The sequence below is a fragment of the Vanessa tameamea genome, chromosome 22, assembly GCF_037043105.1.
Source record: "Vanessa tameamea isolate UH-Manoa-2023 chromosome 22, ilVanTame1 primary haplotype, whole genome shotgun sequence".
NCBI lineage: Eukaryota > Metazoa > Arthropoda > Insecta > Lepidoptera > Nymphalidae > Vanessa > Vanessa tameamea.
In genome coordinates, this window is record NC_087330.1 from 3,399,101 (window position 1) to 3,543,279 (window position 144,179).

Consider the following 144,179-nt stretch of genomic DNA (forward strand, 5'->3'; position numbering starts at 1 on the left):
AAAAATAATCAAAAAGGTTATCATGTTACTCTTTCATTGAAATATAATGTTTTTTAAGACATTTTCTGCCTCGCACAACCACTCTGTGGAACCAGCTTTCGCCGACGGTTTTTCCGAACCGATACGACTTGGGAACCTTCAAGAAAAGAGCGTACTCTTTCCTGAAAGGCCGGCAACGCACCTGCAAGCCCCCTGGTGTTGCAGATGTCCATGGGCGGTGGTAGTCACTTTCCATCAGGTGAGCCTCCTGCTCGTTTGCCACCTATACTATAAAAAAAAAAAAAATGTTATCAATTCAATTGAATTAATAATTATAATCTTTATAAATATAGAGTAAAAGGTAGTTTAAACGTGTTATGTAGGTACCAAACTAACAGTTACTCTACCGACAGCCGTATATTGTATTTCTGTATCCCCGCTTAACAGGTACGTAGAACTTAGATCCCTTAGCTTGCAAGTTACAATGCGTTGACGTTGTAAGTAATGCCTTCCTATATAAATTCCGTAAATAAGTTTTTTGTCCTGGAATTCATGTTGTTTTTTTTTATTTGGAATGTGTTTCGATATCGACAAATATATGACAAGAGGGGCGTGGTGGGACACGCGGTTGGAACGAAGTTGCTTTTGTTATATATTATGTGTTAAATAACATAAACAAATAAATAAATTAACCATGTTTGACAAGAAATAAAATTGTTTTTAAAATCTCATGAGAATTCATCATCATCCTCCTGCCCTTATACCCATTTTATTTGCGGTCGGCGCAGAATGTCTTCCTCTTCCATACTTGTCTGTCTGACGTCATCTCCAAAGTAACATTCTTTCCAGCCATATCATCTTTCAAACAATGCATCCATCGTGTCTTTGATCGTCCCCTTCCTCTATATCCATCCACGTCCGTGCTCAAGACCTTCCTCACAACATAGTTCTCATTCCTCCGCATAACATGCCCATACCATAATAACATACCCGCAGCATGATATTAAATATTAAAATCCCATGAGAATTAAATATAAATATTTTTGCCAGAGAAAAAGAGGAATACAGGTAAAGATCGGCTTTGGGGAGGGAGGGTGGTCCGTAACGATTTTTGCTCATGTGAAGACTTCTGTCAGTTCACTCTACTGTAAGCCATGAAAAATAATGCGTGCATGTTTTTCCTTAATGCATGGAAAAATCATTGATCGTGATGCCATTCTGTGTTTGCTCGGGAAGGTTAATGGCTCAAAAAATACAATAATTTTTCCTTATATGTTGGTCCTTTTTATAACCGTGCGCAACCGGGCGGGGTAGCTAGTTCCAGATATTTTGAAATAATTTGAGATAAAAGCTTCACTTTGTGGCCTCGTACGAGCCAATCTGAATAAGTACTACCCACTCATCAGGCAAAAGGCACATAACATCCTAGCTTGTGGTGCCCACTTACCATCAGGTCGCCTATTTGCCAGTCCGCCTACCTATTTAATAAAAAACAAAAGAACCAAACTTTTATATGACTACAAAAGCAGGTACACATATCGAACAGAAAAGATTTTTCTATAGTCTAAAATGGCTTTCAAAGTTGCGTTTTAAATTTAAAATTAAAACATTCATGCCTATAGAAAAGCGGAATTGAACGTTCATAATATAGAATTGTATAGGAAGCTGTCGAGCTGCCAGCGTTTCCGATGCCCGCTTCATGAAACATGGTCAAATAGACATCATCGTTGTATTTTTATCAACGTTATTGGAAAACGAATGTTCCACTCGATCAAAGACAATTCTGATATAAAATGTACGATTTTAAAAATATAGGTGTTTTTTAAAATTAGTTTTTAAGAGCGTTGTTAGTTTGGGAATTAGGAAATTGAGTTTTTTTTTTGTTTTATAATCTGTATTTATGCTTCACAATAAAAACAAAAAAATTGTGATTATGATTTCGCAGACGACTATTCATTTTTGTGCTAGTAAAGAAAAGTACCAGCCATCGAATTAAAAAGAAAAAGAGTTTCAGTTAGGAAAAGATAAATGCATTTAATTGCCATAAAATATCAGAACTAAAAACAAATTGTCCGTGTAATGTTACCCTTTTAAAAACAAGTGAAACACAGTGACGTAGTAGGCGACCTTGTTAATATTTCCCTTGCGGCGCACCGCAGAACCTTTGTTGCTTTTACAAGAAAATACATTTTCATCAGAAAAATACGAAAAAAACAATATTGACTAAGCTCTCCTACCGTTAGATTTGAAATGTGTTTGTATTGTTTTTCAAATGTGGCCACTGCCATTAACTTTGATGTATTTAATTTAATTTTGATAAGAATTTTTGACATTAGATATATATTTTTTAATACATTTTTGTTGTTGTAGGAAAAAAAATTACAGCCTCCTTGTAATATAATGAAACGTAATATTATTTTGTGTCTTATTTGTTCTTAGAAAAATTGACCTAGAGAACATCTTGAGCTTTCATTAAACTTGTATAGTTTCATTTTATTTTATTAAATGTAATTAATTCAATTCAATTGCATTTCATTGCTTACTTGCCACTACACAAATGTCATAAAAATTATAAATTTAAATTTTGATTGCAATTTAATGAAAAGATATTTAAAAATCCAATTTCGATTTAAAGTTTCGAAACGATAAATCACAGACAATATGACTTTTATTTTCTAAATGCACTCACGCCAAAGGAATACGCGACAATGTCCAGGGCCGTTACCTGGAGTAGTGGTACGGGGCGGCATACGCGCCCAGACCGTCGGACGTGATGGGCGTGCCGCGAGTTAGCAGCACCGCGCCAGCCGAGCTCGAGCTCGGGCGAGCGAGGCGACCCCACCTGTTGATCGTCGACGACTCGAGAGAAACGCGCGCGAGCGGAGGTTAGTGCCCTTTTTAAGTTCGATGTTTGAAATTAATATCTTTTTCGATAACTTGTCTTGCTAAATTTATAACTGGATTTAGAATTTTAATAAAATTGTCCGATTAAATTTAAAACTACAGTCAATATTCTTGTAACATCAATCACGATTCCAAACTCTCAGTTTCGCCACTAAAACTACCATCCTAACCATATTTTGAATTGGTCGTTAATGCAATAATTAAATTTAAAGCTGCCACCAAATTCCTTTGCCAATTTGCAAAATTGTTTATCATCCGCTGCGCTAAAGCACTCGATGGGATGTAATTAATTCGGCTCGTGTGAGGGTTTCCAATATTCAAGTGTTTATAATAATTACGGCAGCAGTATTGCGTTACGAAATGTGTTTTATATTATAATTAGGTTTTGTTTTTAAGAGCTATTCTTCGTGAATAGGGAAAAGTGTGTAATAAAATTTTTCATTGCGATTCTTTATTCGCTTAAATGGGCTACTTTTACGGAATTCAAAATATAAGTAAATTTTTACTTTTTGAAATATCAAAGTGAACTTAACTTCATCATTAGGAAAAATTAAAGACGTATTTAATGTCACAACAAGTATTATAAGCGGCCATTTTAAACGAATCTAAATATTTATTGTTAGAGATCGTACTATCACGAATGTGTGTAAACTTGTTAAGTGTAAACTCAAATTGTTAGGTGTAAGCTTCAAATTGAGTTTTAATATATGACCTAACCTACATTTGGATAAAAGCTTGTAAATGTGATTCAATTGTCTCCATTAACTTACAACTATTAAAAATAAATTTTACTATTTAACTTATTTTGTGCATGGTCATAGAATTTTTATGCTTTCTTCTATCAAATTACATCAAAATTTGTTTAATAGTGGTGAAGCGAAAAACAGTTTATTTCAATAATATTATTGTGTCATAATAAAAATAAGCTACAGGATGATTTTATAATTAAGGACGGTATCATGCAAAATGGATTCATTTGTCATAAATCGTATTTACTTATTGCCTTTATTCTGAAAAATATGAGAGCTTCCAAGGAACTTTTCATCAAATCTACGACATTTTTAAAAACTCCAATTTTATAAAATGTAAGTCGTTGTGGCTAGATCCTTTTTGCATCACAATGTCTTTGAAGTTAATATTTGCTTTTATTTATAAAACTTGGACTCTCGATCCGATTGTAGAATATTGAAAACGAACTTTACTCTTACTGGGTTTTCTCTAGGTATCGTTCTAATAAAATAATTATTGCAATCAAAATCGCATATCATAACTTAACTATAACTTAAATATACGTCACGTCGAGCCCAGTTATGTCGTACGTCGTGAAAAGCCTATTCTTACAGAATACCTTTCAGTGTTCGATTGCCTTGTAATCTACAAAAATTGGTAAACGTATTACTTATTAACAGGAATTACTTATCCTTACTTCTTTTTGTACTTTGAATAATATATTTCTTAATAAAATACAATATTTATTGTATTTGAACGACGCATTTATGTATTTAACTAGAAATTTTCTTTTCTTGCTGAAAATATAGACATAGTTTATTTTTTTAATTAAAATTTCACTTTATAAATAAAATATTTTTAAGTTTACAGTGCAATTAAAAGGTAAAGCAAATTAAAAATAAACAATAATATAGAAACTTTTCATCGGTTGCAAGGTATTATTAATTTATTGGATATAACTCTATTTAGGTTATATAGAGTGTTTAGATTCAAATTATGATCAATCACCATAAAAAAACTTTAAAAATAAAAGTGATGCATGGTCTAAGTATTCCATACATGAACAATGATCTTCTAATGGGATCTCTTCGAGGTTTTCTTTTTTCACAAGTTTGGTTAACTCTGCGCAGAGGGGATTAAAATATCAATATTTTTAATGGAATAACTTTGAGATCGAGGGAACCAATCGTCCATGGTAATTTGAATTTTTAACTTTGCCGATTCATATATTCAAATCATTCGTTAAAAAACGTTAATAAATAAGGCATATTATTCAACACAAGTTTATATAGATAAACAAAAAGCGTGGCTCTGTTACTTGTAGACTTTCTAACTAACATAATGTATTTAAAATGTTTGAAAAGAGTAACCACTGACTTTCTTGCCGGTTCTTTTCGGTAGAATCTACATTTCGAATCGGTAGCTTTACTTTTAATATAGTTCTGTAAAGTAACGATTCGATGTTGAAAATGTTCTCGGAGAATATTATTGTGGATTCAGCCTAATAATAAATAAACTAATAATTCCAGAAAGATCTAAATACGAATTTTAATAAAAGAATTTAGTACTTATACGCATGTAATATGTAGTACTGTATCACAGTCTCTACGACGTTTGAAGTGCAATATTCAGATATCAAACGAAAAGTTGCGTTTATATGAAACTAGCAAAGCCTGTGACAAACCACTTGTATGAAATTGATCCCGTGATACACTTTGAAGTGAAATGCAATAAGTTAAACATCAAAGTCGAATTTATGTGACGTTTCTTTTGAAACGTTTCTGATGTCAAAAGTTATCTGGTGTTACGTGTAATTAGTTTTATTGCCTGTGAGTTCTTTTGTTTACCGAAATAAATTATAGTTTCGTCCTGATCGATGTCATCAACGACGGCGATTCTCAGGGGACATATAGTGCACAAGTGATCGATATGGGATTCGAACCCAGTACTTTGGGAATTGTGGCTATATAATATTATATACCAAGCCACTAGACCAACGACTTATCATGACTATATGTGGACCCAGAACCACGCCTGACCCGAGTTTTTTTTTTGTTGTTCACATATTCTTGGATTTACGAGTCGTTAAGGAGTTTTCGATTATCCCGGAAAGCCCGATATTTCCAGGTATAATAGTATTTTATATGCTGACTTGGCAGAGAGTGTTATTCGGCTATTTGGAAAAAATAATTTATTTTCCGGATTAAAAAGTATTTGTACATGGAAAATGGTTAAAAAAAAAAAATATATCCCGCTGAGTTTCTTTCGCCGGTTCTTCTCAGGTCCGAGGTGCTAAATTCCGAACCGGTGGTAGATTTTTGACAATCAATAAGCAAGTGTAAACACTTCTATATTGAATAAAGATTTTTGACTTTGAATATAAATCCAGGATAATCCATGACTTATAGAATATAGTTCTACTATATTATACATACATGAATTTAGATGGCGCAATACTTTAAGTGGATCTTAAGCGAAGGTCGCGGGTTCAAATACAATATTTGTGTTTATAATTCATCTGGTGTTTTGTGAACAAGGAATAAAAGAAACTAATACTTCTTGGCAACGTGCTTGCTTAGATTTAAACTCGCTTTTCGGTACAGACCTAAGTGTGTAGCCACTAGTCCATATAAATGCTCGGCTCTGTATATAAAGTAAGCAGTTTGCAAGTGTCCCACTGCTGGGCAAAGGCACATTGTACATAGTAAAGATGTAAGTTTCCTCATTTATTAAAGGAAAAAGTATTTTCCATTACCACTGAGTAAGAGTCGAATTAAACGCATGCAGATTCTAAATTGCTTGTGTGGGTTTGAACGCGCAATCTTCGTTAAAGAATCACTCGTAACTACTGGTTTTCTGAGCTACATAAATTGAATATTAATGCATGTATAAGGATTACTTCGCGTTGGAATTAATCATAGTAATATATGTACGATAGATTTAAGTACCATTGGTTAAACAATTAAAGCGATGGTTGGAATGAAACGGATCCTTTGAATAAATTACATTAATATTTGTTTGTCAATATGTATATATTGCGTCGAAATTTCGTGAAGTAATTTGTAAAATATAAACAGAATTGTATCAAAACACACACATTCCATTAAGCTTACAAAAGCAATTTCGATGTGAATATTCTAGTCGATTTTAAATTGAACACTTGTTTATGTAATATCTGTAGTGGCCGCTAGTACATATAGAAATAGGTTCCTTTTTTTTTAAACTGATATTATGTTACTTGTATTTGAAATTTTGTTATGGATTTTGGTTTATATCGAAAAACGCTGTCGATTTTATTAGTTTATTCGTCGGCAGTCGATCGCTCTGCGACTGAGCTACGAGTATATGCCTAAGCGATTAAGCGCGGTGAAAATCAGACGTAACCTTCTAAGGAGAGTCCGGTAATGGGTCATTTAAACGTATTCATCTTTACGTTACTTTAGTTTTACCTTTGTGTATTACACAAGTTAATTTTCAATTCTTCAGGAAGTCAACATGATATACAATGTTGTGTACATTTTTGTTACCAACTTAAGACACATACATAAACTTTTTGTATTGAACATAAACAAAAACAATTATTTTTTCTTCATGTTGGGGCAAATCTTTAGTGATACAGTTCTGAAAATATATCGTTTGGTATTTCAGGTTGTTATATGTTACATAAAAATGTCGGAAAATTAATTAGCAGCCATGTAATTTGGTGGGCCTGGGATGATTTTCACTTCCACCGCTTGTGATTCAGACTGCTATATAAGGACAAACACGATGTCAGACATACTCCCTGAACCCGATTGGATTTGCCACTGGAACAAATTGTTATGTTGATCTTCTACTAACAAACAAAAGCCAAAAGATTGATTTTATTATACCTAATCAAAAAAAAAAAAAACGAACTTCCATAAATAACTTCTATAAATTTTACAAAAGCGCTTTGTCTGTAACTCATTAACATAAGCATGAAACCGGTTTTCATATTTGTTACATTAAGAGTGACGATTTTGCGGTTCCTTAGGAGATGAATTTTAAAAAATACTCTCTTGATGCTCATTTACGTTCCATAAGGAATTCCTGTGTGAATTCCGTTGGGACCACCAGTTAAGACCGTGTGTTGTATATGACCGAGTCATTTAAAAATTTTATATTGTAGATAATGTACGCACTTCGAAATAGAGCAGCGTAAGTCGCTCATCCACGTTGTATAATGAACAAAGAGAGTTTTTAATTATAAAGTTATTTGTAACGATTAAAACTGAGATTACATTGAAAAGGTAGATAGAGTGTGCGCAACATTATAGTGAAGCAATGATAGCGAATACAAATTCCCGGTTTTTTTTTTTTTTTTATGTCATAGGTGGCAAACGAGCAGGAGGCTCACCTGATGGAAAGTGACTACCACCGCCCATGGACATCTGCAACACCGGGGGGCTTGCAGGTGCGTTGCCGGCCTTTCAGGAAAGAGTACGCTCTTTTCTTGAAGGTTCCCAAGTCGTATCGGTTCGGAAAAACCGCCGGCGAAAGCTGATTCCACAGAGTGGTTGTGCGAGGCAGAAAATGTCTTAAAAATCGCGCTGTTGTGGATTTCGATAATTGATAACATGATCATGAATAAAAATTAACAGTTAAAGAGTACTTTTGATATATCCTGTGTATTCATTACATATGCGTTTTCTCATATTATGTTAATAAATGAGTTGTTATATATAGCAAATAATTATAAAACAAAATATTCTTAATTCGAAAGAAAGGTGAATATTATTCACGGCGGGATGTCGAGACAAGGTTGAGGTATGAAAAAAGACGGCCATTTTGATCCGCAAGGTCGCAGTCTTGTCAACAATGTAATATAACATCTAATTGATATAAAAACATTTCTTTTGTTTATCTCAATTTTCATAATAATAAACGTTAGTAAAAATGAACAATCATATTGATATTCATACAGAAAATCATTTACAAATAAGTTTTTAATGGTAGGTATTGTGTATTTTGTAATTATTCTATGCACGACTTTTCAATGCTTAAATTATATGAGAACATTATTAATTTCCAAGGTTTTATATAACATAACATTAACGGAGTGCCTCCTGTCCCTTTGAAGGTTAGGAGCTTATTCCATCACACTGTTCCAATGCGGGTTGGTGGAATACATATGTGGCAGAATTTCGTTGAAATTAGTCACATGCAGGTTTCCTTACGATGTTTACCTTCACCGCCAAGATGAATTGTAAACACAAAATAAGCACATGAAAATTCAGTGGTGCTTGCCTGGGTTTGAACCCGTAATGATCGGTTTAGATGCACGCGTTCTAACCACTGGGCCATCTCGGCTCTGTATGATATGACTTATTGTTATGTTTACGTGGTGGTAGAGCTGTGTAGCCAATCTTGGAAAGTACCTACCTATTTAGTATTATTGCGTTCCAGCTTGAACAGATAGTGAGTTAGCGTAATTATAGACAAGGCTTGGTGTCACATCGTCGATGTAAGGAATGTTTAATATTTCTTAAAGCCCCATTTTTTATATTGTAATAGGTTGGCGGACGGGCAAATTGACCACCTGACGGTCAGTGGTCACCGCCACCCATAGACATCGACGTTGTAAGAAATAATAACAATTCCTTACATTAAACCAATGCGCCACTAACCTTGAGAGCTAAGATGTTATGTCCCTTCTGCCTGTAGTTACACTGGCTCACTCACCCTCACAAACCGGAATACAACAATACTAAGTATTGCTGTTTGGCGGTAGAATATCTGATGAGTGGGTGGTACCTATCCAGACGGGCTTGTACAAAGCCTTGCCACCAAGTAAATTGTTGGTGGACACATTGTCTATGGCCTGTGGATAACATTCACCATCCAGTGGTGAATAAGTATATGCCTACCTTTTTTAAAAAGAAACAGCACGAATGTAATCTATTGTATTTTCATGTAGTAAAGATAAGGGGAGAGCCAGATTTGTTCAACCCAACTCACAATCCGTGAAACCGTGATTCATCCATAGAAAGATTTCTGTATTTAATTTGTTTATCTAACATACCTTGGTTTCGGAATATTAAAACAAGGTAACTTAAACCAGTACAATTTTACAAAATAATCTCATTTCTTTTTTGCGTTTTGAGGTCGGTCGAAATTAGATTATAATGGCTCGACTATTTGATTTTTTCCCTAACTAGGGACATGATTCGTCGAGCGACTAACTGAGTTATAAATATATATAAAATTAAAAACAGTATTTTCATTATATGAGCAATTTAAAACAACCGACGCTCGTTTTGAATATATATTTTACCGATTAGAACACACTAGAAATACTTTAAATTATATATTTAATATATAAAAATCAAGTAATAATAATTCCAATCTTATCTCGTGTTTTGAATGAAGTTATGAACCATTACCAATTAATATAAAACCTATCAAGTAGTCAACGTCTTCTGCATGCAGAAGTAAAACTTTTAAAAATTATATTTTAGCCCCGGAGATTTATTCTGAAAGAACAAACTCGAAGTTCACCGGAGAATAACTCTTGAAATGTCTGTATATGATATGAATGATATCATTTAAAGATTACACAAATAAAAAAACCGGCCAAGTGCGAGTTTTTAGTATTTGATGTTATGGCGTCAAAGGAAATACATCGTCTGTAAAAATTTAAAGTGTCAAGGTCGATGAGATACTGCCTGGTGACAGACGTCAAGACGTCAGACAGTCTTAGCAATCGTCCGGTTTTACCCTTTGGGTACGGAACCCTACAAAGAACGATTGTAAGTCGGTTTTCAACATTACACGGGTGAGATACGAAGCGAGTTATTACAGAATAGTACAACTGTTATTGAAATTGTTTGATTTGAAACTAATATTTAAAGAGAAATTATCTTCTAAAATGTTATATACATAAATAAAATTATAAATAATAATTTTATAACATACATTGAACATTAGCAGCCTGTAAATTTCCTACTGCTGGGCTAAGGCCTCCTCTCCCTTTGAGGAGAAGGTTTTTGGAGCACATTCCACCACGCTGCTCCAATGCGGGTTGGTGGAATACACATGTGGCAGAATTTCGTTGAAATTAGACACATGCAGGTTTCCTCACGACGTTTTCCTTCACCGCCGAGCACGAGATGAATTCTAAACACAAATTAAGCACATGAAAATTCAGTGGTGCTTGCCTGGGTTTGAACCCGAAATCATCGGTAAAGATGCACGCTTTCTAACCACTGGGCCATCTCGGCTCTTACTTATTACATATATTTTAGTTTAAATCTCTTTGAATATGAATAATTCATTAAAAACATTTTAGACTATCAACGAGACGAATTAATTACGACATACTTACCTACAATACTCCCGTAATTGTCAATTTTATACGTCAGTAACGGTAAGCCCTGTCTGAGTAAGTTAATTCTTTTGGGATTCACATCATTTCGTGTATATTTATTTATATGAGTTTGTGTGGATGTGTGATTCTTTTTGTATTAATTTTTGAATAAATTTTCACATTTTATTTAGAACACATTGTTATATAATAATAATAACAAATATATTTACGTAACAAATACTTAATTAAAAAATGTGCTTACATTAGTTACCAGACGCGTTTTTGGGGCTTGTCGTCAGGTGATGGGCATATATAAGTAGCTTATGTCCATGGGGTTCAAGCTTGCTTCATACAACAAAAATATCCAATTTGGTTCAGTGGTTTGGCAGTGAAAGAGTAACAGACAGACAGTTTCTTTTGCATTTATAATATTAGTATAGATAAAATAAATATAAACGAAGACAAAACATTACCAATTGGTTTAATCACCAACTAACTTCTGCTAATGCTATTGAATACTGGTCCAGCTGAAACCTTGCAGCCTTGATTTATAATTTTAAAATCTAGGCTGCTAGTGATCTGCTTAGAATTTTGTTGGAGCTGGCCCGCGCGCAAGGATGCTCACCTCTTTCAGTTTATTGCGAACAACACTCAATAGTCGCTACAGTAACCATTCCTGAGGCGCTTCGTAAGCCAGGCAGCCGCATCAGTAACCTAAACGCGTTATTAAACATAAAAATACAGTTCCCGACTAAAACAGAGAGTATGTATTGAATTTATGTATATTAAAGATACTTAATGAGGTAGAAAATCGACAATTCAATAAACGTGGCAGTTCGGGACGGCCGGCATATGTTAAATGTCAAAATGTATGGCTATTTATACTATAAAAAATTGATGATAGAAAACAATACCAATGAATAAAATACATTAAAAGAATTTGTTTGCAATCGTGATATGCCACATAGATGTACCATTCAGCTTCTAAGTTGGGTTCCATAACCATACTGATTTTCAACGTTTTTTGCTTGCGAAAAGATGTCGTTTTGTAAGATAATTTCATGTAAAATAATAGTGATGACTTACGGCTCTGAAACGTGGTCCTTCACAATATGCCTCATAAGAAGGCTTAAGGTCACCCAAAGGGCAATGGAGAGGGCTTTGCTCGGAGTTTCTCTGCGAGATCTAAGGTCTCCGACATAGCCCGAAGAATTGCCACACTTAAGTGGCAGTGGGCGGGTCACATTGCCACACCGAGTCACATTGCCGACGTGTTCTCGAGTGGTGACCATAGACCGGAAGACTCAGCGTGGGTAGGTTCGGCTGAGAGAGAGAGAAAATATTAATAATGATCACAAAACGATTACATACTTATGAATAAGGTAAAAAGTAAGATGCTGTTGATGCCCTACTATTTGATAAAAGCCTATTCTCTTCTGCTAAAGGAACTTCTTCCACCACACAGCTCCAATTCGGGTTGGTGGATTATTGTTTACAATATATACATATATATTATGTATTCAATAGTGTGTACACAAAAGTGAATAAAGAACTTCGAAATGGAAGCGTATAAGTTCAACGTCTATCCTTATGTATACAATTTAAAATACTAAGTGTGCTCCCGAGTGAGCAAAGTTTTCAAAATTTAGTTAGAAAAGTTTCAGCTGCACTGGACGTTAGTCTAGAACATGACAGAGCAAGAAAATTATGCTTTTACCGTGGAATAGTTTGTATTAATTAATTTTGTTCAAACAGAAAAAAACAAACACTCAGACACGTTCACAAAAAGACAGCGAGTTTTACTTGGTAGAGCTTTGTACAAATACTTCTGGATAGGTACCACCTACCCATCACAGATTCTATCCAAGCAGTAATCCTTAGTATTGTTCTGTTTCGGTTTGGGTGAATGAGCCAGTGTGAGTACAGTCATGATGGACTCAAGATCCTCGTTTCTAAGGTTGGTGGCGTATCGGTGATGTAAATTAAAGTTAAATTTTTTTAGACTAATGACCATCAGTTGGTATTTTTTTTTTTTTTACTTTATTAGGGAAACAAACAGTACAAGTCATTCTTAAAGCTAAATCATAAAAATTAGCACATATACCAGTAAAGTTTCCACTTATAACTAAAAACATAATAAGAGCAGAACAAAATTAATTATAATGTCTAATATAATAATAATAAGAAAAAACAAACCTATGAAAAAAGGGCAAATTTGAAAAAAAAAACAAATAAAAGATCTAGACTTTATGGTTCTAGCACAAATTCCTTGAAGTTAGCAACTGATTCTGTAAATATATCAATACTGGAAAATTTATTTATAGGTTATAATATTTTATTTATCATTAAATAGTCTAATAATAATAATAATCGACTATTATAATTTTCTGTCTCCGCACACGTTCTTTTACTCTTCTGTCACCTTAAATGTCGTTCAATAAAGTATAAATAAATAATAATTACAGAGTTGATAGATCTCGCGTATTTTAACCCTAGAATGCGGGATCAAGCTCGATCAATCCACTTGGTCATCATTAATTTATACAGTCTTGAATTAATGTATTTGTCTTGTTAATAATTCTCGTGCAAAGGAAAGAGTCAATCTGCCAAATGTCTATTCACCTATCCACAGTTGTACCATTTACAAACTGGTTACTTACATTGCTTCTTTAAAGTACACAGACTGACAAATTATAGTAATTATTAACGATTCATATTATACATAATATATAATACGATAGCACATATCCGTCGGATATAGACTTCCTGAATTGATGTCCTTCACACGGAATCGTATTTTATTTTATAGTCTCGGATCCAACGTTGGATGCGTCTAGTTTTTCATTCATTGGATTTAAATTGATTTGACGTTGAGGTAATTGAAGTGGAATTGTTTTTGCGTGCTGCTGAAGTGATATATTGGATTTGTAGTGAGTCAGTAGGTGAGCGTTCATATTTTATCAGTATTGATTTTTAAATCTAGTTTTCATGTAGTTTTATTTAAGCAATTTTTTTTTTCGTTATGGGATAAATTGATTATTAAAAATATTTGAATAATATCCGTTAAATGTCACTTATTGTTCTTTTTTAAATTTCAAATATATTTTGGGTTATCTTATATATTAATAGCGTGAGCCGATTTTTGTCCCATTTATTATGGGACGATAACTGCACGTAGAAGATCGGTTATGGTCTCATTTTGAAGAGCTTCAGCCGTAGATGTGCAGAAAATTAAAGAGGATTCTTGATTACAATTTACTAAATTGTTACCATTTAACAAATAGTTTTAGAGAGCGGAAAATTACTGGCCGTGTAGAGAGCGGCGCTATGGCTGCATATAAAAAAAAAACAAATGTAAAAACTGCGAACTGACGTCGGTAGTTTGCAATGAAATTAAATCAAAACAAAACCTGTCATAGGTTTCGAAATTCCTAAAAATCTGTTAAATAAATGCGAAGTTTTATATTATAATCATAATTAAATTCTCGAGGATAAGTATAGACGCAAGAGACATAACCTCTTATTCCCAAGGTTGTCGGCCCTTTGATGATAGTAATGATGATATGGGCAGTGATGATCACCTGGATCAGGTGACCCAGTTGCTATTAAAAATAATATATAAGTATATATTCAATGAAATTATTTCGAAGAATTTCATTATTTTAGTTTAAATAACAATTATTGATTTTACTTAATAATGTAAGAGAAATCCCCCCTTTACTTTGCGTCAAATATTTCAGAATATAATATTATTAATTATTTAAATAGCGTTGTACAGTTTTTAATTATAAATTTATATGAACAATTTGAATTTCATTTAACATACTCGATATCTTAAAGGAATATGTTAGAAGATATAGATGAATATACCCCTTGAGGGTTACTCGTAAAAATCTATAAACCATCGTGTCAACGAGCTGTCCACATCCTCTCGTGTGGTTCAGAGTCCGGTTTAAGGACGTGTTTACATTAATCGGTATAAAATATTCAGTCACCCATAAAAATATATTATTTGCACTAAATGTGCCCGTTTTTTAAAAGATATGATTTAACTTGGTGGTAGATAGGTACTTCTGGGTAGGTACCACCCACTCATCAGATATTGTGTTGTTCCGGTTTGAAGGGTGAGAGATCCAGTGTAACTACAGGCACAAGGAATATGATATCTTCATTCCCAAGGTTGGTGGCGCACTGGCAATGTATGGAATGGTCGAAACTTCCAACAGCGCCATTGTGGTGACCAATTACCATCATGTGGACCAATTGCCGGTCCACCTACCTACGTAAACAAAAATAGTAACTTATTCTTTGTTGTTTCACATTAGTTCACGACAATATTATGATAATATATTAATATCATGGTTCATGTATTATCTAAGTAAATTATTATTAATTTTATGACCCTGTATAAGAGAAAATTAATAATCATTGATATCCTAAATGACAATATGAAAGATTTTTTGATGTCGATATTAAAATACGTCGAATTCTTAGAATACATTAAGAAAAATAGAAGTTGAAAAATTTGCTAGAAGACACCAATGGCTGTAGAGACATAAAATCCCTCCAAGGTTATAGCAGTATAATATATATATATATGGCAGTCTGCTTACTTACCTATAACGCTGTATATAGTAAACATCATATACATATATTTAACTATAAAAATTACTCTTAGGTATTCATGGATTTTAAAAGACGACTTCGTAATAATCATTTTAAACGAATTAATATTTTAATTTAAAAACGTGTCTATATATCGGATTAATTTTAAAATAACAAAATATTCTCTTTCTAAGACGATGTTTGTTTATTTTAATATAAAGTGGCTTTACTTAGAACCGGATAAGTCGTGAGCAACGTCTAACATAAAAAAACATAATTTTGATATTTGATATTCTAAGACAGCGTAGGCGTGTCTGGTGTAGGGGCTGCCCTGCCTTCAATTCTACGTTTACAATTTTCTTACTACGCTAAATTATCTTGTTAAACGCATTTATTTACTTTTAGTAAGTACATTTGAGGAGAAGGTATGGAACATATTCCACCACGCTGCTCCAATGCGGGTTGGTGGAATACACATGTGGCAGAATTTCGTTGAAATTAGACACATGTAGGTTTCCTCACGATGTTTTCCTTCACCGCCGAGCACGAGATGAATTATAAACAAATTAAGCACATGTAAATTCAGTGGTGCCTGCCTGGGTTTGAACCCGAAATCATCGGTTAAGATGCACGCGTTCTAACCACTGGGCCATCTCGGCTCTTGTATTCAGTAAGTACTATATTTGTTTATTTTTGCCGGTGGCTGATACACTGTTACAGTGTATTCAAATCCTGGGTAAATGATAAATATTGAGTGATATACTTTTAATTTGACGACCACGGTGGTCGAGTAGTGTGTACACCGGTTTTCATGGGTACGCTACTCCGAGGTCCCGGGTTCGATTCCCGGCCGAGTCGATGTAGAAAAAGTTCATTAGTTTTCTATGTTGTCTTGGGTCTGGGTGTTTATGGTACCGTCATTGTTTCTGATTTTCCATAACACAAGTGCTTTAGCTACTTACATCGGGATCAGAGTAATGTATGTGATGTTGTCGAATATTTATATTTATATGAAAAAAAAACTATCTCATTTGTAGTTTACACGTGTATATTTTAAACAAAGACACCTATAAAAGTGGAAAACTAAATTTAAAAAACATGCAAGGGTAAAAAAAACAAGGTGTACTTTATCTGTAAAATATAGTAAAACTCTTTTATTTACTTTGTGACTATTATTAATTAAAGTACAGAATTATTACTTTAATTAGTCTAAATTTTTTAGATATTCATTAGGGGGTATCCCTACCGAATATATACTTTGTGCATCGGGTTCACAGCCCTGTGCAAGAACCAACCACTCATTACGTAGCCTAGTCAACAACAAGGTATTACAATACAAGGGCCAATTAAATATTTTAGTTCTTAAGGTGGGTGATGATTTAGACATATTTTTTGTTGAATAGGGCCCTTGCTAGTCTAGCTACATTAAATTAAAAAAAAAACTAAGACTCAATTTCCAAAACCTACATAAACATGATATGCAACATATTTAATCATAGCTATATTTTTTGTCGTCATTGTTCTCAATTGTCTCAATAGCTTGGTACGCGCCTCTAAGACATATTTCGATTCGTCAGTAGTCGTTTTGAAGTTCGTTTTTGTTACCGTTCTTACATCATCGACTCATCAGGAAGCTGGATTCCGGAGGCCTAGTTTTGTTCAATGGATATTATATCTTTGGACCATAGTGCTTTGAAATGGGTCCCATTATTTTGGGATAGACACAGTTTTTATATAACCATGCAAGAAAAAAAAGTTGTCATTTGTTTATGGCCAGACTGACGCAAAACTTTAGAAACTGATTGACTGTGATTGATTACTTGACAACTACGAGGTTATTAAGGCGCCAAAGAATATAGTCTTAGGACAGTTGCGAGTTAAGATGGGATGAGCCGTATTTTGACTATAAACTTTATATAAAATCATTAAATAGATACAAAACACTTCTAATTTTCTTTACTACATTTAAAGATCCGTCAAATATTTTATATTTTATCATAACTGTACTTGTTTTTAATAAATAACAGGTAAAACAGGATGAGTCGGGCCTTTGTCTATATCCGGAATGCCAGTAATTAAAAAAGTAGGCTTTGTTTAAGCGTAAATTAAGTCTTATATTTTTTTGTTTGGTTTATATTAATTAATAAAAATAAAAACATTTCCATTTCCTAAAATTCTCGTTTGAATTTCGAAATTTATTGAAATTCTGCATCAAATATAGTTAAGTATTTTTAAGTAAACCGACTATTGAGACGTGTATTCCTTCGTACATTATTAGTATACAAAAACAACGAAATAAAAATACAATTACAGTTCTTATTAAAATAAATATTTTCATTTGTATTTTTTATTATTATAAGCTACAAGGATCAGACAGACGGGCGTAGGCGTGGCTGGTGTAAGGGAATTCCCGCTACTGTTTCTAGTATTATATTTATTTACTTCTCTCCTAAACAAGTCGATACGTCTCAAGTATAATTTAAAAAGCAAAAAATCACCCAATTGTTGAACTAATAACGTTTTTGAGTGATTTGAACCTTGAAGTTTAATTTGTTTTGATAATGGAACGTATTCCTTTTGAAGTTGACTAATTAGGAAATATGGAATGATTTGTTTTTCTATAATCATTACTCAAATTTTTAATATGATTACGATTGGTACAGAACAGTAATTGCGATGTTATCAGCAAATTAACCATTATAAAATGTCAAGTATTGTACTAAACAAGTTTATAATCGCGGCTTCGTTGTTGATATTTATCTTTGAGAAGGTTTTTTAGCATTTTCATAAGCATTGTATGTAAAGGACCATTTTATATTATTTCTCAAGAATCAAAAGGTCATATGTATTATAATATTATTATATATTGGATCATGAAAAGTATTCTCCATTATTCGTAGACATTGGCGCTTTAAGAAATATTAACTATTTGTTACATCGACTTGGGAACTAAGATGTTATTTCTCTTGTGCCTGTAGTATTTTTAATAAGTAATATTCAAATTACCGGCTAAAGAGTATATAAGATATTAACCTGGCCGATAGAGAATATAAAATATTTCTTATAAAGTCCCATATCTAATCTTACCCGGTATAATTGTTTGTGCGCGATTTTATATAATATTCGCGAAGATTATATTATATTATACACAAATTTTAATAATTCTTTTACTAGCAAATACAAAATCAAATTATATTATATCAATTTTGATTTATAAATTTTACCGGATTATACTAAATATAAAGCTACTAAATCGACTATCGATTCGAAATGTCGATTTTCCGAGAAGAACCGATTTTGATTTTATGCCAAACGCTTACAGAAAAAGCAAACTTTTCATTTTCCTACTTACCTTTTTGTACTACACAGCGTCGTCTGGTGTAGAGTTCGCAGATCGATTCCCGCTCGGAATGAGTATTAGTATTGATCATGCATTGTCTCGGTCTCGGAGCTGTCCTTGTCGTCGTCCCCTTCGTATTAAAATGCCCTCAATTTAAACAACGTCGTTGGTCGAGTTGCTTCTACGCCTATAGACAAGGTAGGAGGTTCGAATAGTAATGATGGCAGTTATAGAATTTTTTCACAAAAGTGATTTTTTTCAGTGGCCGAAATTCGGTTCAGAAGCAGAAGGTTCTTTACGTGATTTCCAAGGCATGAATGTGTAATATTATCTGAGTCCTGATAGACAAATACAATTAATCTACAAACATATCTAGACCAATGACAATTATCATTTATGAAACTTGTAATTTTTAAGAAAAATGTCATTAAAATAGAATTAGCTATCTCAGACAGATATATATATATATATATATATATATATATATATATATATATATATATATCAAAACCAAATCAAAATTTTTGTACACCAATAAACACATACTTTAGTCACGTTCAAGAAAGATGTACAAGAGGCAATCTTAATATACATTATATACATACGTACGTAGTAACTTGTCTGACGATTTGTGTTGGTATTTTTCAGAAATAACTCAGAGCAACTCCTGCGAACAATATTCTCAATCGCAGGATCGCGACAAATTGCGCATCTATTCATGTGTCTACAAAAAAATAGATAGATTGATTTATCAATTAAAACATTGAACCTTATTGTATACGTAGGTAAAATAAAAAATAAAAAATGTATTATTATTTTTAAACTGTTGCTATGAGGGATCCGTTCTAGGTATTATGAAACAAATTACTTTTGAAATGACTGATTCCTTTTAACGGATTATACCGAAAGTTTTCTTTTGAAGTTAATCCTTAACTAATCTTGCTTTTTCTCGGATAAAGGATGAATGTATCTTTTATTATATGATCTTAACAAAAGATATACAAATGAAGAATATTCTTAATTTTATGATGAATTATGTATTTTTGTAAACGGTCATGAAGGTTTTAATATATAATTGGGATTTGTAGTTTTAAATTTATTCCTTAATGTTATTTTTAAATAAAAACATATTAAGAAGATAAAATATTATCAATTAAACACAATATAAATATATATTTATTACTTTACTACATAATATTATAGATCGACGTCTCCATGCCCGTCTGTCTGTTGATAAAATCAAACAAACTGAAAAGATTTTTCATACGTTTTTCACCAATGGACGGAGAGATTCACGAGTAAGGTTTGAGTGTAAAATTAATTAGTGTTTATGTAAATTGGAGTAAAGTGTAAATCAATGGAGAGATTTGTATTACAATATAAACGTGTTATATAGAACCGTATTCACCCCATGCAAAACCGGGGCCGGTAGCTAGTTCTTTACACAAATCATTGGGAACTTTAGAGGATTAAGCATACTAGAATTAGCAATCAAAGTGAAAGCGATGAAGCGTTTATTGACTTAAAACATAAGTCGAAGAGAAATGATCTTTAAGGCAACGCCTACGATTATACGATGTCTTTTTGTATTTATCTTGCTTAGTGACACAGGTGTACCGAACCTTTATAAAATGTATTCTGTCTGGGTTGCCTTGGTAACACTTTAATTATAGACAGTCTGGTCTACTAGTAGACTCTGTCTGGTCCTAATTGACATGTAATTCTTATCATTATGAAATTAATGCTTTTAAAATCTATACATATAATAAAATTGGAGTGTCTGTTAACTGTTTGTTATATTAAAATAACCGCTTTTTACTAAATGCATGTAATATACATGCATTTCGTAAGTACACGATACATAAAGCAAAATATTTTTTTTTTCTACTTTTGTCTGTCTATCTGGCTGACTGTTTGTTCTGGCTAATCTCTAGAAAGACTGGACCGATTTTGATGGGACTTTCATAGCTGATATAATATTTTTTGTTTAATTCAAACGTGCACGAAGTCGTAGGCACGGTTAGTGTCTTAATATTTTTAATAGAAAAGAAATACTAATTACTAAGTCCGACTTTGTACGGAATAAAGGGGGTTCTACATTTCATATGACCGGTTACAATATTCTAGAAACGATTAGTTTTCCTTATGAATAATTAAATTGCCTACGAGGCGTAATTCATAACCTATCAATGCCTTGATATTTTAGGATAAGAAAGCGAATAAAGAATTGTAGGGTAAATGTATGATTACTAGTATTAAAATAAAATATTTATGAACGAATCTTATACGTAACGTAAACCTATACGTATAGTCACAAATAAAGTTCAGTTCCAGCATCCAGCATTATACTTCTACTTGATAAGTTTTAACTGTAGTTCCATTGATTTAACTATTATTTAGTTAAATAGCGCTAAGAAAAAATGAGAATACTTTGAAAATAAATCATAGCATCATATCGAATTTGTAATATATCGAAATTTAACTATCTAATTTAACGAATATAGTGATAACTTATTTTCGAAACGTAAGAACAAGAAATAAAAAGTACCTTATACAAAACAATACAGAAATGTTATTAAAAATTAAAAAAGCTGAAATAATTAGTCTTCAAACATTTCGTTTACGTAGAAACATCAAAGCATCTCTGGAATCAATATAAGGGCAAGCCTCCTTTATTGTTCCCGATGTAGAATGTTCTGGAAGCGGTACAAGGTCGCGCTGCGCGGGATCCGATGCGACCGCCAGGTCAAGATCACGCGATGACGTACGTGTTGATCGCATGCGTACTGAACACGAGTTGAATGGATTTCATGAACGAATCGCAGTCAAGTTATACTGAATGAAATTATATGTATCTTTGATAAAATATAGTTGTGGTGGTTCTGTTGTGTTCCGGTTTGAAGGGTGAGTGAGCCAGTGTTACCATAGGCATAAGGGATATAACATCTTGGTTCCAAAGGTTGGTGGCGCATTGGCGATGAAAGGAATCCTTAATATATGTCACAGCGCCACTGCCAATGGGCGATGGTAACCACTTTACGTCAGGCGGCCTATTTGCCGGTCCGTCTACCTACTACATACTAGAAAACTGAGTATAATAGCTTATAGGTATTAGACTAGTTGTTAGTATTAGGTATTATACTAGATGCACTAATGTGGTTGATTTAAATTTATCATAATTGTCCTATAGAGCTGAGATAGCCCAGTGGGAGCCGAGATGGCCCAGTGGTTAGAACGCGTGCATCTTAAGCGATGATAGCGGGTCAAACCCAGGAAAGCATCACTGAGTTTTCATGTGCTTAATTTGTGTTTATAATTCATCTCGTGCTCGGCGATGAAGGAAAACATCGTGAGGAAACCTGCATGTGTATCTGCCACATGTGTATCCACCAACCCGCATTGGAGCAGCGTGGTGGAATATGCTCCAAACCTTCTCCTCAAAGGGAGTGGAGGCCTTAGCCCAGCAGTGGGAAATTTACAGGCTGTTAATGTAATGTTATATCTTATAAATTTCGTTTGAAATTCGAAAACAAAATGTTCGAATAAAACGAACTTTTCTGATCTGAATAATTTGAACATGCTGTTACAAGAATTTAAATTACATAATGCTTAATATAATTAAATTATAATGTAACAGCCTGTACCCGAGCTCTATCGGTATCTATTTATCTGTATTATATTTTAATGATAAAGCCTTCAATAAAGAGTTTCTTTTTTTGTTATTCTATTTGAACGTTTTGTTTTCTGAAATTACCCAATTCTTGTAATTTATAGGCTCTTTAAGGTAAAATTGCTACGAGCATATTTATTTATAAGTACGTTAGAAATAATTTAATATCCTCAAATAATCTCTTCAATTGTTTGAATACAGGGCATATATATCTATAGCTCGTAAATGTATCTAAAGTAACCGGTCATCATCATCAGTTATATAAGTTATCTGTATTAAACATTAGGTTTTCCTGAACTCGTTTCGCTCGCGTTTTAGGGTTTGTCAGGTATCATTCACAACAATATTTTATTTTGATGTATAAGCTATACTATTGTAAAGTTTCATTAAAATTCTATACATACTATACATAAAAAAATTCGCCTTTATAATATTAGTAAGGATACATATTAAACATGCCTTACAACGCGATACGCCAACAACCTTGGGAGATGTTATGTCCTTTGCGCCTGTAGTTAAACAAACTCACTGTCCTTTAACCCGGAGCGCAATTAAATACTACTGTTTGTAGGTATGATATGTAATGAGATCTACCCAGATAGGCTAGCACAAAGACATACCAATAATTTAGCCACTTATACAAGACATTCAATTAAGTTTAAAATATTTAATAATTTTGAACAAAAATGATGAATATTTTAAATCTTATTTTATTAACAATGATTAATTTATTGGAGTGAATACAGTTCTTTTTCAATCTGCGAAGTGGATCTTCAAATAATCTTAAAAAGCATATTTATCATGACGTCAATAGGGCTAATAAAGGCGGCTATATTGGCGTTTTTATACAATTTAATTAAATTCTTAAAGGAGAACAGACAAGACACGCGGGAATATTCTAGTGCACAAATTGTATGCAACAAGTGCACTCATTGTCTGATGGAATAAAAAATCCGTGCGTTACGGGATTCCTACTATAAAGAGGTACTCATAACGATAACAACTATGTATATTTATTATGTGATAGATGAATGCCTTATAATTAAAACAAAATATTAAGAATTCATGAGATAGGTAAATGGATACCGCCATAGACAATAGTGCCGTAAGAAATATTAACCATTGGCTAAACTAAGACATGTCCCCTATGCCTGTAATTACACTGTCTCAATCATCCTTCAAACCGAAACACAGCAATATTGAGTATTGCTATCAGGTGGTGGAATATCTGATGAGTGGGTGGTATCTACCCAGACATGTTTGTACAAAACTCTACCACCAAGAAGACATTTAATCAATAAATCCGATTACGTATTAATATAATAATTTTCGATAATGATGCTGGGATTTAAGTTCGGGTTCTAACGCAATGCTAAAAACAATAATTTTGGTTCCTATCTCAGTCCGTTTTACAATGATTAATGGCTAGTTTTAAAAGAGTCAACTATGCGTTTATTGCCATTTCTTCTCGCTGAATAATAAGAAGAAGCTGCTTTCTGAAATGGTGAAGAATCCTTTATTGTAAAATTTACTTCAATAATACACTTTTGATTTGATTTGAAACGTATAGGCCATAGGGTTTAAGCGATAATTCACCCGTGACATTTATGTAGTTACCGTTTATTTAACTTCACTATTTATCTGGGATATTAAAATCAAATAAAATACATATAAACAAACCTATGGATTATCTAATGATTTATGAGTTCTTTCATTTGATTGTAGTAAAAAAATTTGTTTGCATTTGCTGAGGTAATTTCAAATACATTCTTTTGTTTTAATTTTATTGGTGATTTTAGAGAGTAATTATTACAATATTGCTTTTCGGGTATAACTAATCAAAACTGTCTATGCTGTTTTTTTATAATAATTACTAATGACGTGGTGGTATCTGGTTATGGATTCGATATCGTTCAATGGTTACGACAAGTTTATTTTAACTGATAATTGCGGGTTCAAATACTGCTTAATTTATCTTTATGATTACGAAGAAACCATCTTCAAATCGGTCTAAGAGTTTTTAATATCAGAGCCGAGGTCACGAGTGATTGGGGACAATTCTACCATCAGATATTCATATAAATTTATTATATTGGTTATTCATAATTCTATACCGAACCAACTATATCATATATAACGTAGAGACTTATTTTTAATATAGTTAATAAACGTGCTGTAATATCGAATTAGGACAACCATGTCCTGTAATGATATGTATACAGTTTTGTATTATAAATAAAAATTCCATATAAAAATAAAACTCAGCTTAATCACAACTGAGGGTCAATTCTACTTATTTATTTATTTCAAAGGTTATTTGTTTCCTTTTAGAATACGTTTAAACATAAAATACACTTTATTCAAGTAGTCTCGTATTACCAATTTCGAACCAATGTTTTACAAGGTTAATTTTAATATTAATTTTCACAAGGTTACGCACCGTTTTAGAGTCTACCGAGAACAACCGACAGTAAACTCAGTTAAAGGCGAAATATTTATACGTTTTGAAGGAAAACCAGACTAATATACTCAGTAGTTACTAGTTTTCAATAGAAAAAAAGGTGCATGTCATAATGGTTACCTGATTATGCTTAAGGTATTTATGTATGTTAATGTTCGATAAAAGTGCTGTATACTTAAGTTATTAATTATATATTGACTTATTAACAAGAAACAAACGAACACAAACACAGGAAAAACACACACACACAGACACAGGAATTTGAATTCGCTTTCGTTTTTGCATTCCCTTTTGTTGCTTCACTATTATGTTCCGTGCGCTCCGTTTGCCTTTTATTTTATAATTTAAGCCGATCAGAATCAACGCTCGTCCTTGGACTAAAAATATTGTAATTAGTATAGTACAAAGAATCATAATAAAAAAAAAAGAAGAAATCGTTTCGTGTTGAAATTCACTTGACATTCCGTCCGGAAATAAAAATTCCATTCGCTGTAATGTAAAATGTATTTACATCGAAATACTCTTAATAATTACGATGTAACAATAAATAAATCGGTAGGTTTAATTATGTTGAAAAAGAAATTATTTTAACGCAGTGATTAATAAAGGTGACCTTGATAGTGGTCGGTGAATTGGAACTGAGAATTGTGGTTACAAATGAAACTTTACTTATTTGCTGGTGGGGCTTTGTAAAAGCCCGCCTTAAAATCCATCGTTAAGATATCATACCGCGAAAGAAAAATACTTGTTGTTGCGTTCCGGTTTCAAGGCTGAGTGAGCCAATGTATCTACAGGCATAAGGGCCATAACATTTTATTTCCAACGTTGGCGGCGCAATGATGATTCCAACCACTTATCATCATCGGCCCAATAGCCTGTCCGCTTCCTAGGAATATTATAAATAAAACCCTGAAAAAACATTGCGAAAAGTTAAAACTAATCCCAGCATACCTACGGTGTGTCAATTTTCTCTCACAATAAATAGTTTCTTATATATTTTAATATAATATAATTAACCTAAATAAAAATCACTAGGAAGATAAAATTAATCTGAACTCCTCTATTATAATAAATGTCGGAATTTGATACTAGTCTGTTCGATAACCAATTAAATGTTTACGGCCATTTTTAATAAGAATGGAATTATTTCGAGTAACCTCTTGTTTTTTTTTATATTATTGAATACATATATATTTTTTAATGTAAAACATAATCGAATAATATTCGCCAAATGGACAACCGTTGTGCTGTATAATACTAGTTGACTTCCAAGCAGGATATATAACATACATACGTACATATATAATTGTATTTAACTAAAATGACTTTTTATTTTTGTGAAATATTGAAAAAGCGTAACTAATGTTTCTACTTCTCGGTAGAATCTACATTCCGCACCGGTGGTAGCTTCACTTAATATAGTTTGTTAAATGAAGATTCAAAAGTGCTCGTAAAAGCCTACTCGAATAAAGTATATTTTGATTTTGTGAAGAAGTAACAGTCTGTTAATAAAAGGTTTATCACTAAGTGACACTTTTATCAAGTATAAATTACTTTTCATACTTCAGTCCCTTTTCCATTATTGAAAAAAAAGTGCGCGTATTTATGTACGCGAAAAACAAGTTCTACTACTTCAGTGTGATTAATATATTTTTTTTATCTATAATAATGAATTACAGTAAAATAATAATTATCTAGGTACTCATTAATATAAAAATTATAATTTAATTACTATTGTGTAATTATTAATTTTAACGTAATGTATTCTTATATAGCCGCTACTAAACACTCATTCGTAATTTAAATTTGTAATAAAATAAACATGTTAAATAAGATTCGGCGTGAAGTTTACCTATTTTGAGAGACTGACACTTAATCTTCATTATTTAATTTCATGTCAGCCTGCGCGCGCATCATTAAATTTCACTCTCATTATTTTTTCATAACGCCAAAAGAAGTATAACTTTAAAAAGAGCTAACGATTTCTCATTATATAAAACGAAAAAACTTTTGTATCCAAAATCTTCGACGCGGCTATCAAGAAGATATTAATCTTAAATTCGACGCACCGATTCGAATTGTTGTATTGTAATATTCAACGGATATTTCTTTGCTGTTAACAATGACAATTGCTATACATTCAACTCAGGCTATAAAATTTTCTGAAAAAAATCAGACTTTCTTCATTTAACAATAGAATGTCGTAGGCTGGATATAAGCATTGAAAAGATCCTTTGAGCTTCAATTTACTTTTATATTATTTCATTCAATTTTGTATATAACTAGTTATACCCGGCTTCGCACGGTTACAATAAGTATCAACATAAAACGTTTAATTTGAATAAAATCATATACAAAGAATGATTAATAATTTTACTTAGTGGTAGAGCTTTATGCTAGCTCGTTTGGGTAGGTACCACCCAATCATCAGATATTCAACCGCCAAACAGCAATATTTAGTATTGTTGTGTTCCGGTTTGAACGTTGAGTCAGCCAGTGTAACTGCAGGCACAATGGACATAACGTCTTAGCTCCCATTAAAGCGTAAATATATTTATATATGATGCAAAATCGAGTGGTTCGAACAACCTACCCGCATTGGAGTAGCGTGTTGGAATAGGTCATAGTCCAGCAGTGACACATTTACAGGGGGTATTTACTAAACTGAGTTGCACGGGAATGTGATGTTAGGTCCAATTCCAATAATCTAATTGTGAGATGAATATCCGGTTAATTTATCCGCACATAGAAGGTTTAAAACGGAAGTATTATCATGTGTATTGCTAGTTACACTATGTGTGCTTGTAATGTGTATTATGTACGCCTATCTTTTTTACAGAAACTGAGCGTAAAAATGTGTCTTAAATTACAATTTATGTCAAATATTTCTTCCGTGACATTTTGCGCAATTAAAATCGTAATGCCTTCTTTATGTAAATTCAGCATTTATAGGACTATAATTTTCTTTCCAAAGCATTTTAATGACTAAGATATCATAGAGGAAACTTTCCCTCTCACTCGCTCTCTGCCAAAAATTTAATTTAGCCGTTTTTATCTTTGGTTAGTGTTTTTTGGAAATATTTAATGATCTTATCTTAGTAGACAGTCAGAATTAGTTATGGAATTTTCGAATATTTAGTATTTTAATGTTTCATTAGACGTTTACCGTTTCACCGTATCGTATTCAGGAGTCGTCAAATTATATTAATATTTGATTAATTGACAAGCGCCGTGATTATAATAAACCTTAGTTCGCTGTATCCACTCTCTCAGAGGATAAATTCCTGACACGGTACGATCGAATCGACGATAAAATTATTAACATCGTTCATTTGTTCTACTAACGAGAACTATCGTTAAAGGCGATACAACGTCAATTTATAATACTTATTTAGCTTTTAAGAAAAAACTACATTTCTTAATCCATTTGCTCTGTTTCAAGGTCATGTCTGGTATTTAATTTGTAATATATCTGAACAGCTGATAGAAGTCAAGATGCATTCTCTAAGTGGCTGGACTTTAATGTAATTATCGTCTGTCCTTATTTTAATCTAGCGAATTGTTCTAACTTGTTCTTGACTGTTTTGCACAGGTAGCAATAGACATACCAGTATATGGAGACGCGGAGTTTTATTCGGACCAAGAACCATTTATTGTTTTCATATAACTTTGGCCATTTAACCTTTATCTGCCCCTGGGGTCTTTTTTGTTCAAAGTAATAAAATAATTACGGGTCACTTTAAGGTTATTACGGAAGACCTTCAAAGTCGCGGTTTATTTCGATTTATAATAATTACCGATCAATATATTACGGTGTTAGAAATACTTATTTATGTAGTTACATTAATGTAACTGCACAACAATTATATGAATATCATTGTTGTATATTTAAAAAATACATATTTTGTTATTATTTTAATATTGTTGTTATCATTTACTTATTAATATTCTAAATGCTTAAAAAAATGTTTCAACTTCAATAAATTCTTAATAATTTCTATATACTTTTGCTTCTATCAAATTAAAGGCTTAAGTTGTCGTCAAAAGCCTTTGCATATTGAATAGGTGAAGCAACACTTCACTTCATACTAGCTTATAAGTATGAAGTACTTTAATCTCGGAGATGGCTGTGTTAAATATACTTGCACGAATTAATTCGGTCGATATTTAGTTGCGATGTACTGCTAACCTACGTCTTAGACTTGCATCGTCACAGAAATACAAGCTTATTGATATTCAATCAGAGACTGAACCGTGAATTTCATGATATAACTTTTCCATTTTATTTTATCAGATCCCGCGTAATGGTTAGAGATCTCCCCGTGTCATTGATATCCGATTTATTCGCACGATGTCTTTCGCCGCTTCATTACTGATGCAAACGGTCACGTGAAACGCTTCTCCGGCGTCCGTGTTTCGATCAATAAGCCCCGGGCATCCTTAGAGCAAAAAAATAGGCATCTTTTAGATAAGCACCTTTTATCTTAGATTCTATCAACGCATCAGGTGGGATCGTGATCAGCCGTATACTTTGATCATAGTTTATTATAAAATATACTAAAAATTAAAAATTAAGGTTTTTATGTCCAGATGTTTTTTTTAGAGAATAATTTACAGTGACGATATAAAATATGATATTTCGAATTCACTTTCATTCATTAATTTCACTAAACATAAAAACACTATAATTACGTGTCCACTTGTACACATTGACAATATTAACAAATTGATTTTTCATGACGTTTTTCATGGGTACGCCACTCCGAGGTCTCGAGTTCGATTCCCGGCCTAGTCGATGTAGTAAAAGTTCATTAGTTTTGTATGTTTTCTTGGGTCTGGGTGTTTGTGGTACCGTCGTTACTTCTGATTTTCCATAACACAAGTGATTTAGCTACTTACATTGGTATCAGAGTAATGTATGTGATGTTGTCCAATATTTATTTATTTACAATATAATAATACATTTTTACAATGTAAATATTACAAATTTTAAAGTTAACAGTTTCTTTGTTACATAATTAAAAATTAACTGTAATACAATTTACTTACATCAAGTTAATCAGTAAAGCTAAAATCCTTTTGATATCCTTAACTCAACGCCGATATATCTCTCGAGACTGCCCTCCTTCGTTTCATCTCAGCTGTGAAACTAAATATCCTCGTAATATTTATAAAATATTTAAATTAAATCTTCACCTCCTTTTCCTTAATATCTTAGCGCTTTTGAGCAACCTATTCCAATCTTATATTATCATATATTATATATATGACGAACTCCGTGGTCGAGTAGTGTATACACCGGTTTTCATGGGTACGCCACTCCAAGGTCCCGGGTTCGATTCCCGGCCGAGTCGATGTAGAAAAAGTTCATTAGTTTTCTATGTTTCCATAACACAAGTGCTTTAGCTACTTACATTGGGATCAGAGTAATGTATGTAATATGTTGTCCAATATTTATTTATATATTATTGTGATATACTAACAGTTCTTGATTCTTGATTAATGTAACTATATTAATAACACAACACTGTTCCACTTAAATACTTATATACAATTTAATTATACTTCCAAAGTTCCAACAACACCATCGAAATTAAAAAACTTTTTTTTCCGTAGTGCCATAATTAATATCATAGATTATTAATTAAAGTCAATTCAATGTCAAATGTTGTTTATCTGGCTTTTATCCTCATTTGCAAGGAATAGTCTATAGATAGTACCTATAGGTAGAACTCATTAACCATTCTATTGCGAAATAGTGAAACTGTAGGTACTCCTGCTGTGTTTCGGTTAGGAGGGTGTGTGAATCAACGTAATTACGCATTAGCGCATCGAACTGAACTCCAATGTCAAAGTCTATGATCGTATTTAACAAATAAGGATGTGCTGTCATTAAATGTTTGTTCTTCACTAGCAGTCTTCTATACAAAACGTTCTATACGACATTGCCCGTCACAGTTGCTCGGGCTTATTTATTGACGCGACTTTTTAACAAAGGCTGTTGCACTTCTAGTATGTATGGATATTATTATTACATTATAATACATTAGCAGCCTGTAAATTTCCCACTGCTGGGCTAAGGCCTCCTCTCCCTTTGAGGAGAAGGTATGGAGCATATTCCACCACGCTGCTCCAATGCGGGTTGGTGGAATACACAAGTGGCAGAATTTCGTTGAAATTAGACATATGCAGGTTTCACCGCCGAGCACGAGATGAATTTTAAACACAAAGTAAGCACATGAAAATTCAGTGGTGCTTGCCTGGGTTTGAATCCGAAATCATCGGTTAAGATGTACGCGTTCTAACCACTGGGCCATCTCGGCTCCTCATATTATTTGTTCGATATATTATTTCTTAATATTATATATCAATGTTTGTTCCTAGTTTATTTTGCCCCGTCATGGCAACAAATTATAGGTTCAAGCAGTACTTGACGCGCTACTACTTTATGTATGTGTTCGTGAAAATGATTTTGTTGCTGAAATTGCTGTAATTCATTTTAAAATCATGTTTTAATGTTCGAATAAAGTTGGTGTGACGTCATCGTACGTCATCGTAGGTATAAAAGAAGACGAACATGCGGTATCTAGCCTATTGTAATCAAGGCAATTTCAGGCCATCGAAAAATAGTGCTAAAAATATCTGTGTAAATAAATTATTAATAATGAACTGTGCCATTTTATTATTTTTGTTTCTTTAAATAATATTGTTTAGTTGTAATATTTAGTTATAATTTAGTTTCCGCACTACCTTGACTTGGATAAATTTATTCTTATTATAAAAGTTAATCAGCGAATTATATATGTAAGCAAATATACAAAACTTTTCTACGTTATATTAGAATTATTAAAATATATAATTGAATGCTTTATTCCCGATAAAATTTTTCAAATATATTATAAACAAGTTCTCTTGTTTTAGGGCTTAGTCGTCAGGCATGTCCTTCCTTGAAGTTCAAGCATGCTTATGCTGGTTTGGTCGTGAAAGAGTCCAAAAAGAGAGACAGAGTCACTATTAATATAGATAAAATTACTGCAATGTTCGTTATAATCTCAGGAACTATTGTGCAATATTAATTATGTTTTCACTAATATACAGACCGTCACAGCAATGATTACGTGTATGATGAATGTATGAAATACCTACATGAATATTTTGTGCAAATTAGTCATCAATAAATGGTGTATTACACGAAATATTTTTTTGTTACTCTTTTAATTATATCGACATTAATGTTGGGATTAAAATATAATCAAATTTGATAAAAATCTTCCATTTGCCTTAAATCGGTGACAGCCATTTTGTTTCTGATTTTACGCGCAAAAATCATGTATGAATTCCGAGTAATACGAATACGGTTGTGAAATTGATTACACTTATTTTTATTGAATATGATGTTATATTGTTCTGCTCATTCGCTCGGTCGCCGACATTCCGTTTATTACGCGTACTTTGGAATGCTTCGAGAAATTTGTAGCGCTTTCTGGGAATTTTATTTCAATTGAAAAGCATACGCAATTAATTTCATCGCATACTTTAATCTGCAATAAATGTAGTTTCTATTATTAATAATACTTTTATTACGTCATCATTTTAATTATTCGCAACGTCGTCACCTCTGAGAAAATCTGGAAACAGATCGAAGATAGCGATTTCGCATAAGATATATTTAGTTTTCATTTGTGTAATAAGCTCTGAGTTTTTTCTTATCAGCAGTTGAGGTGTTTGCGATCATTCTGACATTAATCGATTTTCACTTTCTAATACGTAGACATTTATATTGGAAAAGAAAATTTCATTTTGTTTCGTAAATCGAATAAGTAATTAATTTAAGTAATTACTCGAGATTTTACAATTATATGTTACATTGACGTAACGAAATTAATTAAATTTAAAATGAATATTGTAGTTGACAAGGATTTGATCAAGTCTGATAGCTCTAGAGATTTAAAACGTGTATCAGTGTCGGCGATCAGCCACCTCATCTCATCTATCCCTTGAGAGTTTAACGTTACATTAATGAAATTCATTATTTATACACAAACCTTTATATTTATATGTTATTATATTTATGCGAGAGTGAAATAAATACATATAACTTTGGAACGAAGTTCTGAACTTAGAACGAAGCCGCATAAAAGTTTATAGCAGAGTGATCTGGTTTTTTTATTATTTTTTCTTGTTTATTTAAATCATAGGGATTTTTTTAATAAAAATATTGTTATTGTAATTATATTATTGTCAAATTTTGTTAATTTATTACGAATCTCTCGTTTTTATTATTATAAAAAAGAGATATGAGACGAGACACTCAAGGGTTCGACTAGTACAGAGTTGCAAAGGGGGCATGACGTCATAAGAGAGCGCCAGGCCGTATGCCGTTACGGTATACGAGTTGGTTCAGCCGCCTGGGCGCGTGAGATTTTTTATATAAAAAACTGATTCAATTTTCATAGGTTTGAACCTCCGACCAAATATCTGTAGTCTAACAAACTAGCCACTAGAACAGCAAGGATATTCAACGTAATGTTTGCATACCAAACAGCTGTCCAGTAACATGCTATTATTACTAGTCTTGTTATGTTATCTTAAAATTACGGATGCTGGTATAGTTCAAATTAATTCACAGAACTCAATTTGAATGTTACAATTTTGGTTACAACGAAACTTCAAGTATATATGTATATACTTCGAGTTACTACGGTCTTTGTATATGTTCTTGTATTATAAAATGTTGAAGATTAGGTGCAAATTGTGTTATGTGATAATAAAAGAGAACACATTTGTTTTTCATGATTGTATTTAAAGCTAAAAATAAATTTGTAAAAGTACTCAAAAAAATATAAAAATAGATTTCAGTTTTTTTCCGAAAAGCATACGTTCATTGCATTTCGAAAAAAAAAATTACACAGAATCTAACGTCAATAAGTATTGTGATCGTTTAGTAACGAAAAGTTTTGCATCTTTGCAAAAAAAAAAATATTTTTACACAAACTAATCATAAACGTCCTCTTTTTTAAGGTCGGTAGGAAAAAGAAATTAATTTTAATTAATATTTAAAACAGCTGTACGTAACTTCCTAAATTACTTAGAATCTCAACAGATTAAGCTAAAGAAATGAATTAAGCAATGACCTTAATTTTCTCCAGGAAAACAAAATTAACTTACGTGGTTAATGTAGACGCCTTATCCTTTGTCATTTTACAAGGTTACAATAATTAACTTTGACCGGATAAAAGCGACTCCATCTGCGCGCGCATTGCCCCAGACCCGGTTGTCAGGTTGACCATGACATGAAACTAGGTCAGGATGTGATCAGCTGCTGGTTCCTTTTCCAACGTACAATCATTTTGATATGAAAGAGCGAGAAAGATAATCAAAATTTATTTATTTTGAAGACAGATCGCGGACAAAAGATCATATGTTATGTATCCTGCTTGTATGTCTTAATACATTTAAAAATATATAGTATCCAAAGAGTTTCAGAATACAAATTATATCACCAATTGTAAGATTCATTGGCCATTTGTCTCAATTTTAGTTGCGGTAATTTCAGGATGAATCCCCATTTATATATTTTTTAAACTATTAATATAGATTTAAACAATAATTATTGAAACAAGCCTTATCTATTCTCTGCCCTGTTCATAAGTATCGTTGAGAGACGGAAGCGTTACTGTGCGCTACAGGTATTTTATTGTGCGCGTTTGTTTTCTCAAAGTATTTGTGAAATTATTGTTCCGAATAGCAAAATGTAATATTTTGTTTTTTACTAATACAAAAAGATGATTTATATTGGATTACTTATTTGGAGCATTATCATTGTTGAGAATCGAGTGTAATTCTACTATTAATATTATTAAATTTCTATCCATTATTTTCAGTAATTTTATATCCCTATTGCTAATGGCTATGATACTCAGTGTTGTTTAATTATAATCAATAAAAAAACCAATAGACTTGTATTGGACATCTATATATTTTTTCTTTTAACTTTGTGACTTGACAGTATTTTTTTTTTCGATTTATCTAACGTTATGAGTCGTACAATGTTGGATTTTCCAAAATTTTCTTATATTTACGTATTACGGTATGCTACCAATAATATTCCAACAGACTACATTGATGTATTCAAATGTTGGAAACGAGTAACTCCTGATTCTCTTGCCGGTTCTTTCGGCAGAATCTACATTCCGAACCGGTGGTATATTTATTTTTAATATAGTTCTGTAAAATGACGACTCAAGTGGTTGTAAAAGTCAAGTAGACTAGAGTTTATTTTGATTTTGACATAATAGGTAAAAAAAAATTCAATATATAAACATGCTGTATAGTATTATGAAATATATTGTATCAATCGAATCAGTTTATTGCAAACCAGAAAAATAAATCTTTATAATTTGCCATGTAAATAAAGGTATTTAAACACTTATTATTTTATAACAAATATATCGACGTAACTCTGCTATAAGGTTTCTTTAATAAAGCATGTTCTATTTTTCAAATGATACAGTCTAACTGTTCAAATTATACAGTCCACATTGTACCTCGGCCTTGAATACTTTGTATTGCTGTGGAAATTGGTAAAGCTAGTGAGCCAGTGTAATTGACTCGACGTTGGTGACACACAATTGCTCACTGCATCTCAATTTCATCGACAGAGAAAACTATATGTTATTTAGCGATTATATTATATCACATTTTAAGAACTTATAAAAAAATCACGACGAGCCGTAAATACACGAACTCCTTTAATGTATATCACTCATCTTACTAGGTAATGTTCTATGTGTTAGGCTATAATCAATCCTAGATATGAATTTATGCGAGATGACTCAGTTCAGGATTCATCTATGCCATGAATGAGCTTTCTTGTAGCGAAACATCATTTCTCATCCATCGAAAGAGTAATCATAATATGTGGGATGAAAATATGCCACGTATACATATATCCACCTACCCGTTTTGAAGTAGTATAGTGTTAGCCCAGCTGTGGGAAATAAGGCATGGTGTTATGTTGAAATGAAATAAAACATAAATGATTATAATTTTCAAGGGTTCTACATTGAAAACTATTTTGAATGCGTACTAGGTAGCTATAATTAACTCGTTTGATTAAACCTCTAAAAGCTAACGGTTTATCGAGCTGACCGTGACCCTAAACTGGGTCAAAATAAACGGGTCAGGCTTAGATCTGATGACTGACATTCGTTAAGGCTGTCGCAATGGAATTTCATAGTACTAACAATGATTATTATAGTCATAATATATGTGATTACTAATTGTAATGAATGTGTTCTCAGCAATTTTGAATCGCGAAGAGCTGACAAGAAACCCAGTCACTTTTTCGCGACAATCAAATCTCAGATGTAGTTAAATACAATTGAAATATAATTTACACTGTATGGTAATCAATACGAGTGAACATTGTCGTATATCTATCACTTATAACCGGACTGCTGTGTTAGTTTAAACGAAAGTCGAACCGATACAACAGTTATTGGGTTCTTTATCGAAACATTCTCAGTAACTGCTCGGAGTCTGGAAGTTAGAGTTTGTACCGCCGTGCCTCGGAAAGCACGTAAAACCTTTGGTCCTGGAACGCATTCCGGTCGTGTCCAATTTGCCCTCCTATCTGGTAGTGAGAGTGATAAAACAAAGAGTGAACCTTAGTTTGCACACACACACACACACATTCCCTATAATATATCCAGCGTAGTTAGTCTCTCTTGAGATTGGCTGGCGTGGCTGAAATCGATCAGAACAACATAATCATGACTCAGCCCGGTTACAAAAATAAAACTAACAGTAATAATTAACGAATTGTTGTTGATCTACGAGCCGTTAAAGTCGGTCCTATATTACTTCTTCTATATTAACGTCTCGAAAAGCTTATGAAACGTTTTTTGGGAGGCTTTTGGGACCTCGAATCGTTTCTTGAATATAATTAACGAGCTTTAGACAACAGACAGCTTAAGTCGCCATGTTGCTTTTTGAGTCCTGAAAATTCCAGAATTTATTTCGAAATATAATTATTTTGTTGAGGATATTCTGTTCGCGTAACCTGGATTTTACACTGGGAAAGGTCCAATGACCTTGACACAATTTAATCTTGTATTATTTTACAATTAGCATTTATTTGCGCTTTGCATTATAGCATAATTTAACACACTGCATATCCGCGTAAAGTAATTTTTTATTACTAATTTATATCATTAAGTATATTTGTAGCTGATTTGACAAAATATGGAGTACACTAATATGGTTGACTTTTTTGTGTCTTGTTTTGAGGAGCCCCACATAAGTAGCGCATTTAAAAAGGCTTAACAACATTTGTGTTTATAATTCATCTCGTGCTCAGCGGTGAAGGAAAACATCGTTAAGAAACCTGCATGTGTCTAATTTCAACGAAATTCTGCTACATGTGTATTTCACCAAGACGCATTGGAGCAGCGTGGTGGAATATGCTCCAAAAATTCTCCTCTGAGGGAGAGGAGGCCTTAGCCCAGCAGTGGGAAAAAACATAAGCAGTTTACAGGCTGCTTATGTTATGTTATGGAGTTAAAGCACATTCGTTCCAACCGGGTGTCCCAAGACTCATTTCAGTCGATGTTTTGTTCATTTTGGAAAAATATTTTTATTCGACCACATTTACTTAGAAGATAGATTAATATTTGATGAGTGAGTAATTTTGATTTATAACGTTCGGTCCTTTTCGGGTTAGGGCATCGAATTTTTCAGGACACCGAAATATTTACAATTATTTATTAAAAGACCTTGCAAAATAGATTCTAATATATTTGCCATTAACATTTTTCTTTTATTAATTCATTATTATGTTCCACCATGGTTCCAAGAACATACTCATACATATTACATAGTTATATAACATATACACGTGTTAATAACATTATCGATAACTGGTTTCAATTAATTTGCATCATATACTCAAACAATTACGTCTGTGTAAACGTCGGCTACGTACAACACGCACATGAAGCCTGAAGAAATACTCTGTAGCATAAAGATTATGATATATTTTTAAGTATACAATATATTTGATTAGTTCGTTATAATTTAAAAAGTGTTTTTTGCTTCTTTTTTATAATATAACCTTGATGTTTAAGATGTTATATTCCTTGTGCCTGTAGTTACACTGGCTCACTCAACCATCAAACTGGAACACGACAATACTAAGTATTGCTGCTTCGCGGTTGAATATATGACGGGGGGGGGGTGTTATCTATTCAGACGGGCTTGCACAAAGCCCTACCACCTCTCAGAACTCAAGCTACAAGCTCTCAGAACTCATGACTAATGTAATACATAATTTACATTTTTATATATAAAAAAAGTAGAAGTCTGTAACTATTACTCTACTAGGCAAAGATCTCCTTTATCTTGTATAAGATTACACATTTTATTCCACAAAGGGTTGCTAGATATATATGTGACTGAATTTCGGTGAATGCATATGCAGGTTTCCTCACGAACTTTGTTAAAAATGTTTGTAAGAGTGCGAGTAAGTTCATCCAAATTAATAAATTTTATACTATCTTTGGTTTAATCAGCATTAACAAATATTCCTGAGAACACACTGTCTTACTAAACATTCAAATAGAGACACTACTGTTTGTTTATAGAATAACTGATGTGTAGGTTCACAGACGAGAGAGTATGTTTGACAAACGCATATGTGTAATGCTTTTCTTATTAATATGTCTTAAAGCAATATATATGACATCAAAAATATAGCAGGAACAAACTGGCTTCTCAGTAGAGACAAATGGAAAGCCTTGGAGGAGACCTTAACCTGAGATAAAATTCCAAGAAACCTTTTACCTATGAAATCAAAATTAATTCTATTTATGTAATCATTTCAAATTTTATATTTAAAATTCAACAAATTATTTTTATATAACTTGTAAAAAACAAAACAAAAAAATTATAACTGTTGATTTATGTATGGAATAAAAAGACTTTAATTAATTAAGTTATTAATGCATTATATGTAAAACATTAGTATCCACACTCGTCCGTTTGCTTAATTTAAATGCGAATGCAACTCTTGTCCGCTCCCTCAAGCCGCCTCTCTTTAAACCGCCGAACCTATTTAGATGAAAATTGGTATGGAGGTCATTTGAATCCCGGGGATATGGGCTCCTATTTAAATTCACCCTTCGAGGGTGTACATTGAAGGTGATGGTTTGTATGATAAATCAAACATGTCAAAAAAAGGATTCTGACAAATCTAACAGTAATTTTTGTAAATAATTGTTAACAGCCTATAAGTCACACACAGTTAATTTTGTGGCCTGGTGATATAAGGAGCAATATCAATTGCCTAGTCTTAGTAATAAGAATAGCAATAATGAACAGATGGTTGGTTATTTTATATAACATATATATACTTTGTTATATAAATAATGTAGTAATTAAACTTGTACATTTTTACCACGTATCTTATTACATTTGGCAAAATGTGGTTTATATTTTACTCAAAAATATGAGATGAATCCTTTTATTAAAATGCTCTCATTATTAGTTTTAAATTGAACTTGGAAATACAAACAATTGATAATAATGAAAACTTTCTTGTTGCTTATTTATGGTTCAGCACGCTCGAATTTTTATAAAAAGTTTTTATATACATGAATACATAATTTAAAGTATAGTAGCAATGTGCCAAATTAATTAAGGAATTACTAATATTCTTATTTACTACTAATTTTAAGCTTATCACTTGTGTTAGGAGTGGGGACGACCATAGCTCAATGGGTCAGGATCGATCTTGCGACTTTTTACATCGCTAGGCGGCCCGTAAACCATTGTGCTATTGACGCTTAAATAAATAAATTTTCGCTTATTATTAAAACAATAAATTTTCTTAACATCCGATATTTCAGAGGATTTGGCTTTGCGACTAGTTTCAAGTTTTAATAAAGGTTTCTGACAGGTACTAACTTACTTACCTAGTATTCTATTGTTGAACAATAGTAATAATTCACGTTACAGTGTAATTACGAATATTGTTGCGAACTGTAATGTCGAATAGCTAGACAAAGGCCTCGTCTCCTGATACGGGGAATGTTTTGGAGATTATTCCGTCATACCGTTTCAGTGTGGATATACATAAATGGAGGTTTTCTCGCGAGGATTTTCTTAAGTTATTGTAAATATTGATTGCCTTGTTGGTCTAGTGGCTAGATATAGCTGCAGACCTCGAGGTTATAGGTTCAAAATCCAGGTCAGGCCGATGGAAAGTTATGGGGTTTTGTCTGTCTAGTGCCTAAAAAAATCAGTGGCATTCCGGAGTTTAGAAGTTGAAAGTGCGGACACACCCATGTCTCGGGTAGCACGTAAAGCCGCCTGCGCCTGAACTCTTTCCAATTGTATTGGAGTTGCCGTTCTGTCGAATTATGATAATGACGGAATAGATAGTGCACCTGTGTTTGTTCACACACTTGTGCACTAACACAGGTGTGTATGGTCTTCCTTGGGATTAGCTGTCGGGGCTGAAATCGTTCAGAATCAAAAGTGAATAAATAAAAAAAAATCTATGTGCTCTCCCTATTCTGGTTAAATCAATATTTTATATAAAAATCTCGCTTTTCCTTTAGTAACCCACTCTCATCATTCTCCTGCCCTTATCCCAATTTTACTTGGGGTCGGCGCAGCATGTCTTCTTCTTCCATACTTCTCTGTCGGAGTCATATCACAACTAACATTCTTTCTAACCATATCGACTTTCACACAATCCATCCATCGTTTCTTGGGTCGTCCCCTACCTCTATATCCATCCACATCCATTCTCAAAACCTGTCTCACAACATGGTCCTCATTCCTCCGCATAGCATGCCCATACCATGACAGCCGGCTTCCACATAGCTTCTCGGTTACCGGTGCCACTTTCAAACTTCCTCTTATGTACTCATTCCTTACTCTATCCATTCGCGTAACACCACACATTCCTCTCAGCATTCTCATCTCCGCCACATGCAATTGTCTTTCAGTCATCCCTTTTATAGCCCAACCCACTCTATAACATCTTAATAATAATTGGAGTCTATATAGAGAGTGCAATTTGTAATACAAATAACCAGTTATTATCAGCTCGAAGAGGCGTGTCTGCCCAGAAGTAGAACGTTCATTGATTACTTTATACAAAGCCAATAGATGTTTGTTATACATCCGAGAACAGAAATTAGTCCAGACGGTCATCTAAGGTATAAACTATTATAAGTCTTAATACTTCCAGTAGTATTCAAAAGTGTGTTCATATCCTTAACATAATAGCAGAATGATTATTATTCGGTTTTTAATTGAATTTTTATTTTGTTTTGTCATTTTAATGATTTTAATTGTGAGTCAGAACACATCTGAATTAATCTTTACAAAATTATTCAGAGATAGAAGAATAAGTACGTTCATCAGTTGAAGTGGTACGTTGATTGTTTTTAAAATATATTTTATATCCAGACTCTGCTTTTGTTATTACCAGTGGGTCTCTCGCGAAATTTCGCGTTTAATCAAAAGGTTTTTTAGGAATTTCAAAACTTATGACAGCTCTGTTTTGATTTAATTTCATTGTAAATGAAATTTTTAATGTCAAATAGTACCTATATATAGTTCTTTTTTAAATATTATATATATTCAATAACTTTAGTACTGTAAGAACAAAAGCGAAACTCACCGCAGACATGATCGTTAAATGTCAGAATGTGATATGCGACATTAATTATAATTATTATAATGTTGAAATAATATACGCATTAATATCGCGTAGTGTAAGTCAGATTCGACAATTTCACGAGTGATACGGAGTGAGTTCTTCCTTGGTTTTATTTGAAAACCCGATGTATTTTTATTTCATAGCTATGGTAAAGAAATAAATAAAAGAATGGTTCTTTATTCAAATTCATTAAGACTATATTATTCGATTTCAATCAATTTAAATAAAAAATATAATTTGAAAATAGAATGCGTTCCATTTATATTTCCAATAAAATCTTAACTCATATATTTTATTACGTTCAATTTAATTTTTATAATTATGTAAAAAACATTTATTTTTTTAAAACATATTTTTTAAGTTGTTGTTACATAATTTAAAATAAATAATATTTGGCTATTTTATATATCATTGCAAACTTACTTCGATATTAACAGCATTAAGTAGATGTTCATAGGCGGTGGTGATCACTTACTATCATTGTAAATTTTATATATTCATAATTATTTTAAATACATAAAAACATACATTTAATTCATTGAATCACAATTTTTTTTTTATTTTAGAGGTGGCAAACGAGCAGTAGGCTCACCTGATGGAAAGTGACTACTACCGCCCATGGACATCTGCAACACCGGGGGGCTTGCAGGTGCGTTGCCGGCCTTTCAGGAAGGAGTACGCTCTTTTATTGAAGGTTCCCAAGTCGTATCGATTTGGAAAAACCGCCGGCGAAAGCTGGTCCCAAAGAGTGGTTGTGCGAGGCTGAAAATGTCTTAAAAATCGCGCTGTTGTGGATTTTCGGACATTCGGTGCGGGTGATATTTGGAATTTTGACCAGATGTCCGAAGGTGAAATTCAGCAGCCGGGATTAATCCAAACAATTCCTCGGAACATTCCCCGTGAAAAATTCTGTAGAAGATGCAGAGCGATTCAACATCTCTACGCAAAGCCAAAGGATCAAGCAGATCGGAAAGGGCTTGATCGTCGATTATTCGAGCCGCTCTACGTTGGATACGGTCAAATGGAAGGAGCTGGTACTGGGCAGCACCCGCCCAGAGGTGAGAGCAGTATTCCATGTGAGGCCGAATTTGTGCCTTGTATAGTCTTAGACTATGGGCCGACGTGAAATACTGTCTTGCCTTGCTGAGCATACCGAGGTTTTTTGAGGCCAATTTGGCTTTGCCTTCCAATTGACCGCGGAACTGAACGAGGCTCGAAATATCGACGCCTAGTATTCCGATACTAGCTGTGGCGGCTACCGGAATGTTCTTGAATCGTGGAGATACGACAAATGGTATTTTTTTAGCAGTTAATGCGTAAACTTGCGTCTTTTTGGGGTTAAAATGGACTAGGTTTAGCCGACCCCAGTTCGAGACTTTGTTTAACGAAGACTTGATTTCAGACACAAGTTTGTTCCGGTTTTCTTCGACGTTTTCCCGAGAAATATTAGCACGGCCGGTATATGAGGTATCTACGGTGTTGTCGTCTGCATAGCAGTGAATGTTACTGATTTGCAATAAGTCATTACCATAAATACCAGAAATTTGACAAGCTCTTACAAACAAATTTATTTTTGTAACAATTTGAATCAGAAAAATATAAAAAAGAATTTATTGACACACATTGAATTACCACAACAATAAAATCGTCCACTTTGTAGTAGAATATCGAATAATTTATCATGAAATTCGAAAGATTTCTCATATTGACATTGATGAATGTCAAAACGATGTTTCTACTCACTGGGCCGACGGTTTTTTTTATAGAGTAGGTAAGCTGACGGGCAAATGTGTCACCTAGTGGTACTTACCACTAGGTCACCACTGCCGTTGGTGATGGTAATGTATGAATTATTAAACATTCTTTTACATTGCCAATACTCCACCAACCTTCGGAACTAAGATGTTATATACCTCGTAACTGTGCTCGTATACCTGTGCTCGTATCGCGTACACTGCGTACATTTTAAAACTGAACATAACTGTACTGAGTGCTGCTGTTGTGCGTTAGATTATCTGATTTGAATATGGGTGGTACATACCCAGACGAGCTTGCACCAAGCCCTACCACCAAATAGGGCAAATCGAGTGTCGCACAGCGGTCTGAAATATAAACATCTATTTCTAATTAGATAAATCTTTTATTTTTTTCTAAACCAAAGATGTCACTTACTGTATAAACGTGGAAATAGTTTAATTAAACCATTTTTTTTTATCATTCATTCATCCTATGAAGATCAATTTTGTTTCTTTTTGGTTAAAATTGTTTTATAATTGATCATCTAAAAATCCATTCCATGTAAAGTCATAGTACATTGATTGTTTAAATTTAGCGTGAAAGTTATGTATGCGACAAAATAAAATACACGAAGTTTATAAATAACGCGTCTTACGTAATTTATGTGCTTCGGTCAGATAATTAAACAACCTTACGAATATTAAGCAAACTTACCTAGAGATCAAAATTCCCACACTTGAATCACAATTGCTAATCGCTAAATAAATACGCGTAATACATCATTAAGGAGAATTATATTATGCTTTCGCAATTCCAAGATACCACGAATAACAGCCTGTGGAGTATAATATTATAATGATTACGACTTATTGAGTAACGAGATTAGAGAAATTTGTCTAGTTAATACATTGTTATTGTAAAGAGTTCCATTTGATACGTACACAGAAGTCGGTTCTACAAATTAGGATGTGATTATTTTAAGAAACTGTTACCTTTTTACTGTGGGTATAGATTTGAAGAAAACAGTTTTGTTATATAACTATTTAATTGTAGAAACCTAAATTTATAAATCTTACAATAAGTTTAGTTACTTAATTTAGTTACGGCTTTTTTACTATAGATAATTTAAAAAAAATGTGCCAGCTAGACTCAGCGTGGGTCACTTGGGATCTGCGGCGACACTTCTCGCGGGCGATCCGCCCTGGGAGCTCCAGGCGGAGGTGCTCGCGGAAGTGTACCGGTTCCGGGTCGAGGCGAGGAACCGCGGCGACCGTCCAGGGTCGGCGGAGGTCGGGCGGATCAGGGCTCTAGCCCAGCGAGCCCTGATCGCCCGATGGCAGGAGGACCTGGGGTCACCCACGGCGGGCCTGGCGACAGTGGAGGCGATCCGCCCCCACTTGAGTCGCTGGGTCGAGAGGAAGAAGGGCACACTCACCTTCAGGATGACGCAGGTACTTACCGGGCACGGATGCTTCGGTAAGTACCTGCACGGGATAGCGCGGCGGGAGGTGTCACCCTCCTGCCACGAGCGTGGTGCGCCAGTCGACACGGCGCTCCACACCCTGAGTGAGTGTGCTGCGTGGGGGCCCCAGAGGCACACCCTTGCGGCGACTATGGGCGGAGACCTCTCGCTGCCGAGCATCGTCAACGAAATGCTCGGTAGCGAGGCGTGCTGGTCGGAGATGCGCTCCTTCTGCGAAAACGTGATGTCGCAGAAGGAAGCCGCGGAGCGGGAGCGGGAAGAGGATGCCGCTGCAGACCCGCTCCGCCGAAGACGACCGGGGAGGAGGAAAAAGCGCTACGCGCACCTTCTCCCCCCGCCTCAATAGGCGTCGCAGGGACTAGGGGGGTCTCAGTACCCCGAGAACCCCCTCTAGGTGTTGGAGGACCGCATAGGCGGGCCGACCGTCAGGGCGTCACGGTAGCATGCGCAAGCGATCCCGTGGCGCCCACCGAAAGACGGAGAGGGTACCGCTGGTGTTTTAATGGGTAAACCCGGCGTACCTGGGCGAACTCGGCGTCCAGGGCTCCGGGGAGTCCCACACACCCCCCCACCTTCCATCACGTGGGGGAAGCGCGTAACGCGTTTTTCCAGCGAGAAAAAAAAAAAAAAAAAAATGGTCACTTGGGATAAAAGGAATGTTTGAAAATTCAATGCATTATAATTTATCTTATTAAATATTAAAATTTAGGCGCCACTGACGATTCAAAGGTTGTATATTTAATTATTTAGTACACCGTTCGCCAGGCCAGTGTATAAGTTTGTATAAAAAATGGGTACATCACCAAATTTCCAGCTATACGTGGATATTGTTTATATCTAAGGGAACAGGCATCCCATCCTTGGAGTTGCACCAGCAGCTATTTGGACACACTCAACCAGGAAACTGCAGCCGTCCACACGTAGTATTTCAAATCCATGTGGTGGGTAAAAAAAAACCTGCATTACTAAATATACAGGTTCAATAATCAAGTAAATAACCAAGAGATAAATACCTTTAACGAGGGATGTAAGCAGTAATTTACCTTCTGGAGGTTTAAAGTCCTGCTTACTTTAAATGACGATTTCAACTCCGGAAAATCGTTCCAATGGGTCAAAAATCACTATAAATCACAAATTTAACATGACTACGACTTTCTGAATTGCAAACCAACGCATTTAAGGAAAAACAAGAATTAAAGACTTACAGTTTTTTAAGGTCGGTAGAAATATGTTGTATAAAGGTTTTGTCAAACTTCAAAACTCCATTATAAATATATTCTGAAAAGATATACTGTTAAAGCACTGAAGTAATAATCAATCACAAATTAAGAAACTCAACTATTAAGGTAACTCACCGATACATTCAGTATATCGAATTTGAAGTTTGAATTCGGTGTTAAACCGAAGATATAAAAATGCAAAAAGAACGAAATCGAAAGTTCTTGAAACTTTGAAAGGTTGCCAGTATCACCACCAAAATGAAATAGGAATTTTATCCATATTTAAATCAAAGAAATAATTATGGAATAATTATTTTATTTAATAAAAGGCAAAATAAATCTGTCATAATAATTTTCCGACATTTACAAACAAATACTAACCCTTTATTGGATGACAGCTAATAAACTAATCTGAAACGATGCGAAATGACTTCCAACAAATACAACAAACGAATTAGATAATAAAATATATTTTTAATAACTATTTCACTGCACTAAATTACATTTATTTTATTATTTAAATTCACAGAAAATGCCAAAAAGATGTATTGAGCTAGCAATACCGATATACGGGAAGTGGGAAATGGGTTAACGGCGCGGATTTTAGCGAATTGACACTTTTGTGACGTTTTATATAATTGAAAAAAAAATAAAATTATAAAAATAAATTTTAACTTAACAAAACATCAATTCTATCTAATATTATATAAATACAAAAGTAACTCTGTCCGTCTCTCTTAAACGTCTGTCTGTCACTATAAAAGGCAGAACGTCACGAAGCTGCGGCTGATAATTAGTGTAAGAACAAAGACCGTAAAAAAATACATTAGGTTAAATATATTCGTGTATGACGTTCGGCTTTATTTACCAAGCGATGTCTAACGGGTTGATTTAGTTAACCAATTATTCCTCTCTTTTTATCATTATTGATTCGACATTAGAAAGAAAAAGACAGCATTACTTAACTAACCATCCTCTAAACAATACTTATAAGATCGTATGACTTTTTAAGAGGCATCTCCTAGCTAGTGATGTTTTTGTATTACGAGCTATACTAACTTTAGTTTTAAAGTAAATTCTAAAAAAAAAACAAACATTTAGAGGTTGGTCTGGCAAACGGGACCGTATAACAACATTCCAGCGTAACGAGATCAGTATTCCAGGAAATAAAACTCTAAGAGAGATTTTTAGTTTCAACGATTTTTCTCTAAAGACGTATCGATACACTGAACGTCATAATTCTCAAGATTTCTATAACTGTGATCGTATATATTTTTTAAACTTGACCAACTATTGAACACTAAATATTTTTTTGTGGCCATCACGGTTCTTAAAGCTGGTAAGAGCTGTGATGGCCCAGTGGTTAAAACGCATCTTAAACGATGATTAATTCATGTGCTTAATTTGTGTTTATAATTCATCTCGTGTTCGGCGGTGAAGGAAAACATCGCGAGGAAACCTGCATGTGTCTAATTTCAACGAAATTCAGCCACATGTGTATCCACCAACCCGCATTGGAATAGCGTGGTGGAATATGTTCCAAACCTCCCCACAATTACACGAACGAAAAAGTACTAGCGCGACAAGTACTTCGGGTACTTGGTCGGTCGGCTTGTGGAATCTAGCCTATTCTAAATCTGTGCATAAATAAATGTTTGCCCCGTATATTGTCCTTTACCCGTCATCCGATTGAGTTAATAATTTGCACAATCATTGCGGACACTTGTTTGAAGTTCAACTAGACTAGTATCAACTTACAAGCGAGCAGCATGGCAACGTCCAGACAATGGCTAGTCATAAATAAGCATGTGTAATTGAAGCCAAAAGCCACTACGTATTAAAGTTAAAAATAAGTAAATAAAGAGTACATATTTTTTTGCAAAAATATTATCATAATCAGAATAAATTGAGGTCGTTGAGCCTTGGAGATAAAACTAAAAAGTCCTATTATCAGATATTTATTACTCTATATTGCCTTATAAGATAGGTATGAGGTAGGATTTTCATAAATTTATATTTAATGTATAAAAAAGTTTTCTAACAGATAAAGAAAATATCCTCTACAGGGTTACACCAGGTTTTGGTCAATTGTTAATCCCTGGAAATATGTATGTATAAACTTGCAAAATCTTTCTGTTATTTAAATTTTATTAGCAATAAGCATGTTTGTTTGTTTTAAGATATGATTAAATTAATTAGACATTTAATAAGTTGACGAATAAATAAATCTCTGTAGCTCTCGCTGTTTATAATATTAGATTGTTGACTGTTGTTAATAACGTTCACTCGCTGTATAACCGCTTTATTATACGCATCAGTTGTAAAAAAGTATTAAATATAAGTCAATAGAAGATTTAATATAAAATTAATGCTTATAACAAGTGATAGAATTGACGACCTCCGTGGTCGAGTGGTATGTACACCGGTTCTCATGGGTACGCCACTCCGAGGTCCCGGGTTCGATTCCCGGCCGAGTCGATGTAGAAAAAGTTCATTAGTTTTCTATGTTGTCTCGGGTCTGGGTGTTTGTGGTACCGTCGTTACTTCTGATTTTCCATAACACAAGTGCTTTAGCTACTTACATTGGGATCAGAGTAATGTATGTGATGTTGTTCAATATTTATTATTTATTTAGAAAATGCTCATTAAACGAAAATAGACTTGAAGAAATAGTGCGAGTAGAGTGCTGTAATGAGTTCCATAGTCTCACTGTTAACAGTAAAGAAGCAACGTTATAGAAGTTTGACCTTGAAATGATAAGAATAATAAAACGGATGGAAGAAAATTAAACGCGCCTCAAATTAATTCAGAGACAAAGGACTGAACATAATGTGGAGAAGTGAGAAGAAAAAGATTACAAGTATCACACAAGATTTGTAACCTGAACTTTTGTTGTACAGAAGAACTCCAAAATAATAACTCAAGTCTATTATTTTGGAGTTCTTCTGTAGCATCAGGATAACAGGAATCAACATCCAGAAGTTAAAATATTTCGATTGACAAGAAAAATTTTACTATCAAAAAGAAGAAACATCGAAGAACTATTGATACGTGTATCTATATAACTATTCATACGTGTCACGGATGTAGAAACCAATTAGAGTGTAATTATGTTCAGGCAAGTAGGCTGTTTGTAAACGATATGTTCATTGTGTTTATTTTAAGAAAAAATGGAGCTTAAAAATAAGACTGTAGTAAAATCGAAAAGTATGGTTAGGTATTTAGGATACAGGAAACCGAAGTTTCCTTTATCACATAAATACGAAAAAGACGAATAGATGAAAGGTTAAATAAGTATGTTATGATAAAAAGGATTTCAGGTTGGATCAGAAGAATATTGTAGAATAGCAGCAGATTTTATAAAATCTTCTATTACTAGTGTAACTCGACGGTAGTACATATTTCCCTTTGAAAAATAATTATTTCAAGCATTGAGATCTACTGGATCAGTGACGTTGCCGACGTTAAAAGATTTCAGCAAATGTCAGATCATCACGTGAATCTATAAATTGCAAGAAATTACGATTTCTTTAGAATTGAATTATTATCAGTGGTTACTAATTTACGTTAAATCGACTTTGTATGCGTAGTATAGTTGGTTAGATGAATTTAATTATTTAAGGCATGAAAATTATTGATATGGAATACTATTTGTCATTGCTGACGTTTGAGGTGCTTTAACTGTCATATGTTAGGCATAAAATATTGGAGTTCAAGTTTACTCCATAACAAATTTAATCAGATTCAGTTCAGTGGTTTGATCGTTAAAGAGCAACAGACAGACAAACAGAATTACTTTCGCATTTATAATATTAATTTTGATATTGTACGTTAAACTATAATCACTAAAAACTGTCAACTTACTTGAACGTCGATAACACAGTTTTTATTTTAAATATTGCCAAAATTTTCGACGGATGTGAAATAAATCGCGGGCTGTATTCGCGAATGTAAAAAAAAAAATCCTTTGTTCCCTTTATCGCAGTTTTAGGACGACACATTTTTTTTACCCGTTTCCGAGTTAGATGGCGATGTTCAACCGTTTTCACAAATTAAACCAGTTCAAACCGGTCCATATTTTTATTTTTACGGTGTAGTAAATTTTTTAGAAAAAAAAAAATGTTTATTGTTCCGTGAATGTTAAGCGTTTTAAGGTTAATCAACATTTATTGGTGCCGTTAAACGATTTTGTTTCCGTTTTTAAATATTTTCTGTTATATCAACAACAGTTTGTTTATTTATTGCCATTTCAACGATGTTCTCTTGCATTTTTTTAACGTATCCAATAGTTTTTTATTTATTACAATTTCACCGATATTGATTTCCAAAGATTCAATGTTGATTTCAGCAATTATTTCCTGTCATTAATTATTTAAAAAGAGTTATTAAATAGCGACATGTATTGAATAAATCGTGTTAAGAATTTTGCTTTTTTAAACGTGTTTTAACTATTTAATGCTTGAAACTTATTATAAATTATTGTGTGCGGCTAATATGAATACTCGTCGTAAAGTGATTCAGGTGCAAAAGTAAAAAGCTTTATAAATATTACCCGTTTTATTTAAAATAGAAGTCGTTTATCATGTACGTATAATATATATATGAATCAAATAGAATTTTGATCTACGCTACAACGATGTCATGTCGTCAATTGTCTTGTTTTGTCGAGTGTTAGTACATATCATTGTCTGTCTCTGTTTATACATAACTAGTGTCGTTTTAGGGGTTTGGTTAGGTTAATACTGTGTATTAGGCAGAAAAGTAGGCTATGTCCTTCCTGGAGTTCAAGTTTGCTTCATATTAAATTTCTTCAAATTCGATTCAGCGGTTTGGTAGTGACAGAGCGACTGGCAGACAGACAGAGTTACTTTCACGTTTATTATTAGTATAGATTTTCTTGCTCCTGTAATATTCATCGGCTAAATTTGTGTATATGTGTATAAATGTAATATGTTTTAAATTTATTGAATGGTTTTTTTGTTTTACTTTAAATTATCCAATACGAACCTTGTTCTATTAAATATTCATGCTATGCAAAATATTTTCACTCAAGTGTCTGCAATAACATTTAAAAGGAATCATAAATATAAACATTTGATCTAACATTACAATAAGGTTGAGGTAACCTTAAAATAAGGTTACCTAAATGTTTTCATAAGCTATTAAAGTATACATTTTAAACTAAACTTAAAAAGTTTAGTTTAAATATTATGGTATTTAATATCTGAATTATACATGGAGTGCTAAAATCGTAATCCTTCGTAATTTGCTTCAACGTCGTCAAAAAAATAAAACATCGTCAATGCAATTTTCATAAAAAGTAGTTTAAAAAATGTTACAACAATATTTCGTGTAAAAACTCTGGCAACAATGGCTTCTATCATAATTTTCAATTATTTACTTACATAGCATAAAGTGATACATCGCTGGCACGTGTAGCAACGATGTTCTTTATTTTCCACTTACTCTATTTATCTCCGTCATCATGCACTTGGTCTATCTAGAATTTATGCAGCAGTAATTTGTCAACTATTGTATTTCATGCTTAAGAGAGTGGCAAGAAAAGGGGGAGATGTTTTATATCTTGGAAAATGTTGTTAAGTTATCTACATATAACATCGAAGAAAATTGGTTTAATATTTTGTATTTATTTAGAATAGCCTTATTTAACAGCCTTATAGACTTCTAAAATACTGATTTAAAAGTTTATTGTCAGATTTCCCCCCCCTCCCCCCTCCTACCTCTCGTTGTATCGGTCTGTTTTCGCATCAGATTATAAGAATGAATAGAGAGTGACCTGTGCGTGCATACAAGGTTCAATATATCAAAATAACGCCCTGCATTGAAACTGTTATCGAAGTTTAAGCTGCTTCCGTACCTCGGGAACAGCTGTCTTAACTATGAGTGCAGCACATTGTTTTAAACTTGGGAAATAAGCATATAAACGACCAATTCCGTTGAAAGATACCTTATTTTCTCAATAATCATTACATTGTCCACTACAACAGAAACTTGCCTAACTAAGTATTAATTTTAATGCTTTCAAGGCGTTCGAACTACTTATTTATTAATACGTTACATTTTTACCGTAATTACGTAACTTTAGTACAGAATAAAAAACATATCCATAGGTATTGCTAGTTATTAAGTATAATGTCTCTTACTCCAGGCTGGTTCAAATAATTAAAATATAATAAAATATTATTGTAAAATATTATTGTACTGTTAAATACTATTGTACATGTAACATGAAAAAAAAAATATCCCGCTGAGTTTCTTTCGCCGGTTCTTCTCAGGTCCGAGGTGTTAAATTCCGAACCGGTGGTAGATTTTTGACTATCAATAACCAAGTGTAAACACTTCTATATTGAATAAAGATTTTTGACTTTGACTTTGACTTAATCTTTGTTTGGAAAATGGCATACTTGAATCATCGTTAACATTGCGGTAACGTATGTTAATAACTTAAAATAAATCTCGTCTCCAATATAGAGATATTGTTTTAGTGACGATCGATTTCAATTATTGTATTTCTACGCGTGACACACATTTTAATGAATTGAACAACAGAATAAAAATAGCATCAAAGCGAAACAAATCGATATAACCAGTGCTATGACTCATGCTTTTATTGCGCGGTCACCGAAAGGCGACCAGCGACAAATATAAATAATACGAAACTGAACAATACGCTTCGAATAAAGTTAAACTATTGTACCGACTGAAGAAGAAAAAGTTGAAACGTCAAAAGAGTGCCTAAAATATTTTATCTGTCAATAAATGCTTGTCCTGAATGAAGAATATTAGCTGCATCGTAAAGGGACCCTAGGTCGAATTAATCACTCAAAATACTTGCGTTAATAGAAATATTAACTTATAACTACTTACTATTTGAGTTGTATCGTTATGAGTATTGTCGTTAAACACTCACTATGACAAAGTAGTCGCTGTGATTGCCAACGCCTCTGATTGGTTATCGCAGATTTAGTCAAATCAACATCCATAATCAAAACATTAATTGATCGGGTTAATATTAACCTATGTTATTAATACATTTTTTTAATAAAATGATGATTAATGACATAAATAATTTGTAACTTTTTACATATGAACATAATAATATTAACAAACACATCTGTCAAAACCTTACAATTGACAGCAGTTTCGAATAGAACTGGTCATTTAATAAGGCAGCGGCATACCTTGCCTAGAATTCACTTAATAAAAATACCATTATTGTCGAAGTTTATTAAAAAATTGTTTGTGCATACCGAAATAAAGTTAATAGCATTACATTATGTTAATAAGAACCTCCTTACCATTATACGGATAAGCACTGAAAATGCAGTCATAATGGTCGTATTATCATAATTCGTGTTTATGGCTCGTATGTGTGTATCTCATCGGTGCTTCGAGATTTTAGCAAAATTTTTATTCAAAATATGAAAACAAAAGTAACATTTGCGTATTTCGCATATATTTGTGTCTGTGGCTAAAATTCCCTTAGGTAATGCATTTTTAATTACCTGCCAGTCTTTATCTCTTACTGTCATCTGTAATTTGACGTTAGAAAGGAAAATACACTGATGTGTAGTACTTCGTACATGATACAATGATTTGTATCAACTGTACGAGAGCTATACAATGTTTATAGAAAGGCAACACTTTCATAAAATATAATTATATCAATATAACACTGAGAGTTAGGGTTTATGATTTTGGAGGACTTGCCATTTTTACTCTATTTTCCATTTTTTTATCAGGATCGAAAAATTACGTGTGATCTGTAAAACACGAAATTCTTTACATGCCTCAATATATTAAACAATGTATTGAATCAGCCTGGAAATGACCTGACGATAATTACCCCGTTGGACATACAACTGGTAGAATATCCTGTGATATTTATAAATGCAGGTTTACTTATAAAATTTTCTTTCACAAATTTTCTTCGTGTATCCGTTTACTGTGATATATTATATAAAGAAATATATCTTTTCTAAGGATCTGTCTCTTCTAACAACTGTGCTTACTCAGCTCATACTAAAACTAATTATTATTTATAAATATAAAGTGTTCAGTTTTCTAAGCCCGCGATCATTCCACTTGAATTAACTAAGTCGGTAATTCATTAAGCATTTACCTTTATCTTAAAATAAATCTTTATAAATCTGGCACTTTTTGTTAATAAAGTTTATTTACGTGCCCAAAGCCAGCACAATTTCACATTTCATCCGCCCGCCCCCTACACGCCCAGTGCTCGTTGTGTATATTTCTATATTTTTTCTATCAACAACCAGCCACATTATATTTAAATTATTTGTCGAGATGCCCATTTATTTCAATTTATTAATATGACATAGTTCTTTATGATATGATAATTCATACAAAACGCTCTTTTTTCTGTAGACTGTCATTCCCGGAAAGAGAATATTGTAAGCGCCAAAAGCTTTTCACCGTTATAAAAATAGAAACTGAAAGGGTTATAAAATCTATTAAGCTAGCCCCTAATTATTTGTAAATATAATTAAGTATCCAATTATTTTCTTAATTAGCTATAGCATTATGAGGATTACTTTAAAAAAAATTATATCGAGAAAAACTTCTTTATTATTTGATCAAACCGAACCCTTGAAAATATAATGTAGTTAAACAATCTTTATTATATTTTTAACATTTAACTGGATTTACAATTACAAAATCAAATAAAAGATTAGTAATGTGGCTTTAAAATTCCTCTTAATGCATTTCGTGATGGCCCAGTTATTGGAACAACCATATATGTTGCACGTGTATTCCTCAACATGTGTAGCTTGGTGGAATAACATTTATACAGGAGAGTAAACCTTAGCCCACCTGCGGGATACTTATTAATTGTTACTTTACTTTTTACCCGTCTTAATAGATGCTGTTTTGACTTCAACAATAGTTTAGTTAGAGTATGAGAATGCAAATCAAAACATAAACATTTATAAAAAAAATGCATTGTAAAGTCCAAAGTACTCGTCTCGTAACACTAATTGAAGCGAAAAAAATAAATACAAATCACTTATAATAAAGCGATAATGCGCAGGCGCCTCAAGTGTGGTAAATGTACATAACATATATTGATATAAAAAAGATCTTCAATAGTAATTTATTAAAAAATAACTCAATTAGGTTCTACAATTTATATAAGGGAAAAGCTTTTAAATTGTTTTGGTGTTTCTTTACGTTTCTATATCTGCCAATGAATATTTGGACCCCAATAATTTATCTTTACAACGGTATGCATACATCTTGATTCTTGATTGATGGCAACTAATATGTTATGCATGGCCCTTGTGCCTGTCGTTGCACTGGCTCCCTTTATACCGGAACTCAACAATATTGTTGTTTGGCAGCAGAATATACGATGAGTCGGTGAATCTACCTAGACGGGCTTCCACAAAGCCTTACCACCAAGAAGAGAATTATATCAATTGTTAATTCATTTGAAATAAAAATATATTTAATTCTATTTCAAAGTATTTTTTGTTACATTTTGAACATGTAAACAACACAGAGATTAAAAAATCAATCAATTGATTTAATTTAATTAAATCCTTAAATGTCGTAGACGAAACATCTAAGGCTGTGTCCACATTTGATATTTTTGACGCATCGTTTTTTGTGAGGATCTCCGTTTATCATGACCACATATTTGGTTAGTAGTATTTATTATTGACGCTAACTTAGCGGGTAGTGTGAATGATTTGTAATACGACACGTGATACCTCGTCGTGAAATCATTTTTGACTTATTACGATGTATTTGGAATGGAGACGTTCTTGACAAATGACATTTTTCTGCTTATAATACAAATATAAGATAACAATACAGTATATAAGGATGCATTAAAAGATTAAATGTGAACTGAGCCTAAAAACACATAGTTGTTTACGTTCGTTTTCGGGTAGGAACCGAACTAATTACGTCGTTGTGTCTCTTTACTTAATTCTAAAGCAAATAGTCGTAAAAGTTCGCCTAAATAAGAAAACCTATCTGTTGCTACGAGAGCAACAACTTTTAATTACGACTGAAATTTTACGAACATTTCTTTTTTTTATTTCAAATAATTGGGTAAACAGGCAAATTTTTCACTTAACCCCAACCACATAGGTTATACATATATATACTTTTATAGTGTAAGAAATTTTAAACATCCTTTAAATCCACGCACGGTAACGCACCTGAAAGCCCCTCGTTGTACATGTTCATGAGGGGTGGTAGTCGCATTCAACCAGGTGAGCCACTTATAAGTAAGCCACATTCCATTAAAAAAAATCGTCAAGGCGCCACTAACCTTGGGAGCTAACATATTATGTCTCTTGCTCCTGTAGTTACATTGCTGCACCTACCGTTTAAGCTGGAACCAACAAGCCTTTACCCTCTTCCAATCGAAAAAGGAATAAAGATAAACAAACCTTATTCCATGGGATTCATTAATAGCTATGTTGTGTATTTTTTAATTAATATATCGTATATATTCCATCTACACTTTTGACGACCTCCGTGGTCGAGTAGTGTGTACACCGGTTTTCATGGGTACGCCACTCCGAGGCCCCGGGTTCGATTCCCGGCCGAGTCGATGTAGAAAAATTTCATTAGTTTTCTATGTTGTCTTGGGTCTGGGTGTTTGTGGTACCGTCATTACTTCTGATTTTCCATAACACAAGTGCTTTAGCTACTTACATTGGGATCAGAGTAATGTATGTGATGTTGTCCAATGTTTATATTTATATTTATACAACATTATTCCGCTTTGTTATCTATATCCACAATAACGTCGACACTCAAAACAACATTTTCTCGCAAGTACACCATGAATATCATAGATTATTCAAATTGTCGACCACCGATATCGCGTCAATTCGTTGCCAAATGACGTTTATTTATCTATTGGGGTTTGTAGGCTATAGGTAGAGATTTATAAATTTCGCCATGTAAAGCCCCGGGTTTAAGTATAAATATAAAAAGATAATTTATTAACTCTGTTTCTGAACTAGCCTTACAGCAGTCGCATGTGGATTGTAACATCAGACATCTCTTTATCTCTAGGAAAACGTTAAACGGGTCGGTACCTTCGAATGGCCAAAGCTAGCACCGCGTGCGCTCAATAGTCGAATCAAATAGCGCGTTTCCGGCTTCCTCTTACACACTTCCGTCCCTTTTTAGATTATAGGGAAGAGATAGGAAGTATGTTACAAATATAAGAATATTATTATGTAATTATAATATATAAAACCCAATCACTACCACGAGGAAAGTTGCATAATAACTAATACAGTATATAATGAGACCACTAAATCAGTCAAAATTTAATAGTAATAATATTTCTTGTTTAACAAAAAGATATTAATTTCCAATATAAGTATTTAAGATGCACGATGAGATGATTTTATCGCCAAGTAGCCAGAGAATCTTATTGACATGAAACTAGGTCAATATAAATTAAAAGTGGCGCGTAATGTAATGAATATCCATACTCACATGATGAATCAAGACGAATATCCCAGCGGTTAGAACAATCGTAAACTATAATTTTCAAAATCACGCCAGTCAGTAACCACTGAATTAATTGCTTCATTTGTGTTCATAATTCATGTTATGTCATAAAAATTGCCCCAAATAAATAATATTTTGGGTCCAAGCGTGGGACATTTACTGGCGTTATTTATTTATATAAAGAATCTCTGACGACAAGAAGGACTTTTTTACGAAATCTGGTATATTATATTGTACTATCATTTCAGACTATTTCTTAATAAATACTCATCGTCGTTAATAAAGTTTGAAACACTGATGCCAAAGTAAAATGACTGGGTATGAGATAGTTCTCTTTATGCTAAACACGAGAGCTTGTATCATGACTATAGTGCATTTTAATAAACACATTTAATTCTTCAAGGAAGACTACTGACAAACATTATATAAATTTTTTATACTTCATTGTTGTCAATACAAAAAAAGTCAAGATAAAATTTATGGAATTCTCAGTAGTGCTAAAATTTTGATTATGATGCGAACTAAAAAATATACAACCACAGATAATAAAAATAACGTTAAACAAAGCACTATATATGCAACTATACCAAATGCAGGCACAACACATCTGTCTAGATTCAGTTGACTGATGAAAAAAACCATCCGTTAACATGGAAAATTAATTATTTTTATCGCATATTAAATTCAATCGAACGCGTAAAATAAATTTATCAATTTAAATATGTATTATATAGAATATATAATTAAAAGCGACTCTGTCAAAATTCTTTTTTACTCGTATGAATTCCTTTGATCTCGGTTTTTATATGTATAAACATATAGTTTTTGTCACAAAATACCAGGCAGTGATAGATGATCTCATTTGCTAAAAATCCTGAAATCCTTCCCTGGCGTCAGCTTTGATATATCGCGTAATATATTATTTGTTTTGTGCCGTCGTTTTATTGTGATACCAGTGACATTGCGTTTATCCAGTGGAAATTTTTATGTTAACGTGAACACGTAAGCGTTTTAGTTTTTTCATTTTTCAAAGGGTAGTATTGGATAACACACCTGAATGTCCATACATAAAAAATAAGTGGATTTCAGCGTACCAATCCGAACAATACTTTACCATAGTCATTTTTTCCAATTTAAATAACAAATTAAAGAACTATCAAAATATTTATGTTAGAATACTATCAACTCAAAGCTCTCGTCTTTGCTCGGATCAGAAAGGCTACGGATTATATTAGGCTAGAAGCCTTATATCTCTTCGTATACTTGGAGATCTGCTCAGAGGACGAATGTGATTTCCACTTTGCACTCCTCGCTATTATGTATGTCAGCGCGAAGCCATTGAGGCTGTTATCAATCGTAGGGTTACTCGAAATAAGACACGCGACGTCAATGCCCTAGGGTCACGTTCTATCTATATTTACGGCCTTTAATTGGGCCCTTTGTCGTTCCTGCTTTCTTCTTCTTGTAGACCATGACGGTCTTACGGAAATATACTACGCCTTTCCATAGCGATTTCTTGACAAGAATGCTCGTCGTCCCATTTTGTTCCATTTGAAGATCACGCGGAGCAAACCTCCAGAGTATGCAAGTTTATGAGTTGAACCAAGCGTAATTGGTTGATGTTTGCGTAAGATGATAGATCTCGGCGGTTTCATCTTATTCAGGCTTTGATTATTGGGAAGACAACTTCAACAGCGCACGCGTTAAGATCCTTTGTTAATCCTATCCTTAACAAAATCCAACACAGTCTTCTGGAAATTGTAGAAAAAATACTTTATTGTTTTTTATGTTTTAAATATATATTTTTACATATCAGTACAGTAGTAGAAATAATTAGTAAGATACTATAAATCTATCAATTTAAAATTAAAATAAATTTGATAGGTATAAATGCAAATAATGAATTATTATCAACATCATAATTATCATATTCGAAACTAGTCTTGTGTTATGTTAATGATAAAATTTGCTAGACGAATTAATTTCACAAATTCATAACGCACATTTCGGTTGATTTATAACGAATGTCAAACCAAATTATCTCTCAACACGCCCCAAAGCTTTTAAATTCAACAAATTGCCTGTCATGTGGGCACAAGATTTTTAAGTTATAATACCAAGTATGTATATAAGGAAAGAGATACCTTTAATGTTCACTGATTCGACGGCGATAGACGATAATGGTGGTACCCTAATTGGCATATTTGTAAATTGCCAATTATTTTACTCGTTAATTTCGTAAAGCCATTTTGGTATTGCTAACCAATACACAGGATTAGTAACTGCTTTGTAAACGCTTTTATTATAAACACAAATATAATCAATAAGATAATTTGAAAAAAACTTGTGTTCTGTGTTGTGGGATATTGCAAAACTAGTACTACTGGTTTTAGTTACTTTTAGTTACGTGGTGGTACTTCTTTATGAAAGGCCGTCTGGGTAGGTACCGCTCACTCATCACATAAGTAGCAATACTTAGCATTGTTGTCTTTCGGTTTGAAGGTTGAGTGACCCAATGTAACTATAGGCACCAGGGACCATACCATCATAGTTCCCAAGGTATACAAGGGTTTGGGCAAAATTTCTTTCAGTGTTTTTTTTGCAAGTTTGCTTTAAATCAATATATAAAATTACTACAGTAACTCTTAGCGGTCGAATGGTCCATAATCACAAATTTTACATACATCGAAAACTCATATTATAATTATTGCCTTATTAATATGTCACAGTTTATAATAAAGTTACACACTACTACACCTACAATGTTTTCTCATTAAAACGTCATGTGAAAAGTGCTTTAATCCCGCCATAATTATAAAATTAATTCCTTTTAACGGGTTTTCGTTTACGGAACTTAATATTTGTCTCAGTAATGAGCTTTTTATTTATTTATTTTAAAGAGAAACAGAGTACTGATAAAATTTTAATGGAATTTTACAGAAATAAACAGTAAGTTTATAGGATTTTTATTAACTGGGTGACGTATTTCGTTGTTTTTCATGAAGTGTTTAGTGACGGAATCGTATTACAGTGAGAACATTTTTTTTTCTTTTTAACGCTCTGTGACATTGAGACAATCTTGGGAACTTGGATGTTATATCCCTTGTGTCTAGTTGCCCTAACTCACTTGCCCTTCAAAACAAAACACAGTAATACTAAGTATTATTGTTTGGCGGGAGAATATGTTATGTTAAGTGTGCGATAAATAATAATTAAGTCTTAATGTGATGAATTTTAAAACCGTCCCAAAATTTTGATTTAAATAGAAATTATCAGTTTTGGTGTTCGTTGATGACTGTTATCAATAAAAACAGTTTTTGAAATTAGAATAGAAACAAAATTATTTATTGATATATAATATATGTATTCTTTATTTATATTTATTCATTTGTTTTAGTTATAGATTCATGTTATTTTATTTATTATTACAGCATCACCCATCTCATATTCTATGAGCTAACCTAACCTACTCCGTTTATTGCCTGGAAGAGAACGCTATATAATAAAGACCTTAGACCTTACATCGCATAAGGTCGCTAAAATTGAACGCCTCTTTTATTTAAACTGTACCCATGTGATATTTATTTATTTTCTCTTTGTGGTGTATAATAAATTATAAAGTAAAGTAAATTTGAAACGAGGAAACTCATGTTTTCCTCAAATTTTCAACAATGGTTATGACCTGACCAGACTGATTTAAATAATCTCGTTAATTATAACCGATTTTTAAATTATAATTAGTGTAATATATTAATTATTTAATTCATTTTTGTTATATAAATTCAAACATCCCTAATAAATAAAAGTATTAGTCTCCCTTTTTATAAAATACTCAAGGATAAGTTATAGTTTTTACTTTTTTACTCGGTTTGTTCATATATCTGTTTGTTCATATATTTGTTTGTTCATATATTTGTTTGTTCATATATTTGTATATGAATGTGTTGTTATTATCATAGCTACTACCTATTAATCATATAATTTACTTTTTGCTAAGAGAGCCTAAGGTTTTCTTGTTCAATATTATTTTATAAACTATAGAATTATTACTATAAACTACAGAACCACTTTAATTTTGAATTAACCATATCAAAATAACAGTAAGTGATTTTAGCAACGCATGTTTGATACTCCTTAAATTGTGCTAACGACTAGCTATCCAATCAACAGATAAACATTGTCTTTCAACGTTAATTAACTAAAGGTTTTCGTTTGACCGTGATCCTTGTTTATTCGAGTAGTTGCATTGTTGGTTTTGTTCGTTTAGATTCATTGTGATCACTGGTTACCCGTTTCATAATTGAATTATTTAGAATAGTCAATATGGATCATGTTTCCCTTTGTCTAGCTCATTGATCCTCTTGTTCTTGTTTATTTTTATTTTTTTATGAATTCAGTAATGGTATTCCTTTCCATTCATTTATCAGTCACTTAACCGCTAATGGACTCTACTCTCTATACCATATCAGGAGATGATGTTGCTAGGAATGTGTCAGACAAAGAAATATTCTGCGAAGTACGAGTCTATGCCCTCAATAGTTCCGTCACCAACCAACAGCGTCGCGTGGTATGTACGGAGTGACAACAATTGTCGGAATATTTTGTCAGTGTCGATACGATCCGTGCCTGGCATATACTATGCTTCCATAGAAAAATGTCTTTACAATTGAGAGGATGGGAAGCGGGAATCATACTGATATGACACGTGCATGATACGCGCATACTACTGTTACTAAAACCGTTATGTACGGGTGTGATACATTAATTAAACGTTCTAGTGAGCACAGTATTCCATGTCATGCGTGTTTCCATACTTGATATGTTCATAGCACGATCATGGTATGAGACGGTATAGGGAATTTATAGTGTTTACCAGTTAGTTAGCTTATTGCTGGCTGAAAATTTGGCTTAAACATTTTTCACCATTTATATATTATGTTACTAGTTATTAACCACGGCTTCGCTTGTGTTTGTTGTCAGGTGCTAGGAATAAAAAAGTAGCTTATGTTCTTTCTTGGAGTTCAAGTTTGACAACTCGATTCAGTAATTTATATATAAAAAATATATATACATTTTCGTGTGCCAGTAAAAATACTATAGCACCCGTAAGATATAAATCGTTACGTTTAAAGGAAATTAATTATGCTCGTAAAGGAATTCTACTACCTGTTATTTAAGTGTACGCAGTATTGAATTCAATTTAATCTTGTAAAACCTAAAGATTACTTTATACAAGAATTTATTTGTAGAGTATGATTAATTTTAGAAGGAAAGTAGATAGATGTGTATGATACATCAAATATAACATACCTAAAGCGCTATGACGATGAATGATAGCTTTATCCCAGATGTGTTAATACCTAAAATTATGCTCAGAAGATTATTGTGAAATCTAGCAAGGGAACATCAACCTTAACACCATCGCAGAAAGCATAAATTTATGGTTGAAATGAATTTTTTAATATGTGACGTGTTGGAAACCAATTTTATAAACCTTACGGGGAAAAGGCTATTACGATGCTTTCCCTATAAATGTATCATTTTGTTTTTACTTATTGCCGATTTTATTAAATATTGTTTAGGGATGTTTAGGGGAAGATCTATAAGACCACGGTCAGACACTCTGATCCATATAGAACAGCAGTTCTATATGGATCAGAGTGTTGGGCTACAAAAGGGATGACTGAAAGACAATTGCATATGGCGGCGATGAGAATGCTGAGAGGAATGTGTGGTTTTACGCGAATGGACAGAGTAAGCTATGTGGAAACCGGCTGTCATGGTATGGGCATGTTAAGCGGAGGAATGAGGACCATGTTGTAAAGAAGGTCTTGAGCATGGATTTGGATGGATATAGGCAGGGGACGACCAAAGAAACGATGGTTCGATTGTGTGAAAGACGATATGGTTAGAAAGAATGTTACTTGTGAGATGACGTCCGACAGAGAAGTATGGAAGAAGAAGATATGCCGCACCGACCCCAAGTAAAATTGGGATAAGGGCAGGAGGATGATGATGATGTTTTCCTCGTTTAGTTAGTTAATCAGAAGTTAAACTTAGGTCACCAGTAGATAATCACCTAAAAATCAACAAACTGCATAAAAATATGAGTTTAATCGCTCGAGGAAACAGATTTCATTTGTACAAATTGTCTCACAACAAACGGGTATTATTGGGATACCAGGCAACAGAACGATTTCTCCCTAAAACAGTCCGTTCAAGTGTTTGCTTCGATAATAATTCCTGAGAGCCGTCAGTCCAAACGTGTACCGATGCATAATCTTGGTTGGTTTAAATTACGAAGCATAATTATCGGCGAACCAATATTCAATTAAAGATCTTGTCATATTCCTGGAAAATTTAGTGAATTTTGATTATTTATTATACAGTCAATTTAACCTGAATTAAATAAAATAATGTAAATGGGTTACTTGAGACGTCAAGAAAAGTCTAACGACATTTTGAATTATATAAGAATTTTACCCTTTAAAACTCTTGTTAACATTTTATTAGGGTTCCGTACCCGAGGGTAAAACTGGACCCTCCAGACGTCCGTCTGTCTGTCCGCCTGACACCAGGCTGTATCTCATGAACTGTTAGATTGTTGAAACTTTCACAGATGATGTATTTCAGTTTTCACAGTTTTCAACAAAACAGAATAAAATAAATATTTAAGGGGGCCCCCATACAACAGACAAGATATTTTTGCTGTTTTTATAGATAATGGTACGGAACCCTTTGTGCGCGAGTCCTACTCGAACTTGGCCATTTTTTTTTTTTCGCTGAAATAACGCTTTACGCGTTTCCCTCACGTGGAAGTGGGGGTTATGTGGGACTCGCCGGTGCTCAAGATGTTGGCGGCACACCGGAATACCCACTAAAAAACCAGCGGTACCCTCTCCGTCTCATCGGTGAGCGCCACGGGATCGCTTTCGGACTTCGTTCGTTCTTAAGGACGGGAGCTCTCAAGAGCCAATCGAAACCAACGTTCCACAGGATTGGGCCGAGAACCGACCCCTGTGGAATGCCGCAGCCTACCCGATGCCGGACTAGCTTACTCGAACTTGGCCTGTTTTATATTATTTAAAACGCTTATTAACACGGTAGACCTGTACATGCCTTCACCTGTACAAAATCTTTTAACGAGAAATTCACCATCTTCAAGATATCTGATGGCCATGAAAATTGACCCATGTACTAATGACCAATGATAATACAATTAATTAATATTTTTATTTTAGTATCCTAGTTAAGACCGCCAGGATAACGAAACAAAAATAGAAAAGACTGGTACTAAACCTAACGTCTTACTAATTATTTTGCTTCTTTAAAATATTCTATATTCAATTAGGCTTTTACAAGGTCTTTTGAATCGTCATTTTAGAAAACTATATTAAGCGGAGCAACCATCAGTTCGGTAGATTTTACCGAGAGGAACCTCTCAGAAGGAATGTCATATACAACTACAGTAATAATTAATTAAAATATAAGGTTAGTAATTAGATATGTATTGAATGTTTCTGTATCGTTGCCCACTTGTCCAGTGACAAAGCAGTTGCGGTTATTAGAAAGAAAGAAAGAAAGAAAGAAGAAAGAAAAAACATTTATTGACATACATACATATAAAGAAAAAAAAAATATACAAAAATGGATATAAAAACAACATAATAATAAAGAAAAAATAATTAAATATAATGAATATGTCACTTGTGTGCAGTCAAAAGGAGACAGCTCAGGCTATGAGGGATTTTTATCCCTCTGCTGATTTTCAGCTGTCTCCCTTGTAGTTACGCAATGGCAGTATCAACTAAAAAATAAACATTTGAGGGGCACGGGACGCAAGGCGCCGGTTGCGACCGTTCACACCACCGCTAGTCTCGGGAGTGTTTATGAAAAAAAAAAAAAAAAACCAGTTTTTGCGCGGGGCGGGGGGTGCGCGGCTTACTATCGCCCTCACCACGTCACAGTACACCTGGTTAAGAAATTAAGCATTTAGCTTTCTATCGTTTTGTTCTTGTCCTTTACACCAGCTGCTCTAATTTCGAGACAAATATTAGTTTAGTCAAAGTATCAAAACTAACTGTACCTCGTGTTGTCTGAACTATACAAGTTTTAGTTCAATGTTCTATAAGCGACAACGTAAGGTTATATACACCTGTGCGTTTATAATGACGATTATTTTAAAATAGTTGAAATGTGTAACTGGTATCAATTACATTATCTATGTATTTGTAAATATTATTAATAAATAACTATTTTAGTTTTTTTTTTAACAAAAATATTAATATTATTATTATTATAGAAACATTTATTTTTATCTATATTTCAAAAGATAATTAAGCGTTGGACTGATATTGTTCAAGGTAATCCTTAATGAGTTTGATCTAATTGATTTGCCAAATTAGTTTAGCTTGACTACAACTAGCTTAGCTCGAGGTGACTGATCTTTGAGAATTTAGTATAGAGAACTCGAAGCGATGTCTTCCAGCATACCACAGAAATGAAAATTAAATTACGAAAATCAGAGTATACGTACGATAAGACGTAAGACGAATTACTACTTACATTATATAATATATATATTATATTGATTTATTAAATAACAAAAACTATACATAATAAATGTATTATAATATTTCATTATATAAATTAGGATAACATAACATCTTTCAACCTTTGCTTGAAAATTATAATTGACTCGTTAGTCTAAAAGGACACAACGAAAAAAATATCGAAAATACTAATATTATATACTTTTATATTAAACATGAAAATGATTTGCAAACTAACGGCTATACACAAAATAATATGACAAGATTATCAAATTAAACACAAGGGAATTGATTGGTGCTTACCTATGTTTGAGATCACAAGCATCGGATAAGGTTCGCGTGTTCTAACCGCAAAGCCTCGGGTATATATCGCTATATTATAATATCGTGTTTAATAAACCGATTTTCATACTTTAATTTACAATCGCAGCGGTTAATGACACAGTGTGCAATCAGCTTTATAATTGGTTAAGTTTTAGTAATTCAAGTATTTCACAGGGACTTGTTATTAACGATTACATTTATAAGTCCCGCCGTTTTAGTTGTAAATGTGTATAATTTTCAAAGGATAATGTTAATTTAACGCTTCTTTTCCTTGCCCTGATTTATGATGCGGTCGGGTTTGAATAAAACATCTGTGTAAGGAAGCGATTTACCGAAAGTTATTTTTATAAGGATGTATTTTTATAGGCAATTTTCAAAGAACCGCTTATGTATGGGCAATTGCCTTGGCTACAAAAAAAGCGTGCAAACACACGTGCTATATTCTATTATATATCTTATGTATTATTAATATGCTTAAATTATGTTTGACTGGAATATATTCATATTTTTTGATTAAATGGATATAGCCCAAAAATCTCATATGTTTAGTTTGTTAAACGCCTATCAGTTCTACTGTTTGCATAAACATATTGTGTTTGTTGTGTTGTTTTTTCTTCTACCACACACATGAAGAAGAAGGAATAATTATATGGTTAATCATAAAAGTTGATCAAACGAGTTCCATGTGATTTTTATCTGAGCAAGAAGTATGCATATAATACGAGTGAGTATCCATATAAAATACTTACATTTTACTGAATTTTTCTTTTGCGCATCGCATGCCAAAATATACAGATATCATATATAGAATAAAAAAGCGTATATAGCCTGACATAGTTCAAAATAAATATTGAAGATTTTCGATTTTACTTTATATTTTATATAGATTTACGAAAATATAATAAATATAATTCGAAATTCAAAATGAATTTGCGTAAAGGATAGAAAATGACAGAAAAAGCAATAACAAATAAATACAATAAATATTTTCAATGCGATATCAATTCCGAGGTTCTGATTAGACAAGCTATATCATTAGTTCAATTCGTTAAAATTTTCATAATAATCTCATTTTCTTGCACATTTATTATTACTGTTAGAAAAGAAATTAAAATTATCTATGGTGTTTGTTGTTATGTGAATTTAATGAATATTGTATGGAGCAAGCTTAAACCCAAAGGATATAGGCATACTTTTTATACCTAATACCGGACCACCCATAAAACGCGAGGGAAGCTGCCAGCGACATCTAGCTCTATGTACAAAGTGAATATTCTATCTTTGAATAAAACAATATTTTTACATGACCATTCTCGTCTATCTGTTTGTTCTTTTGATACTGGTTAACTGTCCGATTTTAATCTAGGTTTAACCTTTATTATATATATTTGCAGTATACCTTTATAAACATAAGAATTAATAACATTAAGTGCTTAAATATATACAAATATGAATTAAAAATAGTTACTGTATAAATCTTGACCGCGTGGAATGGTGGCAGGAATGCCAGCAGCATTTCCCCGTTGAATCGCAATTCCGATCCTCTGGGCTAAAAACGAACCAGCCCTCCTGTCACCAGTGGAGGCAATAAGGCGAGGTCTTTAGATGATTATGATCAAAATTTACCAGAACACACAGCCTATTTTAATACTATAAGATGTGTTGTAAAACATAAACATTATAAAAAAAAACGAGATTTCGATGTTTTTAATTAAATCGTTAAAGGTGCTTTTAAGATATTAAAATTGTTTACGCAGACTTAGTCATAAAAATTAAAGTACTAGTCGACTGTAAGTTCTTCAGAAGGCCTTCAGAGAAAACGGCGTCGATAAATTGTTGCCAGCTGTTAAAACACAAACTACCAAGGATTTATGTAGAAACAAGCCATACGCAAATAACGTGCATAGCTTAGTTATTGGAAAAAATTATATTGTTCAATTTATAAAAATATACTTTTAAATAGAAATTTTCCTTATAAATATCTGATAGAATATTTATTTACTATATAGAGCGTAGTCTCTTATGCAAGTCCATCTAAATAGGTAGCATTTACTTCGCAATAAGTTTTATTGTCTCGGAATGTAAAAACTAAGATTTTTTCAATGAAATATAATGGTACTTTTGCGTGCAGAACAGCTACGTTTAAGAATAAAAATAACTCACTTTGAATATTTAAAATAATGCAATATTATAAATAGGTCTTATAAAAAACGTTCTTCATTTTTTTTTATAACTTTGTTAAATAGACTGAAAAATTTGCCACTTGATCTTACCATTCCTTTTAAACTAATTTTGTTAAACATTCCAAAGATCTCATATATAATAGGTAATATATTTTAATTTTTTGTTAAATTTTCTTTTAAATTTCTTTATTACGTTATTAAAATTTGATTTTGTGTTTCATATTAATTAGTTTGGTTTATATATTTAGAAGGTCAATTTTGTTTACACCTTTAAAGACGTATCACTTTAAATAGTTCCAACATCAGTTGTAAATTTTAATTGCTTAGTGATACGTTGATGGTGTAACTTTTTCAATAAATAAATACCTTACATCGATAATGCGTCACCGACAATGGGAGTTAAGATTTAATATCCCTAGTGCCTGTTGTACTGGTTCACTCACCGTTAAAACTGGGAACGCAACTAGTACTAAGTATCACAGCTTGGCGGTTGACTATAGGAGTAGCTGGTACCGACGGATACAGATGAGTTGCACAAAACAATATAAAGCATCAAGTATTTAAGATTAATTTCATGTCCGTGAAATTCATGATTCTTGCCCGGGTTCTTTTTCGGCAAGCTTAAGTTAAATATGATTCCATGTCTTTTAATATATGAGATTAAAAATTTAGATTAAAATACCAATTTTAACGAAATTTATGTATTCACATTTCCACGCCTGTGAGTATTTCTGTATTTCCAGTTTTAGTTGAAATGTCTGTCTCCAGTGGACGTATTCTATAAGTTACGTCATGTCCAACTGTCTACCCGTCTGTTTACTCTAATTCCCGCACTATTGGGATTTCGTACAATTTTCCTGCTTCTGATAGAAGCTTCAATAACAATATATGTTAAACTGTAAATTATTTTATTCTTTGCGCCACTTATAGTGTCAAACTTAAATGCTTACACATACTCCTCTGGCCGAAGGTTGTCAGGGAGAGATTGCTGGTTCGCGATAAAACTTAACTTCGAGTTTTATATTTAAATTTGACCTCTAAAAGTTAATTAAACGTAATTCTAACGCTCAGACATTAATATTTTCGTATTTTTATAGAGTATTAAATGTGAACAGTGGTGGTAGGGCTTTGTATATGTTAGGCGCTGCATAATAACCTCCTTAAATATGTTTCTCCTTTGTGCCTAATGTTCTCTTTATAATAAAATAAATCTCGGCTCGTTTTGGGTAATTATTATTCATCTAATGTTCAAAAATGAATATTATGCTATAATCTGACGCAGCCCTGGGACTAGTTTCGGAATTCCGAACCTTTTTAGAGATAATTAATAATTTATAAGGCTTTATAACATATGTCTATTTCTTCTGAAACTGTAAGGCTTTGTACGCTACTAATATAATCTTATATTTTTTTTTATGTGTTACATATTTATCGCTCGCTTTCATTTGATTTATGGGAGTTATTTCGTAAAAAGGGACGGAAGTTTGTAACAAAAAGCTAGGGAAGCGCGCGCTATTTGATTTGACCAATGAGCGCGCTCGGTGTTAGAGCCGTCAATGGTATAAACCCATTTTTCGAAATTATCACTACAGGTACAAGGGAGATAACATATTAAATTCTAAGATTGGGGGTGCATTGGTGACATTAGGAGTGATTAATATTGTACAACGATGGCGACCACTTACCATCCGGTGGCTTATTTGCCAGTCCGTCTACCTACCTGTATATACATATGCAAGTGGATATAAAAGTGACTTTGTCGATATTTGAAGCGTATTTTTATTATCTTTGTTTGTACTCCACAGTGTATTGAGCTGCTTTTAAGTACTTATGACTTTTATTTGTGGCGAAGAAAAATATTGTAGGAAAGATGCATTTTGCGGAAAGAATACTAAGACATGTTTATCCTCTATTCGAAGTAAGGAGAGTGTTGGATTAAAGTCGGCTTCCCTCAACAACAGAAAAGGGCTTTGTAAACACAATCATTTATCAACCGTGACTTAGTTCAGTAGTGTCCAAAATTGTGGAACTTGATAATTTTTATGGACATTGGAAATAAACTATAGAGTAATATTATGTAATTAATTTGTGTTTACAATAAAATTAATCTCATGTTCGGCTCTGAAGAAAACCTGCATATGTCGGTATCTAACACATATTTTTTTTTTATTTCGTCGGAAGAACGCTCTTATTCGTTGTGCACGCTGGTGCCTAATACGCCTGGTTCATCCTACCACACCATTTTCGGGGGGAGCACGGACTAGACTAGAGGGGTTTCTATAGAATCACCATAATCTTACAGCAGGCAGATAATATGTATATGGTGGTGTGAGTCAGCGGAGGCACTCTCCCGCTTCGTGACTTTCTTGTGCGAAATTACATAAATATATACGAGTATAACGCGATACACTCGTGGCAGGAGGGCGACAACTCCCACCTCACTAACCGGAGTAACCATGACCGGAAAGCACCTGGGTAAGCATTAATGTCTGTGTGTTATAACTCCGTATTAACCAGCGACTAGAATGGAAGTGGTTCGCCTCTACTTGCACCAGGCCTGCTCATAGACCCCAGGTCCTCCTCCCATCTAAGAATCAAACTGCTGTTTCATTTATTCATGTGTCGTTGAAACGCACATGCTATATATCAATACAGACGCTTCGTGTTATAAATAACCAACAAACAGAAGCTCGTGCGTGCTTTTAAACAAGCCGCTGTATCCCATTTCGAGCACGTTTCAAACAATATGAACGAAAACAATATTTGAATTTTTTATATTTTACTAGCCATGGTCCCTATGCCCCTATATATCGGAAACAATGAAGCAATTTGAAATGAGCGGTTTTTAAAGAAAAACATAATTTTAATAATATCGACTGACTCATATAAAAGGTGCCATTATTTTTGCGAAGATTTTATTCACTATTTCACCCACTCGGTGGTGATTTTTCTGCCTTTAACTCATTCACTTAAACCTAAATAGCGATTTCCATATTTCTAATATCAGACATGATAATTTACCAAACAAACTTTCACCCCCCTAATTTAACTCACAAGGTGAATTACAAAAAATGTTTTCTTAGAGCTCATCTGACTTGACCATGGAATTCCTTTGCATTCATATTTATTAAGTACATAAAAAAAATACGTGTGGTGCGATGGTCTCCTTACCTATTGTAAATAAAAAACGAAATTATGTGACGTAAATTAAAATATGTTATATAGATATAATGATTATACGGTCATTGTTGAAAGACCCTTTTAAGGAATAAGTCGTTAAAAGTTTTACGAAATGGTGATTGGTAGATATGGCTGTAATGGATAATTTAAGTGAAGTCGATAATTAGTTACTGTTTAATAATAACTTCACTGCGAAGCGCAGCGACTTATCAAATACTAAATATTGTATACCCAAAACTTATACTAAACTCGCTGCTTTATATGGTATAAGTTATGTATATTAGATATTTTTAGGATTTTCATATCTTGACCTTCATATCAATGAAATAGACCCGACTTTTGAATGTTTAAATTTCGTCAAAACTCTCAAGAGTTCAGCTTTCATATTTCAATTATATCAAGAAAGTAACTTTTTCAAGAAGAAAAGGGTTCATTTTACTTATAGTAAGTCGTTACAGATAGGACGACCAAACTAAATCAGTTAAAGATATAAATGTATATACTTTTTATATGACATGAACACACCTACAGTTCTTTTTGTTTTCTTCTTAAGGTGGCGTATATGAGATCGCTGTCTTAGACGAGGCCGTTTCTCGCAACTTCCTTGTCAATATTGGCTGAAGTTACATTCGTGCAATAAAGAGTTCTTGTATTGTATTGTATGTTTGAAAAGGTTGCCTTTGTCTAACATTTCTTAAGAAATTCTTTGGTTTAATCGATTTCGCTTTTTCTAGATTCAACAGTTTTTTTAAATAAACTGACTGGGCTTCTAATTTAATAAACTGTATCGACACTTTCAGTCTCTTGTTTAATATTAAAGTAATTATCCTCGCCTAGCGACAGCGAATGATTAACGATTGCGAACTCAAAGATAATTAAAGCGAGGTACACATTGACGTAAATGGACATATTTCATTGAAAGTAATGACGTGTATTCTCGTTATATTTTATTCTTATTTGTTCGTGTGCACGTTGCTTAAAAAAGTGATTTTCAACATATTTTTTTACATTCGAATTATTATTAATAAAACATTAATTATACATAAATAAAAAATTAAAAATATTTATCGAATGCTAGCAGAGATTCTCCGTTGAGCTGCAATTCTGATTTTCTGGGCAAAAAATTAACCAGCTGTTGTTGTTGTTGTCCTGTCACCAGTGGAGGTGAGTTATTATACTTATAGTATAATAATTATGTAAATATAATAATTATTAATATATAGTCGTAAAGGGACATTTAAGACATACATATGTATATTGATGTTTACAAAAATTACATATACTTTATAACGAACACTGATAAAAATACCAATAAAAAATACACCTGAAACTCATACATGTAACTCATAAATGTACTTATAGTTTTACTATCATTGAAGTGAAATTAATTATAATATGAAATTTATGAGATTAAATAATTACCGTTCTTAATATATGTATAAACAGTTCAAATTTGATGAAACGGAAGAAATTTAATTAAGCAAGAATTGTATGGTATTTTGTTAATATTTGTTTCGGTATTAAAAAGTCCCCAGAAGTAGAATTCCAAAGGGACCTAGTTTTCACGAAATATTACATGCTCAAAATTAAGACTCATTTAATAAAAAAAAAATTAAAATCTAATTATACTTTATTAAACGAAATTTTACTTGTTGGTAGGGCGTTGTGCAAGCCTATCTGGGTACCACCAATAGTAGTAGTTTTCTTATATTGGTTTTACGGTGAGTGAGCCATTGTAACTAAAACCACAAGAGCCATTATATATTGGTTCCCAAGGTTGGTGGCGCATTGGCGATGCAAGAAATGGTTAAAATTTTCAGTCTACCTACGTTACAAAAAGTATGTAAACATAATATATTTTAATGAAGTTCAAGGCTTTTACAAGCACTTTGGATTCTTTATTTTCTAGAATTATATTAAAGTTACTAACCATTCAAATGTAGATTCTACCGAGAGGAACTGGTAAAGAACTTAATCGGTAATTACTCTTTTCCAACATTTCGTATATAAAATTATGACAGTTAAATATGTACAATTAATTTTTTATAATGTCAACAAGAAATAACTCTACGCTTTGTTTTCATATATAAATTTGTGCCGAGTAATATGCTTTAATCATCAAAGTTATTTAACAAACGATTTAAATACTTCAAAAGCAAAGTAAAAAAATATTTTCTGTAGTAAGATAATCAGATTTGTTGAGACTGTTGACATAATTAACTAATTACTCAGTTAAGTTAATTATGTCTACGAAAAACTATAGTAAGGTCAGTTTCAATAAACACTGGGAACATTCGTAAAATAATATTAAATTAATAAATGAGGGCACGTTATATTTGTATTGTGTAACTAAAAAAATGTCCAGAGTATTTCGTAAAAGGTTTAAGTAAATATGTACAATATATCGGCCAAGTATATCGTCTGCTGAAGGTTTATCTTGTATATCATATAAGCAATATATATCTTAATAGTTGTCATCCGCGACTAAACTCGCGTTTAAGCGGTTAGTTGTCAGGTGTCTTGTATGAAAAAGTATCACAAGTCCTTGCTTGGAGTTCAAGCTTGCTTCATATCAAATTTCGTCAAAATTCGGCGACAAAGCCAAAGTCAAAAATCTTTATTCAATGTAGAAGTGTTACACTTGCTTATTGATAGTCAAAAATCTACCATACATACAGAATTACAGAGTTAATTTCGCATTTATAATATTAGTATAGACTAGTTGTCGTCCGCGGCATTACTAGCGTTTTAGGTGTTATTCGGCCGGCTTAGTCGTGACAAATAGCCTATCCTTCCTAGGAGTTTTGCAGGTTTTGATGTGAACAGCAACAGACGACCAGAGTTAATGTAGTTTTTATAATATTAAAATATATGATCAGCTTGAAATTACTTTAGTGCATAAATTACGAAAAGAAACAAAGTTATCTACTCCCTTTTTTGATAAACGTTGTAGGAAGTAGGGAGGTCGATTGGGATCCGAATTGTTTCCATTGATTATATTAAGCTCCTTCCATTTGACCATATCCAACGTAGAGCGGCTCGAATTATCGACGATCAAGCCCTCTCCGATCTGCTTGATCCTTTGGCTTTGCGTAGAGATGTTGGATCGCTCTGCATCTTCTACAGAATTTATCACGGGGAATGTTCCGAGGAATTGTTCGGATTAATCCCGGCTGCTGAATTTCACCTTCGGACATCTCGTCAAAATTCCAAATATCACCCGCACCACCTAGATGTCCGAAAATCCACAACAGCGCGATTTTTAAGACACTTTCTGCCTCGCACAACCACTCTGTAGAACCAGCTTTCGCCGGCGGTTTTTCCGAACCGATACGACTTAGGAACCTTCAAGAAAAGAGCGTACTCTTTACTGAAAGGCCGGCAACGCACCTGCAAGCCCCCCGGTGTTGCAGATGTCCATGGGCGGTGGTAGTCACTTTCCATCAGGTGAGCCTCCTGCTCGTTTGCCACCTATAACATAAAAAAAAAAAGTAATTTTTAATAGATTGCACGATTAATGCCACATGATAGTGAGAAATGGATAGGTATTTACTACATACATACGTCTAGCACAACAATACTTTTATACTAGGCTTTAGTACTTTCGAGTATTGGAGTGTCGTCTAGACTACACTTGTCTACACATATGCTTAGGGTTGAGCGAGTTCAAAAGCGCTTTATTTGGAGTCTTACACAATCTTTAACAATCGACAAGTCGTAACCAAATTAGATCTGATACTTTTATTTGAAAATTTTCAATAGAAAAATTTATTGTGCCTTTCTAGTTCATAGTTTTAGACTAAGGGTTCCAGCAAGATATCCAAGAAAGCCATTTCTATTATATATATATATATTATTTTCTAAGGCGGTCAACAGTTATGGGTGCTAACTTGCCAATCCCAAGAATAAGTCAACTATATAATAAGCTCTATGTACGAGTAGCTGATTTGAATAAGCTATCTTGCTGAATTTTGGAAATCAGTCCTTTTAGCTTTAAGTAAAATTTTAGTTTAAAAAAAGTTTAAGTGTAAATTTCTATATATTTGATTTCCTTTTTATTTTGTTTTTTTTTTTAATTATTAATTTTTTGTACTTTTATTATAATTAAGTTTAACGTAGGTATAGTTTTTGTTTTTACTTAATTTTTACTATTCTTGTATCTATTTTTTTATTTTAATTAAATCTTTATTAGACATGTTTAACTTTCATTAATAAATACATCATTTAGTTTCAGTGGTTTATAAGTTTGAAACTGTCACAGAGGTATATGCAAATGTTATAAGTAACCTGGGAACCAAATAAAAAAAATACGTGTGTGTCTCGGGACGCTCGACAGAAGTGATAACTTAAACTAATCTAACTTGAACTATTTAACGTTGAAATTGTTTAACATGAGAAGAGTTTGGCTTATTACTTAAATGTTATGTATATTAATATGATAATGTAAGAAAAGGTTATTTCTTAACAAAATATTTTATTGATTATAAAATATATTTTTTTATTAGTTACAATTCTTGAATATGTATGTACATACACAAAATTCTAATGTACATATTCAAGAATTGTAACTGATAATGTATCTGAGAAACAGAATCCAGACAGACTAGCGCCGTAACGCGTTACGTAACGAAGCGGTTTACCCTCTCATAAGAAGTTATCGCTTAAAAAATGTTGGTATTCTTTTGATAGTAGTTTCTATTCTCAAGGGATACAAACAGAAGTAAAATTGAATAAGCAAAAACAGGTAGGCTCATTATTTATAAATCTTATAATTCGTTCGAACGGCAAATCCTACAAGGAAAATAGTTACGCTTGGCTTTACGTATTTTACGAGGCACTGTAATTCAAAACATGCGAGCTGAGGTAAAGTGATGATAGTGGGCTCAAATCTACTAAATACGGGCACAAGGGACATAATATATTAGTACCGAAGGTTGGCGGCGCGTTGGTTATGTAGAAAAGGTTAAATTTTCATACGGTATCGATGTCTTTGGGTAGCGGTGACCACTTACCTTTTTTTTTTCTTGGATTTGTCATTTAGCCATAAGAATTTAGTCTGTTTTTTTATCAGTAAAGTTTATTTTATTTAGCTCTCATTAATTTTTCGCAGAAGTGTGGCCTCCAGAAGGCTTAGAAGCGCATTCGAGTGTTCGCGGTAGTTCAGTTGATTACGCAGCAGCGTTGATGCTAGCAGCGATGGCGGCTGTGTTGCTGGCTGCTGTCGGCTACCAGTGCGCTGCAACCTGGCGATGGATTATGGGCAGGTAAACATCATTTTTATATTCACATATTACTACATAGTTAGCAGATTATTTTAGAAACTATTGGATTAAGATTAACATTTTTACTATAATCGCAAAGACTAACAATTATAGTTAACATGCATTGTCTGTAGTTTGGGTTTAATGTTTTTGAAATTCCTGTATTCTATCCCAATTGGAGGAGGAATGACGATAAGCAAACCTTAGATTGACGATCTTACTATTTGCTCTGTTATATTATGCACAACAAAAAGATCTTGATGAATATATTTACTTAAAATATAATACTATTCCACTAAACTACTTATATCCACTTTGATTTTTCTTCCAAATTTCTGATAAAAGCGCCGTCGACTTACAGAACACCATTTTTTCCCAAATTCACAATTAATATTATAGGATTTTGTCCCCTTGTGGTTGGAATAGACTATACACGACAATATCCTAACATAACCATTTAATTGTTTATATTATTAGTATTGTAAAGCTGGATTATTTGTATCTATGAACGCTCTAATCTCACGAATTACTTGTTCGATTTGACAAATTATATTTGTGTTAGATCCTGCTTGAATGACTTAGACGTTTAGTTACATAGTCCTATGTAACTTCGCAAATCTACGGAGTTAAGCGACAAGTGAAAAAGGCTGGTGGTAGTGGGGTTACAAATGGGAATACAATTTTTGTTAAAGGTTAACAACGTATTCATTTGTTACGGGACAAATTATTACGATTATTGTGTAAGTCACAGAAGGCAGGTGATCGTCACTTGTTCTTATGTTGTATGAGATTTAAGAAATCTCGACATTTCCAAAATGCCGAAACACGAGACGTCCTTCCGTCGAAGTCCCGGTACTTCGAGGCTTCTCCAAGAAACCCGAATGAAGTTAAATTTTGTCCAGACCAATCAACAAAATTAACATTTCATTAATAATCAACATTTGTTTTTAAATATCAAATTCCAACATTTTAAATAGTCATTGAGTTTAATCAATTCGCAATTTGAATTATGAAAACGTAAGAAGGTATATAAAAATGTTTATTAAAAAAATATTCTTCGTCAAGTAATTAGTGATAATAAAAAGCTGAGAAATATCATCATGAGTTTTTTTTTTTATTACACGGTACATATACCAAAATAACATTTTTTACAATTTTTGTCTGTCTGTCTGTTTGTTTCGGATAATTTTTGGAACGGCTGGACCGATTTCGACGGGACTTTCACTGGCAAATAGCGGATGTAATAAGGAGTAAATTAGGCTACTTTTATTTTAGAATTATATATAGAATAAAAATAAAATCACGCTACAATATCCAAATAACTTAAATTCAAACAACGCGCACGAAGTCGCGGGCACAGCTAGTCGTAAATATTATCACATCATTCGCTCTCGCAGGATTACTCATATTCTCCATCTACTTTACTCAAAACTTTTTCAATTTCGCTCTATTTAAAGGAGCGTTTAAAATTTTTAAGTTCTATTCATAATCGAACTTAGTTCTGAAGATACTTACTACTAAGATACTTTTAGTATTTTTTTCATTCGATTCCATATTATACAAATTTCTTCACAGTTCAAGCTGTTTTTCTGTGGAACTGTTTTCCTGTTGAAGCAAGAAGTGCACAATCACTTGTTTCATTTAAAACCATCTTAAAACAATACTATCTTGCACTTTAATGCAGTATGTTTCGTTAGAATTTAATTTAATATATATTTTTTTATATATAAATTATATCTAATTATATATATATACCTATGTATATGTATATATGTGTATCTATATATTAATTAATGTAAATTAATTTATTTTATAGATATTATCATTTCATTGTAATGTGTTTATATATTATTTTTAGCTCTGTTTCTTTCCTTCACCTTAAGGCATAAGGCTTGTTCATATTTTTCGAATGTGACTCATGTATGCATTTATTGGTGTACAATAAAGACTATTTTGATTTGATTTAATTTGATCATTATGTAAGTAAATGAGAAGTACTAAAACCTATTGAACAAACAAGGGCAATATTTATATAACAAAATCAATAATTTTGATATTATACTGGCTATTTAAGCAAATGACCTTGAATAAGCTTAGAGACGGCGTACCGATAGGCTCTATAACCGTGAGAACAATAGTTAAATATTTTGTTCAGACAGCTATTACGTGGTTGTATCGAATTAGTATTAATTGACTTTGATTTGAAACACGAGAAAGGAGGTAGTCCGATATGGACACTTCTAATGCCGTCAACATCTACCCGCAAACGTCAGTCTCGTGAACAAGACATTCGTAGATAATGTCGAAATATCGAGCTCCACCAAATAAAAATAAAAAACATGGTAAATATCCCGTTTTAAATACTGTTAGTTAATTTAACTAATTTGAGTAGTGGCAGGGCTTTGTGCTAGGTAGTAGATATTCTACCGTCAAACCATTTATTTATGATATTTATTTTATCATAGCTAATTTAAAGACGTATTTATGTCAAAACAAATAAAAGCTTACATCTTTGCTTCATGCGTTCTAAGTTTAAAAAATATATATATTGTCATAAAATTTGAATTTCTACAATTTCCCCTAAAGTTGGATGTGCTCGATAAACCGTTTCCCGGCTTTCGTGAGCTAAGCCGAAGTGAATACTTTTTCGAGGAAAATATTTGATTTATGAGAACGTCGTTAAATAATTCCAATATTTATGGAACGTATATGTACATCCACTTAAACCAAGCAAGAAAAAATTATCTCTAACGCTTTTGTATTAAAAATTATTAAAGCTTGTTTAAGATTTATGTAGTCTGATAAAATATTACTTAAATCGTTTTTAAAGACTACCTAACATTAATTTGCGATAAGCGAAATAATTTCAGTTTTTATTGTATGTAAAAATGTTAGGGTATTATTTAATTAATTTAATTAAAAAAAAAAGGTTTCATAGGCCACAGAAATATAACTATCCAAGAAAAGAAAAAGACAACTCATAATAACTAATTAGTCATTATTTTTAAAACCTCTCTCACCTGGTTCGAATTTAGATTATATATTAAGGCTGTTCGATACAATTTGTTGTATTAAGGTAAAGCTTAAAGCAAAGCTGAATAGTCATTATCTTATATCAATATCCGACTGTCCAACGCATACACATAGTTATTCAAACCGGATTGATAGTTTCTAAAATTAGTGTATTCAACCGTAAAGTCTCTATAGATTTCTGGTATAATATTAATTACATTTGATTTAAGTTCGTTTCTTGCCGGTTCTTCTCGGTAGAATCTACATTCCGAACCGGTGGTAAATTTACTTAATATAGTTTGTTAAATGACGATTCAAAAGTGCTTGTAAAAATCTACTTGAATAAAGTATATTTTGATTTTGATTTTTGTTTTCGAATGTCTTGATGCTTAAGAAACAAGATTTTTCATAGTATTATAATATTAATTTCACACTAAAACTTTATTCCTATCTCCACATCAACAAGTTTCAATAAAATAAGTATTCATTTATAATATTTAACAAATATTTTTAATAAACATAATTACTTTTCATGATACAATTTGTATCATTATAATTTCAACAATCGATGTACGAAGTTCACTGCGAGTATATCAGCAGTCCATGAGAAATCACAGAATGGTCTTTAGGTATTTTCGGTAACTTACCCAAAGCTCTTAATTGCGTACTATGAAACCCCTCAGGAGGACAAAGTACGCTCGACCTTTTTTTTGTTATTAAGTCAATCTGGTTTCTCTGATAATAAGGGCATTTCACAAGGTTATCTTCTTTGTCCTTTTTTCTTCCTCATTTACAAAAATGACCTACCTCATTGCTTGCTCACTGAAAATATAACATAAACTTTTAAAATAATAAAAAAACTGCTATTTGATAAACAAAAAGTACATAATACTTATTATATATTATATAAAGATTTCTACTTTAACTTTTGATAAATGAATAATTTGCATTATTCAGGGCACGTCGAGAATCAGAAGATAGTAACTGCGATTCTCTGTCTCGCCAGGCAGCCATTCGTATCAGTCACTCGTTACCTGATCTGCAGACCGAACCCTTGAAGCAAGAATACGTCCAAGAGCACAAAGATGCCGGCAAGAAGGTAAGAATTTTGGTAAGAATTCATTCTTCCCTACTCTTTTTACTTTAAGAAAAGTAAACTTGAGGAACATTAATTCGTACAAAGTAAATTATAAAATACTTACAATTAAATTTAAATTGCGTTTGTGTAAATTTTTTTTTTTAAATACTAGTTACCACTTCGGCTTTGTTTGCGTTTGAGAAACTATTAGGTAATCTTTGTCCTTTTGAGTGCCTGACAATCTTGTGAAATTTAGTTAAAAGATTACGTTGTAAATAAATAACCAAATTCACTTCGCATATATAATATTAGTTAGGATTTTGTCTCTAGTCTTTATATATTTCATCAATCGATACATTAGTTTCTAGATGAAATAATTAAAATTATATATAAATGATAAAATATTCAAAATTAAATATTCTAATCAGTTCCAGCAATGAAAGCGGTTGAAGCGGTTTAAACTCCCAAATACGGTGCCTGCTGTCTCGTATACAAGCATAATGTTACCAGTTTGGGAATTCATTTATTTTTGCTTAAGTAATTAACTTATCATATTACTGCTACACTTAGAACATACCATATTTACAACATAATTTTTAGAGTTGATCTAAAATTCTGGTAATTGTTTATTTTTTACGAATTACCGTGTTTTCCTTTACCGTCGAGCACAGGATGAATTATAGCCGCGCTAGAGTTGGCTGTCAAATCGTACCAACTATTTTCTGATTGGATATAATGTTAATGTTGCTTATTAAAACGTTATACATATCATATGCGATGTCACCGCCTAACTGTGACATCGATGCCATCGCGCACGAAGAAATTGGCAACTCTTTTCTTTGTCGCACCGCCAAAAAATGGAACTCTACCAGCACACGTGGGCTTATAACCTGGGTGCCTTTAAATGAGGCGCGAAGAGACATCTTGCGGGCCGGCATGCCGAGGTCGACTAGTGCAGTTCATTCTCGTTGACCGTACTGGCGGTCTTCGCGTTTGGAATCCACTATCACTTACCATCAGATGGAGTGGAGTCTATGCCTACCCGGATTGTATATAAAAAACTGTAAGGCCCGTTTTTAGGGTTCCGTATTCAAAGGGTAGCCGGGACCCTATTACTACGTACTACCGAAAGTCCATGTAACAAATCTATCTATCGCATTGTTGCTGACAAAAAGTTATTTCGTTCATCGGTTAATTTATTGTATATATTATATAGTATATTCTTATTTAATATTTTGTTTCATGATTTAGATATAGATTAATTTAAGTTTGAATATAATTTACTTCTTCTTACACAAGTAGTGTATCCACCAAGCCGACCGAGCATCATGGTGGATTTCGGTCTAATTTTTCTCCATAATCTCGAATCCTATTTTTACGCGAACAAACTCGATCATATAGCTTATAAAGTTGCTATTAAATATTGCTATTTTTGGATATTTATAATTTTGTTCATAATACAAACTTGCCTCCCTTACAAAGCTACCTAAAGGTGATTTGCAAACTTGCGTCCATTAAGCCTTTATTATTAAATTCATAACAGGAAGTAAATCCATTGTAAGTCTTAATGAAAACTAATGAGGGTCTAGTTTAGTTCTAATTTAACTAAAATCGTTTGATACAAATTCGCAAATTGCATTTTAGTTACGGAATAAGATTCAGTTTTGATTCTCTAAAATGTTGATTGTAAGTCTTTGTGCCTTATTGGGTAGGCACCATAAGTTCATTCAAATCAAATCAAAATATACTTTATTCAAGTGGGCTTTTACAAGCAATTTTGAATCGTCATTTTAACAAACTATTTAAAGTAAAGCTACCACCGTTTCGGAATGTAGATTCTACCGAGAAGAACCGGCAAGAAACTCAGTAGTTACTCTTTTTCAACATCTAAAAATACAGTCATGTTAGTTAAATACAATTATATATGTATGTTATGTCTCTTGATTACATATTTTACCACCAAAAGCACTAGTTAGTATTGTTTAAAGGGCGAGTGAGCTAGAGTTTACTCTAGTCAGGGGACGAATCTCAGCCCTGCTCTTCTCGCTAGTAAGATGTAACCTAACCGAATAAGTTTAATCGTCGAAATTTTATAGGTTTTATTGTAAGTTAAATCACCGTTCACAGTTTTCGTCTAATAATTTTTACAATTTTACATTGACATATATATTGAAATCGATATAATAGCCAAGTATTATAAAGTTGCATTAACTGAGTTTCCAGAGAATTGTAGTCCGCTCTAAACTATATGTAGTAGGCGTAGAAACTAAGTGTATACAAGGAAAATATTACACCACTTAGTGGCAAACGATTGTGACGACAACAAAAAGCTTTTATGGCGGGTATACATTTAGCATATAATTTATCGTGGTTTTTACTGTAGCTGGTATAAAGCATTAGGTTAAGTACATATGTTATTTATGTAAAAAAAAATAATAGAAAAACAATATATATTTGGTAATGTAATTTTGTCACTAAAACAATCTTTGGAATATATGATAGTTTATTTTATCTCACTAATATATATAAATGTATATTATTATATAGGTTTATATATGTATGTAAAATATGAAATACTAATGTATTCGGTTTGATTCAAATTGAGGGAACAGAGTTCACCTATGTTAGCGGACGTGCTTGGCTTTGTTGATTGGTCTCTCTTGAGAAAAGACGTCGCGTCGGAAATCTGGTCGCAGGACATTACAGTGTCGTTATAAAGAACTTGCATTAAATTAAAAAGTCAGAAATATCGATTTTATTTTAAAGAACTAGCAAGGAATTCGATTGTTACTCTATAAATGTAATTAAAAAGTAAATGATGTTTAAATAATATTATGTTCTGAATTTTTTACGAGATCAACGTATACAAATTACAGTTACATCCTAATCTAGTACTGCTCTCTAGCTTTATGAGAAATCGCTTGTATTATAATACAAGGATATATCCTTAAAAGTCTTACTTTTCATCCTTAGCTATCTACACATGTGCTCTAAGGTTGTAGTGACACATCCACCTTATAAATAAACAAAAGATGGATTGTGCGGAGCACGATAGTGAAGCCATAAAAGCGAATATTTAATCAAAAGTGAATACAGATCCCCGATGGTGCGAAACGACGCGTCTTTTGATAATACGTCTATAAATAATAATTAAAATTAAAGTGACAGTACTAAAAAGAGAGTGATAATTTTCTTAAAATTAAAGTAATTAATTTAATTTTGATTGACTATATTGATGTACGCTTATAGCAGACACAATGTCTTAGTTCGTAAGATTTGGCGTAATGTCGACGAAAGTAACGGTGAATATTTTCTAACGCCTTTATAACTATGGGCAGTGGTGACCATTTACCACCAGCTGGCTAATTTTTCTATCCGCCTAACTATTACTTAAATAAAAACCACTTAAAATTATTATATCTCGATCACTTTTTGATATTTTTAAACAAAGGGAAAACTCTATTTACCTTCAATCTACAAAAGGCTTAAGTATCTTACCGTTAATTTATCTTGATAGCTTAGTCTAAATGTAGTACAGTCAATTAATTGAATTAATTTTATTATCCTTAAGCCCGTAATGAACAATTTGTTTTTAATTACTATATATTTTTAATTATCAACTTTTTTCATCCCCATACATCCTCTAAATTAAATTTCCAAGGCTTCCAAGTTGTATAATGCCTCGATATTGATAAATAATTCTAATATCTTTATTTATTCACTTAGGAATAATCTTCAATTAAAATATCTAATTAATGCGATAAGAGGCAAATACATGTACATTTTGTGGCACAAAAATGGGTTTAGATTCCTAACATTAGACGTTATTATGTAGCCGTAGCCGATTATCAAGTCGTTATATTTAGATGTAAAGATATCTCATGTTGATATGATTATAAATGTTGGTAACTAGGAAACAATTTATGATAACTAATTTTTGTCTCGACCAAGGCGGTCTGCCTTATTCATTACCTGTTTGAAAAAAATTGATCTTATTAAAAAATCGTTTTAGCTTGGAAGAGCTTTAGTGTAAAAAAATGTATGTGAGAGAACTGAAGGCAAAATAAATATTAAAACCAATTTATAAGTAAACGAAGTATATTTAATATAATGCAGGTATTATACTTATTTCTAAACACTGATTACAATGGATTCCATATAAAATAATTAAGTTAAATTACATTATTACAGAATAAATACAACAATACGCTCACCTGGGTTATTACCAAATAAACAGTTTAGAGCACTGATAGTGCCGTGTTCAACACTGAACCATTTCTGATCTGTTGACATCTGTCGAGCTTCTTATAAAGATTTGTCATTTGAGTCAAAAACACAACTGTGTTATAAGACCGGAAAAGAGGACATTCTCGTTAGTCGTACTATTTTTTTCGTGTATTTTCAGCGGTAATCCGCGATAATGGGAAGACCTCAGGGGTGGTCGGACTTTAATATGGTAGAGATATTAACATATACATTTTAAAATAATATGCAATATGTCGGCGAACAGTCCTTTATGAACCGATTTTGACAGTTATTTTTGCGGCGGTTGCTCATGGTTCAAAACTCGGAATATTAATTAGGAAATCAAACTATAATAGTAATTCAGAACTTACCGTAACCTCGTAACTGGACTAGTGATGGTTACAACGGTATGCCAAGAAGATAAATGGCAATTTTTTCTGTAATACCGTCATGCCACCTCTCCGCGGCCGCTCTCTACTACATTTTGTATGTGTGGCGTATACTGTATACTTCGTTTCTATATATTTTTACAATAAGGAAAAAAATGTATATTAATTCATAAGAGACATATATTTTATTGACTAAACTACGTTTCTATTTATAATATAAACGTTATTTATATACATTGAACGACGACCTGGTGAAGGTTGCGGGAAGCCGCTGGTTGCGGGCCGCACAAGACAGGTCGTTGTGGCGATCTTTGGGAGAGGCCTATGTCCAGCAGTGGACGTCCAACGGCTGAGATGATGATGATGATTATAATATATATGTTTCCTTCTATTTTTTTTTTTTTTTAATAAACATCAGTGTATTTCCACGTGGAGCACTTAACCTCGGGCACCTCGTGATAGCTTCTTAATTTTTAATATAAGATATAATTATATTAATAGTTAATGTTACATTATAATTTTTACAATGACTTTCGATTTAACTTAATTATTAATTTAAAACTATTTTTTCTTAGGTCCTTCGACAAACAACGTTGCCAATTGTACCAGATCGACATCAAACGTTCCAACGCCAGCTGTCCCATCGTCTGGACCTACCTTCTATTCAGTTCAGCATCTGTAGTCTGGAACGGGCTGACTCATCTATTGGACTCATTAAAGTAAGTCATGACTTGGTTATTTTAATAGCTTAATTTTGTTTATACACTAGAAGATTCTCAATTCGTTTGTATGTATTTTTTTCCTATTTTTTTTTGTCCATGGACCGATTTATATGATTTTATTTTCGAGTTGGGTTCCGTAGTTTCGGTTATGACCACCACAGGTTTTCCTAGTTTTAGTGGATAGGAATTATATATAATCCGGCTTAGAGGTCCGGCTTCTTTACTGAAGACTCTTTAAAAAATGTTCAATTTGTTGGAATATTCCAAGATCAAGATCCCATATTAGATTATTTTTATTTTTTTTATGATCTAGGTTGGCGGATGGGCGAATAGGCCACCTGATGCTAAGTGGTTACCGCCGCCGGCAGGCATTATCGCTGTTCCTTACATCTACAAATTAAACATTCCTTACATCGCCAATGCGACACTTGGGAACAAAAGATTTTACGAGTATATGGAGAAGAATATCTGATAAGTGGGCTGAACCTACCTAGATGGGTTTGCCCAAAGTCCTAACATCAAATTAATAGTTATGGGACATAATTAAGATTTTATTCCTTCGTGTATTTAAAATAGTTTCTGATTTACGACGATTATCAGGCAGACAAGGACTTCAAAATTATAAGAGTTTTGACCTTGAGGGGTAAATAAGAAATCCATTGAATAGATTAAAGGCGTACATTAGCAAACACGTGCGTCCTAAAATACAATGTTGACATTAGTGTAATTCATCTCAGGAACATTCGTAAGATCTGGATGTGACGCGTCACGTGTTTATTATAATAGAAAGGTAACGATCAACTGCAAATATAGACACAAGATATACACGGTGAAATATTTTTGGTCAATACTTATGTAACGTAAGTCCTAAACATATAATGCTGTCGAAATTGTCCCTCAGGGCAGATAAAAATGACCGCTAAAATTCTTAAAATCTTTTTAATCTCTGTAATCTTTGATGTTATTTCGGATATTCCTACAGGTACCTTAGTGGCGTGTATGCTGAAAAAAACAATCGAAAATAAATATCTCAATGTACAAGCGCTTAACTGCAAAACAGCTCCGAGCAATAAATCTAGTACAAAAGACGCTTCAGATAATCCAAGTCGTTCCTTAGCCTGTGAATATTCTACACAGTTTATTCTAACCCAGATAGTCTGATTACTAACGACAGTTTTTGCTACCATCTGCGACTGAATAGAAACCTGCGATCATTATAGTAGAATATTTCCTTTAGATTTACAACGAACAATGTAACAAACATTTTATATATTTCTCTCTTGACTCTAAGATCAATGGTTCTTATGAGGTTATTATGTTCTTTAGATCCTCGTTGACCATTGTTTAGCTATATCCAGGAGATGAAAAAGCAGGATCAGGAAAGGTTTGATTCTGTTCCGCGAAGATGATTGAGACGTCACCTAATTCCTTCCGAAGCCTAGACGCCGTGTCTTAAAATATATGCATTTGTATGTTGCAACTGATACACAAATAAATAATAAATAAATATTGGACAACATCACATACATTTCTCTTATCCCAATGTAAGTAGCTAAAGCACTTGTGTTATGGAAATCAGAAGTAACGACGGTACCACAAACATCCAGACCCAAGACAACATAGAAAACTAATGAACTTTTTCTACATCAACTCGGCCGGGAATCGAACCCGGGACCTCGGAATGGCGTACCCATGAAAACCGGTGTACACACTGCTCGACCACGGAGGTCGTCATTGAGTCGGAGGTCATCATTGAGTCGGAGGTCAATGACGACCTCCGTGGTCGAGTGTGAAAATTAATTCTCTATTCGATCGAAGATGGCCATTGCATGAGGTTAATTTGTTAAGAAAATCACTTAACTAATCTCTCGTCCTGGGCGGAAGACTATTTAGACGTTTTCATGTGTGTATGAAAGGTACCTAGCATGTTTGACTGTAGATAGTAACAGCATGTAAATTTCCCACTGCGGAGCTACGGCCTCTTCTCCCTTTTTGAGGAGAAGGTTAGGAACATATTCCACCACGCTGCTCCAGTGGGTTGGTAGATTCTCATATGACAGAATTTCGTTGAAATTAGACACATGTAAGTTTCCTCACGATGTATTCCTTTACCGCACGAGATGAATTATAAACACAAATCAAGCACATGAATATTCAGTGGTGCTTGTCTGGGCTTGAACCTGCAATCATCGGTTAAGATTTACGCGTTCTAACCACTGGGCCATGTCGGCTCTTGACTGTAGACTATAGGCTAATATAAGTTAGTTGTTATTAAGATTTCCCGGCTGTTCTCACTATCCGTGCGAATTTGACTAGATATAATAGAAGAGAAAAAAAATAAAACAATTATTGTTAATAATTTAAAAAATATTTAGTTACTCTCGAACAGACGTATCTATTAAATAATATTTTTGAGTCGAGTTCCATTATCTTTAGGTTTAAAAATATGTTATGTACGTACAACGTTTCTTATTTACTGATCTTGTACGGAATGAATAACAGTCTTACTCAGTTGTAAGTTCTATTTACGTTTAACCCTCAGAGAGTATCTTATGGAATAAAGTAGTATTAAACTTTTTGTTTAATCTTTACTTTACTATGATAATCTTACTGTCTATTAAATCGGTTTAGTTTTGCTTTATTTAAAAATACTTTTATTCCCTGGAAATATAGTTGTATTTATATATGTATCAAACAGAGTTGGCTCAGTGGATAGTACGAATGTTAACCAAAGATGATTAGTTTTACATCGGATGTTCACAAAATTTTCATGTGCTTAATATGTGTGATTGTAATTCATCTCGTGGTTGGCGGTGAAGGAAGGAACTTGATCCTGTCGGATACAATTTGTGACACATGAGGAGGCAGGAAAGGTGGTTTTTTCCGGTTCCTACCAGGTTAAGACTATATATGGCAAAAACTTTTGCCGTCTTATTAAAATCGAATGAATCTTCTACGGCATCATCATCATCCTCCTGCCCTTATCTCAATTTTACTTGGGGTCAGCGCAGCATGTCTTTTTCTTCCATACTTCTCTGTCGGATGTCATCTCACAAGTAACATTCTTTCTAACCATATCGTCTTTCACACAATCCATCCATCGTTTCTTTGGTCGTCCCCTACCTCTATATATAATAATAATCTTATATAATTTTTATATAGGAAAGCAAGAATATGTAGAAAAGACTATGAATTGTAACTTGTTGACATTATAAAGATTTAGATCTCATTTTCCATTGAAGAAGCAAGCTTTTTACTTCAAGACTTTTCCCGTCATCCGTTTCCTAATTACGATTCAGCGAATCCGGTCTCGGTAGTCGAACACGAATGAAGCGCAATGGACATCAATTGTCGATATTGCTTTGTAAAAAAATAAACTGATTTCGATTTCGATAACACTATATTTTTTATAATGGCTGACTTGTTATCTTGTCTCACATAAAAGACAATGGTTCAAACCCCAGGTCGGGCTGTTTTTTTTTTTCTTTTACGACTGTTAGAATTTCATTGGTTACCTGCAATTTCTTTGCGACGTTTTGACGTTTTTAGAGTCAATGACCAAATCGCGATCTCTTTTTATAATGTATGGGTAGGTGGACGGATACACGGGCATCCTGATGGTAAATGGTCACCGACGCCAATAGACACTTAAAGTAAAAAATCTACTCAGTAAAAATTAAAGAAAAAATTCTATCGCAAATGCTCCACCAACCTTGTGAGCTAATATGTTGTGTCTCTTGTACCTGTAGATACACTGGCTCACTCACACTTCAAACCGGAACACAACAATATTAAGTATTTCTGTTTGAAGGTAGAATATCTGACGAGCTGTCTCACTTAGCCTTCAAATCGAAATACAACATTTATAAGAATTGCTGTTTTGTGGTTCAATATCTGATGAATGGGTGGTACTTACGCAGATCGGCTTGCAAAAAATCCTACCACCAAGTAAAACTATATAAAGTTAAAAAAAACATTTATTTTGAAAGAAATTTATAATTATTCTATTTTTAAGCGAATCGCCTCGAGTCTCGTAAAAAATATTGCCAGAGGTAATTAAACAATTTTTCCACTTTATATAACTCAATTTTAAACCCGGAAATAATAAAAAGCGTGGGGTTAGTACTCGTTAACTTTCAGACAAGATATTTAATTGTATTTGATTGATATAAATTGGTAGAAAGATTATCGAGTTTCTTACCGGTTTTTTTCGGTAGAAACCGCATTCCGAGCCTTTGGTATGTTTACATTTAATATAACAAAAATCAAAATCAAAATATACTTCGTTTAATTAGACTTTTACGAGCAATTTTTATAATCATTTTACAAAATTATATTAAATGAAGCTACCACTGGTTCGGAATGTAGATTCTACCGAGAATAACCGGCAAGAAACTCAGTGGTTACTCTATTCCAACATTTAAAATACAAAGTTATGTTAGTTAAATACAATTATAAATGTATATAATATATCCTGCCTGAAAGACTTATTTAATCATATATTGAATAATATGCTATTTTATTAATGTATTTTTTACAAATTTTTTGAATTTATAAATCTGCAAAGTTAAAAATATCCGCGGAATTTTATTATAGCAGGATAGCTTGCAGCTACAACAAGAGTAAATAATATTTAGATTTTAACTAATTGAATATTCCGTAATGCTTACAATATAACATTTATTTTAACTTTAAAGAGTATTTTAATTTACAACTTTCTTATATATATCGGAAGAAACATCACGACTGTAATTATCTTTCGTATCAAACATGGTAATATTATCCACTAATGAGGGTAGGTAGTAACACAAACACAATAATCGTCTATAATTTAATTTGGTTCACAATTAGCACAACAATAAATCATAATAATATTCAGAATAATTTAATCACGAGTCTTTAACCAGATAATATGTGTTTAGAGTTACCGAGGCAACGCTTGTCGACCGAGAACTCTCTCTACCGACTCTGCGCTGGCCTCGACGTTCCGTTAGTGCGAACTGCCACGCCATCTGCCGGCCAACTACGCACTTTGCCTCTAAAAAAAGTCAAATCAGCGTCTTTTTATTATTTGCGCCGACATATTTATAATTTTTTTTTTGTTTACCAATCATAACATTCTTTAACGAGTAGAATAAAGTAATCTTATCTCAACTGTAAGTATTGTAGTATTGTGAGTATTTCACAGAGAGATAATCTATCAATCAAGTACGTAAGCGCTTCAACCACTTGTAAGACTGTAATAACATATGAATGTTCCACTGCTGGGTTAAGATATTCATGATCATTAATCATTGGGTTATAAAAGTGAATGAATAGTGTGCTAGCGAAAATAATCGTGCACTAAAATATCTCCTGATTTACTGGCTAGGTTCATTTCAAATGGAAGGGACCGGTCAACTTTTTTTACACAATTTCAATAGGTTAGGCGGACGGACAAATGGATCACCTGTTGGTAAGTGGTCACCACCCGGAGTCATTGCCAATTTAAGAAATATTCACCGTTCCTTACATCAATAACGCGCCTCCGATCCACTAGCTCACTCACCCTTCAAACCCGAACACATTAATACTAAGTTTTGCTATTTGGCGTTAGAATGTACGATGCGGGGACGGTACCTACCCAGACAAGCTTGCACACCCCACCACTACTTAAAGTATACATAAATAAATAAATATATATATCTAACGATATTGCAAAGATATCACAAGTAGGCTTATTTACGAATTTAATGAAAGGTTATACAGGCTGATATATTACAACGTACGAATCGAATCGCAGATTATTCTCTTCAATCCTCTACGCTTAAGCTGTAATCTCTGTGTAACAATTACTAACTCGGCCAGGTATGACCCTGTAAGCCGTTTGAACAATGTACTTACAATACAAGTGTACGACAAAAGAATAAATAGAGGACTTGTTAAGATTTAATTTATATTTAGCATTGTATTTTCGTAGTCATTATTTATTCTCACACTAAAATGTAGTATTACTGTAGTGTAATACTAAATTTTAGGGAATTAAGATCTTAAATCATTACTTGGTTTTGTGCAAGCCAGAAACATTTTATTTGAAGATGACCGCTTCTGACCGCAGTCTGCCTTCCTAAACAAGATAAGAAAAACATTACGCTTGAGTTCCTATTAATTTTTAAAACATTAGTTCTCCATATTTAATAGTTTGGTGAAGTCATACACACTGATAATACGATATGTTTTGAACACTGTTCTCGAACTTCCAGATAACTTTGGAATGTAAGTGGTCATCACCGCCCATAGACAATTTCGCTGTATGAAATAATAACCATTTCTAACATCACACCAATCCGCCAACCAACCTTGGGAGATACGATGTTATGTCCCTTATGCCTGTAGGTACGCTGGCTCACTCACCCTTCAAGCCGGAACACAACAACAACACTTATTGGTGTTTAGCGGTAGAGATTTATCATGAACTATATTTTAAGTAATGTTTCTCTCAAAAAGTCAAATATCAAAGATAAAAATACATTTAAAATCTGTGCCCTGTCGGTACTTATAAATAAAAATCATTGTATTGCATTACATTGTAATGTTGTTCGTAATGGACAAATCTATTTACAAAATAAAAATAACCTAGATGGAATGGATAAATCGATTTAATCAATTTTGAATTAATAAATATTCAAATGAAACACGTTTACTCTTAAGCTCAATCGTATTCCATCTCCGCGTCCGACGTTCCGGTCTTGACTTTTATTTCATGCTCGTAAAATGAATCTTCAATATTCTAAATTCATCCGATATTCTACCGCCAAACAGCAGTACTCAGTATTGTGGTGTTCCGGTTTGAAAGGTGAGTGAGCCAGTGTAACTAAGGCACAAGGTTGGTGGCGCATTGGCGATGAAAGGAATGGTTAATATTTCTTATAGCGCCATTGTATATGGGCGATGGTGACTATTTACCCATGGTGGCCCATTTGTTCGTCCGCCAACATATATAATAAAAAAAAAACGTTTTTCACCATACTGATGTCATTGTTATTCACCATGCACTCTTTCGTACAACTATCAGGAATCATTCCACATTCATCGTTAAATGATGCTTGAATGTAACTTTCTTTTGCAGCCTGAGTTGTACAAGAATGAGCTGGTACGTCAATCTTCGACAGACAGCGGGGAGTTGGAATTTTGCGGAAAATTACACTTCGCTCTGAGATACGATCAGGAAGTAGAGGCTCTTGTTGTAAAGGTATGTGTTTAAAACATAACTTACGTATACTTATAAAATATAATGATAGGTACATATATATATGATGGATAAGATTTATTATATTAACTTTATTTAAAGGTTTCAAGTATTCAATCATTTTATACTCCTCTGAATATTTATAAAACAAGGGACTCTTAATGCTCCACTCCGCTCTATGCCTGGCCATCTCTTAAGGAGAAGGTGTCGAGTTTATTTCAATAAACTGAATTACTTAATACCTATGGAATTCTTTTCTGGGGTAACGTAGCCGACATACGATTTTTGTTTTGAAGAAGAGGGTTCATCGTGTAAACTGGACCCTAAATATAAGTAAGCTGAAAGAAATTAGTGTTGTAATTAACGTAAAATTAATTAAAAATAATGACTGTCGCTTTTTAAAATTTTCCCAGATGTTGTGACTTAGATACTGATACCACTAGAAACAGGCATAGATTTGTATTTTCAATCACTCGTTACTTTCATCACGGTCACTAACTCTTTTGTGGAACAATTTTTATGTTTTTACATCAGCTTCCCAGAAAACGTTCAAATGTTTTCAATTACAAATTTAAAGGAATCGCTGCTTTGTATTTCTGTAATATATGATATTGGGAATGAAACGATGTCCTCCAGACTATTTTAAATAAAAAATATAATTTTATTATAGCTATAATTCTAACTGATTATATAAAAAACCCGCTGAATTAAATTCTCAGGTCCAATGTGTTTATTTCCGAACAGGTTGTAAATTGTCATTGACATTTGACAATAAACATATGCAACGCTTCTACATTCAATTTGTTTTTCTTTTGAATTTGAAGTCAATATTATCTGATTTTACCAAGTCAATGATTATAGTGATGAAGATTATGATAATGCCCTTATGACAGATTAAAGTCACAGCGGTCAATTAGCAATTGAGATTAGCAATTGAATATATAAGAGACTATTTATTATGACAAAAACAAATGAAAGTTTACTTCGACGAAGTCGATGTTTGGGAAGCGCTTTACCCAACTTCTAAACTCGCTGCTCGATAGCAATTTGTTTTTGATAGAAAAAAATTTCATGGAACTGACTCGGGATTAGTTCCCGGGAAGCTATGTAGATTTCAATAATCGGATTACTACGGATAACTTCCTGTTTGGATGGTTATACAATAAGTCATACTATAAAGGTATACATTAATTAAAGCAAATAAAATATACAGTGAATACGTAACCAATATTGTCCAATGGAAAGAACACGTGGCTCTTAAGCGAGGTTTGCGAATTCGTATTAAAAATAACAATGAATTGAACTGTTTAATTTGTGTGAACTATTCATCTCGTACTCGTTGATAAAGGATAACAAGTCGCATGAAACTCTGCCACATTTATATCAAACTGGAACACTGGAGTAGATTGATGGAATAGGTTCCATATGAACGCCAAAATAAGTGACCTTTATTCAACTGTGGGTTATTCACGGGCTGTTACCTTATAACCTTCTCATACAAGTGCCTGGCAAAAATGAGCATAACATATATTTACAAGTCGTTTACCAAAGTAATTTAAATAACGCCTGCTTCACATTACCAAGGGAAGCCATGTAGAAAACTTTATCAAGAACTACACATATAAGACATCTGAATACAATCTTAATTACACTTTGCACTTGTTTAAGACCCACGCAAAAATTTTAATGGGTTTTTTGATCCTAACTAATATTATTATTGCGAAAATGTTTATTTTTATTTGTTCGTTTGATGTTCTTACAAGTCTTGCAATCATGTTGCCAAGGGAACAGAAAAGCTAACTTAACCACCTAATATCTAACGTTTGCTTGAACCGTTACTATTTATATACTTTTGTTCTCTGCTTAAAAAAAAATATCAAAATATCAAACAAAATTGAATTATATCTATAATAATAATAATTATTATATCTATAATAAACTACTATAATAAATGCGAAAGTAACTCTGTCTGTTACCTGTTCACGCTTCAATCGCTGAACTGATTTAGATGAAATTTGGTATTGAGATAATTTGATTTCCAGGAAAGGACCTAGGCTACTTCTTTTAATTCATCCCTCGAGTGGTTAAAATGAGGGTGACGGTTTGTGTGATTTAGGTAAAGAGCCGAGATAGCCCAGGGGTTAGAACGCGTTCATCTTAACCGATGATTGCGGGTTCAAACCAGGCAAGCACCACTGAATTTTTATGTGCTTAATTTTTATTTATAATTCATCTCGTGCTCGGCGGTGAAGGAAATATCTTGAGGAAACCTGCATGTGTCCAATTTCAACGAAATTGTAACACATGTGTATCCACCAACCCGCATTGGAGCAGCGTGGTGGAATAAGCTCCAAACCTCCTCAAAGGTAGAGGAGGCCTTAGCCTAGCAGTGGGAAATTTACAGGCTGTTAATGTTAGGTAAAGTTTTATAAATTAATCACAGGAAAAACCGCAGGTTCAGCTCGTATTACATACAAAACGTTTTTCTTATAACCAAAGTAATCATGTAATCAGTGGAATTTTAAATTAAATATATCGATAAATTCGGTATCGTACATTCGCCTAAATATTTAATTAATTAGCAACAGGAAATAATTAATTATTGATTGTTCGTTGTTTAAAACTATTTAAAATATACTTGTATGAAATTCAAAATCCTTTAAATAAGTTAATAATAACAAACCTGGGCATAACCCAATACTTGCTATTTAGCAATACATAGTATTATGGTGTGCCAGTTTGATTCACTCTCCCTGGTGAGGCAGTGTACCTACAGGGGGTGTGCTTGTGCTTGTAATAAACAATTAAATTTTAAAAAAATATTAGTTTTCTACGTATGGAATGGTTAATAATCTTACAGTAACTATGTCTATAGTCGGTGGTCATCACATACCATCAGGTGACGTAAAGTATACATATTATTCGATACAAGATTATATAGATGATAAAAAAGCGTGGAGTTAATGCTTGTTGACTTCCAGGCAGGAGACATAACATACATATATAATTGTATTTAACTAACATGACTGTATTTTTAGATGTTGAAAAAGAGTAACTACCGGTTCTTCTCGGTAAAACCTACATTCCGAACCGGTGGTAGCTTTACTTTAAATAGTTTGTTAAATGACAATTCAAAAATGCTTGTAAAAGCCTACCTGAATAAAGTATATTTTGATTTTGATTTGTCCGTCTGCCTACCTTTGTTATGGCAAAGAAAATAATTAATTTAATAAAATCTCATTCGATATCACAAAACGTCAACGCAACTGAGCGTGTAATTAATAAAATAATTGCCAGACTGATATAATATACACGATATAAGGCGGTCTATTATTACCTTAGTATTCGAGAACAATACATGCCTTTTAAAATGATAAAGGTATTGTATTTCATTTTAATTTATTTCTCAATGGCCTGTAATTAGCAGCTGGACTGAGAACTCAAAATATCCTCTCGAGGAAAAGGTTTGGAACGTATTTTATCACGCTGCATCAACGTGGATTGAATCTCATATTATGGCACGATTTTAGCCGAAACCAACTGACAATTAAGATGCTTACGCACCTTTGAGCATGAGATTGTACTATAGGTGCAAATTAAGGACACGTAAAATCAATTGTATTGTATTGTACTACGAGGCTATTAGGATGCTTGCAATCTTCGGTCATAATTCAAGCAACATAACAACAGAGCCATTTCGGGCTTTCAACGAACGCAATAAGCTTGCACATTCATTTGTCTGCAAAAATGGAGCGTCGTAAATTCACTACATTCTTGTTTATACGTTTGAGATATCCTCAATATGGCTCTAAAATTGAACCGAATGAAAAATGTTGAGAACAATTTTTAGCAATGTAACGGTCGCTCGAACTATGTTTTTGAATTTGTGTAAGTGTTTTATCATCTGCTTTGTATGCAGCGCTTAACTGACGTAACTAAATTGTACGACAAAGTTGGTACTGCTTTTAAAAATCATTAAATCTAGCAAACTACTTTTTATGTCAGTCTGATTGCTTAAAAATATACGATAAATAAATACTAGTGGGTCACCCGCGAAACTTCGCGTTTATTCAAAAGATTTTTTAGGAATTTCGAAAGCTATGACTATGTATTTTTTACATATATATAATATTTGTTGCTATTTCCTAAAAGGTTTAATAAAAAACACCATTTTATCAATTTTTTTTATGAAAAAACTTTATGAGTCATAAACATGCGTACTTCGCGTAGACTTTTATTGTCCTTAACCTATGGGTATTGCGAATTAATAAATCTTATAATTATGAGATATTGTATCTAAGATATATATTTATATATGTATCTAAATATTTGTTATATATGTTCCTTCAAAAATTCAAAATTTCAAATGATCTCTATGTATTTTCCGTTACTTTAAAACTCTAATTAAAGTTACTTATTTTAAAATTGTATTAAAACTAAGTAAAACATTTATTTATGTATTTAGAATATAAACAATTTTTTAAAGATTATATTATTAAAATCTGGAAATCTATTACATGAAGTTTTTGTGCATCTAATTATATATATGTATATGTATATATACCTTATGACACAGCTTGTATATAATATTTTATTTTAAGTTTTAAGTTAACTTCTAACAGTTTTGTTTTTGCTTTAAATAAAATAAACAAGCAGACAAGCAAACGAACAAACTCACCTCTTTATAATATTAGTATTAAAAGTCAAATATTAAGAATGTCCTCTGTTTTCAATGTTTAATGAATCAGTTAAGTTAAGTTAAGTTAAGTTCAATATGACGTCACGTTTATACGTTACACAATAAATTATTGTAACGCAATATTAAAAACAATTCTCGGAATCGACATCAAACAATTGAAACAAAAGGTATATGATTGTTTTTGTCGTTTTATGTATCATAAATTCTCCATTCATAAAATTTCATAGTAAAAATTGAACGTACACAAAAGAGTTCACAGAGTAATGTTTGCTTTTCCCGTATTTTGTTAATTTAACTGTTTTTGTTAATAAATATATTTAAAAGAAACATTTTTTATAGCTTAACTTGGAGGTAACGGAATCTTTAAAGCTCCAGACGACTCTCGGACGCTTAATTATTAATCACTCTTAATCAAAATACAGCTATACAAAGTATATACGAATATAATAGAATTATTGACAAGATTGTATCATATTTACATAGACAAATCTATTTATGCCTATAACTACTAAAAGTAAATTTTTTACCACGGCGGACGAACTCAAGGAAGGTATAGAACATATTTTAGTGCAATGTGTACGCAATCACAAGTGCACTGTATTCCCTCAGCCTCATAATCTGATGGGACGGCAAATCCGATAAAAGGGGAAAGAGTTCAGGAGTATCAACGGGCTTACGTATTATCCGGGGTGCAGTGCAAACCGGACAACACACCGGAGAAATGTCCAGTAGATACTGGAAATTTCTCGCTTTCTTCACAACTTATCCTTATAAGCTTGAGACTAAAGATGCAGACTCACTATGAAATAATTATTGTAGGCGTAGAAGCAAAATAATAAAAAAAAAGTTTGTTTACTTACGTAAAATAATATCGATAATACGGGTACAATATTTCGGGATAGTTTATTGAGGTATTGAGATGACCTTGTCTGCTTCTATTGGTTACGCCTATAATTTATCTTTCTTTTGACAGATATTCGAGGCGCGCGACTTACCCATCAAGGACGTACTAGGCAGTAGCGACCCCTATATCAAGGTGTTTCTATTACCAGACCGCAAGAAGAAGTTTCAAACTAAGGTCCATCGCAAGAATCTAAATCCAGTCTTCAATGAAACATTTCTCTTCAGGTGAGAAAATATAACTTAAAAACAAATTAGAGAAGTATGTTCAGTTGACGTAACAAAAGAGAATCATTATTGCATCAGTTTCAGTTCAGTATTTCAGTTTGACCTTGAAATATTCTCATCACACTAAAAACAGATTTCATTATTTCTAATAATGCACACAACTTAAAACAATTATTGACTTTATTTCATTCGTTTCGAGAATTATTCTTTAATGTAAAATCCGAGAAAAATGTACATTGTAACAATATTAAACGTTTTTGTTGATTTTACGTTGAAATTATCCAGTCTTATACGGTTTTTATTACGAGCACAAACTAAGTTATTTCAGCAAATATTAATATGTTTTTGTTTTATGTTATTGTGTTTTTCCATCTGTTCTTTCATATTTATTATTAGGATTTTGTAATTTTGGGAATTCCCCTGATAAATTTAGATATATTACGTCAACGAGTTAATTAACAATAATTGCTTTAATAAAAAAAATATAAGTCATGATTATGATGAAAAAATCCTCCTAAAATATATCGTCAGATTTTTGGCCAACACGAATGGTACAGCTGAACCGTCTGTATAAAAATCTGACGTGCTCGAGTATTTTAATATGGCATTTTTTTTGGTATTTTCAAAATTTCGCTTCGAGCTTGAGTCACTTCCGAATCCGTCAGTCTTTTGAATGGTTGTATTTTTAGAGTTGACTCAACAACTCTACTCAACTCAACTCTATCGGTCGTCGCATCTGTTTTTTTTTGTCCATTTTCTGTATACTTCATACCTTTGTTATTAGAGATTCGTTGGAGCAATTAAACTATCAATATCTGACACCTACTTTTATTACTAGTTATTTGCTTTTTTACATTTTTGAAAAGCTTTAGGTGCATCTCCCACTGCTGAAAGGGAAAACTTTATATACTATCTATTTAATATCTTATTAGCGTTCATAAAATAAAAAATAATAAGATCCTTTCGACGCTTAAGTAAATTCAGAATCACGGGCTCCCCATGGTACCTACTATTATCAAAATCACAATTATTAGAAATTTAACGATTTAAGTGTATTAACATAGGACGTACATATCTCTTTAATTATTTTCTAGAACAATCGAGAAAGTTAGAGCGTAATCTACAATTAAAATCTTAAGGACTGTTGGAGTTTAACAATCAACTTTTGCAAGAAATGCACTAAGTAACGGAGCAGAAAAAGGAATGCGATTCTACACTTTTTGATGATTACGATAAGGGCGAATCTTCAAAAAAAATTATGCAATTATTGCTATCAATATGCATGTATTTTAATTATCAACTTTTTATTCAAAATTGAAACATCTAGTAGCCAGCACTAGAATACAAATAGAAGTAAAGTATAATAAATAATCCATTGCTGGGCAAGGACCTCCCCTTTTGAGAGAGTTTGGAATTTAATCTACTAACATAGATACATATGATTTTTAGCACCGAGCACTGGATGACAAACACAAATTAGAATAATGAAAATTCAGTACTTTCCTGGCTGTGAACTCCCAATCATTTGTTGAGGTTCCGTGTTCTTAGGACTCTAAGGTGCTATCTCGGTTCCAGAATACAGATGAACTTATAAACTTGAACAGATTAATGTAAATATAGTTTTGTGTTTTTTTTTTATATTTAAAAATTTAGTTATATTAAGATTGGTAAATATTTTACGACATATTTTCTTAAAATTACAGACATCTATCTCGTCTGATCTTATTCATGAGATTCAGATTCAGCTTGTCAATAGTGGAATATGACAGCTGAGCAAAAATTTCAACTGTGTTAACGTGAAAGATTCCATACCTTTTGATTTGCCCAAATCAATCGTATGCCCATTTCGAACTTGATTGATTTGTTGAACTGATCATCAAGAAAATTGGTATACACGTAGTCAGAGGTACAGAAAAGTATATGTATACGAAGGGTACTTTCCCCTCAGGCGAAGAAGTGGGAAACTAATTAGAAACCGGTTTTGTCCAACCTTTAATTGTAGGTGTGCAAAAAAAGTATTTACCCGAAAAATAATTTATTCATATACCTAATAATATGCAAACATACAACCGATGTTTACATTATTATAGTTTTAATTTCTTCTTTTAATTTCACATTAGTCGTCGCAAGACCTTCTTACTCCTGATAATGTTAAAAATCACATTGGTGCAATAAAATGCTACTGGATGCCGGACTTAATCGTAAAATGACCATGTTGCTTCTGGATGCTCTGGTTCCTATTATTTTTTCTCCTATTTTTGCTTGCTGTCATCAGTTCTCTAGTACTTGTTAAAAAGCAAACGTTTTCTCCCCTTATATAATCTTTAAACCCCTACATAATTTGGTCACTAGCGTTACCATCTTGATTCTTGCGTTTGTTTCTAGAATCTTGTATCCACATTACCTCTATGTTTTTACACTTTTTCTTATTTATATTTACAAGGACATCTGATTATATTATGTTATATATGACAAGTGAATATAACAATACCGGAAAAGCAAATACTAGTTATAACTAATTAATAATTATTTTTGTTTTCACCAGTGTCCCTTATGAAGAACTTCGTCAGCGTTATCTTCAGTTCTCTGTCTACGACTTCGATCGCTTCAGTCGTCACGATCTTATCGGGCACGTCGTGCTTAAGGGTCTTCTCGAATCAGCTGATCTGCATCAAGAGATAGAATATACGATGAATATTCTTGCTCCACCCCAGGTTAGTATTACTTAATTGATTATTTGTAACAATAATAGTTTACCATCTTAGTATTTTTCATCTTAGTTTGTAACATCTGTGAATTTGAATGTTTTTAAAATTCACCTCGAGCTTCCGGCGAAAAAAACATCCTGTGGAAAATTGCACAGATTGGAAAGTCTGCCACATGTATACCAACCATCAATGGAGAAGCGTGGTGCAATAAACTTCAGCCCTTCTCCTCAAAATGGGAGCAGGCTTTAACTAAGCAATGGAGCATGTACATACAAACTGTTACTAAAAATATATTTATTAAGGTTCTGCTAATGTCTTTACTGTAAATCCACATTTAGCAAAATCATCCTAAAGAACAAAGGAATTACACCAAAGTCTTAAAACTTCAATGTGAAACAGTTTAATGAACTTTTTTCTCTTTTATTTTCTGATGTTATTGGTTATTGTGTGCCAACAATAGTAGAAATTCATCATATTAAAGTTTAGCGATATTTTGATAGTATTCTTTAAAAGTAATTATTTCTTTTAAACAAATCAACCAATGATTGAATATAGTCTAGACTGCAAGTAATCAAACTTGCTTTATATAAAAAAATGTAAATAATATTTACCTTATCTTCATTTATTTGGGAGTAGTCAGTAACTATGATTTATGAAAAACTTTCCAGATCAAAACCATTCATGTGTTGACAAATAAATTAATATTTTACCAAATTGAAAACAGACTAGACTATCTCCTCAATTTGTCTATATATACATATATATTATTACGATTTCTTTTGCTTGGATCGATAATGTATTTTATAGTTATATTGCGTTAGGTTTAGTATAGAGCCAAGGTATCATATTATTAAGTACGGGTATTGGACATTGTTTAATTTTTGACGTGATATATCTATTGGCTCGCCTCGAAGAGCAACTCGTACACAACTCAATACAGCAAATATGCTGCCACGGCATACGATTTACTCTTTGTTTTGTCATGTGCGTGTTGCGTATATTATTTAGTGTAGACGTCGTTGGTATATATTTATTTTTGTGAATGAATGTTTTTTACTCCGTATTTATTTATTTGCATTTCTTTATTTAAGGATTATGTGGATAATCAGATTTTTTTTAAATCAACCGTTTTTTGAAGTCGGTTTAGTTTAAACGAAGTTAAGAATTGTGCTACTGAAGTAGTGTTTCTACATAATGCATTTTGGCACTGAACTAGTTTTAGTTGGTTTGTTCCTACATTTAGCAGATACACTACTTTTAACATATACCTACTCCGTGTCTGTCTGTCACAACAAGTCTGAATAAACGGACCAGCCATCTGGATGGGCTTTGAAAATATTTCATTTAAATGATTATAGTTTTTTTTTTTCTATACCTAAGGAGGTAGTAAGCAACATATATTTATAATATGGTCATGTGGAAGATATTATTATAAATAAATAAATTTTGGACAACATCACATACATTACTCTGATCCCAATGTAAGTAACTAAATCACTTGTGTTACTTACATTGGGATCAGAATTTAAATGCCTTTTAGTTATATAAGCTTGTTATATGAGACACTCATTTTAATCACTTTTTAAATTATCATTTTCAAATATAACCATATATTGAATTTTAAGGTAATTTTAATAGCTCTTTTCACGCCTAACACATATAATATATGTCCAATTTTAGCTTGCACAATATTAAACTTAGATTGACAAGTATATTTAAGACCGGTGGGAATAAATAAATATCTCGTTTTAATACTTTCACTCGTTTTAAAAGTGACAACGAAATTACGAACAAGTTCTATTATAAGTATCAAACTTTGGATCACTTTTTCTCTGCCAATTTCCACCGAGATTTTCTTTGAGAAAGGATAAAACAAAAAGAATTGAAGTACCTTTATTCGTCGAAACTTCGGAACTAACTTGTATAACATATTTTTTTTTTTGTAAACTTTCTTGTCATTAAAGATTTAATTAAGAGTCAGGGGAACATGTTTAGCACAAACCGAAAACATATAAAAACTTTATCGAATCCTTAATTAATAGTATTTATAGGAGACAATCATCACATACTCTACCGCCAAATTGTTAAGTCCAAACTTCTTAGTTCCCAAAGTACATTGACGATATAAATTATTGTTAATATTTCTAACAGCGTAAATATTTATGTGTAGCCATTTACCATCTAGGCCTATTTTCCAATCCACTGCATTTTTTTTTAGCATTAGCTGCCTGTAAATTTCCTAAAGGCCTCCCACTCCCTTTGAGAAGAAGGTTTGGAGCATATTCTACCACGCTGCTCCAATGCGGGTTGGTGGAATACACATGTGGCAGAATTTCGTTGAAATTAGACACATGCAGGTTTCCTCACGATGTTTTCCTTCACCGCCGAGCACGAGATGAATTATAAACACAAATTAAGCACATAAAAAATCAGTGACGCCTGTGCCTGCCTGGGTTTGAAGCCGAAATCATCGGTTAAGATGCACGCGTTCTAATCACTTGGCCATCTCGGCAATCCATTGACGTATTATAAAAAGAAATGTTATTTAAACTTATTTTTAATATATCATAAATTATATCAATTAATTCTACTATTCTGTAATTTATAATAAGTAGTCTAGTGTGGGCAGTATCCTGAATACACATGTTTAGTGTTTTAGTATGAAACTAGAGTGAGCAACCATGACGAAAGATTAGAATTCTCATAGCTTTGGTCGAAAACTCAAAAATATTGATGACAGTCTTTGTCAGGAAACACTTAAAGATTATAATATTTCTAACATCTAAATGAACTTTGGCAAATATGACTATTATTTCAAACTTCGTACCGATGTCAATTGACATCCCATATTTATGTTTTCCCATATATACATATGGAATTAATACTTTGTATTTAATTCGAGTTTCACAATCCATTATTCTGTAATAGTTTAAGAATGTTAAATCTAAATTATATCTAATTATATATATATATATATATTTATAAAAAAAAGAAATAACACTCACTGATTAATCACAAAATCTCAGAAACTATAATACCTACTAACTTGAAGTTTGGCTGGTAAGTTCCTAACATCAGACATCCCCTAAGATTAAGCGGGGTAGGAAGTTTGTGTTTTATAAATTTCACGCGGGTAAAGCCGCAGGTTGAACTTCTATAAAATATAATATTGCATATCTATAAATTGAATACAAATATATTTTCGTATCGATATTGAATACAAAATTATAATCATAAATGCATCCAGAGACGGTTATATCCTGGTTCATCGCACACATATTACACGTTCCTTTAAACATTATCATAATATGTATTCAAATATTCATCCATACGTAGCAACCGCTGATATCAAGCGAAATAGTATCGAATGGTTTTACCTTAAATTTTGCTTGTGTGGGAAAATTTTTATTTTTTTAACATTCCAATGTTTTTTAAATCCCTTATCTGGTCTGTTCATGTACTTGAATATGAGGTCCTGAAGTCTGAGGATATTTCATCGTCATTCGACGATACTTCAAAATCAAAAATCAAAATATTCTTTATTCAACTAGACGTGTTGAATTTAGTGTAAAGCTATCAAAGTAGATTCTACCGAGAAGATCCGGCAAGAAATTCAATAGTTACTCATTTCCAGAGCCGAGATGGCCCAGTGGTTAGAACGCGTGCATCTTAACCGATGATTTCGGGTTCAAACCCAGGCAGGCACCACTGAGTTTTCATGTGCTTAATTTGTGTTTATAATTCATCTCGTGCTCGGCGGTGAAGGAAAACATCGTGAGGAAACCTGCGTGTGTCTAATTTCAACGAAATTCTGCCACATGTGTATCCCACCAACCCGCATTGGAGCAGCGTGGTGGAATATGCTCCATACCTTCTCCTCAACGGGAGAGGAGGCCTTAGCCCAGCAGTGGGAAATTTACAGGCTGATTATACTCATTTCCACCATTTTAATGACATAGTATGTCAGTAAATTACAATTTAATATTCATATATCCTGCCTAGAAATAAATAAATACAATCATGCTTTTTTATCTTTAATATAATCTTAAATTTTAAAATTAATCTTAGCTTTAAATTTTTAATAGACCAAGTTAAAATTAACTATGTAATCTTATTATACAAACCGGATTAGTATCGTAACCATAGAAACTTCTCATATTCAATCCAAATTGCACAGTTTGGAACAGAGACGTATTCCACAGTTTGGAACAGAAACGTATTTCACAGCTTGGAACATAGACGTAAAATAGTATGAATATATACGCTACCGGTTATTTTGTTGGGAAGTGTGTACAAAACAGAATTTCAGAAATTCAGAGACAGAGCCGAGTATCTTTAAAGCAAGAGTTCGCGTTTCATCTAAAACTACATCAGTACTTACTATAAGATCTGGTTAAGTGAAGTCCAAATAACAAAAATTCGTTCGGATTCCATATTTTTTTTTTGTAGATAAACATCTAAATACGTTATACTTATATACTAATAAAAAAATTCACTGTCTCTAAGCGAATCAAAAATTGAGAAATATAAAAGCAGTTTAAAAAAATAGGTACCTAATAGAATCCATTTAATTAAATATACGGTAAAGCTAAAAAACGGCTTAAATATATACAGACTTTACTCGACAAAAAAAAAAAAAGAGTTTCGTGACGGATTGCAATTCTATGTCAAAGGACCGTCTCGTGTATTTTTTTTCGTAAAAAAGTTTATAAAGATAAAATGAGATATAATAATTATGTATACTCAAAATTATTTCCGTATTTTGATGTATTCAACTATTTTATTATTAATTTGTTCCAACTAAAGTCACTAATATTACTGACTACCATTGTGTTTATCTAAGAGGTATTTATCTGACCACACTAATGTCTAGCTTCAGGATACTACAACAATACCATTGTGAACTCATATTATTAAATAAATAAATCATTCTAAAGTTTTTCGTTCATTTGGCTCAGGAAAGAAATCATATAAGCAAATATTTACGATCATAATTTTATTTCGCTCGTCAGATGTTATGAAAAAAGGTACCCGATGTCCTCCCTGGGAGTTCAAGTTTGCTTCATAACAAACTAGGTTTCCCCGTAAAAAAGCAAAAGACAGACAAGCAGTTTCGCATTAATGATATTAGTATAGTCTTTTAGTAATATTCATTCAGGGAATATGTTTATAAACTTATGTCCAACGAGATATTATTCTCTAAATCAAGTCTACATTTGTAGCATCTTACTTTGTACATACAAGTATTGCATTACATTAAACATATTACAAATCCATGCACGGTAGTGCGACGCCCAAGTTGTGAATTTCAATATCGTCCTGCTAAAAATAAATGTCATATTTTAATAACTTTAATAACTGTCATTATTAAAACTGTTTATACTAAGGGTAAAATGGAGCTTTATTTCGACCCAAATTGTCATTTAATGTTGGGATGGAATTTTCGACTTATTTATAAAAGCACTTTATTATTCTTGTTAGATGATGAATACTAGATGAAAACCCGGCTTCGCTCGGGTGAATTAAATAAAACTAAACAAATACGGTTTATCATTTATTAATAATTTATTGTGGAAAAGTTTCCATTGACTTTATATTGTTTACTTACTGAACGCACCCGTAAACGTCAAACATGACAGTTTCTTCAGACTTCATGTCATTCAATTTTATGGATTGAATACTGAAATATATGGATTATACGAATTTTGCGGATATATGTTGTCGACGATCTATAATTGTGGGCAGGTTTCGATCGGGTACCAGGCGAGTTTATTTAAAGTTTACATTTGTTTACTACAGCGTAAAGCCTACAATTTAAATAAATCATTAAAACCGAACTGAAATAAAAAGTTATTTATATGAATAGACTTGAATCAAATATTTTTAAATTGTTTTACATTATTACCTAAATCCCCTAATAATAATATTATAACCTTATATACTGTACCATCCGGTTTAATATTCATACGATATTCCGAGGGCTCTTGTGCCGAAAGTAGCCTGTGAGGGTCGCTGTTTGCAAGGTTAGAGATATTGAGCAGTGATTAATGGCTGTGAGGATTCCGAAATTTCACTAAAGTGTTCACGACAGTTATATAATAATAACCATTATTCTGAATGATTAAGCATCATATTTTCTCTCGGTTCAGGATTCAAGATTTCAATCTAAGTGTAAAAAGTAATAAAAAACAACGGCCGTTTTTTAGGTATTTTAGTGAAATTATTGGTTTTGTTTGGTTTGTTTTTACTTCAAAAGGCCTTCAGCTCTTACTTAGTAGAATAAATATATAAGAGTTCGTTGGTAGTTAATTTAGTCTAGTTTTGCTGGTTCTCTGCGTGGTAATATAATATAAGAACATTGAAATATTTCTTAAATTTTATATTCCATTTTTACTGTAAGTCAATATCATTTAAAATGGCATTAGTCAAAAATAAAAACTTAGTTAAGTAGTTAATTATTTATATTGCTTAACACAATTTGACGTAAGAGTATTTTACTAAGAGTAGAAAGTTGCGTAACCTGTATAAAGCATGTAACTTATCTTCACGGACGAATACCTAGTATTCTCTAGAATTTCAAACATAAATTGGAAAAGCAAGTGGCGCTTGAGTGGTTTTAGAACTATTACTTTCGAGATAAGTATTACTTATTGTAAAATCAAAATTATTTATGCTCTGTTCAAGTAGGTCATCTAATGTAAGATTCATATTAAATGTAAAGCTACCATCGATTTTAAATATAGATGCTAATGAAAAAATAATAGTTACTCTCTCCACTAATGTGCCATTTAAGAATATAACCATTGAAATCTTTCATGTGCACGTATATTAAAGTTATTCAGACAACTGTGAAATTAATAAATTGACCAAAAATATTTTAGTTTTGTTATAATGGTAATGAATTCTTCTTTTGTTCTTAGGAGAAGAAGGACCTTGGTGAATTGATGCTGTCGCTCTGCTATCTGCCCACTGCTGGACGACTGACGGTTACGGTGATCAAGGGCAGGAACCTCAAAGCAATGGATATTAACGGGTCATCAGGTATATTTAAAATATATTCAAATTGGAAAACGCTTCCATGTTTAAATATTCAGCGGATTTTTCGTTTTTTAATTTAGACACTATCAAATGTGTACTGTACAAAAGTAAAAATTAGTGGTCCTATAACTTTTAACGTTTAAAAACATGTACAATTTATCATAGACCATTCTACCAATTTTATCATAGTATATTTTGATCAGCAAACACGTTTCTACATAATTTGGTTTAAACTTTGGGAACATTTCAGGGATGTGAGATTAAAAACTATTGCCATTTGGCTTACGGAAAAATACGAAAAGCGGACAACTAGTAGGGAAAATGTTTAGTTCAGTCCTAATAGTTTAAGTAGCGAACGTTGTTTAAATTTCTGTTTTTGTGAAAGTATATATCGGTTAATGGGATAATGATTTTTTATATATTTTTTGTGTCCATCCACTTTACCAGCTTATATTTTTAAAACCTTATTATTAAAATCTTACTGCGTTTGTCTATTTGTCTGATTGCTGAAAAACTACGAAACGGATTTTCATACGGTTTTTACCAAAGGACAGAGTGACTTATGAGGCAAAATAAGGTAAACTAACTGAAATATGACTATAATTAACGAAAATGTCGGATAAAACCATGATGACCAGGAGTTTAACAGGTGAGCGCCGTAAATCTTATTTATCTTATTCCATGATAAAACTGGAGTCATTTCGATAAAGGATTCTTTCCAACTCTCAATTTGTGTACTCCTGACCCATTTAAAGAGCAAATTGTTAGAGAAAACAAAGCAGAGATACTGCACCGAGAACTTGATTATGTTCGATGTTTTCTTTGAAAATAAAGGGTGTACTTTGGAAATGAAATTCCATTTCAGAGAATCATGCATTTAGTGGCAATGTCTGGTATAATGAATATCTCGAGGATGAAACATTACTTTGATTAATTGAGTTAGGTATTAAAAAGGTTCCATTTCTGAATACAATAAGGATTTATTTTTATTGTTAGGGAAGTTCATTAATCTGGAATTATAGTCTAAGATTTTGAGCTTTCGCCTGCAGTTGAGTCCTTTGTGGATAAGCTGTCGATTCTGCTCTTTATGAAGTAAATTATAAAATTGTGTCATTACAGGTTGCACTGCAACATAATGCTCAGCTCTTTTCACTTTCTTATATAATGTTCGAATCTGAACTGTTACAATACACCTCCGTGGTCGAGTAGTGTGTACACCGGTTTTCATGGGTACGCTACTCCGAGGTCCCGGGTTCGATTCAAGGTCGAGTCGATGTAGAAAAAGTTCATTAGTTTTCTATGTTGTCTTGGGTCTGGGTGTTTGTGGTACCGTCGTTACTTCTGATTTTCCATAACACAATTGCTTTAGCTACTTACATTGGGTTCAGAGTAATGTATGTGATGTTGTCGAATATTTATATTTATTTATTATTATTAATACAGGCGAATGTGCCTGATGAGGGATCGTGCTTTATATTTCGTGCTTTATAGTCGTTGTGACTAATAATTATTTATATACGACGATTTATTTTATTTCAACTATTTTTTTATTGTCGATTTTGATGCCCCAAACCATAATTATTAACATTAACCCTTATTCAACTTAAATATACTTACATATACAAATATTAACATTTCAAAGGACTTAAATAAATAATATACGGACTAAAATTAAAAATACCTAATATATTATAACCGTGTGATATGTTGGCAAGAATGCTAGCAGCGGTTTCGCGTTAAATCGCAATTCCGATTTCAGCCGAATGGGCCACTGGACATACACCAGTTGAGGCAATATTGGTATTGTATTGTGTGTTATAAATTTTTGAATTTACACTTTATGATAATAATAGTTGGTCTTTATTAAATCCAAGATCCAAGTGTTTCATCTTCAAACGTCAGAATTATGTTATTTGGAAGTAGAGACGAACCTTTTTGTTGCTAGCGCGCTTCAGCTAGCCGACATGTTTAGAACGCGTGCATCTTAACCGATGATTGCGATTTCAAACCCAGGAAAGCATCGATGAATTTTCATGTGCTAAATTTATGTTTCTAATTCATCTCGTGCTCGTTGGTGAAGGAAAACAGCGAGGAAACCTCCATGTCTCATTCCAATGCAATTCTGTCACATGTGTCTCCAACAAACCGAAACCGCATTGGAACAGTGTGGTGAAGTAGCCTTACTTCCCCTCAAAAGGGGCATGAGACCTTAGCCCAACATTGAGATATTTGGCTGTTAGTTTCGCTTCAGCTCATTCTGCCGCCACTTCCATTTTGTACATAATATTTACAAACCTTCCGTATATCGCTCTTTCTATTGGTAAAAACCCTATCAAAACCTGTTGAGGAACTAAGAAGAAAAAAGCGGAGATAAACTGAAATAGAAAGGAAATTTGTTTTATAATAATCAGCCTGTAAATTTCCCACTGCTGGGCTAAGGCCTCCTCTCCCGTTGAGGAGAAGGTATGGAGCATATTCCACCACGCTGCTCCAATGCGGGTTGGTGGAATACACATGTGGCAGAATTTCGTTGAAATTAGACACATGCAGGTTTCCTCACGATGTTTTCCTTCACCGCCGAGCACGAGATGAATTATAAACACAAATTAAGCAAATGAAAATTCAGTGGTGCCTGCCTGGGTTTGAACCCGAAATCATCGGTTAAGATGCACGCGTTCTAACCACTGGGCCATCTCGGCTCTTTTATACTATTTATATATTATATAAAACGTTTTACATAATAAATGAACATAAAAATCAATGTAGTTTGCCTTTACAATTTTGCAGTCATTTATATACAATACTTTCACTAAATTAAAAGTGCTGGTCCTGTTGCACTTTCGTCTCTTCAAAGGCATTTTAATAAAATAAATAATTGTTTCAGATCCATACGTGAAAATCTGTCTCATCTGCCAAGGCAAGAGGATAAAGAAGAAGAAAACAACAGTTAAGAAGAACACGCTAAGTCCAGTATATAACGAGGCTCTGGTCTTTGATCTGCCAGCTGAGAACGTATATGACGTCACACTACTCGTGAAAGTCATCGATTATGATCTGTAAGTGAAGGCAATCAAATCCAAGCGTTTTTATTTATATAGGAAGTTCTAATTGCTTTTTGCGTGTTGTCCTTGAACATGAAGTTATATTTTTAATTTTATTTTTTTATCTTATTATATACTAGCTGTTACCCGCGGCTTTACTCGCGTAGAATATGAATATATTTACGAAAATGAACTTAAAACATTACGTTAATGTACTCTAATAAAGAATTAAAGACCTCTTTGTATACCACATGTGTGTGTGTGTATTTCAGCTCTTAGGGTAGAATATCCAGTAACGCTTAAATGCTAATCAACTTATTTTTAATCGGTAGCCCAAAAATACAATTTCGAGCTTCTAACTTCAAAATGACGGACTTCCAGACTAACCTGTATACGAAATGTCAACACCTATTTTCCCCTTTAGGCATAAGATATCAAGAAACGCTTAAATGCGTCTCTACTCATTTTTAATCAGTGGGACAAAAACAAAATTTCATGCTTCTAACTTCAAAAATGACGGACTTCCAGACTATCCCGTATATGAAATGTCTGCCCAATTTCTCTCCTTAGGCGTAAAATATCCAAAAATGCTTAAATACGTATCAACTCATTTTTAATCAGTGGTACAAAAATAAAATTTCATGCTTCTAACTTCAAAAATGACGGACTTTCAGACTAACCGTAATAAAAAAATGTCAACCCTTATTAAACCCCTTATAGGTAGAATTTGCAAAACGCTCAAACATGTATCTACACATTTTAATCAGTAACACAAAAATAAAATTTCATGATTCTAACTTAAAAAATGACGGACTTCCAGACTAACCTATAAAAGAAATGTCAACCCCTATTGATCCCCTTAGAGGTAGAATATCTAGAAACACTTAAATACGTATTTAATTATTTTTAATCAGTATCCCAAAAAAAAGTTTCATATTTTTAGCTAAAAAAATGACGACTTCCATAAAAACTTTCAACCCTTCTTTCACCCCCGTAGGGGTAGAATATCAAAAAACAGTTAAATACGTATTTACTAATTTTTAATCAGTATCCCAAAATTAAAACTTCATGTTTTTAACTTATAAATGACTGACACCCATAAAAATTTTCAACCCTTATTTCACCCCTGTAGGGGTAAAATATGCAAAAACGCTTCAATAAGTATCTAATCCTTTTATCAGTATACCAAAAATAAAGTTTCATGTTTTGAACTTAAAAAATACTAGGTAATAAATTCCATACAAACGTTTAATTTCCAAAATTCCAAAATTCGCTCCTTAGTGGGTGGCATGATATGTTAGTTTATAAGTGTACAGCCTAAAGTATAAGTTTTATGCTTCTAGTTCTAAAAATGATACTTTCAACAACTTACAACCTTTCATCCCCCTTTTCAACCATTTTGCAGCACTTTTTCCAAATAAAAAGTAGCCTATGTCCTTTCCTCTCCTCTCCTTTCTCAGGCTCTAGACTATTTGTGTACCAAATTTCATTTAAATCGGTCCAGTAGTTTTGGCGTGAAAACGAGACAGACAGACAGACAGAGTTACTTTCGCATTTATAATATTAGTATGGATTATTTTATGTTTTAGGTATAAACCTTATAATTATAGCGTTAATAGCAGACTTATACATATAACTTGGTGGTTTTGTGGAAGCCTGTCTGGGTGGGTAACACTCATCAGATTTTCTACCGCATAACAGCAATGCTTAGTATTTTTTGTTCCGGTTTAAACAGTGAGTTACACAAGGGACAATATCTAAGTAGCTAAAGTTGGCGGCGCAATGGTTATGTAAAAATGGATAATATTTCCTACAGCACCGATCTATATGATCGGATAACGGAGCCTTAAAAAATATATCCGTATTTAATTAAGACAAGACACATTAAAGGGCACGTACTCAATCTTCTGTGAAGTAAGAAATTATAGTAATAAAAAAAGTCTTATGTTTATTCGTAAAATAGTTACAAATTGACTTTAATGCTTGAAGATTACAGCTGTCTATTGAACAATGTAATCTGAGGGATAAGCCTTAAATTGCAGATGCTACATTTATCCTGAAACTGAGTCGTTAGGTTTATTGTTACTCGACCCAGATCCAGGAAAGCAATCAATATTTCTTCAACAGATTAAACGATCTATGCTTTATAAAACCGATTTTGCTCCATATATATGTCGAAGCATCAAAAAGTTTAATTAGGATTTATTAATTTTTATCATGAATGCTGGCAACGTCAGTATGACGTAGAGAAAACGTAACAGCCGAGGTGTCATAGGTGATGAAATATTTTATTTTATTTTCATTAGAACAACCAACAGTAGATACAATATCACATTCAAAATAAAAAATTACATTTCAAAATTATCAAGGCAAAAGTTCTACTACTTACAGGTAGTCTCACCATGCATTATCATGTCACACAATGTAATTATTGAAAATATGAATTAAACATAAGCATAATAATTAAAAATAAGAAATACAATACATTTTTTAAACTATTATATAATAAATAATAATTAATAAGATAAACCATATGATTAGAATTGAGCACAAATGAAATTCTTTATTTATAAAATAATATATTAGGAACGTGAACGAATAGACTTACATTTCGGACATCATCATGTCTGATAATGAGTTGTAGCCTAACCTCTTCGATATATAGATGTATGTACTTTAATTTGCGGTTGTGAGTAAACTGCCTTTATCGACTTTCAGTTGATAATAATTCGATTTTTCGCTTACTGACCCAGTATATGTCTTTGATATATGGACTCGTTCAAGTATTAAGTCAGCAGGTTCAAGTAAATTTTCGTATATTTCTTACTTTTTCTAACAAAGGGATCAGAGTGATATATTAAATCTTGTATATGATAAACTTATAAGTTAAAGATAACGAGAATACTGTTACTGGGAAAAAAGCCTACAATACTCTTTGGGAAGGAATTTGAAGATGTGTATTAAATTATTGATAAATATAATTTTACTGAACTTTAACGTTTTATTTATTGAACTGTATACGGATAGAATATATTTCTATAAAATATTATAATTTTATATATAAGTATAAAGATATACTCTTTGTTTGTTATTAGAGAAATAATAATAAAGTTTTACGAACGCAAAGAAAAAGAATATTAGCAGTTATTAAAATCTTTACGGAGTTGAACTAGACTAAAGGAAATTCTAATAAAAAAAAATATATATATATATTCTTTGTTTAAAAAAGACTATAATAAAAATATAGCTGTTAAATTATTGTAGAAATTAAGGAAATTATAATTTTTTTGTGATAAAATGTTATTTTATATAAATATGAACAACAATGTTATTCTGTTAAATCTAATAAGATATAAATAACTAAGAAATATATTTAAAAAAAAAAGCACAAAGTGATTTTAAATATTGTATGCGAATATGTATTCGTTTTATATTCAGGTTAGTATACAAAACGGCTAATCCAACTTTAACGGCGCTTTCACACGCAACTAAATTTTTAAAGGAGTATAGAGACCGAGTTTGCATTTAAAACAATTGTAGTAAAAATACACCGTACTAGGTCACCTAGCTAAAACAAAACAAAACAAGTACCAGGTGAACATAACTTCTATGAAAGCTCCTTACAAGATTTTAATAAGTATAACAAATAGTTATTATACAAAAATAAAAAGACTGAGAGTCATAGAAAGAGACAGAGAGAATGGAAAGACAAGGAAAGGTCACCTGGAGGGGGCATAACGCATTTTCCTTACATGACGATTTTGCCAGTTCACGCTACTGTGAGCCGTGTAAAGTAATTTCATTCCAAAAGCACACGCGACCATGCCTTACGAAGCATCTAGCATCGGCGAATTAACTAATAAAAATTATTACAGTAGGCAATCATTTGTAAATGATGTTATCAATATTATTATCGAAGATTTAATTTCTTTACTTAATAAAATCACCGGCTGAGTTGGTGGAGCAGGTAACGAGATCGAATCAATTTGCTAATATTTCTATTCAAATGTTCGATTTAATCAAAATATAGCTTAAAATGTAATATATATTTATTACAACAGGATTGGTCCAAATGAGCTGATCGGCTGTACAGCAATCGGCTCATCCCTTATCGGTATCGGACGCGACCACTGGCTGGAGATGCTGGACAACGCTCGGAAACCCGTCGCCCAGTGGTACCCTCTCAACAAGAGCCCCCCGACGAACGTAAACCTACCTGCCAACAATCAACATAATTCACCACTGAATTGCTTAAGTGTAAGGTAAGTTTTACCTGCCTGATAAGAGTACTGAGATACTGAGAAATAAGGATTGTATCTTTGATTGAATCACAGATTTTTTGTTCATTACATTTTATTATGTTTGCTATGATTTTTAAGTTATATAGTTTTCTTATATAAAATTATTAATAATATTGTTGACTCCCCTTTTCTACTTAGTAAGTTGTCTCTGAACTGCCCACGATCCAACGCTCGTCAACCGTTATGTTTTTATACTCCCACTTGTCATTCATCACATAATGCTAACTGCTTTCTAATCAGAGCTTGTCGCGAATATAATAAGCATTTTGGGAACATTGATATATTTCATTTATCTTTGATTAAATTTAAAGATAATATTTGTAACAATCTTAAATTAACTTAATTCTATACTTTTAATATTGTCCAATAATTTTTCTCTTATTGTGTTAAAATATTTGAGTGCATTTTATGTTTTATCAATCGGTGGAAACTTCGCTGGATAATGTGATATTTAAATTGTATTATGTTATCAGATTATATTTTATATCTGTTTGTTTCCCAAATATTAAATAAATAAATAAATAAATAGTAAGAAGACCGACAAAGGACTTCTTTACGTTATGAGATTACAGGTATCCATTAGTATTCTTCCTTAGCGTAAGCATCTCTTGTGTTTTTTACAATATCGTAATAAAAACACAAACCCTTATTAGCTATTAAGATAGGAGCTTAATATTATTGCAGTCATACAAGTATATAAAAATATATATTTTATGATAAATAAAACGGAGCTTTGCCGTACGCAAATTCTTTTGTGTAATTCACACCAATCCATATTTGGAACAAGACTTGAAATAGGGTAGTGTTAAAAGTGACCAGCTGCTCCGTATGTAAGCCATTAAACTGACATTTTTAGCCGTTTAATTTGATACTCTCCGTACTCCAAAAATGCATAGAAGATTAATATGCAAAATATTTAAAGGTATTATAAAAAGGCCTTAACGCCAGTCTGTAAAGATATATACATAAAACTAAGAAGGGATCGCGTAAAAGTATTCCACTTTTAATATTTGATTACAACTCAAGTTACCAGCATCCTAACATTTCGTCTTATAAAAATGTAATCAATTTCAATCCTTTCACAGATGAAGAGACTTATCGAATGATGAGAGATCAACTCAAAACGACCGTGTTTTCTGTAAAGGAGGTGAAGAAAACCCGTGCGGTTTTCTCGAGATGCCAAAGCTTTATAAGTAGGTAATTATGTTTAGACGATTAATGGTTGTATGTCCATTTACTGTAGAGAATATAAATGTATAAGTGATAAAAACATAGTAGAGATTTATCGAAATAGATATCTGTTAAAGTAGTGACAAAATTAATCCTTAGACTTTGATTGTTTAAACTAATTTCAATGATATATACCCGTATAATTTAGTAAGGTTACATAGTGAATGTATTCTACTTAGAATTGAAATTCATCCCCATTACTAAAAAACCTGTCCTCGATCATGCTATTGAACATTTTTTTACGATATATTTATATACTTTCTACAATATTTTAACTTAATATAACTGTTTATCTAAACGCACATTTCAAATTCAAGACTTGATCTTATCATGTACATATTTAAATATAAGATATTACTTAAAATAAATGTTGTAAAGATGTTGTCTTTTAATTAATAAAAGTATAAAGTAATATATTACACGCATTCATATATTCTCATATCAATTGTATCGATGTTGATTCGAACGAATTAATTATAATTCAATCGATTTTTTTTTATAATAGTTTTGTTAAATAAAATAAATATTATCGAATGTTACATAATATTCTTTTAGTGTCTGACAATAAGTAGATGAACATTTGAACGGAATGAAATATATATAATATATATATATTTATTAAATTAAATCAAAAATAATAGCATTTATTATATTATGGTTCATAACTATATAAGAAAAAATGAAGCTTTAAATCGTGTAAATTAAATATGATATTTAAAAATATCTTTTATCAATACTCAAGAATTTAATTTAAGTATTATATATAAAATATATTATATCTGCTTATTGTAGGATGTGTTTATGTAGTATTAGAATATCTTTTAATTTCTGATACATTCGTACTTATAATGACGGAACTGTGAAATTAAAAAAAAATTGTAGGAAAAATATTTTTGTAGTAGCAGTAAAAGGGTCTTAATTAAAAAGCACAAAATGAAAAGTCTAACTTCGCGTTGGAAAATTTTCAATTTCTATCTGTTAACAACAAAACTGTTTTACGTAATTCAATAGAATACTCTGAAAGTGATCGTTTAGTGATATTTGTTATCCATTAGCAAAGTTAGTGAATATTTAACAGTTAGGGGTAAACATTAACGTTATAACGAACTTAATTGACAAATATCGAAGCGTCAGTAATTAAACATTTTTAATTGCAGATATGAAATATTACATTCTCATAAAATTCATTTTCCTTAAAGCTTTATATGCTAAAATAATACTGTCTCTGCACTAAACTTTGAATGAAGGTAGTTATGTAGTTTAAATAAGACTATTTCAAAATAACGTTATTTAACGTTATTTAAAATCTGGTATAAAAGAAAATTAACGTTAATAAGGTATAAAAAATGCTAATATTTAGTATTCATGAGACTTACGTAGCTTACGTGAGTATATATTCTTGTTACTATAGCAAACATAATGTCTACATTAAAATATATAAAAAATATATTTTACATAAAAAGTTACAAATGTACGATATGATCAATACAGCTTTATAAAGTCGTTGAAATATATAGAAATGTCTTTCGATTAGAATCTAACATCCAATGTTAAAACAAATACTGTGGGTAGTTTAACATTTTTATTTTTAATATAAACATCTATTATATATGACTATGTTACATGATTGTATTTTATAGTTTAATAACATGTACATGTACTTGTTAACATGTTTTAACTTGTTGACAAAATCTCAGACAAGTTTTGTAGATCTATAAAGTATTTTAAGAAACTTATATCTTCGGAACGAAAATGAAAAATTCTATTCCTTGAACGGATTTTATAAAATACTGTGTGCTATAAATCATTTATACTCTTAAGGTTCGCATTTCAATGGTTTTATCAAACTTGACTGCCAAATTTTATTGCCGACTGTACACTGTGAGGACGAGAGGCTGTGGATCGAGAGCTCATCTGTACACACTTGCTGACAAAAATAGTTCATAATAATTTTAAAAATAGAACTTTCACCGAAGAAAATGATGATAAGTGAAACTTAGCCCAGCATTAAACATATCGAGTCTACATAGCTTATTTGGGGGGGGGGGGAGGTCCACGTGTTATGTTGCGTTACGTACATAAACAGACAAACCTTTTATAATATTTAATTCTCTTTTTAATTAATTAGTACAGTAATTTATCTGTATTACGTTTTAATTTTAAATTATTATATAATTTAATTATTGCAATTAAATTAATTTTCAAATAGGTTAGTTTGGTGTATACTTTTTAAGGTCAATGTTGTTTACACCTTTAAAGATGTATCACTTCGTATGTTACCTGTATCAGTTGTTAATTTAAAGTGTTCAGTGATAAGGTGATGATGTATACTTTAAAAAAAAAGTATTTTATTATATTTCTGTTTTTTCCTCTTATTTCATGATACTTAGTTTATAAGTACGTATATTTTGGCACATATTATAATAATTTTAAGAATATCAACACGTGAACAACTAGTGAGGCGAGGTGAGTGCTTTTATTTGCTCTCAGTTGTTCTCATTGCGCTTCAGCAAGTGTGTACAGTCAGCATAGCAAATAATTCACGTTATTTTAAGCTGCGTACAATTATCGTTAAATTTATATAACGATAAAGAAAAAATGTAACGAAAAAGAGAGTACGAGAAGATTTAAAAATAGAATAATTGAATTTGATAAAATAAATCGCTTTCAGCGCTTTGATAGGTTATTTAAAGACACGAACGCTGCTGCGATATTGATTAGAGGGAGATTTTTATAAAGGACGCTGAGACTAAATGGAAAAAAAAACATTGCAATAGTTTTTTAATTGTTAATTTTCATTGTATTCTGCTTTACATGTTCTTTCATAAGTGATCTTGGTTATGAGAGTACACTGTCGGCTGACCGAGAGATTATTTTTGTATGAGATAAACTTGTAATACTTAAGTCTTTATACTGTAAATCTGTACTCTAATGTAAGCACTGGTTTATGAATAAAATGTTGACATTTTTATATGGTTTTTTTAATTAAATTAATTACCCATTTTATTATTATTATCCCCGATCATATAAATTAGCACAGAAATAAATATAAGATTCTTAACGCCGTTAATGCGCTGGCAAAAAATTCAATGTTCACGCTATATTAACTTACAAAAGCGTCATTGTTAATAATGCATCATCCACACATGCGTTTCTCAGAAGCTTTGAACCTCTACATTCATTATATGGGTAGTATGTTTATCTATACTAATATTATAAACGCGAAAGTAAATCTGCCTGTATATTAATCTTTCATGGTTAAGCTACTGAACCGAATTTGGTGAAATTTGTTATGAACTAAGCTTTAACTAAGGAAGTACATAGGCTATAGCTAGGCTATATTTTATGCCTAATACCTGACGGCCAACCACGAAAACACGAGTAAAGCCGCGGGCGATAGCTAATATGTAATAATTTCAAATACACCAAATGTTTGGCCAACCATGACGACATCACTTTATACCATAAGTATGTGCTTAGAAGTGAAATGGCCCAATACGTATAGGACGATGCATCCTTTGTCTCTCTAATTAGAATGGCTAATCATTCTCATCAGCATAACACAGCAACACAAAGGATTGATGACATGATGTGATGGCAAGATGATAGATAAATAGATGGTACACATGTTTACCTATAAATCAAATCAAATAAATAAACAAATTAATATTGGACAACATCACATACATTACTCTGACCCCAATGTAAGTAGCTAAAGCACTTGTGTTACGGAAAATCAGAAGTAACGGCGGTACCACAAACACCCAGACCCAAGACAACATAGAAAACTAATGAACTTTTTCTACATCGACTCGGCCGGGAATCGAACCCGGAACCTCGGAGTGGCGTACCCACGAAAACAGGTGTACACATTACTCGACCAGGCAGGTCGTCAAGTCATCAAATTCCTTTTTTCAATACTAGTTGTCGCCCGCGGCTTCGGTCGCGTTTTAGGGGTCGGTTGTCATGTGTTAGGCAAAATAGTAAGTCCTTCCTTGGAGTTCAAGTTTGCTTCATACCAAATTCCGTCAAATTCGGTTCATTGGTTTGGCAGTGAAAGAGCGACAGACAGACAGAGTTACTTTCACATTTATAATATTATAAGTATAGATAGAAACATTACTTATTACTTGTCAAACTAAACACGCGGTAGTGTTTGGAAAATAAACTACCCAGACTTGAAGGAACCGACGAAAGAAACTCAGCGGTTTTTTGTTAATTTCTGATGATTTACATAAATATATATATAAGTGTTCATATTTTATGCTTGTCGTAAATTATATTTCGAATTTTTACACCTTAAAAATAAGAGTACGGGTAGTAAACCCGCTCTCTTATTTTCATAATATTAACTATATAGTTAATACCCAATGTGGGTATATACCCATTCATTTATTTTCATCTTCAATATATAAAAAGGAGCATAAAACCTTTCACTTCTCATTACACGGAATTTACATAAAAAAATAACATATATCTATCCTAAGGGTTCATGATTGCTATGTAGAGAATTTCATTAAAATCAGTTAACTGGTTTAAAATAGGCGTAAAATACAAACAGACAGAGTTAATTTCTGATTTAAAATATTGATATAAATTAATATAAGCAAAGTGTGTGAAAAAATTCTGGTGACATTTTTTCCGTTGTTTAATAAATTCTAAATATAAATCAATGTTCCCAAAGTTTGAGGTTGTGACCTTGATAAGCGATCCACGACCTCTGAAACTCTATGCTATCGGTTTAGTTTCAGGGTCAGATATCATATCCAGTACATTACAAGAATGCTGGCATATTTTGGATCAGAATATTAGGTTTCCATAAGGAAATGTTGCTTACTTAAATTTCCATAACTTGTAATTTACATAACATTTTGGTAAAATTAATTTTCCTGTGTATTTATGCTGGCCTTTATGGTTCCAAATCCCGAGTTAAAATATGAGTTGAGTAAAAACTATTGACTATTTCGGTAAATATTTGTACTAAGTGTTGTTTGCGCAAACAACAATCAAGTCCTCTTTTAATTCTTATAAGTTTTATGTGTAGTTGAAATAGTTTTATCTATTAGGTATTACAAAAAAAATCCTCTCCTGATTTTTATGTCTTGTTGTACTGTGTAACAAATAAAATGAAAACAAATTATTCAAGTAAACTTCACAATGAAGCGTTTTTGAATCGTCGATATTTAAATATTACCACCGTTTCGGAAACCAGCTTCCAGCGAGAAGAAACGGCAAGAAATTCGCATAGTTGCTCTTTTCAAATAAACAGATTTACAATGCTGTTTTTTACAATAATAATTACTGTCCTGTGATGGAACCCGAGCCTACATCCAGGCGTTTTTTTCTAAAAAGTATTGTTTTAATGAATAATAAGATTTATTTATTAATTTAGTCTTAATAAACTTTTTAAATTTAGTAAATGGTAAATTGATTATATTAATAACCTAAATATACTCCAAATAAAATAAAATAAAGAAATTATAAAACTCTACTAATTATTGTAAATAAAATAAGCTTTCAGTAAGATTAACTGGACTAATAACTCGGCTCTAAGACTGCATCTAGTATCAAAGGGGCTGAAACTCATTAGTTTCCTCTGATTCAACGATTCAACGATGCAACTCCGAGTAATATAAGCATAGTGGACATGATATGGTTTGTAAAGCTACGTCCACACACGCGACAGCAAGCAAACACTATTGATCCGACAATCATGAATTTCACGTTCTTGTTATAAATATGACAGTCTCGTCATAGGTTGTACGAATACGTTACTGAGATTTTATTACTACGTGGAAGGTTCTGCTGGTTCTGCCGGTTCTGGCTAACCATAGTCCAACATTCCGATAAAAGTTTGTTTGCAAGATATAGTCTAGCAGAAGACACCCTTAGGACATTCGTCTTACTGAACCTTCATGTGGAGTTCCTTTATATGTTTCCAGTTATCCCGTATAATTCTGCCAAGTTACTTAACTTACTAGTTAAGTTACTCGCTAGTCGTATATACACAATTCACAAAAAAAATTAATTTGGCAGTTCTAGCAAATTCTGATCACAATTCACTAGTGAGTTTTTCCTCTGTTGGCTTATCCTAGATACTATTTTTTTATGATACAGGTAAGCGGACGAGCAAATTGGCCACATGGTAAATCACCACCATTGACAATGGCGTTGTAAGAAATATTAAACATTCCTCACATCACCAATGCGCCAGCAACCTTGGGAACTAAGATGTCCTTGTGTCTGTTGTTACACTGGCTCACTCACCCTTCAAATCGGAACACAACAATACTGAGTGCTGCTGTTTGGCGATCGAATAACTGATGAGTGGGTGGTACCTACCCAGATGGGCTTGCACAAAGTCCTTCTACCAGTATACTTTGGATAATTAAGTTTTTTATTTACTTATAATTCTTGATTATATTAGGTATCTGGCTAATTTATAATTTATTTAACTGAAATCTATGTTAATTACCTTTAACATGAAACAGTTGTAGATATTCGATAATCAATTGATACCGGCAATTAATAAGTTAATTGATTAAATGATATGGTTAAATCCAGGTATATTCGAGGTATGTTCGACATACTATATATAATATATCGAATACTCTATTGTTTTTAACGTGGTTTTTTTTTGTTACTAGATATTCGTATAATTTATAGGTTAAAGAACTAATATAAAAAGAAAAACTCTTGCTTTTCTTGGGCTAGCAAAGTTGAAATCTCGGCTTTAATCTAATATAATATTCATGTATTATCTTAGTGTTGAATCACTCTGTTTATTGATGAAAACCGCGTTAAATTTATTTAAAAGATCTTAACGTCCAGACGGCGAGAATATGTTCATAGTTAATAGTAGTCAATTTAATCACAATTTTGTTAAGAAACGTTTATTGCCAGCATTTTTAGCGCCATTAACGTAGCTTGTTTTTTTAAATCAAAATTTTGTGCTTAAAATTATTTTCGTCTTGAAGATTATCGAAGTCTATTAATGAGTACTTAATTCGTACATAAAAGCATATATTTATTATTCAATATGTAAATAAATAATTAGTTGAAGTAATGTAGGTTACATTAAGCCTACTATCGTGGGTGTTTATTGATCTACTAGATGAAAACCCGGCTTCGCTCGGGTTAAATAAACAAAATTAAACAAATATAAATATACGAACTACAGTACCCCTGCACGAAATTATTATTTGGAACACACTTTCTGAACGCACGCGTAAACGTCAAACATGGCCACCCGTTGAACTGTCATGTCATTGAATTTCATTGCCTTAATATCGATTTTTTTCGATTATACGAATTGTACTGATATATGTTATCGACTGTGAGCCGAGATGGCCCAGTGGTAAGAACGCGTGCATCTTAACCGATGATTTCTTGGGTTCAAACCCAGGCAAGCATCACTGAATTTTCATGTGCTTAATTTGTCTTTAATTCATCTCGAGCTCGGCGATGAAGGCAAACATCGTGAAGAAACCTGCATGTGTCTAATTTCAATGAAATTCTACCACATGTGTATTCCACCAACTCGAAATGGAGCAGCGTGGTGGAATATGCTCCAAACCTTCTACTCAAAGGCAGAGGAGGCCTTAGCCCAGCAGTGGGAAATTTAGAGGCTGTTAATGTAATGTTATCGACTAAAAAATAATTTTTTTTTTAACGAGCTATAATTGTGTTTATGTTTCGATCGGCTCTATCGAAGACCTGCACGAAATTATTAATATAGATACAAGACATTCAATTTATTTAAATATCTAATTACATTACACAGTAAAAATTTTCTAATATAAATATAAAATATAAGAATTATAACATAAAAATCATAATCACGTAGATGGTACGTATGCCGACATAATTTTACCGTTGAATTTTCACTAAGCGAAAAATTAACAACGCACTTCTGATACTGAAGCTAATAAGACGGGGTATTAAATTGTCTGGAAAAGTTTTACTTTAATAGGTCAACAACATCAACATTTCTGATATATAGATCCAGAAAAATAGATACATAAACTGAATCACATACTGTATGGCTTCATGCTTTTAAAAGTACATTTGAATCGTCATTTTGTACAAGTTACAATTCAATATAAAACTACGACTGGTTATGAATGTAGACATTTCGAGAAGAATCAGGAAGAAAGTCAATGGTGTATATATATACATAAGTACTCCTAACCCCATTTCGTATATTAATATGATTGATCCTTAATAAATTACAAAGTTTATAGTAAGAGTTCTACAGTACTCTACACCGATCGGTTACAGGTAAACTAACAAAAAATATATTTAACATATTTACGTAACGTCTCTTTCATATTATATATTATATGATGTATAGAACATAATTTACATTTTTAATTGTTACGAAATTTGTAACAAATCTATACTAATATTATAAATGCGAAAGTGACTCTGTTTGTCTGTTCCTCTTTCGCGGCCGAACCATTAACACGTACACATTAAGATTACAATAATTCATCTCGATTAAGAGCAAATGGGTTTGCAAGCAACCATCGCATTCGAGTAGCTTGTCAAAACATAACGACTCGCGTTGCCATGACACTTACAACTCCATTCGGGGTGACCCGCTCTTAAAAGTAAATCAGCCATCAAACATTATTGCCAACTATTCATTAATTATCCAAATCAACAATCAAAGTAATCTCGCCCCGTTATATATATATTTCACTTTAGGAAAACCTAAGAGATCAGTGAGTGATTTTTTTGAAGTTGAATATCTGACGAAGACAAACTTTTTAAGTTTGTTTTGATAATACTATTAACAAGTTATATAAAAAAATGTTCAGTTAACCATCGTGATGGATTAAGTGTTTTATGGTTAATTTACTTGTCGGTAGGGTTTTCTGCCAAGCTCGTCTTGGTCACCCACTTATAAGATATTCACCGCCAACTATCAGTTCCCAGTATTGTTGGGTTCCAGTTTGAAGGGTAAATGAGCCAGTTTAAATACAGGCACAAGGGACATAACATCTTAGTTTATAAGATTGGTAGCGTTAGCGACTTAAGATTAATATTTCTTACAGCGTCATTTTCCAGGTGGCCCATTTGCTCGTCCGACTAACTACATCATAAAAAAGATGTAAGTAAAATAAACAAAAAAAAACAAAACCAGTTCACTTTAGTGAAAATTCATAAACTCTATTGAATTCTGAACTTAACTGAAAAATATTAAACGTATGTTCGATAAATACGTAAGAAGATGTTCTAAGTTATATCGAAACCTAAATTTCAACCTCGTTAGTCGATATATCGAATATCAAAGAGTTCTTTCAAAATAAAGGGTAACATAGATTCTTGTTAAGCAAGTTCCAAAAGAAGCAATACCAGTATCTTGTTGCTTCGGTAACGCGAAACTTACTAAGGCTGTTTATACACGTGCGATTTTCTTTAGACTTAAGTTTAGTATACTGAGATTGTATAAGAGAAAAACTAAACAAAGCGCTGTTTATTTTAATTTGTCTTAACTTGTGATTTACTCAACTCGTGGTCGGTGAAAGCGTGTCTTAGCCTTAAATTAATTTAATATTAACGGAACTTTAAATATATATTTTTTATTTAATTCGTACGAAAACGGTTGGTAATTATTTCAACACACGAACTGCATCGTTTTTATAAATCAGAAGAAAAAAAATAGATATTAATAGATACTTTTTTTATAAAAAATTTTCGAAGTTGCATTTTTGACTTATTTTGAAAAACCCTAAAAAACGCGATAACTCAAAAATGGTTCACTTTTGCATAATACAAATGGGGGTTAAAATTATTGCAAATAGTCACCCCTATTACCTCCTAACGGGAACACGTCGAATTACCAATAACCCTGTATATTCATATATCGTGTATTTATAATGCGTTGTAAATTGAGTAACTAATACACTTATCCTCAACACGCTAACACATCATACACGTGCGTTCTGTATTCACACACACTATTAGTATGAAATGTATGTGTATAATTAACCTGTTTCTTGTAGACATTTAAACTCAAACATAATTGTTCGATTTCAATAATCATTTCAACTTGAAAAAAAAAAAGATTAAAAATAACATAATTAATAATTTACAAAACGCAAGCTTATATCTAACCTTAAATCCATGCAAATTTAGCAATATTAAATTTAGAACGATCTATCTTGATAAAGGTGAGATAAAAAAAAAAGATTAAAAACACTATTATATAACAGAGTAATTAACGTTATATTTAAACAGATTAAATTTTGAATAAAATAAGACTTGCTAACTTGAGTCTGTAATTAACCAAGAGTAATTGGTGACTTGCTTTGGACAAAAACTAAACTTAGTTCTTTATTGCGAGTCTGTAAAATGATTATTCTTTTTATTTACGTATTTCATGGTAGAGCTTTGCGTAAGACCAGGTAATTACTCATCGCATATTCTACCTTCAAACAACAGTACTTCGTTTTGTCCTGTTCCAGTTTCAAGGTTGGCAATTGTAAATACAGACACAAGGGACATAATATCTTCATTTTCAAACTTGGTGGAGCCTTGGTGATGTTGGTTATTGAGGGATGGTTTATAATTCGTACAAGGCCAATGTCTTTGGGTGGTAACCGCTTACCATCAGGCGGCCCAGTTGCGAGTCTACTTACTTTAAGCATACTCTACGTAATTTATATAAATTCCGGAAACCAGTAACTCAGCAGATTCTTTGCTACTAGTTATTTTATTTCAGCTTAACTTTTTGGTTATCTTAAATGATATTTTATTTTATTGATTATTATTTTTTTATGCTACATCTTCCGGTGTCCCGTGAGAGCAGCACTTTTTTAAATGAAATTTTCATTCGAAATAATCGTCCAAAGTAGTATTAGATAATTCTTGTTATTTTTATTTATAATACTAGGAAAACCTTTTAAAACATTTTTGTTAGAACGAAGGTTTACGAATGATTTATCGAATGGAAAGGTGAATGATATTCTTAGAGTTCAGTTATAGTTCATGTACTTCGTCTGCTTTAATGAGTGCAATAAGATTTTATCTATTTTATCTACAACTTAGTACATAATTTTCTGTAGTTAATGAAATCCAAGACCGCGTCACCAAGAGGACTTGATTAATTAAAGGTTTTCTAAGAATTTGCTCTCCATAATTTATAGTCTTAGATGTTTCAAGGATTTAGTGACCTTCATCAAGAAATTTATATTGTATGTTCAAATTTGATCTTCAATCTGCGTCAGAATGATGAGATGGGAGTGTAAAAAAAAATTAAGAACATCATAAAAATATTTTTAGTCAACATATCTTCAATGTTATACGATCTTCACAGAAAAAAATATTTAATTATTTTTTTCAAGTTTTATTATAAAACTAGTAATATTATTAAAGTAATATAATCACGTTAATAACATATTTTATCACAAAGATATAATCAAACAATAAAAAGTGTATATTAAGAAACAAAGGAGCTTAAATAGTTTTATTTCGTCGTCAAAATAGGCCGATATGTTATTGACACGCATAAACTGATACTTTCTACGATAACTAACTTCTAATCTACGATTACGATCCGACATCAAAGCGTACAAGTATATTGATATTCACATCATGCAAAATACTTTTGAATTGAGTCCTAGAATACTCTTAAAACATCCATATTAATAATATTATAAATGCGAAAGTAACTCTGTCTGTCTGTCTCGCTTTCACGCCAAAACTACTGGACCGATTTAAATGAAATTTGGTACACAAATAGTCTAGAGCCTGACAAAGGACATTTTATTTGGAAAAAAGTGCTGTAAAGGTTTGAAAAGGGGGATGCAAGGTTGTAAGTTGTTGAAAGTATTGTCATTTTTAGAACTAGAAGCATAAAACTTATATTTTAGTCTGTACACTTATAAACTAACATATCATGACACCCACTTAGGAGCGAATTTTGGAAATTCTACCCCTAAATGGGGTGAAATAAGGGTTGAAAGTTTGTAAAGAGGTCTTACACTAACGTAATATTTTAAGTTAATTTGTAAATATATTCATATTCTACGCGTGCAAAGCCGCGGGTAACAGCTAGTAACTATATATGACAATCGTTCAAAAATTTATTTTAATAAATATAAATAATAAATATTGGACAACATCACATACATTACTCTGATCTCAATGTAAGTAGCTAAAGCACTTGTGTTATGGAAATCAGAAGTAACGACGGTACCGTCGTTACAAACACCCAAACCCAAGACAACATAGAAAACTAATGAACTTTTTCTACATCGACTCGGCCGGGAATCGAACCCGGGACGTCGGAGTGGCGTACCCATGAAAACCGCTGTACACACTACTCGACCACGGAGGTCGTCATAAGATTGTTAATTTTTTGTTATTATGTAAGCATTGTGTTGATGAAAACGATTAATTAGTCGCCACTAGTCAGGACAATTCTTTTTAGATATACGATTTACATAAAGAGATATATAGACCTTATTTTAATAAATTAGTATTCAATTAAAAGAAAATTTGGGCAACCAATTCCATTAAAGTGTTTAAGTATTTCCAGCGGAATTGCTCATTACAGCCCTGGCTATCATAAAAGCATTTATATCAAAGACAGTAATGGAGTGGAAGGAAGATCTCTTGTTCAGACATGCGTCGAAAAGTCTGACCTGAATGAGTCTACTTATATACGTGGAAATCTCATGCTGTAAGTAATTCAGAACAAAGAACTGTAATATACTCGTAACAAAAACAAGTACAGTGTATAGAACCGTCTCAATATCTATTCAAATGCTAATCACATATTTAACGTGACCACAAATTTCGTTTTGTGTAGAATAGTCCTGCTTTCTAGTTACGCATTGTCTTCGAAAAAGTCCAAGTATTTTTTGTATTGACAATGCTGGTCTACCGCCATAAGGAACGATTGAGCGTCTTAAAAACGAGAACCTGGTGTTTTTCGGAAAATAGTTGCAAACAAAATAAAATATAATATACTAGCTGTTACCCGCGGCTTGGCTCGCGTAGAATATGAATTTATTAACATATTAACTTAAAATATTACGACAATGTAAGACCTCTTTGTATACCACATTGGTGTGTATTTCAGCCCTTTGGGTAGAATATTCAGAAACGCTTAAATGCGAATCAACTCATATTTAATCGGTAGCCCAAAAATCAAATTTCAAGCTTCTAACTTCAAAATGACGGACTTCCAGACTAACCTGTATACGAAATGTCAAACTCGATTTCTTCCCTTAGTCGTAAAATATCCAGAAACACTTAAATACGTAGCAACCAATTTTTAATCAGTGGCATAGAAATAAAATTTCATGCTTTTAACTTCAAAAATGACGGTCTTCCAGACTATCCTAATTACGAAATGTCTACCCGATTTCTCTCCTTAGGCGTAAAATATCCAAAAACGCTACAATGGGAATCAACTCATTTTTAATCGGTAGCCCAAAAATAAAATTTCGAGCTTCTAACTTCAAAATGACGGACTTCCAGACTAACCTGTATACGAAATGTCAAACTCTATTTCTCCCCTTCGGCGTCAAATATCCAGAAACGCTTAAATACGTATCTACTCATTTTTAATCAGTATCCCAAAAAAAGCTTCATGTTTTTAAGTTAAAAAATGACGACTTCCATAAAAACTGTCAACCCTCATTTCACTCCCTCAGGGGTATAATATCAAGAAACACTTAAATACGTATCTACTCATTTTTAATCAGTATCGCAAAAATAAAGTTTCATATTTTTAACTTAAAAAAATGACGGCCTTCCATAAAAACTTTCATCCCTTATTTCACCCCCTCAGAGGTAGAATATCAAGAAACGCTTAAATACGTATCTACTCAGTGTTGATTAGTATCCCAAAAAAAAAAAAGTTTCATGTTTCTATCTTAAAAAGTGACGGACTTTTATACAGACTTTCAACCCTTATTTCAACCCCGTAGGTTAGTATATGCAGAAACACTTAAACAAATATCTACTCCTTTTTAATCAGTATCCCAAACATAGAGTTTCACGTTTCTAACTTAAAAAAATACTGACTTCCATACAAACGTTCAACCCTTATTTCACTCCTTTAGGGGTAGAATTTCTAAAATTCGCTCCTTAGTGGGTTTCATGATATGTTAGTTTATAAGTGTACAGACTAAAATATAAGTTTTATGTTTCTAGTTCTAAAAATTACAATACTTTCAACAACTTACACCCTCTCCTCCCCCTTTTCAACCCTTTACAACACTTTTTTCAACCAAATAATAAGTAGCTTGTGTCCTTTCTCAGGCTCTAGACTATTTGTGTACCAAATTTCATTTAAATTGGTCCAGTAGTTTTGGCGTGAAAGCGAGACAGACAGACAGACAGAGTTACTTTCGCATTAATAATATTATATAATAATATAATATGGAAATATGGATATGGATAATTCTAATGAATGGATTAATTAATCAGAAGAACCACAAAACCGGACAACCTTTTTGGGAACTTAGGGTCAATCGAGGTCACTATTTTTATCTAATTCTGTCCGAATAAGGCAATATAAATTTGAAAAAAAAAATGAATTATTTATACATACCAAATTATAAGTTTAAACCTGAAGAAAACACTAGTTCTTTTGCTTTGTGATATTTATAATTTATTTCGAGCTCGGCGGTGAAGAAAAACGTTGTGAGGAAACGTCATGTCATACTCGTCACGTCATACTCCCATAAGCTCCAAACCTTCTCGCCAAAAGTGGGCGGAAACCTTTCCCCACCTGTGGGTCATTAACAGGGTGTTACTTTAATGTACTTTGCTTTTATACCATAATAAATATTTATATTTTCATGTTTCAACTATTTAGTTTTTCTGATATTCTTTTTAACACTTAAGCTCATTTAAAGCAACCGAACCAAAATTTTTAACAAGCTATAAAGAAAAAAGTACTGATCCTTTTTATCCTTTGTCTATTCATTTATAAATAATATATTGGAATTTACAGTCGCAATAACAACTAGAAACAATACAAAATAAGGTGGAAAATTCTATTTTATTTTTAGGATATAGAATTACGTACTGCACTTGTCGGATCATACTGGCTGCAAACGTTAAGACTACCCTTGCATTGGGCAAAATTTTTAATATATGGACATGCAATTGGGCCACATGATGATAAGACCACTGCCCATAGTTATTGGCGTACTATGTTTCTTGTGCCTGTAGTAACACTGGCTTACTGACCCTTCAAGCCGGAACACAACAGCACTAAGTACTGCTGCTTGGCTGTAGAATATATTATGATGAGTGGTACTCACCCAGGCGGACTTGCACAAAGCCATACCACCAAGTAATTAGAATAATTAAAATTATTTTATTTAAAAAAAAAATATTCAGGTGTCAGGAATATCCATTGATCAGATCTCAATCTGGCTGTTTGACGATTATTCCAAAAACTTACTAATATATCTAAAGATATTTCTTCAAAGGGAACAGACGAGAGTTCTGAAACTTATGCTTGTATTATATTCTTAAAGTAACCAATGTCCAATTGTTGGGCCAAGGTATGGTGCTAACTCAACAATGCTGGTGTAATCTTGGATGATGGATACACAGCCAACAGTTTAATACCAAAAGAAATAATTGTGTATTATACAAATTAAACACGGGGAAAATAAACTCATCTTAACCACTGAGCCATCTCGGCCTCTTGAAATAATAACATTGACTTCATATCAATGAGTAATCGGAGAACTTTAGAAATGATTACCTATCGATATATTCCCTTGTTCCTATTTATATAAGAATAATGTTTGCGTCTATAAATAGGCCAAGGGAAGCGACCTTCAGGAAATGGGTCAGGGTGTCCCGCTATTGAACTTGCTTGTCGATAATATAAAGGTTTCTTGTGTATTCGATTTTTAAATTGTTTAATAATGTTAGATATTTGTATTTTCTTTGGATAAATACGAAATATTATTATAAATGCTTTTTTTGAACCGAGATGGCCCAGAGGTCAGAATGCGTACATATCAACCGATCATTGATGGGAATTTTGATTTGTTTAATTTGTGTTCATAATTCATTTCGTGCTCGGCGATAAAGAAAAACATCGTGAGGAAACCTGCATGTGTCTAATTTAAACGAAATTCTGCCATATGTGCATCCACTAACCCGCACTGGAGCAGCATGGTAGAATATGTTCCTAACCTTCTCCTCAAAGGGAGAGGAGGCCTTAGCCCAGCAATGGGAAATTTACAAGCGGTTACTATATTATAATGTTTTTTTTTTATATTATATAATTAAAAAAGAAAACATTACCAGTATAATACTTTGCCCTATTGTCTCCACTGGTGGCGGTGGTTCATTTTGTGCCCCGAGGATTGGAATTGCGATTCAACTGGCAAATGCTGATGACATTCTTGCCACCATTCCACATGATATTGTTTTTTACAGTGACTATTTTAATTTTTTATTATTATTTTTTATAAATTATATTGTTATTTTCACCGGAATATGATAAAACAATAATAATAATAATTTATTCACATTCTTGTGTTTCTGTATGTATTTATAATCTCAGACGTCTGCCCAAAGGAATGTAATTTTATGTAACTTTTATAAATCCTTATATAATTGTAATTTCAATAATGAATATATAACATGAGTTTTTATGTTTTAAATTAAAACAATGTGTCACCAAGCTTGGGAACTCAGCTGTTATGTCCCTTGTGTCTGTCGTTACACTGCCTCACTCACGCTTCCAACCGGAACACAACAAAACGGGGTACTGCTGTTTGGCGGTAGAATTACTGATAAGTGTGTGTGTGTAATGGTACCCAGACGGGCTAGCACAAAGTTAAATAATAATAATTCAAAAATAAGTATGTCACATATATTTTTTTAGAACATGCGAGTATCTTTTATATTGATACGAAAACTGCACGATGAAGTTGCTCGCTAAACCGCCAATTAAATATCAAGTAGCTCGAATTAGACAACTTTACAGCTGTACATTACGATGTTTTTTGTATTACAAACATAATTTGTAAAAATTTTGACATTTGTGAATGGCTGCTATAGGAGTTGTGGTGATATAAACTGAACTACATTTACTTATAATATAATAAAAAATATTATTATTGGATATTTTCATTCAATTAAAAACTATTTTTAATAAAAAAAATTTACGCCTAAGAAGTAGAACTTCTCACACGCACATTTTTTTCATCAATAACCGTCAGTTGCCATGTTTAACAACAGCTCGCTGACCCGTGACGCCTACATTTTAACAATACGAATTTTCCTTTTGAACACTAACAGAAGCTGTTTTTTTGTACTTAAGAGATTGATGGTACAGTACGCCATTAAAGTAGGTATCGGTAACTAAAGTGGGTTATGTTATCGATTTGACCTAACACGCAATCTGCAATGGATTAGTAAATGACTTTAAAATATATCTCTCCAGTGCATTTATGAAATTTGATTTAATCGACTTAACCATATGACTTATTTTCACATACAACTGGTAGTTGAGTAAGTACATCAGCTTAGAAACTATTTTGTTGATCTAGTTGTTAGCTGATAAGAATGCAGATCCGAGGTTTGGACTACACAACCCATAAACGTAAAAAAAAGTACATTTATTAAATTGATACTTTTATTCATACTATTTTATTTATAATTGGTTTAATTATACTTCTTAAACCAAACTACTTTGTTGGATCTTTATTTTTCAATTTGATTATTTATAGAAAATTGTTAAAAATAATCTATCTTTCAGTTCAGAGTTAAGTTTAAGCTGTTTTTTTCGTGATTTTATAACTAAATCGCTTAAACTTTGGTCGGCTTGCTTTTTCGATTTGCACGATTTCGATCGAATTTCGATTTGCACATTTTATTTAAATATAATCACGATCACCATCGCTCGTGTTTGGAAAACTTGAAAACAAAAAGAAAGTTAATTTCTGTCTAAGCATATTGTTAACCGTGGATGTATTCATATTTTGCTCGGACTTTCGATACTCGGAGGAAATTAACTGTATATTTACGAAAACTAAAGTAATCCACAGAGCTCTGAATATTTAGACTTGGCAAGAGCCAATTTTAGGAAGACCTAATACTTTTAGTGTAGATCTGTAGTTGATGTATGTTATTTTTATATAACCGCCTGTCTTTTTTTGTTTTGCCTAGCAGAATAACTTTCTTAATTTAAATAAATATGGGAGAATTCATTTATATTGACAAGATTCGATAAGACATGACAAGGGTTTGCTGGCGTTGTCAGGAAATTTATTTCAAATCTAATATTATAACAGACAATTTTTTAACTTCAAATTGACCAAAATGATATCAGCTGTATAAATCTCTCTCATAAATAATACACGTCCAAATTCAAAGAACTAGAAGTCTTTGAAGAGTTTCTCTAGCCACCTTCTGAATCCATCGGCAGTTTAGCTCATTGATAGAAGTATGTATATTAAAGTACTACAAGTATTGTAGTGGAAAAGGACATAAGATATAAAATAATCAAACCTACCCTACCCTACATACGAGTCAAGCCGCGTGCCGAACTAATACATTATAATATAAGACGCCAGTCACGTCCTTTGCTTGCTGTATTCTTATATACTACATATTCTTAAAAAGAAGCTTTCGACTAATCTTACGACTAGGTTTTTTTATGGCGGAAACGTTCCTTTCAAATATATTCGTTTTATAGTCATATTGCATAGTTATGCGCTCTTAATAAATAACATTTATGTTTTTTTTTATATTATAATGAATTAAAATGACACAATAAAAAAAAACGATTTGTTTACATTTATTGTTACGCAGACGTTTATTTGCTACTAGTTATTAACATTATAATAAAATCTAAAGAGATCTTAAATAACTTTATTATTATATAAAGGCTGATTATGTAATTGAAATATTTTCATTTTCATTTGTAATTAATGGTTTTGTTTCATTTTTTTTAAAAGATTTTAACCACTGAGTTATATCGGATCGTTATACTTATTATAAGTTTATTTCTGGAATAGAATCGTTATGCCATAGTTCCATCATAATCAAATCAGTATTTTTTTTAATCTAGAAAAAACATTATTTTTGCATCAACAGCCTGTAAATTTCCTACTGCTGGGCTAAGGCCTCCTCTCCTTTTTGAGGAGAAGGTTTGGAGCATATTCCACCACGCTGCTCCAATGCGGGTTGGTGGATACACATGTGGAAAAAAAATGATTACTATTCAATAAAGAAATTCGCTGGTTTTATCGATGTTGTTCATTATTATCGTTGTATTAAATTTATTAAGCTACATCGTCGTATCAGTTTTCAGAAGTAATGTTCGTAAACTATTAATTCCTCGAGTTAGTAACGTTAACAGTTCAGGGATAGTTTTAAGCGAATGTGTTGTGTGTGTATTAGTGAAACAAGAATTTTAGTTTAATTTTAAACGATTTCAGTTTTAAGCTTTAAAGTACAAAAGAACCGATTTATGAGTTTCCAACTATGATAGTTTATGATATTCAAACGTACAAAGGCTTTAAAGTCTGATTATATTTTGAATTTTTATAGTGATCTAGAAAACGTTAGCAGATTATCGGTCCGACTTGCATTTAGGCGGATTTTTAATGTTTAATTAAAGAATGATAATAATAATTCTTTGTTTATGCCTTTAACGACGCATCACTATGAATGTTGCCTGTATCAGTTAATTTTAAGTGTTTAGTGACAAGTTGATGGTGTAACTATTTCAATAAATAAATAAATTAAGATTTTGTTGCAATATATATATAAATCTCTGATTTACTTGATATGACCAATAGAGCATTTTTTATCCAAAGTCGTATGTAATGTTGTGAAATAGCCTTAAGAGTGTCTAAACCTTATTAGCTCTGTGCACGACTTCAACTGTTTTCTTGACCTTCATCTAACAAGCAAACAACGAGGGAAGAAATCATCTTTTGTTGATTAATGTTTGTTTATACAACACAAACAGTCGATTTTCTTCGTTTCATATACGAAACTGGTACAAAAAAAGTTGAGTTTATTCGGCGTTATTAAATACATACATGTATATACTTACGCGAAAATAATAATAATCTACTTATGAATAATATAGTTATTTCATTTTATCACCACTTTTATATGCACGCACTCACAAATTTAATCATTACAGTTTAATTTTGTAATTATATAAATATTGTGTAATGAGATGATGCGTGACGTGATCTATTTCGTGCGACTTGACAATTAGTTGGCCGTAATAGCGAGTTACTTAATCGTTTAGTTTACATGTAACTCTGCGCTTGCACGTCATAAAAATTCAATTCATATTTTTTTCATAACGCTCCAAATAAATAACTTCTAAAAATTAAATATACATCAGGATAATCTTGGTGGTAGGGCTTTGTGCAAGTCCGTCAAGTAGCAGTGTTCAGTATTGTTGTGTTCCGGTTCGAATGGTGATTGAGCCAGTGTAACTACACTACAAGGGACGTCACATCTTAGTTCCCAAGGTTGGTGGCGCATTGGTGATTTAAGGAATGGTTAATATTTCTTACAACGCCATTGTCTATGGGCGGTAGTGACCACTTATCATCAGGTGGCCCATTTGCTCGTCGGTTCACCGATATCATAAATATATATATATTTATATAGTGCATGAGACATGAAAATGACCGGTGACCGGTGACCTGTGACCGGAACCGAAGATTGTGAGTACAAAATCGGCTAATTAAAAACCGGACACGTCAAAACAATATTTACCACTTGTGGATACAAGTGACCAATATTGAAGAGGAATTATGGAAAAACTACAAATATACATACTCCTTAAAAGAAAACGTTTATCGGTCATTACTTTTTATTTAAAATAGTAAAGGCTATATTGAATTCAACCAGTAGAATGCAAATAACGAACCGGTAGCATCATTATTTAAAACTAACATCACAAGTTTTAATAAATTATAAAAATAAAAATTATAAATATAATTATAAAAAGTAAATGTTTTTTATTTTAAAATAATGAGTAATAATAACCTAAATGTTTAAGCAGATTTCATATCTTTATTTATATATATATTAAATATATATTTTAAAATATATCCATTTATTTTCTTGTTCGATTAAGGTTCCTTAAGAGATTTTAGGGATTTAACTTTGTTTTTTTTTTGTGTTATTAAATAACAATATATTTAAACTTAAGAATTATAGCATGTACATTGAAATAGCAAATACATTTGGATTTCAATTAATAATTAAAATAAATTAAAAATGGCAACTACATTACTTCGTAAATAACCTACAAACAATACCAATTTAGCTACCGATATTACTACTTGACCTTGTGCATGTGAAAAGGTACTTATTGTACCTGTGTACAATCAACGGGTAGCTAGTAATTAATGAAATATACACATATAAAAATATTTCTACAGCACTATATTCCTAAGAATAACATTAGTTTCTAAACTTCAGAGGAATGGTCATTTGTCATCTCTTGCGGGAAGACTCCGCAGCACCCGCAGTCAGAAAAGTTAGACTATTAACAGAAATTTATGTCGATGTATAAGTATTTTTTTAGCCATTATAATAAAAATTTAGTAATTTCAAGTAATTCCACAGAAATGGAAATTACCTTCTGCGAAAGTGTCATGTCGCAGAAGGAGGCCGCGGAGCGGGAGCGGGAAGAGAATGCCGCCGCTGACTCGCTCCGCAGAAGACGACCGGGGAGGAGGAAAAGGCGCTATGCGCACCTTCTCCCCCCGCCTCAATAGGCGCCGCAGGGACTAGGGTAGGTCCCAGTACCCCGGGAACCACCCCTAGAGCTAGGAGGCCCGCATAGATGGGCCGACAGTTAGGGCGTCACGGTAGCATGCGAAAGCGATCCCGTGGCGCCCGTCGAAAAGACGGAGAGGGTACTGCTGGTTTTTTAGTGGGTATTCCGTTAACTGGGGCGCACTCGGCGCCCTGGACATCGGCGAGCCCCACATACCCCCCCACTTCCATCACGTGGGGGAAGCGCGTAACGCGTTTATCCAGCGAGAAAAAAAAAAAAATAAGGAACCCCAATCTCTCTCTTAAATTTTACACCCAAATTATCTACAGTGGTACCGCAAGTTTAAACTAGCTATAAAACTAGTATCATGCATATAATATGTAATTACTGTCTTTATCTAGTAGATACAACTCCGCAGATCCCGAGGTCGAGGCTGATAAAAAGCTCTTGGGTTTTCTATCGAAAGATTTTCAGTAACGACCCAGAGTCTCGAAGTTGGAAGCGAGTGCATTCCCGTCTCTGCAAGCGCGTAAATCCTGCACTTGAATTCTTTCCGGTCGTGTCGGATTTGACGTCTCATCGGGATTACGAGTGAGGGAATAGAGGGCGTACCTGTGTTTGTTCACACATTTGTGCACTATAATATGTCCTGCGTAGCTGGCTGGTTGCCCTTGAGATTGTCTACCCTGACCGGAATCGGTTACGACGACATCATACATCTAAAATTGCGTTGGTTTGTTACGCTTTCACGCCTTAACGACTCCGAATCAAACTACCTATCGTTATCAAATTTTGCATACAACCTTCACCTGCCCTTCAGATGCGAGCGTCAGAGCGAGCAGAAGTCGCGGCGTGAAAGCTAGTATGTTATATGTATTTATTATAGATTTTATAAAAAAATAATAATATTTCTTTGTTTGTGCTAGATACGATAGTTTTTGTTAACATTTGTGTGAAGGGTTGTGGCACAGTGTATTTCGTGTCGCGATTGCCTTTCGTTTGCTAGTAATTTACAAAAATCATATAAAAATATATATATTTTTTAATTTTAAGTTTTGTGCCCGCCTGGTTAGGTATCATCCGCTCATCAGATTCTACTGCCAAACAGCAGTACTTAGTATTGTTCTGTTCCGGTTTGAAGAGTGAGTGAGTCAGTGTAACTACATACACAATAGACATAACATCCTTTCGTCCGTTCTCAAGGTTGTTGGCTCATTGGCTCTGTAAGGAATGGTTAATATTTCTTACAGCGCCGGTGTCTATGCTCGGTCGCGACCATTTACCATAAGGTGGCCCATTTGCCAGTCCGATCCAACCAATAAAAATATCCGATCACCATGGTCTAATACCATAAAAAAAATTACCTTACGTATATACTTACTAAAAACGTCATAATATTTACTTTTCTAGAATTTTCGCAAGCTAGATTCTTAGACGAAAATGATATTATTTTAACTGACTGAAATAAATATATTTACATTTTAAAAGCGTTTTCGTGCAACGTCTCGAATCGCATTAAACAGAAGTTGAAGAATATTTATTCAAAATAAGTCTGAATAATGTTTGTGTTTCTTTGAAATACTTTATCATATCTGATGCAACTCGTCTTTTAATTAAATATGTCTACAATTTCTGAAATATTAATTAAAGGACTTTACTTTTTAGTATATTTGCGTTACTGAGTTTGATTTTCGAATTGATCTCTGTAGATGATAAGTATTTATACTCACTAGTTATCTGGGTAATTGTTTCTTTTCAATCAACGGGGACAGTTGAGAAATTAAAGGTAGATTCCTTTTCATCTGTTTTATTAAAAATAAATAGTAAATTATTCGCAGCATAGATCTCTTTACACGTCTCGTCTTTGTATGTCGGGGTGGGTATAGCCCACGCACCGCTTGTGATTGAGTCTGTGTACCTTCATTTGCTTTGTTGATGTAAGAAATAGTTGAAATTTATCTAATTCTATTTATTATTAATATTTCTTAGTGATACAATTTCTTTGAGTGGCTGTGATCACTCACCATCAGGTAGCCAATTTGGTCGTCTGTCTTTCAATAATAGACAGAGAGGAAGTGAAAAATCGAATTTGCCTGTAGTAAATAACAGTAGTAATCGTTATTTAAAAAACATTTTTACAGGAAATATACGGTATAGGCTTTTTCAAGCTTTGGAATCTTAATTTTACAGAAAACTTCTACCGGTTCGGAATGTAGATTCCTTCGAGAGGAACCGGCGAGAAAATCAGTTGTTATTCTTTTCCAAGATTGAGAAACCAAGTTATGTCAGTTAAATAGATTTATACAATATATATTGCATGAAAATCAAAAAGTATAAGCGTAATATGCCTTATTTGTTAATGTTTTTTTTTTAATGATTTCAATTTATGTGTCGGCAAAGTTGAACATTTGCTCAGTACAATGTAAGGTTTCAGATGACCAAAAACTTAGTCATGATGTTATCTGTGCCCATTTCACCGTACGTACATTAAAGCCGACCGTCTGAAACCAATCCTTTTCGTGAGAACGGCTCGTCACCATACGGATAATTGAGGCTATCACGTACTCAATTAATCAAGTTTCCAAGAAAAAATTCTTGATAAATGTTTTTTCTAGTCTACTCTACCGAAACAACATAGCTCAGTTTTATTGCATGTCACTTACGCAATGTTAGATAACAGTTTCACTCACACTAGCGGCGACAAAAATAAAAGTGTTCAGACAAGTTCCATATGTCATTGTTTTGTGACAAAATGTAATGTAAAGGATCAAAGAGCTAGTTCCATAATAAAATTATGAAAGTCATCTCTCAGCCATTTATCAGAATTAGTTACACATTTTCCTATAAAGGTTCCTATTTCTATATGCTCACAAATCCTTCCTTCGTCCTTAGTAAGATTCGAATCCTATCTCAGGTTCGCTCATTCTCAGCGTCAAATAACGAGTGAACGTGATCGCTATACAGATGAGTCGAGATAGACTTACAAAGTTTCCCAAACGTTAACATATCGTCCTGTATTGGGAATATATTTATTTTTTACAAAATAATTGAAACACGACGAAGATTATATTATTGGTTCCTTTTTTATCGTATCTCATTTTCAAACATATAGTGGTGCCTACCATATCAAAGCATTTTTTCTTCTTTTTCTTTATCCTTTTTGAAAAAGTTACACCATCGTCTTATCACTAAGCACTTAAAATTTATATCTGATCTGGGTAACATTCAAAGAGATACGTCTTTAAAGGTGTAAACAACATTGGCCTTCAAAATATTTTTAATATAGTTTATATAAATCAAACTAACCTATATAAAAAAAACTTGATTCATTGGTTAAACTAATCTTCCATTCGAAAATTCGTCAAACACATTTTATTGATATGCAAGAAGATATGGAACATATTACATAAAACATGCTTATTGTTACACTGGCTCACTCACTCTCAGCCCGAACAAAGCCGTACAAAATGTGGCAGAATAACGGATGAGTGGAGTAGATTCAGACGAATAACACAAAGTCCCAAAACGAGTTTCCGTTAGACATAATATTATGCTTAAATATGCTAGCAGCTAATTGGCCAAAAAGTCCTTTGTGAACGAAACACAAAAAAACGGCCTTCAACCAACAAAACATACGCTGCCCTGTATCCTTTGATATTTAATTGCTTTGATCTAACTGGAATAAGAATAATAACAGATATCTTCGCTAAATTCTGTTGAAAAAGGTCAAATAATTTCAGCTTTCACATACACAATAAATTAGTATCAAAAGAAGATTCCTTTGAATATTTCGAAAATAAAGAAAAGCCTAAGTAACACAAAGCAATATCGTATCCACAAATAAAATTAATAAATCTGTCCTTCTTGGTAAATAATTCCACAATTTTAAGATTAAGAAAAGTAATACCCAAGATATTTGTCATGATGAAATAGTGAAATTTGTCATCTTATGGTTTGCCAGCTGCCACAGATTTATGTCATCTAGCTGGGATGACCAGTATCTATACCTGACCTGTACTCTTAAATGTCTTAGTTAACTTAATTTTGTCTTATAAATAAATTTATTTCAGCTGTCAGCTGGACATTTAATCGTACAAATGAACCGAAGCCAAGTAAGTAGGCGATTAAATTTTTGTGTTGAAGAGTGAGTTCCGTTGAGTGAATCCAAATCTTAATTAATTCTACATCTATGCTATTTCATTTTATTTTTTTCTGTGTTTATCCTTAAGCCCCTACCACGAGCAAGATATTACATACTAATGTACATACTCATCAGATTGTGCTTTTGTCATCAGTTTGATTTTGCAATTTACAACCATGACCTGGAATAAAAATGTATAGACGGCTTACCCTATTTAGGCCTAGAAAAGTATCAAAGTAAACCAAATTT

General features: G+C 32.6%; 1 protein-coding gene across 4 annotated transcripts; it reads left to right on the forward strand.

The window, feature by feature from the left end:
• The first annotated feature begins 2,747 nt into the window (after window positions 1–2,747).
• Window positions 2,748–118,432, forward strand: LOC113393611 (synaptotagmin-10-like). 4 transcript variants are annotated; one of them, XM_026630591.2, is made up of 11 exons: window positions 2,748–2,864; window positions 77,063–77,216; window positions 81,183–81,336; window positions 86,513–86,656; window positions 93,768–93,890; window positions 99,560–99,714; window positions 102,260–102,428; window positions 109,343–109,463; window positions 112,345–112,516; window positions 116,563–116,763; window positions 117,888–118,432. In XM_026630591.2, the coding sequence occupies exons 1-11, from the start codon at window positions 2,753–2,755 to the stop codon at window positions 117,889–117,891; spliced, it is 1,509 nt and encodes a 502-aa protein (XP_026486376.1). In that variant the 5' UTR covers window positions 2,748–2,752; the 3' UTR covers window positions 117,892–118,432. The 4 variants fall into 4 exon arrangements, with proteins under 4 accessions (XP_026486376.1, XP_064074599.1, XP_064074600.1 ...); XM_064218529.1 differs by having other exon boundaries at window positions 116,563–116,758; XM_064218530.1 differs by having other exon boundaries at window positions 81,183–81,324; window positions 116,563–116,758.
• Window positions 118,433–144,179: the final 25,747 nt, after the last annotated feature.

Coding starts and splice junctions, on each gene's coding strand:
- LOC113393611 (XM_064218529.1), top strand. CDS start 2,753: ATGGGCGTGCCGCGAGTTAGCAGCACCGCGCCAGCCGAGCTCGAGCTC. Junction 93,891..99,559: donor TAGAGGCTCTTGTTGTAAAG/GTATGTGTTTAA, acceptor TTCTTTTGACAG/ATATTCGAGGCGCGCGACTT. Junction 102,429..109,342: donor ATATTCTTGCTCCACCCCAG/GTTAGTATTACT, acceptor TTTTGTTCTTAG/GAGAAGAAGGACCTTGGTGA.